The sequence below is a fragment of the Stomoxys calcitrans genome, chromosome 5 (assembly GCF_963082655.1).
Source record: "Stomoxys calcitrans chromosome 5, idStoCalc2.1, whole genome shotgun sequence".
Classification (NCBI taxonomy): domain Eukaryota; kingdom Metazoa; phylum Arthropoda; class Insecta; order Diptera; family Muscidae; genus Stomoxys; species Stomoxys calcitrans.
In genome coordinates, this window is record NC_081556.1 from 114,760,152 (window position 1) to 114,904,330 (window position 144,179).

At 39.6% G+C, this 144,179-nt stretch overlaps 10 protein-coding genes and 2 long non-coding RNA genes across 15 annotated transcripts; 9 read left to right on the forward strand and 3 right to left on the reverse strand.

The window, feature by feature from the left end:
* Nucleotides 1–574: 574 nt before the first annotated feature.
* On the forward strand, nt 575–5,926 carry LOC106090974 (uncharacterized). Of its 2 annotated transcripts, XM_059370001.1 has the most exons (5): nt 579–623; nt 714–907; nt 5,137–5,225; nt 5,476–5,578; nt 5,638–5,926. In XM_059370001.1, the coding sequence occupies exons 2-5, from the start codon at nt 754–756 to the stop codon at nt 5,808–5,810; spliced, it is 519 nt and encodes a 172-aa protein (XP_059225984.1). In that variant the 5' UTR covers nt 579–623; nt 714–753; the 3' UTR covers nt 5,811–5,926. The 2 variants fall into 2 exon arrangements, with proteins under 2 accessions (XP_013112798.2, XP_059225984.1); XM_013257344.2 differs by having other exon boundaries at nt 575–907.
* Nucleotides 5,927–11,411: 5,485 nt separating this feature from the next.
* LOC106090975 (uncharacterized) lies at nt 11,412–18,813 on the forward strand. The gene is made up of 5 exons (XM_013257345.2): nt 11,412–11,713; nt 11,769–11,857; nt 15,440–15,557; nt 16,840–17,063; nt 18,705–18,813. Exons 1-4 carry the CDS (start codon nt 11,518–11,520, stop codon nt 17,034–17,036), a joined length of 600 nt encoding a protein of 199 aa, XP_013112799.1. The 5' UTR covers nt 11,412–11,517; the 3' UTR covers nt 17,037–17,063; nt 18,705–18,813.
* Nucleotides 18,814–20,491: 1,678 nt separating this feature from the next.
* LOC106090977 (uncharacterized) lies at nt 20,492–30,086 on the forward strand. The gene is made up of 4 exons (XM_059370347.1): nt 20,492–20,711; nt 27,828–27,916; nt 27,997–28,123; nt 29,776–30,086. The coding sequence occupies exons 1-4, from the start codon at nt 20,522–20,524 to the stop codon at nt 30,039–30,041; spliced, it is 672 nt and encodes a 223-aa protein (XP_059226330.1). The 5' UTR covers nt 20,492–20,521; the 3' UTR covers nt 30,042–30,086.
* Nucleotides 30,087–39,626: 9,540 nt separating this feature from the next.
* On the forward strand, nt 39,627–46,236 carry LOC106090967 (uncharacterized). Its single transcript, XM_059370436.1, has 3 exons — nt 39,627–39,711; nt 39,799–39,913; nt 45,981–46,236. Exons 1-3 carry the CDS (start codon nt 39,640–39,642, stop codon nt 46,169–46,171), a joined length of 378 nt encoding a protein of 125 aa, XP_059226419.1. The 5' UTR covers nt 39,627–39,639; the 3' UTR covers nt 46,172–46,236.
* An 891-nt stretch (nt 46,237–47,127) lies between these two features.
* On the reverse strand, nt 47,128–47,845 carry LOC106090976 (uncharacterized). The gene is made up of 4 exons (XM_013257347.2): nt 47,731–47,845; nt 47,575–47,663; nt 47,353–47,488; nt 47,128–47,273 (listed from the first exon to the last, which is right to left on the reverse strand). Exons 1-4 carry the CDS (start codon nt 47,843–47,845, stop codon nt 47,128–47,130), a joined length of 486 nt encoding a protein of 161 aa, XP_013112801.2.
* Nucleotides 47,846–52,006: 4,161 nt separating this feature from the next.
* On the reverse strand, nt 52,007–96,475 carry LOC106090968 (uncharacterized). Of its 2 annotated transcripts, none has more exons than XM_059370628.1 (5): nt 96,385–96,475; nt 52,699–53,082; nt 52,538–52,626; nt 52,316–52,451; nt 52,007–52,234 (listed from the first exon to the last, which is right to left on the reverse strand). In XM_059370628.1, exons 2-5 carry the CDS (start codon nt 52,901–52,903, stop codon nt 52,089–52,091), a joined length of 576 nt encoding a protein of 191 aa, XP_059226611.1. In that variant the 5' UTR covers nt 52,904–53,082; nt 96,385–96,475; the 3' UTR covers nt 52,007–52,088. The 2 variants fall into 2 exon arrangements, with proteins under 2 accessions (XP_059226611.1, XP_059226612.1); XM_059370629.1 differs by lacking the exon at nt 96,385–96,475 and adding an exon at nt 59,869–59,968.
* Nucleotides 59,337–74,886, forward strand: LOC106090970 (uncharacterized). Of its 2 annotated transcripts, XR_009398645.1 has the most exons (6): nt 59,337–59,651; nt 59,714–59,802; nt 59,892–60,006; nt 66,075–67,148; nt 67,219–67,680; nt 74,434–74,886. XR_009398645.1 is itself a non-coding variant. In XM_013257340.2 (4 exons), exons 1-4 carry the CDS (start codon nt 59,510–59,512, stop codon nt 66,287–66,289), a joined length of 561 nt encoding a protein of 186 aa, XP_013112794.1. In that variant the 5' UTR covers nt 59,337–59,509; the 3' UTR covers nt 66,290–67,194. The 2 variants fall into 2 exon arrangements, 1 of the variants encoding a protein (XP_013112794.1); XM_013257340.2 differs by lacking the exons at nt 67,219–67,680; nt 74,434–74,886 and having other exon boundaries at nt 66,075–67,194.
* Nucleotides 69,173–74,374, forward strand: LOC131997971 (uncharacterized). The gene has a single exon (XM_059369914.1). The coding sequence runs from the start codon at nt 69,173–69,175 to the stop codon at nt 74,372–74,374; it is 5,202 nt and encodes a 1,733-aa protein (XP_059225897.1).
* Nucleotides 78,351–92,321, forward strand: LOC106090969 (uncharacterized). The gene is made up of 4 exons (XM_013257338.2): nt 78,351–78,681; nt 78,781–78,869; nt 78,949–79,063; nt 92,097–92,321. The coding sequence occupies exons 1-4, from the start codon at nt 78,522–78,524 to the stop codon at nt 92,309–92,311; spliced, it is 579 nt and encodes a 192-aa protein (XP_013112792.1). The 5' UTR covers nt 78,351–78,521; the 3' UTR covers nt 92,312–92,321.
* A 9,080-nt stretch (nt 96,476–105,555) lies between the features above and the next one.
* Nucleotides 105,556–106,736, reverse strand: LOC131998196 (uncharacterized). Its single transcript, XR_009398647.1, has 2 exons — nt 106,652–106,736; nt 105,556–106,571 (listed from the first exon to the last, which is right to left on the reverse strand). It is a non-coding gene; the product is annotated as an uncharacterized LOC131998196 (long non-coding RNA).
* Nucleotides 106,228–107,922, forward strand: LOC131998195 (uncharacterized). Its single transcript, XR_009398646.1, has 4 exons — nt 106,228–106,308; nt 106,377–107,413; nt 107,688–107,779; nt 107,842–107,922. It is a non-coding gene; the product is annotated as an uncharacterized LOC131998195 (long non-coding RNA).
* An 8,561-nt stretch (nt 107,923–116,483) lies between these two features.
* Nucleotides 116,484–127,357, forward strand: LOC131998194 (uncharacterized). Its single transcript, XM_059370630.1, has 4 exons — nt 116,484–116,662; nt 116,751–116,839; nt 122,514–122,628; nt 127,013–127,357. Exons 1-4 carry the CDS (start codon nt 116,503–116,505, stop codon nt 127,126–127,128), a joined length of 480 nt encoding a protein of 159 aa, XP_059226613.1. The 5' UTR covers nt 116,484–116,502; the 3' UTR covers nt 127,129–127,357.
* The last annotated feature ends 16,822 nt before the right edge of the window (nt 127,358–144,179 follow it).

A 144,179-nucleotide genomic window follows, 5' to 3' on the forward strand; every position in this document is an offset into this window, starting at 1 on the left:
CCGATCTCCCGATTTGGCTTCTTGAGCCTCGATTTTTGTCCGATTTGGACGAAATTTTGATGTAGCTTCCATACAAACCGATCTCCCGATTTGACTTCTTGGGCCTCAATCTTTCTCCGATTTGGCTGAAATTTTGAATGTAGTGTTGTAGTGTTTTGTTATGACTTCCAACAACTGTGCTATGTACGGCCAAAATCAGTCTATAACCTAATATTGCTCCCATGTAAACCGGACTCTCGATCACCCTTGTTCGGTTCGGTTATTTTTTATAAATTTTTAGCAGAATCCTTGGTGGTGGGTTCCCAAGATTCGGCCCGGCCGAACTTAGCTCGCTTTTACTTGTTTAAAGATAGCATTTTCATCTGTTTTCCAAGTAATGTTGTTAATAAAATGTGTTCGGTGATGGGGAGGGCAACACTTATTTCAAAATTAATTACACTATGCTCTCGACATGCAAGAGATCATCTTCTACACTTTCATCTCTCAGTCTCACTCCCTCTCGTTTTAGTATTGTCATCTCTAATTTTGTTAATACGAAGCAATTTGTTCAATAGGGAATCTCATCAGTACGATTTGAAACTGCAGCTGATAAGAGTGCTTGCTTCTAAACTGGCTGACCGACCGTTTGTTTTGTTCTAATTGAAATTAATAATAAATTTGTTTTTGTTGTTATTGTTTTTTTTTTTAACAAACATGACATCGAAATCGGACAGAGTTGCCAATCTAACCGTATGGTGTAAAGTGTCATTTGTTATGGCTGTTTGCTCCATAATCATGTATATGTGTCTTATGGCGAATCATATAACAGGGTTATTGCTTTATTACCAAATAATTTCGATGCCAGAGGCGAAAGACGAATCTAATGAATGGCAAAATTTCTTAACATTTTGGTTCAGAAGTATCAGAGGTAAGTTAATTGTTATATTATATGTAGGTAGAAGGTGATGAAATGAAAACTCGGCAAAACGAGACTTTGGCCTACGTTAAGTGTATAACACTGCCTTCGTAATTTTTCTCATCACTGATCTAAAGCTGACTATTATCAAAGGTTCATATTTTGTTCGCAAAATAAGTTCTTGATGGTTGGAAATCAGACCAGATTTGGATTTGACGGCCATATAGTAGATCGATCCCCCGATTTATCATTTTGGCCTCGTGAAAGGCGTATTTTTAGTTTCAAGAATATGCGTTTAACTAGCTTGAGTGCAAGCCGTTTCACTCAGACAGCCGATCCAAGATCGGTTTATATGACAGCTATAGCAAGTTATGGACCGATTTGAATATACTTTGCACAGTTGTTGATAGTTATAACGATACACGTTGTGCAAAATTTCAGCCAAATTGGATGGGAATTGCGCCCTCTAGAGGCTCAAGAAATCAAGACCCCAAATCGGTTTATATGACAGCTATATTAGATTATGGACCGATTTCAACCAAATCATAACGAAACACCTCATGCAAACTTTCAGCCAAATCGAATAAAAATTGCGTCCTGTAGTGGCTGAAGAAGTCAAGATCCAAAATCGGTTTATATGGCAGCTATATAAAACATGAACCGATATAGCCCATTTACAATCCCAACCGACCAGCACCTATAAAAAGTATTTGTGCAAGCGGCTAGCTTTACTCCTTCGAAAGTTAACGTGCTTTCGACAGACAGACGGGCTGATGGATGGACAGGCGGACGGACGGACAGACGGACGTACATGGCTAGATCAACATAAAAAGTCATGACGATCAAGAATATAAATACTTTATGGGGTCTGAGACGAATATTTCGAGGAGTTACAAACAGAATGACGAAATAAGTATACACCCATCCTATGGTGAAGGGTATAAAAAAGCTGAAATACCGACAATGGTAGCCTATCAGACTGGAAACGACCTCTCTTTGTCGAAAGTTCACTCCGGACAGCATTTTCAGGTATCTATAGTATTCCATAATGACAAAGAGGATCATATTTCTAAATAGAATCTGGACATGAAAAAAGCAAAAACAGTGTTATCTCAATGATAACGGGCATTCTTTTAATAGCCGATCTCGAATGGTGTGCCCCAATGCGACACCTTTGAGGAGATGTTTCTACATGGCAAAGTACCTCACAAATGTCACATTATTGCAAATTTTGCCTATGAACATTCACTAAGGAATAGGGGCCAACTTCTCACATATCAATGAGTGCAGTCCGATTCAAGTTTAAGCTCAATAATAAGGGGCCTCCTTTTTATAGCCGAGTCCGAATGGCGTACCGCAGTGCGACACCTCTTTGGAAAGAAGTTTTACATTGCATAGTACCTCACAAATGTTGCCAGCATTAGGAGGGGAAAACCACCGCAGAACTTTTTTTCTGATGGTCTCGGCAGGATTCGAACCCCGCTCCGCCTCTCCCAGGCGTTTAGCGTTAAAGGCGGGAATGCTAACCTCTGCGCTACGGTGTCTTTCAATGTCGCACCATTAGGAGGAGATAGCCACCGCTGAACATTGTTTTCGGATGTTCTCGCCAGAATTTGAACCCAGGTGTTCGGTGTCATAGGCGGATATGCTAACAAGAGGTGAAAGAATTTTTTTTTTCTAATCCTTTCAAAGGCTGCAGTTACTACTTTCGGTGACCGACCCATGATATCAATGTCGTCGGCAAAGGCGAGTAGGAAGTGTTCTCTTGTGAGTGGTGTGTCATAACTGTTCACATCTGCATCTCGTATAAACTTCTTCAGCGGGTTATTAAAGAGTTCACACTATAAACTGTCTCTTTATTCGAAATTTAGTTTGCTATTGAAATGGGTCGGAGAGATTCTATCTTAATTTTACTGAGGAACGTGTATCAGCAAGTGTCATCCTGCAGAGTCTAAAAAATTTTGCAGACATGGCTCAGACATCACTTGAAATACCTTTTAACGTATACGTCTGTCAAAGGCGGCTTTGTAGTGGACGAAGCGATGGTAAGATTTGACCTGTCCTTCTCGGGTCTTTTCCAGGATGTGACGCAGTATGAATATCTGGTCTATGGTGGATTTACCAGGTCCAAAGCCGCATTGATAGGGCCCAATTATCTCATTGACTTTAAGTTTCAATCTTTCACACAGCACGCTCGAGAGTATCTTGTATGCGAAGGGGAGGAGACTCATTCCTCTATAGTTGGCACATTCTTGACTTGTCTCTTTTCTTGTGTACGGGATATAGTATGCTGAGGTTCCAATCGTCAGGCATGCGTTCTTCTAGCCAGATCCCGTAGACGAGCTGATCCATAAGCCTTAACAGTGTGTCGCCTCCGGTCTTAAATAGTTCAGCGGGCAAGCCATCGGCTCCTGCTGCCTTGTTGTTCTTCAGTCAGGTCACTGCTACTTGTATCTCATTCTGACTAGAATGTAAAGATTCTATGCCATTATCAGACATTGGTTTTGCGGTATCCTCTTCGCCTCCATCTCCGGACCTAGCAATTGGGAAAAATATTCTTTGTCTCCGCAGGAGGATGTGCCTGCACCCAAGCCATCGGTTTGAAGTTTGATTCTTTGGTAAAATTTCCGGACCAATAGGAATCACCTTTGTAAAATTTCAAGTGGATAGTTTAATTCGTTCGACCGCTATCGTGATTTCTATAAACTGGGGTGGCTAGATCGACTTGGAATATCAATGTCAATCTTTCGAGGTTTATTAAACGGAATTATTAGATAAGTATACCGCCATCTTATGGTTGAGGATATAAAAAAGGTTTTCTTAGGCAGAGGTCATGCTTCCTGAGCCTCAAGAAAAGTGTAGGTCTTCTCGACAAAAATACAGTCACAGGGTCTAGGCCACCATACAAGTCATCGGGTGCCCTGCCCTAGATGAGAGGAAACACGAAAATTTATGTGAATTTTCAAGTGTGATTCACTCACTCACTGACTAAAGTGGGCGGGAGCGAGTATTCACTAGAAGAGAGGAAACACGAAAATGTATGTGAACTTTCAAGGGTGGTTCACCCACTCACTGACTAAAGTGGGCGGGAGCGAGTATTCACTCTTCACTAATGAGCACATTCCAAATGAGTTTGCCTTGCGAATTTACCAAGGACCTGGCACTTGGTTGGACTCGATGGTCCATTCCTTGCTAGATCTTCTTCTACCGAATTTCTCGCAATGTCTGATGGCCCTTGATGCGCAATTTCTGATAGATTTCCCCTTATTTTCCTTAAATCTCTCAACAAGTCTTGACCTTACATGACAGATTCAACACCAGAGCCTTCAGAAACTCGACTCTGACCCAGGCAGTCGTTCCTACATTGAAATAGTCTTCATAATGTGGATATACGTTCGAATACGTTTGCTCGAAAGATGTTACATAAGTCCAGTAAATTTCGGGGTAACTTCAGCCCATCTATTCCGCTGGTATGCACAGTGGCCAGTCTACTTCTATCTGCATCTTCTTTGTACTGACGTGTGCCCACAACTCTAAGACCCAGGTTGCTCACTCCCTCAATCTAAGGGTGATCTGTCACTGTACTTCTTACGTACCGCTACTAGGGGCTCAGATCTATTATGCTAATATATGCTAGAGCCTCTCTCTCTTCCTACACTTATAAGAGCAACGCCATCATGGTATCCTCCACCTTCTCGGTCAGTTGGCGGCGGCTCCGCCTCTCCAGATTCCGATAGCAGACCAGACGGAAACTCTTATTGGGGTAAACATTGAGTGTTTATGCCTACACGTCGGGTTACAATAATTCCCATTCTGCTCCCTGCAGAATACTGCTTTTTCACTCTCGTACTGCGGATGGCTCTTTCTCCGAAGTCCGTAGCCCGAGCAGTCTCCCTTACCTCCCCCGGCCTAAACCCCCAATTCCTTCCTATCGAGCTAAGGCAAGAGTAGAGCGCATTGAGTCCCACTTAAATTTTTGTTCGATTTATGTCTCCCAGACTAATTTCTAGCAAAGAATTAAACTCAGGTTTTTAGCTCTTCCAAGAGAGAGCGGCAGCTTCACCCCAGCCTCTTAAAAACACCAAGCGTCTGCTTTTGGAAGAATAGCACCAACATTTTTTGAATGAAGGTCAAACATCGTTGAAGATTTTGATATAGTTTTATTTTACTTATAAAGTTAAATATAGCCACTTAAATAAACATCTTTATATTGTCAAATTCCATTTATCTTTTCGTTTCAGTTACCAATGTATATGGAGTTGTTGCTGAATTGATTTTGCGCATTACCATGTTTATATTATCAATTTTATTGATTTCGGGTCTTAAGCTTGTAAGTCTACTTCTTCATGCAGTACTCTGCATTACTCTCTCAACCTTTCGTTATGATTTATCAGTGCCTTTAAAAAAAACCTTTTGCAGTGCAATCGATATAAATCACATAATGTAATCGATAAAATTATGATATTATCAGGTAGTCAGTTTTATAACGGGACTATATTTTATAACTAAACTTTGAGAAATAACTTTTGAAGTTGGAATCTCTACTTGTAATTGGAATTTGCGATACATTTTTTTTACAGCATCGTCATCGTTTTATATCTCCTTGGCTTATAATGGGAGTTGTTATAGTTTCCGTAGAGCTGTGCATAGCGCTATTCACAGTTACTGGCCCCATTATCATAGGTAAGACATTTCCAGTAATAATTTATGGGATCTCAAAATATTTTTATTTCCATTTACAGGCCTCCAGACATTGATGTGGTTTCCGGTTTATACATTTTATAAGAAATTACGCAAAACTCGCTACTGGAAGCAAATGGGATTCATTAATACCTATACAGTATGGGAAGATACAAAAAAGTTTCGCGAATGGCGTTCAAACATTCCATCGCTAACAAACAAGGGAGTTGTTTAAGATGAGATGAAGAAACTGTTAATATGCATTGTGTTTTTCATACATGTACAATTTTGTAATCCAAATTTTTTTATAACGATTATATCTAAATATATATGTAGAAGTAGTATATAGAACTGAAATTTTGTTTGCCTATCATGGCTGGTCATAGATAACATATATTTTTAATAAACTCCCAAAGGGGAGAGAGATGGGCTGTTTGACCATTAGTAGGGTGTACATATATTTGTATTTTTAAATTATTCGGTTCATTGCTTGTTTGAAAATACCGGTTCAATGATTAATCGAACAAGACTGAAAAATGTTGTCGATTAACCGATTAATTGATCGAATAAAATATAACGGGATATTTTTTGAAATGTTATCCTTAAAATATTTTCTATATATGTATGTCGATTTGGATTGTTAAACATAGGTCCAACGGTACCGGTTTATTTGATCATTCTTTTTGAACTTAAGCAATGATCATTTTAATCGAATGAAAATTTACCCATTCAGACATATGACAAAAATCATATTTTTTTAAGCTTTTTTATACCCTCCACCATAGGATCGGAGTATACTAATTTCGCCATTCTGTTTGTAACTTCTTGAAATATTCGTCAAAGACCCCATAAAGTATATATATTCTTGATCCTCATGACATTTTAAGTCGAACTGCCATGTCCGTCTGTCTGTCGAAAGCACGCAAACTTTGGAAGGAGTAAGCCGCTTGAAATTTTGTACAAATACTTGTTATTAGTCTAGGTCGGTTGGGATTGTAAATGGGCCATATCGGTCCATGTTTTGATATAGCTGCCATATAAACCGATCTTGGGTCTTGACTTCTTGAGTCTTTAGAGTGCGCAATTCTTATCCGATTTGCATGAAATTTTGCATGAGGTGTTTTGTTATGACTTTCAACAACTGTGCTAAATATGGTTGAAATTGGTTCATATCCTGGTTTATCTGCCATATAAACCGATCCGACATCTTGACTTCTTGAGCCTCTACAGGGAGCAATTCATATCCGATTTTGCTGAAATTGTACATGACGTGTTTTGTTATGACTTCCAATAACTGTGTTAAGAATGGTTAAAATCGGTTCATAACCTGATATAGTTGCCATATAAACCGATCTGGGTTTAAAGAGGGCGCATTTATTTCTAGAGGGCGCATTTATTACCAGCTTAAGCTGAAATTTTGTACAACGGCTTCTCCCATGACTTTTAACATACGTGTCGAATATGGTCTGAATCGGTTTAAAGCCTAATACAGCTCCCCTTTAAACCGATCTCCCTATTTTACTTCTTTACACAATGACTTCTACTATGGTCTCCAATATTCCATTCAAATATGGTCCGAAATTAACAATAAGTTGATATTATTACAATAACATAGCAATTATTTTCTTTTATACTTTGTTTGCCAAAAAAGAGATACCGGGAAGAGAGCTCGACAAATGCGATTCATGGTGGAGAGTATAAAGATTCGGCCCGGCCGAACTTAGCACGCTTTTACTTGTTTTACATCAAAACGATTAATCGATTAACCGCTCTAAATTTGTCGAATAGAAGTCATAATTAATTACTACACGCAAAATTTCAGCCAAATCGGACAAAAATTGCAGCTTGTAAGTGCTCAAGAAGTGAAATCGGAAGATCGGTTTATATGGAAGCTATATCAGGTTATAGACCGATTTGAACCGTACTTGGCGCAGTTGTTGAAAGTCATAACAGAACACCATGTAAATTTTTTTAGCTAAATCGGACTAAAATTGAGGCTTGTAAGGACTCAAGATTTCAAATCGGGAGATCGGTATATATGGGAACTTTATTAGGTTATAAGCCGATTTAGACCGTACTTGGCACAGTTGCTGGAAGTCATAACAAAACATTACATGCTCAATTTCAGCCGAATGGGACAAAAATTGCGGCTTGTAAGAGCTTAAGAAGTCAAATCGCGAGATCGGTTTATATGGGAGCTACATCTAAGCCTGAACTGATATAGCCCATTTGCAATCCCCATCGACCTACATCAGTAGTTAGTATCTAGCAGGATTCTGAACCCATTGCAGCTTAATCGAAATATGATCCGAACTGGACCAAACTAGCCACAATTTACTGTTCCAAATTACAGTTAAATCGTGAGAGCGATTTGCACAATATTCGAGAAGTAAGTGTAGACATAGCTCTTCTCTTCTTAATTTCAGCAAAGTCGGGTAATAAATACGCTATATATGTATGAAATACCTTCAATCGGTAGATCGGTCTATATGGCAGCTATACCCGAGAATGGTACGATGTAAACTACACTCGGCACGGACATCGAAGGGTGGAACACAGCGCACTGTGTTAAATTCGTGCAATTCATGTTAAATTGGGATATAGATCAATATAGGGCCCATATTAAGATATGGATCGATTTAAACCATATTTGGTGTCGGGGATCTTAACGCAAACCATTGTGCCAAATTTTAGCGAAATGGTGTAATAAATGCGGCTTTAATGGGTCTTAGACGTTAAATCAGAAAATCGGTCTATGTGTGGCTATATTAAGCCACAGACCGATCCGGACCGTATTCGGGGCCCAACACAACTCGCTGCTTAAAAGTGAGCGAAAAAAAAAATAAATGCGGGGTTATGGGTCTAAGACCTGAAATGGGGAGATCGGTACATATGGCAGTTATAACCAAATATAGAACGATCTGGACCATATCGATAGGTCTAACGTTGCTCACTATGCCAAATGTCAGCGAAATCGGGTGTTTTCTGAATGGGCTATGTTTAAAATTTTTTGTGTAAGCTTCGTGCTTTGTTTCCAAATACCTTGCAGTTGGGGTGATACTTGTGATATTTTACTTGTACTTGTGATGCTTTGCGCTTACTCTCTATAATCTTTATATCCAATTTTGTAACCCTATTTTTTAATGCTCACGCTCCCTCTATTACAGTGGACATTTTTTTATTAATTTTTTTAAGTAATCTTACTTTTAACTCAAACAATTTAATGTTGATCATTTGATTTAAACATATGAGTGGCAGCCAAATAAACAATCCGATGTTCTTATACGAAGCCATTCGTTATTTTGACTTTGTTATGATAAATTGATGTTTAATTGCGTATTCTTGTTAATTCTCTGTTTTTGTTTTTTTTTGGACTGATGTGTAGTGGTGTTTATAAATTTTTGAAAATTAATTCTACATAAAATTAAATTTCTCTTAAACAGTGTTGCCGAATTTTTCTAATCATGGAGGCAAAAAAATAATATAATTGGAAAGTAAAATAGTACCTTCAACACATGCAACATATCCATCCACCGTTGAACGTTAGTTCTGAATTTGCCTCATTTTGATGTAAAAGTCACTTCGTGTTGTGAAACTTTAATGAACTTCGTCTGTGGTAAAGGATGCCTCTTTTACGTAAGAATTCAAAACTTCTTTTAAGCCACACATGCTTCGTTTAAAGCAAAAGACGGTGTTTTGGAGATTGGGGTGATCCCCCAAACACTAAGCCCGGAAAATATATCAGCAACGTACTCTATTCTCATATATCTATATATCATTTATTTGAACCCCATTGGCCTCAAAATTGGATATCAAATTCGTTTTCTAATCTTATTTAAACTTCTTATTGCAAAAGTCATCAAATATGTTCGGGTTGGGGTATTGGCCCTAAAAACTATAAATATTTAGTTCCTTGAAAAGTTGGCCTTGAAAATATATATCGGATTCGTGTTCCACTCTAAAAACCCTCTTATTTGAGCCTCAATAGTCAGCAAATACTTCCTATTTGGGTGGTGTTGTAGGGGTGGGGTGGCCCCATAGACACTTTTCCCGAATATTGATATCAGATTCGTGGTCTACTCCCAAATATCTTTCATTTGAGCCCCATCTTGCTATGATCGTAAATTTGTCCCCTTTGGGGGATGTTTTTGGGGAGAGGCGGCCCCCCAAACACTTGGTCCCATATTTGGATATTCGATTCTAATTCTAAACTCAAATACCTTTTTTTAAGCCCCATATCCCCATGGTCAGTATATAAGTCCTGTTTAGGGGATGTTTTGGGGAAGGGGTGGACCCCCAGAAACATAGTCCCACATTTGGATATCAGATTCGTATTCTACTCACAAATACCTTTCACTTGAGCCCCACATTGACATGGTCGGTAAATATGTCCGAATTAGGACTGTTTTGGGGGAGTGGGGTGGTTCCCAAACACTTGGTCCGACAATTGGATATCAGAAACGTTTTCTAATCTTAAATACCTTTTATTTGAGTCCCATATTATCGTGATTGGTTTTTGTATATATTTGGTAGGTTTTGGGATGGGACGACCCCCTTAGGCACCCCATCCAAAATTTGTATACAAAATTTTTGTTTTTAGGTTACTATAAGCGAGCACAAGAAATGTCGACAATCGCACCACCCATCTCCGAGATCTGGCGTTTCTGAGCATTAGGGTAAGGGGGAGAGTCCGCCCCTTTCAGATATAAAAAAATTTAGTATCCTATTTTCACCACGGTATCATTATGCACCATCTGTGAAAATCTCAAGAAAATCGTTTCTGCCGTTTTTGAGTCTATACGGAACAGACAAACAAACGAACCAACAAACAAACACAAAATTCATATTTATACCCTACTGTACCACTGTGGTACAGGGTATTGTAACTTTGTGCATTTGTTTGCAAAGCTAATAAGGAGAAGAGCTAGATCCACCGTTAAATATACGGATCGGCTTAGAATCACTTCCTGATTCAATTAAGCTATGTCCGTCTGTCTGTCTGTCCATGTATTCTTGTAATCAAGGTACAGGTCGCATATGTTGTCCAATTTTCATAAAATTTTGTATAAATCTCTTTTTTAGTTCAAGGACGAACGCTATTGATTTTGAAAAAAAAACGGTCCAGATTAAGATATAGCTCTCATATATATCTTTCATCCGTTCTAAATTGCTATTTCAATTGGTATCCAAATTAAAGTCTGACTAGATTTCGAGATAAGTTCTATTGTATACATATAAAATACATGTAAATAATAATATAATAATAATATAATAATAAAATACATATAAAAAGTACTACATACAGTAGGTGGTATAGGGTATTATTTGCCTTTCCTTACTGGATATATATAAGAAAGACGATTTTGTCACAATTATATTTTTCGTGATTTTCGAACAAATTCCAGCTCGAGATCATATACAATGCTTTCTATTCAAAAAATAGCATAGCAAAGAACTTATTAACGTTAGGCAAGTATGTGATGTTGTAAAAACACTTTGATTCTTCAATACCTTTGTCAAATTGATTAAGGTGCTCTACATACCCAACGACTAATGAGTACGGTGTAGAGCATGCTTTTATTTTGAAACAGGGCTCAATGAGTTCTCTAGGTCTCCTTAGCTAAGCAAGAGGGAAGAAAGCCTTACTTTTCACTATTCCGATACAAACTAATCATCAATGCTAAGAACAACAAACACATTAATTGAAATTTTTGTCAAATCTTTTTAATATTATTCCTGAATAACGTTTGTTTTGGTAACTCTGCTCGCGTATACTAGTGAGTAAACATTTCTGTAATCATCTCCGACATCATCTACAATACCCAGTAAGGCTGGCTTTACAGTAGATTGCAAAACAAAATTTAGTTTATAATCGCCATCATTCATAGACTGATGCAAACAAATTTCAAGCGTTATCTATCTCAAAAACCAGAGTTGCCATAATGATTTCTTCACGCAGCAGCTCATATTTCATTGCGATATTCTCGACCTTAATGTATGCCTGGTTAATTGTTTACAATACAACAATTGTAATTAAATATCGTCGAGTTAAAGATGGATATGAAGAATTCGAATATGTCACCATGGATGAAGAAGATGATGCTAAGCCCATGAAGCCCATAAGCTTATCAATCAGCTGTAGGTTAATGTAAAATTAACTAAAAAAAACTTTACTCATCGATTTCGTTTTCAGTAAATGATTACTATACCTACCTGGATGAATTGGAATTGTATGTTCTTATGTTGACGCTGTCTTTACTCTTGATTGTGGGAGTGAATTTGGTAAGTGGATTTAGAATTCAATAGTTATAGCCTGATTGTTAATGTCGAAAAAAAAAACGCAGGTAAATGAAAGACTGTCACACTGATCCGGATTTGTCTATCTAGACGGTTTCTGTTATTTATTGGCATTGGCGAATCTAGTTATATATTGAAATACTTTCATTTCTGCTTGGATTGCATTTCAAGCAAATTCTTGACTTGTTCAAAAGTTTGACTTCAAGATCAACAAACAGGCCATTAATCCTTAACATCACATAGGCAATAGGATTTCTCTGATATGTAGTAAATGCTCTAAACGATGTGTGATTGGAAACATGGAGGAGATTAAAGGAAGACTTTTCAAAACGTTGCGTCTAAGTTTGAAAGTGAAGCGCAGTAGAGCAAGACTCCTGAGAAAGGTTTCTATCGGGTTGCCCAAAAAGTAATTGCGGATTTTTCATATAGTCGGCGTTGACAAATTTTTTCACTGCTTTTGATTCTGTAATTGCAATTTTTCTTCTGTCAGTTATCAGCTGTTACTTTTAGCTTGCTTTAGAAAAAAAGTGTAAAAAGTATATTTGATTAAAGTTCATTCTAAGTTTTATTAAAAATGCATTTACTTTCTTTTAAAAAATCCGCAATTACTTTTTGGGCAACCAATATTTCAAGCAAATTGGATTAGCATGGCGCCCTCTAGAAGCTCAAGAAGTCTAATCAGGAGATCGTTTTATATGGCGGCTATATCAGGTTATGTACTGATTTAGACCATACTAGACATAGCTTTTGGAAGTCATAACGAAATACGTCATGCAAAATTTCAGCCGAATCGGATGGGAATTGCGCCCTCTAGAAGCTCAGGAAGTCAAGACCCAAGATCGGCTTATATGTCAGCTATATCAGGTTATGAACCGCTTTGAACCATATTTAGCGCAGTTGTTGGAAGTCATAACAGAATACTATATGCAAAATTTCAGCTAAATCGGATAAGAATTGCCACCTCTAGATGCTGAAGAAGTCAACACCCAAGATCGGTTTATATGGCAGCTATAACTAAATATGCACCGATTTGGCCCATTTATAATCCCAACCGAGCTATACTCAAAGGATGTTTTTGTGCAAAATTTCAAGCATCTAGCTTTACTCCTACAGATAGTATGTATGCTTTGACCGATGGCCGGACGGACGGACAGCCGGACAAGGCTAGATCGTCAGGACGATCAAGAATTTATATACTTTATGGGGTCTTACACGCATATTTCGAGGTGTTACAAACGGAATGACGAAATTAGTATACCCCCATCTTACGGTGGTGGGTATAAAAAAACAAGTAAAAGCGTGTTAAGTTCGGCCGGGCCGAATCTTGGGAAACCACCAGCATGGATTCTGCTAAAAATTTATACAACATCAATTTAGTTGAAGGGCATAATTCCATTCTACATACTAAACTTTTGTCAAACCAGCAGGAACCGAACAGGGATGTTCGAGAGAACTGTTTACATGGGAGCTTTATCAGGTTATAGACTGATTTAGACCGTATTTGGCACAGATGTTGGAAGTCCCAACGGAACACCGCATGCAAAATTTCACCCAAGCTGGAAAAAAATTGTGGTTCAAGAAGTCAAATCGGGAGATCGGTTTATATGGGATCTATATCAGGATATAAACCGATTTGGGCCGTACTTAAAACAATTGTTGGAAGCCATAGCGGAACGCCACATGCAAAATTTCCCATGGCCCATTTATAATCCCAACCGAGCTATACTCAAAGAATGTTTTTGTGCAAAATTTCAAGCATCTAGCTTTACTCCTACAGATAGTATGTATGCTTTGACCGATGGCCGGACGGACGGACAGCCGGACAAGGCTAGATCGTCAGGACGATCAAGAATTTATATACTTTATGGGGTCTTACACGCATATTTCGAGGTGTTACAAACGGAATGACGAAATTAGTATACCCCCATCTTACGGTGGTGGGTATAAAAAAACAAGTAAAAGCGTGTTAAGTTCGGCCGGGCCGAATCTTGGGAAACCACCAGCATGGATTCTGCTAAAAATTTATACAACATCAATTTAGTTGAAGGGCATAATTCCATTCTACATACTAAACTTTTGTCAAACCAGCAGGAACCGAACAGGGATGTTCGAGAGAACTGTTTACATGGGAGCTTTATCAGGTTATAGACTGATTTAGACCGTATTTGGCACAGATGTTGGAAGTCCCAACGGAACACCGCATGCAAAATTTCACCCAAGCTGGAAAAAAATTGTGGTTCAAGAAGTCAAATCGGGAGATCGGTTTATATGGGATCTATATCAGGATATAAACCGATTTGGGCCGTACTTAAAACAATTGTTGGAAGCCATAGCGGAACGCCACATGCAAAATTTCAGCCAAATCGGACAAAAATTGAGGTTTGTAAGGGCTCAAGAAGTCAAATCGGGGGATCGGTTTATATGGGAGCTATATCAGCTCATAGACTGATTTGGGCCGTACTGGGCAAAGTTGTTGGAGGAAGTCATAAAGGAACACTACATGCTAAATTTCCGCCAAATTGGACAAAAATTGCTGCTAACAAGGGCTCAAGAATTCAAATCGGGAGATCGGTTTACATGGGAGCTATATCAGGTTATGTACCGATCCGGACCGTACATGATATAATTGTTCGAAGTCGTAACAGTACACCGCATGCAAAAATTTCAATCAAATTGGACAACAACTGCGGCTTTTAAGGGCTCAAGAAGTCAAATCGGGAGATCGGTTTATATGGGAGCTATATCTAAGTCTTAACCGATTTGGCCCATTTGCAATTACCAATGATCTACATTAATAGTAAGTATCTGTGCAAAATGTCAAGGGGCTAGCTTTACGCGTTGGATCGCTATCGTGATATCGACAGACGGACGGACGGACATAGCTAGATCGGCTCAGAATGTCGAGACGATCAAGAATATATAAACTTTATGGGGTCTTAAATGAATATTTCGAGGTGTTGCAAACAGAATGACTAGATTAGTATACCTCCATCATATGGTGGTGGATATAAAAGTTTTGTATTTAAAAAGTTTGTTTATACCCTCCGCCATGGGATATGGGTATACTAATTTCGTCACTCCTTTTGTGACACATGGAAAAAAAGTTCTGAGACCCAAGAAAGTGTATATATTCTTGATCGTCTTGCCATTCTTAGTCGATTTAGCCATGTCCGTCCGTACTGTCTGTCTGTGGAAAACATGCTCACTTTTGAGGGGGTAAAGCTAGACGCTTGAAATTTTGCTCAAACACTTCCCATTAGTGTATGTCAGTTGGGTTTATAATTGGGCCACATAGCTCTATGTATCCATGATCTTAATCTATCTCCCGATTTGACTTATTGCGCGTCTAGAACACCTAATTTTTATCCGTTTGGCTGAAATTTTGCTTGTGTCGTTTTTTTATGACTTCCAACAACTGTGCTAGGTATGGTCAAAATCGTTTTATAACCTAATACAGCTCCCATATTACCTGAAATTCCATTTGGAATTCTTGATCCTCTAAGGGGAGTCATTCAAGGACCACTTTTACTTGTTTGTAATAATATTCCTATTTTCTATATTTTACAGCGTATCCATCAAGCTATGGCACCTTGGCTTGTGGTTGGAGCAATACTTGTTGTTTTTGGATTCATATTTGGCACTATAACTTGGAATTCAAAGTATACATTGGAGTTACTAGTTGTTGGTAAATATCATATAAAGGGTGTTCTAGAATAGGATACAGCTCTATTTTATTAATTCGGAATTTATATAAAATCATTGACGAAAGGCCATTGTGGTGCAGAGGTATGCATATCCTCCTATGACGTTGAAGGCTTGGATTTTTATCCTGTCAAGAACATTATAACAAAATGTTCAACGGTGGTTACCCCATCAATAGTTCTAGCGAAATTTGTAAGGAATTCCGTCGTTTTGAAGGTTTTATTTGCATGGTAGCACTCTGCGGTATGCCACTCGGATATAAAAAGAAGTTCCTACGTAATTAGGTTAAAATATTCAATCGGGTAGAACTCCTTGATATGAGAGTAATGTCCCTGCCTGGCAAATTGTTAATGGACAAATTTGAAGAAAAATATAATTGGAAATACTGAAGACAGCTAGAAGACAACTTTAATTATCGGCGTCCGGTATTCGTCATATAGTTTTATTTTATTTTTTATTATTTTATTTTATTTTTTTTTATATTATTTTATTTTATTTTATTTTATTTTATTTTATTTTATTTTATTTTATTTTATTTTATTTTATTTTATTTTATTTTATTTAATTTTATTTTATTTTATTTTATTTTATTTTATTTTATTTTATTTTATTTTATTTTATTTTATATTCATTTCCTTTCCTTTCATTTCATTTCATTCATTTCATTCATTTCATTCATTTCATTCATTTCATTCATTTCATTCATTTCATTCATTTCATTCATTTCATTCATTTCATTCATTTCATTCAATTCATTCATTTCATTCATTTCATTCAATTCATTCATTTCATTCATTTCATTCATTTCATTAATTTCATTCATTTCATTCATTTCATTCATTTCATTCATTTCATTCATTTCATTCATTTCATTCATTTCATTCATTTCATTCATTTCATTCATTTCATTCATTTCATTCATTTCATTCATTTCATTCATTTCATTCATTTCATTCATTTCATTCATTTCATTCATTTCATTCATTTCATTCATTTCATTCATTTCATTCATTTCATTCATTTCATTCATTTCATTCATTTCATTCATTTCATTCATTTCATTCATTTCATCCATTTCATTCATTTCATTCATTTCATTCATTTCATTGATTTCATTGATTTCATTCATTTCATTCATTTCATTCATTTCATTCATTTCATTCATTTCATTCATTTCATCCATTTCATCCATTTCATTCATTTCATTCATTTTATTTTATTTTGTTTTATTTTTTTTATAATTTTGGCAAAATTTCTTTTTTCAGTTGCTCAAGCAGCATGTTGGCTGCCAGTTTATAGCTGCTATAAGGAATTTCGTGAGAACTATTATTTTAAACAAAAACAATTTGTTCGTCCCAGCAAATATTCTGTGGGTGGAAGCCCTGCCGAATCTACAAAATTAAAGGCTCAAAGCAACAAGGCTCAAGAAACAGAAGAAGGCATTGGAATGGTAGCTTTGTAATCGAAGGATAAACGGATTGGATGTACATACAGCGGTCAAAAAAAGTATTCATCATTCAATGTTATTTTTTTAATAAGTCTACAAAAGACAATTGGAATAAAAACATATTAAACTAATGATGCAGTAGTGCTTGTGTGATATATATGTACACAATTTCATTGTTTTTAAAGAAAAAATTAGTATTTATTGGAACAAAAAGGGCCATTTTACAGCTGAACACAAAAAATTAAACAAAAAAAGTATTCATCATTGCAAAAAAACAAAAAAATAAATAACATAATTTAAAAAAATTAATACTTTGTTATTCGACCACCGCGTCTTATAACTTCTTTTAAACGGTTTGACATCGATTGGACTAATTTAGCGGTTATATTTTGGTCTATATTAGTCCATTCCTCCATTATCACCTGTTGCATTTGACTCTTGCTCGAAAAATTGCGCGTTCTCAAATTCGCTCGAGATGTTCCCAAAGATGTTCAATTGGGTTCAAGTCGGGACTTTGAGGAGGAGTTTTAATGACTTTGGGGCAGTTATACAGCATCCACATCTTGGTATTTAAAGCAGAATGTTTGGGGTCATTATCTTGATAATATTGAAAGTTATTACCAAGCCCAAGTTTTACAGCACTATCTTTTAAATTCCTCTTTAAAATGTCAATGTAATACTTATGATCCATTACTCCATTAATAATTTCAAGATTTCCCGCTCCTGAAGCCGCCATACACCCCCAAACCATTAAACCACCTCCACCATGTTTTACAGTAGCAACTGTGTTTCGTTCTTCAAGCTCTGTATTTGGTTTTCTGTACACTATGACCTTTCCATCGCACCCAAAAAGATTAAACTTGCTCTCGTCTGCAAAAATGACTGTTTTCCAAAATGATTCGGGCTGTTTTACATACATTTTTGCGAAGTTTAGCCTTTTCACTCGGTTTATTTTATTTATAAAGGGCTTCTTACGTGCAGTTCTTCCTCTGTAACTATGCCTTTTGAGTGTATTTCGAATTGTTTGTGTAGTAACTTCCTTCCCTAAATATTCCATAGTGTTTTTACGAAGAATGGTCGCAATTGTCTTCGGAGTTTTCTGAACTTGCCGCACTAGCCAACGCACATCTCCAACTGAAAGTGCTTTTGGTCGACCAGATCTTGGTTTATTGTCAACAGTTTTCGTTTCTGTCCACTTTCTGATGATGGATTGTATAGTAGATCGTGGTCTATTTAATATTTCACTGATAGTTTTTTGAGTTAAACCATTCCTGTGGTGTTTTATTATCAAAACTTTTACCTCATCAGAAACCTCGTTTTGCTTACGACCCATTTTGACAAAAACTATATTTTCAATGAAATTAAATATTTGCTGTCAAGGGCAAAGCCTCCTTTACTAAATAAAACAGAAAAGGGGGATTCCCAAATAATATTTGAATTTGACTTTGATGATAGCACATCAATGATGAATACTTTTTTTGTTCTGTTTTTGGTGTTATTATATAAAATTGCATTTTTTGCGATAATTAAATTTATTTTTTGAATTTATTTTAAAACATATTACGAAAAATAAACTATTGTATAAAACTGCATTATTTGTTTACTTTAAATTTTCTTCAATTACCCAAAATAAGTGAATTTATTATCAATTTTGCTAATGATGAATACTTTTTTTGACCGCTGTATGTAACAAATTTCAAGAAATTATGACAAAATCTGAAAAAATAATAACAATAAAATTATTTTTCAATTTGATAAGCACTTTCATATTAATAAATTTTTCGTCAAAATATGGTGAAAATGTCTTATTATTAACCCCACAGCGGGTATATCGAAGTACGGTAGGATCTGGACAAAATACAACTCATTGTACCTAATTTCAGCAAAATCGGGTGATAAATCCTCCTTTTACGGATCCGAGGGTTCAAATCGTGAGAACGGTGGCCTCTGGGAAGGGATGAAGTTTCCGATCGGCTATGTGGCCGAATCTACACTTGAAAAGGGTTAACCGCTTTGTTGTCGCTGGCTGGAACAGACGTCTCAGTCATTATGTTCGTTATAACAGATCACTGTATGATCGGAAAACATGCTTACAGACTGAAGGTTGGCAATAACGACTATTGGAGAAGCTGTGAGGACGCCGAGGAAGAACTATCTTCATGGAGTGTATATAAGATTCGGCTTGGCCGAAATTAATCCATTTTTATTTCTTTTATGCCCCCACAAAGTACAATATATATATTCTTGATCGTCTCTACATTTTGAGTCCAACTAACCATGTCCGTCTGTCTCTCAAAATCACTATAGCGGTCGAACGTGTAAAGCTAGCCGATTGAAATTTTGCACAGATACTTAATATATATGCATGTCATTGGGGATTGCAAATGGGCCATATCGGTTCAGATTTCGATATAGCTACAATATAAACCGGTCTCCCGATTTGACTTCTTGAACCCCTGGAAGCCGCAATTTTATCCAATTTGGCTGAACTTTTGCATGTGGTGTTCTGTTATGACTCCAACAACAGTGTCAAGTACGGTCTAAATCTTCGTATCAGCTACCCTGTATACACCTTAAATTTAGCAGAATTTAGCCAAATATTAAGACTTCTTAAGGGTTCAAGAAGTCAACCCAGGCATTTAAATCTATATAGAAGCTACCTTGGTGGCCAACGTGGCGCAGAGATTAGCATGTCTACCCATGAAGCCAAACGCCTGGGTTCAAATCCCGGCGTTATCATCAGAAAAAGCATTTTCAGCTTTGGTTATCCCCTTGCAAATGCTGGCGACCATCTTAAAATTGCTCTAATAAGTGGTGTAGCTAAGCGGCACACTGTTCGGCCTTGACAATAAAAAGAAGTTTCATTATCTTTGAGCTTAAACTTGAATCGGCCAGAAGTTTGCCACTGTTTCCTAATGAAATATTCATGGACAAAATTGCATTTGGAGTTCTTATTGGAACTATTACAAACGGAATGATCAGGATAGTATTAAACCTTCCTAAAAAGAAAGAAATTTTCTAAAAATACAAAATTTTAATGACTTTTTGTAGGAGTTTTTTTTATATTTTGTTTTTTTTTTATCTTTTTTTTCAGGTTTCAAATATTATATAAAAACTTTTTGTGTTCATACCTTTTTTTCATGCAAACAGAATATAATGGACACCATGACATTGGCCTATTGGCCACTGCATAGATAAGATAATTCAAGTTTTAGGCGCCTTTCCATGGGATCAGCTTCAAGACACGCTTATATATTTCCATTTTCTTTAAAATTAGCAACGCTGCCAAATTTTTGCCTAAATCAAAGTTTAGTAAATAAAAATGACCTTTAGTGTTATCAACGAAAATTATGTTAAAATTTTTTTGGTCTATTTCGTATAAGAAATTTTAGCTTTTTCAATTATGAGATTATTTTCGCTTAGTTCTTCTTTTGACGCTTAGCGCGCTATATCAAGTCAAATTTTTTAAATCGGTGAAAAAAGACAATAAGTGGCGCATAATGTCTCCCCGTTCGAAATTTGCCATTGTTATTGGCATATTCAGTGCCATATGGCATTTACTTTTGGGCATCCTGTTGTTTGCTGCAGGCAGTGTTATGGACGAAATCATGGAAGAAGAAGAAAGCGGTGAACAGGAAAGCCCCAAAGTGGATCCTGAGAAATATGCCCAGATCAAAGAGATGTTCAAGGGTGAGTATTTGACGGAAATAGAGAAACGCATACCCTTCATTCTTTTTCCAATCGATCGGTTAAAGCTTAGCGGTGTTGAAACCACGCCCAAAGTTGGGCGCATACAGTTTTGGATCTTTGAAAATATTCCTTAAAAAATAAGAAGACATGTATAACATAAACTGTACCCCTCACCAGTACTTTAGTAGTGATGCAGTGTAAGATGCAACTCTGACGCAGGGGTGCGTGTCCTCTATGTGGCCGTCAAAACGTGTTACTCGTATAGGTCCCATATAAACCGATTCTTGATCATACTTCTTGAGACTCTCGTTGGCACACTTCTGATCCGATTTGGCTGAAATGTTGCTCGATGATATCTTCCATACATAGTAACCATGTAAATCGATTTTGTCGACTTAAATACTTGAGCCCCTAGCGGCCGAAATTCTTATGCGTTTTGTTGAAATTTTGTACGATGATTTCTGCTCTTACATCCAATGTCCAAACCAATGTTATGGCTAAAAACAATCAATCAATCATATGCTATTCATATAAATCCCATTTGTCCATTGGACATCTACTCGACCTACATGAAGGAACTAATATCCATATATATTAAAAACAAGTAAAAGCGCGCTAGTTTCGGTCGGACCGAATATATTATACCCCCCACCATGGATCGAATTTGTCAAGTTCTTTGCCCGATATCTCTATATAAACAAACCAAAAATCGTGGATAAGATTTGCTATTCTATTGGAGCTATACAAAGCTATGAACCGATTAGGGCCATACCTGGTTAGGATGTTGAAGACCAAAGTACAAGTCATTGTAAAAAACTTCAGCCAAATTGGGTATGGATTGCGCCCTCTATAGGCTAAACAAATAAAAGTGTTCTATGTTCGGCCGGCCCAAATCTTATAAACTCTCCACCATGGACCGCATTTGTCGAGTTCTGTTTCTGTTATCTCTTTTTAGGCAAACAAAAGATAAAAGAAAAGAGGCTATACTATTGGATCTATATCAAGTTATGGTCCGATTCAAACCATAATTGAATTGAATGTTGGAGACCATAGCAGAACTTTAAGTTGTGTAAAATTTCAGCCAATTCGAATAAGAATTGCGACCTTTAGGGGCTCAAGAAGAAGAATTGGGGGATCGGTTTATGTGGGAGCTGCATCAGGCCGAAGAAGTCAAGAAGTCAAAATCCAAGATTGGTTTATGTGGCAGTTATATCAGATTATGGACTGATTTGAACCATACTATGGCCCATATACAGTCCCAACCGACCTACACTAATAAAAAGTATTTGTGTAAAATTTCAAGCGGCTAGCTTTACATCTCCGAAAGTTCGCGCACGCGGACGAACAGACGGACGGACATGGCTAGATCGACTTATAATGTCATGACGTTCAAGAATATATGTACTTTATGTGGGTTTAGACGAATATTTCAAGGAGTTACAAACGTAATCACGAAATTAGTATACCCCCAAACTATAGTGACATAAAAATTATAATCAGGAGATCGGTTTATATGGGAGCTATATCAGGTTACTAATAGATTTGGATCATACTTGGCACATTTGTTGAAAGTCAAAGCAAGACACTTTGTGCAAAATTTCAGCCAAATCGGATAATAATAGTGCCCTCTAGCGGCTCAAGAAGTCAAGATCTGAGAACGGTTTATATGGGAGCTATATCAGGTCATGAACCGATTTAGCGGCTCAAGAAGTCAAGAACTGAGAACGGTTTATATGGAAGCTATATCAGGTCATGAACCGATTTGGACCATATTTAGCATAATATAGCTATGGAAGTTATAACAAAACAGCTCGTACAAAATTTCAAGAAGTTCTGATTCGGGATTGGTTTATATGGCAGCAATATCCAAACGTGGACCGATATAACCCATTTGCAATTAAAACCGACCCACATTAATAGGAAGTATTCATGCAAAATTTCAAGCGTCTAGCTATATTTTTTCGAAAGCTAGTGTTCTTTCGACAGACGGACGGACAGGACTAAATCGACTTAGAATATCAAGACGATTAAAAATACATATACTTTGTATTATCTTAGATCAATATTTCGGTGTGCAACAAACGGAATGATGAAATTAGCATGGGGGTATGCTAATGGTGGTAGAGGGTATAAAAATCCATGTATAACTTCTTTATACCCTACACCACTACTGTGGTACAGAGTATTGTAACTAAAGGAAGAGAGATAGACCCATTGATAAGTATACCGATCGATTCAGAATCACTTTCTGTCTGTTCGTCTGCATGTCTGTCTGTCCGTCTGTTTGTCCGTCTGTCTGTTTGTCCGTCTGTCGGTCCGTCTGTCTGTCTTTCCGTCCTTTTGTCCGTCCATCTGCCTGTCCATTTGTCTGTCCGTCTGTCTGTCTGTCGGTTTGTCCGTCTGTCTGTTCGTCTGTCTGTCCATCTGTCTGTCCGTCTGTCTGTCCGTCTGTCTGTCCGTCTGTCTGTCTGTCCGTCTGTCGGTCCGTCTGTCTGTCTTTCCGTCCTTTTGTCCGTCCATCTGTCTGTCCATTTGTCTGTCTGTCCATCCATCTGTCCGTCCGTCTGTCTGTCCGTCGGTTTGTCTGTCTGTTTGTCTGTCCATGTTAATTTGTGTACAATCCAGTTCGCAATTTTCATCCGATCGCATTCAAATTTGGCAACGTCCCTCTGTCTGTCCGTCTGTCTGTCTGTCTGTCCGTCTGTCTGTCTGTCTCTCTGTCCGCCTGTCCGTTTGTCTGTCCATCTGTCTGTCCGTCTGTCTGTCCGTCTGCCTGTCCGTCTGTCTGTCTGTCCGTAAAACATTCCAGTTCGCAATTTTCATCCGATCGTCTTCAAATTTGGGAAAAGTATTTTCTTGGGCCTTCTCTTGGGTCTATTGAAATTGGAATAAATTCGGTTCAGATTTGGATATGGCTCCCATGTATATGTTCGTCCTATTTGGACTAAAACTTCAATTATATCGTCATTTGTAAACCGATTCTCACGAAATTTTGCACGAAAAGTTCTCTTATAAGTCTCGATATTACTGGAGAAATCGGCTCAGATTTAGATATAGCTCCCATATATATGTACACCCGATTTGAACTAAAATTGCAATTATATCGTCATGTGCAAATCAATTCTCACGAAATTTTGACTGAATTATTCTCTTAGAGTACCACTTATCCTAATTTTCAGAATCAGATTTCAGAGATGGGTGGTGCGATTTAAGCGAATTTTTGTTTGCACCTAGGGAAAACCTAGATGGGCCGCCCCACCACAAAATCCGCCAAATATATATATATATGAAAATCACGACAATATGAGACTTAAATGGGAGGTATTTAAAAGTAGAAAACGAATCCGATAGCCAGTTATGGGACCAAGTGTTTGGGGGAGCCACCGACCCCCAAAACACCCCTAAATCGGACATACCACAAATAGCAACATGAGGCTCAAATGAAAGGAATTTGAGAGAGGAGCACGAAATTGATACCTGAGATATAATCTGAGATATAATTTCAGTGAAATGTCACTAAGTGCTCGCCCCATCCCTCGAACTTAACCGCCGAATTTGGACCTATGGGGCTCAAATAAAAGTATTTGAGAGTAGAGCATGACAATTTGCGGCTCAAAGAGAGGGGGCACAATGTCGTTAATTTTTAAAGGCCCACCCCCCAAGCCGGATATATTTGCTGACTATGGCAATAAGGAGCTCAAATGAAAGGTATTTGAGAGTAGAAAACGAATTTGGTATCCAATTTTGGGGTCAAGTGTTTGGGGACGCCTCATCCCATAAACTTCCCTTAACCCAATGACAATATGGGGCTCAATGAAAGGTATTTAAGAGCAGAGCACGATGCTGATATTTTTCAGGGCTAAGTGCCTGGGTTGCCACCCTACTTTAAGGACACCACCCCAAACCGGACATATTTGCCAATTATGGCAGAAAGGTGTTCAAATGAAAGGTATTTGGGAGTAGAGAACGATTTTATATCCGCATTCGAGGCAAAATGTCTGCGGGGCCATCCCACTCCCTAAATCCCCATGGGAATATAGGACTTAAATAGAGTCTTTAAGAATGGGGTACATCTAACATCCAAACTTAAATGACCCAAAAACCTTGGAGCGATTTCATAGACTAATAAAATGATATGGGATTCAAATAAAGGTGTTTATATTGTTATACAGTTAGTCAAGCGATATACATATACCACTTTCGCAGCATAGTATTTCACTAAAAGCTTTTTAATTCTCCAAAATAAACATTCAAAGGATAATTTTGCTCCATATATTGTAAAAGAAGGCACAACGGAGCAGGTCCGGTTCACCTAATTATAAATCTTAAATCTGCAACTTTAAGTACAACTTATTTCTTTTTCAGAGTATGCTATGGGCTTGGCACATTTGCTGAAAGTCAAAGCAAGACACTTTGTGCAAAATTTCAGCCAAATCGTATAATAATAGTGCCCTCTAGCGGCTCAAGAAGTCAAGATCTGAGAACGGTTTATATGGGAGCTATATCAGGTCATGAACCGATTTAGCGGCTCAAGAAGTCAAGAACTGAGAACGGTTTATATGGAAGCTATATCAGGTCATCAACCGATTTGGACCATATTTAGCATAATATAGCTAGGGAAGTCATTACAAATCAGCTCGTGCAATATTTCAAGAAGTCAAGATCCGGGATCGGTTTATATGGCAGCTACATCAAAACGTGGATCGATATAGCCCATTTTCAATCAAAGCCGACCCACATTAATAGGAAATATTCATGCAAAATTTTCAAGCGTCTAGCTATATTTCTTCGAAAGCTAGTGTTCTTTCGACAGACGGACGGACAGGACTAAATCGACTTAGAATATCAAGACGATTAAAAATACATATACTTTGTGTTATCTAAGATCAATATTTCGATGTGCAACAAACGGAATGATGAAATTAGCATAAGGGTATGCTAATGGTGGTGGAGGGTATAAAAATCCATGTATAACTTCTTTATACCCTACACCACTACTGTGGTACAGGGTATTGTAACTAAAGGAAGAGAGATAGACCCTTTGATAAGTATACCGATCGATTCAGAATCACTTTCGGTCTGTTCGTCTGTCTGTCTGTCCGTATGTTTGTCCGTCTGTCTGTTTGTCCGTCTGTCTGTCTTTCCGTCCTTTTGTCCGTCCATCTGCCTGTCCATTTGTCTGTCCGTCTGTCTGTCTGTCCATCCATCTGTCCGTCCGTCTGTCTGTCCGTCTGTCTGTCCGTCGGTTTGTCCCTCTGTCTGTTCGTCTGTCTGTCTGTCCGTCTGTCTGTCCATCTGTCTGTCCGTCTGTCGGTCCGTCTGTCTGTCTTTCCGTCCTTTTGTCCGTCCATCTGTCTGTCCGTCTGTCTGTCTGTCCATCCATCTGTCCGTCCGTCTGTCTGTCCGTCGGTTTGTATCTCTGTTTGTCTGTCCATGTTAATTTGTGTACAATCCAGTTCGCAATTTTCATCCGATCGCCTTCAAATTTGGCAACGTCCCTCTGTCTGTCTGTTCGTCTGTCTGTCCGTCTGTCTGTCTGTCCGTCTGTCTGTCCGTCTGTCTGTCCGTCCATCTGTCTGTCCGTCTGTTTGTCTGTCCATGTTAATTTGCGTAAAAAGTCCAGTTCGCAATTTTCATCCGATCGTCTTCAAATTTGGGAAAAGTATTTTCTTGGGCCTTCTCTTGGGTCTATTGAAATTGGAAAAAATTCGGTTCAGATTTTGATATGGCTCCCATGTATATGTTCGTCCTATTTGGACTAAAACTTCAATTATATCGTCATTTGTAAACCGATTCTTACGAAATTTTGCACGAAAAGTTCTCTTATAAGTCTCGATGTAACTCCCATATATATGTACGCCCGATTTGAACTAAAATTATATCGTCATGTGCAAATCAATTCTCACGAAATTTTGACGGAGTTATTCTCTTACAGTACCCCTTAACCTAATTTTCAGAACCAGATTTCGGAGATGGGTGGTGCGATTTAAGCGAATTTTTGTTTGCTCTCTCTTTTAGTAACCTAAAAACAAATCCAATTTCCGGAGGGGTAACATAGGTGGGCCGCCCCAACACAAAATCCGGCAAATATATATATATATATGCCAATCACGACAATATGAGACTTAAAAGTAGAAAACGAATCCGATAGCCAGTCATGGGACCAAGTGTATGGGGGAGCACCCGACCCCCAAAACACCCCTAAATCGGACATACCACAAATAGCAACACGAGGCTCAAATGAAAGGAATTTGGGAGAGGAGCACGAAATTGATACCTGAGATATAATCTGAGATATAATTTCAGTGAAATGTCACTAAGTGCTCGCCCCATCCCTCGAACTTAGCCGCCGACTTTGGACCTATGGGACTCAAATAAAAGTATTTGAGAGTAGAGCATGACAATTTGGGGCTCAAAGAGAGGGGGGCACAATGTTGTTAGTTTTTAAAGGCCCACCCCCAAAGCCGGATATATTTGCTGACTATGGCAATAAGGAGCTCAAATGAAAGGTATTTGAGTGTAGAAAACGAATTTGGTATCCTATTTTGGGGCCAAGTGTTTGGGGGACGCCTCATTCCATAAACTCCCCTTAACCCAATGACAATATGGGGCTCAATGAAAGGTATTTAAGAGCAGAGCAAGATGCTGATATTTTTCAGGGCTAAGTGCCTGGGTTGCCACCCCACTTTAAGGACACCACCCCAAGCTGGACATATATGCCAATTACGGCAGAAAGGTGTTCAAATGAAAGGTATTTGGGAGTAGAGAACGAATTTATATCCGCATTCGAGGCAAAATGTCTGCGGGGCCATCCCACTCCCTAAATCCCCATGGGAATATAGGGCTAAAATCGAGTCTTTTAAGAATGGGGTACATCTAACATCCAAACTTAAATGACCCAAAAACCTTCGAGCGATTTCATAGACTAATAAAGACCATATGGGATTCAAAAAAAGGCATTCAAAATGTTATACTGTTAGTCAAGCGATATACATACACCACTTTCGCAGCATAGTATTTCACTAATAATTTTGCTCCATATATAGTAAACGAAGGCGCAGCGGAGCGGTCTTAACTTAAATCTGCAACTTTAAGTACAACTTATTTCTTTTTCAGAGTATGCTATGGGCTTCCTCTTCCTTGGAGTCACTGTTTGTGTGGCAATGTTCGTTGTCTCTGTTCTTTTGGTTGTCGGAGTCAAGAAGGTAATTAAAATCTAGACTTTAAATAGAAACAATAATGATATCAACAATTTATTAAACTTTGCAATAATTTTTGTTTCCAGCAACGTCCTCGCTTGGTGGCTCCTTGGGTATATATCACCGTTATTGCCATGGTTCTTCAAATTGTGGCCGTATTCGTTGATGCTGATGACGATGATAGTTCCGATTTTATGGAAATCCTTAGTTGCGGTGAGTAAAATATTAACAAGAATATAATGCAAGAGAAATGTAAAATGTTTGTCAGGGCCGATCTTTGGATACCCAACACCATGGATTAGAGGGGTTCGTTTACATGAAGGTTATATCAAAATGTTCGATCACATAGGTTTTGGAGGAGCTGGAGCTGCTATTTCTAACGCTCAGACTTTCATCGAAATTGGATGATAAATGAATTTGTCATAAACGCAAGATCCCAAGAGATATATTGGAATATAGATTTTTAGAAAGACATATTGATATGGATTTATGTGGTCGAGGGTATGTAAGTAACATAACCATAAATGGGCTAAAATTGTCATATTTTGCACTTAGAAGTAGAGCTGGTTAAATATCGATGTCTCTATCGATATTTTATTTTTTGTCTGAATATCGATTGATATTTTGCCTATCAATACTATCTACAAAGTTAAATTTTTTGCAAAATGTAACAAAAATAAGCAATCCGATATTGAATGTATCCCATAAGACACGCTGCACCTATAGAGGGCGCTATTTTAAACTGGTTGGGCTTACATTTTGTGCAATGATTTCTCTCATGACTTTATTAAATTTGGTTTCTATATAAATCGTTCTCTTGATTTTTACTTCTCACTTTCGTTTGAAATATAGGTGATTGGAAGTTAACGATAGTATCGAAACTATCTATATTTATTATAAGAAATATCGAATGTTGCGAATATCGATAGTTTGCCAGGTCTACTTAGAAGTCACCTTGGCACAGATATTACCCCGTCCGCGAATGGCATGAAATGCCTGGTTTTGTTAATTGGAGAGAACATTAGAAAAATTTGTTGCGGTGGTTATATCCAAAATGAGGCTGAAGATGTTAGTGAGGTATCCTGGAGTGTAAAACTTTCCTATCAAGTGGTGTCGCTCTGCAGCACATCGTTCCGTCTCGTCACATATATAAGAGCAGTATCTCCGCTGTTCATCGTGGCGCAGAGGTTAGTATGTCTGCTTATGACGCCGAACGCATGGGTTGAAATTCCGGTGTGAACATCCTCAAACAATTTTCAGCGGTGTTTTTCCCCTTACTAATGGTGGCTAAATTTTTGAGGTATCCTGCTATGTTACAACTTTTCTACAAAGTTGTGTCGCTGTGTGGCACGCCATTTAGACTCGGCAATAAAAAGGAGTCCCCTTATCTTACTTACTTTTTATTTTAATAGGCTATGACGGAACATTTGTTCCACTAGCCGAACGTAGAATACCGTTCCAAGCGCCTGGATCTTCTGCGCTCATTCTAAAATCTCTGATACCAAGTTTCGAGGTGTCTCCCACAACTTGATCTTTCCATCGAGCTTTTGGTCTTCCCGGTGCGCGTGTACCACCGTGTTTGCCTTCAAAAAACTTCTTTGCTGGACCTTCTTCATCCATTCTGACAACATGATCTTGCCAACACAACCGTTGGCCTCTTATCACTGAGCTTAAACATTAATCGGACTGCACTCATTGATATGAGAGAAGTATCCCCTGTTCATTCATGGGAATTTAATAGTAGTAGTGGTAGTATCTCTGCTGTTCCTCAATTGAATGTTTATGGGAAAATTGTTATTTCTTTTTTTTTTCTTCAATTTCATTGTTTACAAATGCTCATTAATCTCCAAAATTTCCCTTTCCAGTCTTCTATGCCGCCATTTGGTTCCCCATTTACCTTATGTACAAGAAAATGGTAAAAGCCCAAAAAGCTCCAGTCTGCGCTCCAATCAGCAGTCCTGTCAATCCCCATTATGCTGCCTATGTTGCTCCGGTAGCTGCTAGCCAAGTTCCCACAGAATTCTCTCATACCGCAAAATATGTGGAATGCGAGACCAAGATTCCTATTGTTGCCCAGCAGCCAATGTACCCCGATGTGCCTGCACCCTGCAACTTTAGCATGAAAGTTTAAGAAAAAAGCTTTGAGATAAACGAAATTTGCACATATTTTGTTAACTTAAGAAATCATTAAAATGATGTGAAAAATAAACTATTATAATTTTCTTGATTTTTTTGATTTCTTTGTGGTAGGTTGGGTTAGATTAGAGTGGCAGACCTTTACAGACTCACTTAGACAATTTAAAGATAATTGTGATCCACAGTTGCGACAGACCAAGGACTCTGGAGGGAATTGGACCCACGACCCAAGCACTGGCAATCAGAGCACTTTACCAACATGGCTACTGGGGCGCCTATCGATTCAATGAGGTAAAATAGCATATAATACGCATATGTAGATGTAGGGTGGCCCACGTAAAACCCGTTGCCTGGTTTGAAATACGGAGCATCTACAAAGAGCAATTGTTATATAAACCGAATAATATTTTGTTGTTGTTGTTGCCACATTTGCATGTTGAGGTGTCGGTCCTTGTCAATCTCTTATAAATGAGCAAGCCCGTTCCGGTCCATATGACCGATTGCCGGTGGAACATGATGGCCAATGGTTATTTAAAGGCGCCAATATCTCGCCTTGTCAAATCCAGCATCACAAGCTCTCAGTATTTAAGCAAGAGCCGATGCGGCCCGGCCTCTTACTGAGACTCTACATTCGATACCGCTGGTTGTCCGCGACTGCAGTGACAGCTGCTCCGTATGGAGCATTTCACTATCCGAAACCTGTGGACGCGCCAGGCAACTCCCTGCTAAGCTTCTCGTTATAACGAAGAACATCACATTGATTGGAGCTCAAAGTTTCAGCTTGTGTGGTGCTCATAGCTATCCCGTGCCGGAATATTTGTATAGCACATGAAAATATCATTTTCCGACCATAGAAATTATATTGGGTTGCCCAAAAAGTAATTGCGGATTTTTCATACAGTCGGCGTTGACAAATTTTTTCACAGCTTCTGACTCTGTAATTGCATTCTTTCTTCTGTCAGTTATCAGCTGTTACTTTTAGCTTGCTTTAGAAAAAAAGTGTAAAAAAAGTATATTTGATTAAAGTTCATTCTAAGTTTTATTAAAAATGCATTTACTTTCTTTTAAAAAATCCACAATTACTTTTTGGGCAACCCAATATATACAGTGGCACAGAAAAGTCTACATACCCCACTCAAAAATCGAGTTTTACCAAAAGAAATTTGTATACGAAAAAGTGTTTCCGCCAAATATCGAATGTTGTTAAGATTGTTCATCATGATCACCTGGTTCATATTGTAAATAGTTAACATTTTTATACCCACCACCACAGCATAGGGGGTATATTCATTTAGTCATTCCGTTTGCAACACATCGAAATAACAATTTCCGAACCTACAAAGTATATATACTTAGGATCGTCGTAAAATTCTAAGACGATTTAACCATGTCTGTGTCTGTCCGTCTGTCCATCTATCCGTCTGTCTGTTGTAATCACTCTAGAGCCTTCATGGCTCTAGAGATATTGAGCTGAAATTTGGCACAGATACGTCTTTTTGATGCACGCTGGTTAAGTTCTTGAAAGGGTTAAAACGGACCTTTTTGGGTATAGCTGCTATATAGACCTATTTAACGATAAAGGTTCTAATGCCCATAAAAACTTTATTTTTCATCCGATTTTGCTGAAATTCGAAACAGTTCTAGTTTTCAATTAGAAAACCCCAAATATTGTTCAGATCGGACTATATTCAGATATATTGTAGCTACCATATGGACCGATCTCCCGATAAAGGGTCTGAAGATCATTAAAGCTTTATTTTTTAATCGATTTCGCTAAAATTTTAAACAGTGGGTTATTTTAAGCCTCCCGACATCTGACCTAAATATGGATTAGATCGGTCCATATTTACATATAGCTGCCATAGAGACCGAACTCCCGATAAAGGGTCTGAAGCCCATAAAATATTTATTTACTACCCGATTTCGCTGAAATTTAGAACAGTGAGTAATTTAAGGCTTCCCGACAACTAACCAAAATATGGTTCAGATCGGACTATATTTAGATACAGCTGTCATATAGACCGATCTCCCGATAAAGGGTCTAAAGACCATAAAAGCTTTATTTATTAGCCGATTTCGCTGAAATTTGCAACAGTGGGTTATTTTAAGCCTGCCAACATCTGACCTAAATATGGATTAGATCGGTCCATATTTACATATAGCTGCCATATAGACCGATCTCCCGATAAAGGGTCTGAAGCCCATAAAAGATTTATTTATTACACGATTTCGCTGAAATTTAAAACAGTGAGTAGTTTAAGGCTTTCCGACAACTAACCCAAATATAGTTCAGATCGGACTATATTTAGATACAGTTGTCATGTAGACCGATCTGCCGATAAAGGGTCTGAAGCCATTATTTTTTAACCGATTTCACTAAAATTTTAAACAGTGAGTTATTTTTAGCCTCCTTATACCCGACCTAAATATGGTTCAGATCGGACTATATTTAGAAATAGCTGCCATATAGACCGATCTGCTGATAAGGGGTTTAATGCCCATAAAAGCTAAATTTATTAACCGATTTCCCAGAAATTTGAAACAGTGAGTAGGTTAAGACCTCCCAATATCCGACCTAAATATGGTTCAGATCGGACTATATTTAGATATAGCTGCCATATAGACCGACCTGCCGATAAGGGGACTGAAGCCCATAAATGCTTCATTTATTACCCGATTTGCCTGAAACTTGAAGCAGCGAGTTTTTCTGAGACTCACGATTTCCGACCTTAATATGGTTCAGATCGGTTTATATTGGATATACCTGCCAAAAAGACCAATATTTTGTTGTACAAAATTGAATAGTGACATATATTAAACCACTCAATGTCGGTGCCGAATTTGAGTGCTTAAGTTATCCAATTTTCACTGGATTGTGACGAAATGGGATTTACATATATACCCGAGGTGGTGGGTATCCAAAGTTCGGACCGGCCGAACTTAATGCCTTTTTACTTGTTTGAGTTATATCATATCCTCATTACATAACTGTCAGTTTATGAAGCTGGCATTTCCGAAAAGGTATGTAGATATATCTGTGCCACTGTATATCCCAGGTGGTGGTAATCCAAAGTTCGGCCCGGCCGAGTTTAATGCCATTTTACTTGTTAAATTTACTACATCATTTCTATTTCAGTCCTCTATTTCGGTATTTGGTTTCCCATTTTTACAAGATACAAGGAAATGATCGCTGCTCAAAAAACTACAGTCTGTGTCCCTTACAGCCCACCTTTCAACCCACATTATGCATGCCATGTTGGGGATATTTCTTATAATAGGAAATATTTTGAATGCAAAACTAAGGTTCCAATACCAGCTGAGCAGCCAGTGTATCCCAAGTTGCCGGCAACCTGTACCTTCAGCAACTAAGTTTTAGAATAAAGATGTTGCAGCATAAATACATGCCATTGTAAAGGCAAATATAGGGTTGCCCAAAAAGTAATTGCGGATTTTTTAAAAGAAAGTAAATGCTGATAACTGACAGAAGAAAGAATGCAATTACAGAGTCACAAGCTGTGAAAAAATTTGTCAACGCCGACTATATGAAAAATCCGCAATTACTTTTTGGGCAACCCAATAAAACATAAAAATATACAATCATATATTATAAATAATAAAAATACTCTTTTTTTCACATCAGAGCAACGCCCTATTGAAGTTGTGTTGAAATAGTGGTGGACCTTTTTTAGAAAAACTACATCCCAGTAGTGATGGTTTCCAAGCAAGCACAAACATTATCAAGACATTCGATGAATTTTAAGTTTATAAACAATTTTTTAATCATCACATTGCCCGAAAGCGTATAGGCAATCAGAAATTCATTCAGTTATTCAATATCTAAAAACTACGTATCATTTGATTTATAAATTAAAACAAAATAAGTACTTGTTATTACCATAAAGAATGAATAATTAAATAATAAATGTGAAAAAATATATACAAAATCTTAGCATCTAAAAAAATATAATTACCTCATACAACTTTTGTACAATGTTTTTGCGTTATTGGATTTTTTTGTTTGAGTCTAATACTAATTCGTGTCATGCGCATTAGGTTGGTTTATTCTTTATGGCCATGGCTTCCGCCCATTGTCCAAAATGGGAAGAAGAGCACGCGCCATGAAAATTATTCTGCAGAATGTTGCGCATACTTTGTCTAGCTTATGACACGTGAACGATTACATTTAACAACAGCGAAATCAAGCTGCTTTTCCTCTTTCTTATGCTACCAATTCGCATTTACACTAAATTTTCAATGTTATTCTTGTCGGAGTTGTGTTATTCAATTTGGACAGGAAGCTTTCTAAAAGTACACCTGAAAAAAGTCAATTTTGTGGCAAGATTTTGTATCTTTGTAGGTCTTCAGAGGAGATTTCGAGGGAATTTTGTCTTTAGAGAAAATGTAATGAAAACTTGTACTTAGAGAAAAATTGATGAAAATTTTGTCTACAGATTAAATTTTTTTCTTGAAAGAAAATTTCATTGAAATTTTTTCGAATAGCTTCGATAACTTCTTTTGGTTATTATATTCATTTTCTACTTTTAAATATCTTTCATTTGAGTCCCATATTGATATCTTTTGCAGAGTTTGGGGATGGGTCCCCCAGATGCCTCACTCCAAATTTGGATACCAAATTTTTGTTATTAGATACTCGTAGCTATTAGAATACGTCTGTGAAACTCCGAAATGTTGATTTACGATCCCATAAAATATTGGGTTGTCCAAAAAGTAATTGCGGATTTTTTAAAAGAAAGTAAATACAATTTTAATAAAACTTAGAATGAATTTTAATCCAATATACCTTTTTTACACTTTTTTCTAAAGCAAGCTAAAAGTAACAGCTGATAACTGACAGAAGAAAGAATGCAATTACAGAGTCACAAGCTGTGAAAAAATTTGTCAACGCCGACTATATGAAAAATCCGCAATTACTTTTTGGGCAACCCAATATATACATACATTCATGATTACTTTGATATTTTAAGCTCATCTATCCATGTACGTCCGTCCAACAGGTCATCATTATCTAGAAATTACGATAGCGCCTAAACGTATTAAGCTTTTCGATAAAAATTTTGCAGATATACTTCTTGTGAATATGGGTCGTTGGATGTAGGTCGATCGATCTCCCGATTTGACTTCTTGAGATCCAAGTAAGGGGAAATTTGTTATGAAATTCTACGAAATTTTTACTTTTTTTTTAGAAATTTTGCAATGACATAACCAGTAAGGAAGGGCAAAAGTCGAGCGGTGCCGACTACAATCTATAAGTACAAAGTGGGAGCTATATCCAATTCTGAACCAATTTTTATGGACCTCAGCGGATGTTTTCAGACGGGTTATTAAACAATCCCTATCAAATTTCGAGCAGATATGTTCAAATTGTAATAACTACGGTTGACAAATGACAACATTATTGCAAATAACCCTAAATCTGAAGAACATATATATGGGAGCTATATCTAAATCTGAACCGATTTCGAACAAACTTCTCAGATATTGTGGTAGTAGTCGAGGAAAGCGTTGTGCAAAATTTTGACAAGATTGGTCAATAAATGCGCTTGCAGTGGCTCTTGGAGGGAATATAGGGCAATATACATATATGACAGATATATCTAAATCTTGGCCGATTTCTTTGAAATTCACCAGTAATATCGAGATCCTTCCTGCCAAATTTCGAGAGAATCGGTTAATGAATGACTATTTTATTGCATTATTACTGCAAATCGTACGAATATATTGTATATATGGGAGCAATATCCAAATCTGAACCGATTATTTCCAATTTCAATAGGTTTCCTCCTTAGGCCGAAAACCATGTCAGAACCAAATTTGAAGACGATCGGATGAAAACTGCGACCTGTACTTTGTACTTCCTTTTGGGTGTTACAAACAAATGCTGTAAGTTATAATACCCTGTACCACAGTAGTGGTGTAAGGTATGAAAATGAGATGAACCCTGTCCCAATCTTATATACTCTCCATCATGGATCGCATTTGTCGGGTTCTTTGTGCGGCATATCTTTTTAGGCAACATTATGCAAATATTAAGTTATAGTCTGAATCGGACCATTAATGAGTTGAATGTTGAATGGTCTTAAGTGAGCTCGTAGTCCTATGCGTCCTGTTATGATATCACGATCTGGATCTACTCATAGGATTTTCGCCGTCCTACCGACCGTTTCGCTGTTCCACAATGTTGCATGCGCATTCGTCGCCCACTCCCTTAACTCGGACTGCGTCGACCCGAAAGGCTTCGGGTTAAGGAAGTTAATTGACGGCAGTCCTCTGGCCTTCACCCCCAAATCGTCTGCCCTTTCATTTCACCTTATTTCGTTATGGCCCGGCACCCAAACGATGCGGATCGTGCCATCCTCAGAGAAGTCACTAATCTCCATCTTACGCTCCAAGACTGTTCGTGACCTTGCCGTCCTGGTTGTTATTGCCCTGATGACCAGTTTACAGTCCTAAAAGATTTTCATACTCGACGTTCTCGCGTTAACACCACACATCCTCACGCATTCTTCCGTGATCACCCTGATCACTGCCTGTAGGGCCGTATATGGTGAGGCGGTCGAAAACAGATCTCAATTCCTGGGTTCCCAATGTAGACCACCAGGCCCCAGGTCCTTCAGCTTTGATCTTTCTGTGGGGCATGATCTTCCAGATGGCAATACTAGGGTTCCGTCAATCCAAGACTGTGCCAATGTCAGCAATGCCTCGCACTCGACTTCAAGGTTCATCTCAGGCATCCGATCGGAAACTTCTTCCCTTCCTTCCAGGTTTCATATCGTCGCCTCGATTATACCGCGATGGTATGAGCTGCTCCCATCCTCAATCCATTCTCCCATCGCCTTATGTCTCATAGCCGCAGTGGCTGCCTCACATTTAATCTGTGTGTCTTGAGCCACTAGAGGGCGCAATTATTATCCGATTTTGCTGAAAATTTGCATGAGGTGTTATGTTATGACTTCCAACAACTATTCTAAATATGGTTCAAATTGGTTCATAACCTGATATAGCTGCCATACAAACCGATCTAGGATCTTGACTTCTTGAGCCTCTAAAGGGCGCAATTATTATCCGATTTGGGTAAAATTTTATACAATAGCTTCTACCATGACCTTCACATACGTGTCGAATATGGTCCGAATCTGTCTATAGCCTGATACAGCTCTCCTATAAACCGCAATTCTTTCTAGATTTGGCTGAAATTTAATACAATGACTTCTGCAATGGTCTCCAATATTAAATTCAATTATGGTCCGAAATGAACCATAACTTGATATATTGGGTTGCCCAAAAAGTAATTGCGGATGTGACTCTGTAATTGCATTCTTTTTTCTGTCAGTTATCAGCTGTTACTTTTAGCTTGCTTTAGAAAAAAAGTGTAAAAAAAGTATGTTTGATTAAAGTTTATTCTAAGTTTTATTAAAAATGCATTTACTTTCTTTTAAAAAATCCGCAATTACTTTTTGGGCAACCCAATAGCTTCAATAGCATAGCAATTCTTTTATCCTTTGATTGCCTAAAAAGAGATACCGGGAAAAGAACTCGACAAATGCGACCCATGGTGGTGTGTTTCCAATATATATATATATATATTTCGGATCGTCGTAAAATTCTGAGACGATTTAACGATGTACGTGTGTCTGCCCGCCCGCCCGTCCGTCTGTTGTAATCACTCTACAGCCTTCAAAAATTGAGATATTGTGCTGAAATTTGGCAAATATATGTCTTTTTGATGCACGCTGGTTAAGTTTTTGAACGGGCCAAATCAGACCATATTTTCCGATAAAGGGTCTAATGCCCATAAAAACTTTGATTTTCATCCGATTTTGCTGAAATTTGAAACAGCGAGTAGTTCAAGGCTTCCCGACAACTAACCCAAATATGGTTTAGATCGGTCCATATTTAGATATAGCTGTCATATAGACCGATCTCCCAATAATGGGTCTAATGCCCATAAAAGCTTCATTTATTATCTGATTTTGTTGAAATTTAAAACTAAGGGTTATCTTAAGCCTTCCGACATCTGACTTAAATATAGTTCAGATTGGACTATATTTAGATGTAGCTGCCATACAGACCGATCTCCCGATAAAGGGTCTGAAGGCCTAAAAGCTTTACGTTTTTAAACGAATTCGCTGAAATTTAAAACAGTTAGTTATTTTAAGCCTCCTGATACCCGACCTACAAAATTGAATAGTGTCATATATTGGGTTGCCCAAAAACTAATTGCGGATTTTTTAAAAGAAAGTAAATGCATTTTTAATAAAACTTAGAATGATCTTTAATCAAATATACTTTTTTTACACTTTTTTCCTAAAGCAAGCTAAAAGTAACAGCTGATAACTGACAGAAGAAAGAATGCAATTACAGGGTCACAAGCTGTGAAAAAATTTGTCAACGCCGACTATATAAAAAATCCGCAATTACTTTTTGGGCAACCATATTAGACCACTCAATGCCCGTGCCGAATTTGGGTGCTTAAGTTATCCTGACCTGATTATGACGAAAGGTGGTTTACATATATACCCGTGGTGGGTATCCAACTTTAACTCAATCCAAACTCCACAATACGATACTGTTTTTGCTAAGTGTACTTACTAGTTCCATAATTTTTTTTCTCCAAATGATTTACATGGTAAACTGTTTCTTCATTTCATTTCTCTGCCAGTAACTTTCTTTCAAAATATTGTAAAAATGTTAACAGTGTTTTAGAATTTGAAAAAAAGGTGTCAATCGACTACTATGCCCTAAAATAGCAGTTACTTCAATTGTTTTGCCCAAAACAATGTTTCCTCACCTTTAAGGCAATAGCGCTACTTTAAGCGTGCGTTTATATTTGTGCCTACTTAGCTGAGTTATCAGGCAGCCATGAAATTTTGTATTCACAAGCTTCAGTTGGCATTTGGCAGTAGACAGTTAAGTTTCTTCGCCACAAGTTGTTCCTTTAGTTGTAGACGTTGTTAAAACGGCATTATGGTTAACATTACGTTGTGCAACATTATTGCCTACTTCAGTGCAGTTTTAACTTTCTTTGGCAGTATTTTTTCGTGTTTCTTCCTAGTGATAGATGTGAAAAATCTAAATCGACCCGTTAAAAAATCTGATGGGACAATGTGGTTTGTTACAGGTAAGTGATGGAATAGCAAAGAATACGGAATGGAGAGGTTAATGTCATACGGAAGAGGAGCTGCAGGTTATTTATAATGTAATTTAACCTAAACTTCGACAATGGATACTAAGCATGTGTGGCTCAACGTCACTCTGCTCGAATTCGGCCCTAAAAAGGAGGTTCCTTATCAAATAAAAAAGGCAAATGTTGCCCATGAACATTCCACTAAGGAACAGGGGCGGTTCCTTATCATTTGAACTAAATCTTGGACTGGGCAGCACTCATTGGTAAGAAAAAATTATCCGTGTTGTTCTTTAATGGGATGTTCTGCTTTTATGAACTTTAGCGGATTTCCATTTTAAATGTGAAGACATTAACCTCTTATATTAAAAACTTTCGATAAATATTAAGCAAATATCATTTTTTGATCACATTCTTCTGTTTTCTTAATTTAGAAAGCGATGTTGCATCAATGGCTATAGACACCATTTCAAATGTGGCAATATTCATTGCTTCTGTATTCTTGATAATAGGCATTAAGAGGGTAAGTACGAGTATGGCCTTAAAAATTTTTCTTATCTTTAATAGCATCTAAAATTTAAGTATCCTTTCTAATTGTTGTTCTTTGCAGAGACATCATACCTTTGTTGCCCCTTGGGTCTTTGTTGTGGCTATATGTGTTGTCTTGAATTTGTTGAAATTGATACCAAACCAGGAAACCCTTTTACAATCTCTAGTTTCAGTTGGTGAGTATAGAGTTGAAAGACATGCTATGAGATCCACCATCATAGGATGTGGGTATTCTAATCTAATCAAACCCTTTGAACACCTTGAAATATTGGTTTAAGACCCACCGGCTTGGGATAGTTGTGAGCAACGCACAGGCTGCAACTTTGAGCTCCAATCAGTGTGGTGCCCATAGATGTCAAGAGAAGCTTAGCTGTGAGCTACTGGGAGCGTCCACAGGTTAGGTTAGGTTAGGTTTAAGTGGCAGTCTGTCATCAGACTCACTTAGACGTTTTCGTCCATTGTAATACCACAGGAACAGAAGAAGGAAAATGCCTTCCAGTTCCTACCGTTGAACCATCCAGATCGCTTTAAAAAGCCCAATTACTTGGAAATGGTCACATTCCCTAAATCAGATAGGTTCTCAAAGAAATGAGAACCTAAAGTGTAATTCCTTCTGACTGCTAGTGCGATACACACACACAAAAGGTCTTCTATAGTCCCTTCTTCTTCGATGTCCTCACAGCTTCTGCAAAAGTCGTTGCTGGCAACCTTCAGTCTGTTAGCATGTCTTCCGATTAGAAAGTGACCCGTCATGATGGATACAAGGACTGAGACGTCTGTTCTAGCCAATGATAGCAAAGCGGTAGATCTCTTCAAGTCTAGAATAGGCCCCATAGTTTTGGAGTGCTCACAGCCCCCCCTTTGTGATCACTATCATGTGTTGGTCCTTCGCGCTTGGTCCTGAAAACTTAGCTTACATGTCGGTAGAGGCATACCCACAGATTCTAGTTTCTCTGGAATGTGAAGGGTAGTTTCAAGCTCGTCTGCTTTAGAATTCCCTGGGATCTCCCTGTGGCCCGGTACCCAGAACAGGTGAAATTTGAACCTATCAGTCATCTCGTTGAGAGATCTGCGACAGTCGAGGGTGGTTTTTGTGTTCAGAAATACGTTCTCCAGGGATTTAATGGTTACCTGGCGGTCTGAGAAGATATTTATGCCAACGGTCGTTATGAAATTATACCTTAGCCCAACCACTTCCTTAATTGCAAGGATCTCCGTTTAATACACACTGCAGTGGTCGGATAACCTTTTCGATATGACTAGTTCTAGATCTTTCGAGTACACCCCAACGCCCTCCTGGTCGTCTATCTTTGAACCATCCATATATAAGTCTATGTAACTTCTATTACCAGGGATATTGTAGTTCCAATCGGTTCTATCAGGAATACTGGTACAGTAGTTTTTATCAAAAAGTGGCTCAAGTAGGGTGTGATCCACACTGCCTGGAACATCGAATACTATATCAAGGATAACACAGAGTCCGTAGCCGCTACATGACCAAAGAGAAAGCTCCCTTAGCCTCACAGCAGTGGTAGAAGCAATTGGTATAGCCACAATGTCCAGAGGCGTAAGATGTAGCATTTAATTCAATTCATCAGATGGTGTCGTCCTCAGTTCGGTTGCACCAACAAGCCATCCTTTTAATCCGGTTAAATATTCAACAGTAGGTGGACTTTTGAAGCGCCGTCCACCAGACTACAACACCATATAGCATTATAGGTCAGACAACTGCAGTATATACAAAATGCATGACACGCGGTCTAAAACCCCATAAAAACTCCCAACAACTCCACATTTTGCGGATAGTGGAATGTTGTATATGAAGTAACTGCAATTGCAGTCGGGGGCACTCAGCGGTATAGAGCGGAGAGTCTCAGTGAAAGTCCGGGCAGCAACGGCTCTTGTATAAATACTGGGTGCCTATGATGCTCGACATGACAAGGCGAGTTTGTGGCGCCTTTACATAACCCACGGCCTGCGGCGGCGATTGTTCCTTTCACCGGAAGGAGCTTGCTCACCTTCAGGAGCTTGACGAGGATCGTCATCTCCACATACAAAAGTGGCTACAACAACCCCATAAAGTATAAGTTAATGGCACACACCGTCCAACTGTTATCATTGCCCCCAATCTATTGTATATTTGGTCTGCCCATGCTCTGCGATTCAAAACATGAGAGCAGTGAAACTAACGAGTGGTGAACCATCTTTACCGGTATAAAATTTGCAGTCGAGTTACGTATGTAAAATCGGTGCGGCAAGTGATAGCATGTGTAGGGCATGCGGGGAAGATGATGAGAAGTTGGGATAAATTTTTTATATCATTGCCTGGCTTTTGCGGCTAACAGATTCCGGCACTTAGGTGGAGACACAATACTAGACATGATCCAACTTAGGGGCGGGGCATGAACAACAATTAGGGATTTTGTAAGTAGCATGGAATACCAAACTAAGATTTTCTCTTTCGAGGTTACTTTTTTTAGTATTTAGAGAGCACAACAAGTCGATTATTGGCTTAGGTGTATGTCCATAGTGGCATGGGGCGGATTAATATCCGCAACCTCTTTTCAACCTAACTTAACCCTTCAAGCAAATGTGTATCAATAAGTAGTTACCCTCCGGGCAAATGTGTATCGATGAGTAGTCCCAATGTGTACTCACTAGTTATTGTCCATATATTCTCTGGCTTCTGATAGTAATAAGTTTCGAGGATAGGATGTTCCTTAGCCTAGAGACCTTAGACGTATCCTGCGGGATTTTTCGACGCCTTTTTCAGCTGTCCCAGTTGTGTGGGACCATTGTGCCTTTCGCCATATTGAAGAGTTTTCAGCAACCCCTGCTAAGAACAATCAGTTCTTCGGTCCACCATGGCGGTCGCCGTTTGACCTTTAAGCGAGTTATTCAGGCCTTTCGTGATCCGCTTGGACATAACAGGTTTTCTAGTAATTGCCGGCCACAATCTTTGTCGAGGGACCACTGCTGTAGTATTTTATCCAAGGTTGAAGCCATTGTAACGATGATCAGAGAAGATATATGTGGTCATCCAACACTTCCCTAGTGTCCATGCATTCTCCGACTTTGGAATTTACTTTACTGTAATAAGTGTGGAGTAAAGGATCTTACGTAACCTAGAGGCCTCGGATGTATCTTTGTAAAGGATTTGTTTTTAATATTTTCCAGCTTTTCGTTGTATGTTCTGAACTCAGCTTTGTAGATGTCCCAGTCCATTGTGGTTTTTGCCATATTGAAAGTCATCTGCAACCGGTTCTCAGACCAACCAGTTATGTGGACCACCTTGGCCGTCAGTGTAACACTATTTTAAACCGATTTGAAATCGTTTGTGTTTGTTTTTTTATAGGTATTATGTATGATTTTATTAAATAATTTTTGTACATTAAAACCATCAAACTCGTCTCCAGGTTCAACTTCAATTTTTGTACGCACCACCATATAATGGGGGGTATACTAATCTAGTCATTCCGTTTGTATCACCTCGAAATATTGATCTAGGATCCCATAAAGTATATATATTCTTGATCATCTCGACATTCAGAGTCGAACTAGCCCTGTCCATCCGTCCGTCAGTCTGTCGAAATCACGATAGCGGCCGAACGCGTAAAGCTAGCCGCTTGAAATTTTCCTTACTTACTTTTATTTTAATTGGCTATGACAGAATATTTCTTCCACTAGCCGAACGTAGAATAGCGTTCCAAGCGCCTCGATCTTCTGCGCTCATTCTAAAATCTCACAACTTGATCTTTCCATCGGACTTTTGGTCTTCCCGGTGTGCGTGTACCACCGTGTTTGCCCTCAAAGGACTTCTTTGCTGGAGCTTCTTCATCCATTCTGACAACATGACCTAGCCAACGCAGCCGTTGTATTTTGATGCGTGTAACTATGCTATCGTCGTCATACAGCTCATACAGCTCGTGGTTCATACGTCGCCTATATTCTCCGTTAACGCAAACTGGTCCATATATTTTACGAAGAATTTTTCTCTCAAACACTCCTAGCACTGCCTCATCCGCCTTCACAAGTACCCATGCTTCAGAACCATATAACAGCACGGGTAGTATCAGTGTCTTGTAAAGTGTAGTCTTCGTCTGTCGAGAGGTGGCCTTGTTTCTAAACTGCTTACTTAGTCCAAAGTAGCATCTGTTTGCCAGTATTATTCTTCGCTTTATCTCAAAACTGGTGTCATTCGTTTCGGTTACGACGGTGCCGAGGTAGATAAAGTTACTGACTATCTCAAAGTTGTGGTTCCCAACTTTCTCCATGTTCTTTATCTGCTCGGTTGTACAAGGCTTGAAATTTTCACAGATACTTAATATTGATGTAGGTTATGGGGATCCCAAATGGCCCATATCGGTTCAGATTTGTCTGAACTTTTACGTTTGATGTTCTGCATTGACTTCCAACAACTGTGCCAAGTACGATCCAAATCGGTCAAGAACCTGATATAGCTCGCATATAAACCAATCTCGCGAGTTGATTTCTTGAGCCCCTGGAATCCTCAATTTTCACCCGATTGGGCTGAAATTTTACACATAGTGTTCCCTTATGACTTTCAACAGCTGTGCCAAGTACGGTCCGGTCTATAACTTGTTATAGCTCCCATATAAACCTGATATAGCTCCCATATAAACCGATTTCCAGATTGTATTCCTTGAGCCCCAGGATGCTGCAATTTTTTTTTATTTACCTGAACTTTTTCATGTAGTGTTCTATATCGACTTCCAAGAACTGTGCCAAGTAAGGCATAAATCGGTCTATAACCTGATAAACCTGATATAGCTCCCATATAAACCGATCTCCCGATTTGACGACTTGAGCCCCTGGAAGCTTAAATTTTCATCCGATTTGGCTTAAATTTTGCACGTAGTGTTTTGTGAAGACTTCTAATAACTGTGTCAAGTACGGTCCAAATCGGTCTATAACCTGATATAGCCCCATATAAACTGATCTCCCGATTTGACTTCTTGAGCCCCTGGAAGCCTCAATTTACATGCGATTTGGCTGAAATTTTGCACATAGTATCCTGGCTTTCAACAACTGTGTTAAGTACGGTTCGAATTGGTCACGAACCTGATATAGCTCCCATATAAACCCATCTTCCAATTTGATTTCTTGTGCCCCTGAAAGTCTCAATTTTTATCCGATTTTGCTGAAAGTTTGCTCATAGTGTTCTGTTATGACTTCAAATAACTGTGCCAAATACGGTTCAAATCGGTCTATAACCTGATATAGCTCCGATATAAACAGATCTCCCTATTTGACTTCTTGAGCCCCTGGAAGCCTCAATTTACAAGCGATTTGGCTGAAATTTTGAATGTGGCGCTCTGTTATGACTTCCAATAACTGCGCCAAGTACAGTTCAAATCGGTCTATAACCTGATATAGCTCCCATATAAACCGATTTCCCGATTTGATTTCATGAGCCCCTGGAAGCCTCAATTTACATGCGATTTGGCTGAAATTTTGCACATAGCGTTCTGTTACGGCTTCCAATAAATTTATCAAGTACGGTCCGAATCGGTCAGGAATTTGATATAGCTCCCATATAAACCCATCTTCCGATTTGACTTCTTGAGCCCCTGGAAGCCTCAATTTTCATCCGATTTGACTTAAATTTTGCACGTAGTGTTCTGTTAAGACTTCCAACAACTGTGCTAAGTACGGTCCGAATCAGTCATAAACCTGATATACCTCCCATGTAAACCGATCTCTCGATTTGACTTCTTGAGCCCCTGGAAGCCTCAATTCTCATCCATTTTAGCTGAAATTTTGAATGCGGTGTTCTGTTATGGCTTCCAACAAACTGTGTTAAGTACGGTTTAAATTGGTTAAGAAGCTGATATAGCTCCCATATAAACCGATTTCCCGATTTGACTTCCTGAGCCCCTGGAAGCCTCAACATTTTGCACATAGTGTTCTGTTATGACTCCCAAACCAAGTACGGTCCAAATCGGTCTACAACCAGGTATAGCTCCCATATTTTTGCAGAATCCATGGTGGTGGGTTTCCAAGATTCGGTCCGGCCGAACGTAGCGCGCTTTTACTTGTTTTTGATATGTATTATGGATGATTTTATTAAATAATTTTTTACACAAAAACTATCAAACTCGTCTCCAGATTAAACTTTCATATTTTTACCTAAGCTGTTTCAAAAACCCAAAACAAATCTATTTCATTTTTATCTCTTTAAAGTTAATAAACTTTGAATCATTTTCATTATTCTCATTCCAGCTATTCAAGTTATTATTTGGTATCCCATATTTAGCCTCTATCAAGAGTTACGTAAAACTACAGTCAATCCAGGTGACGATTATGATGCCTGCCCAACAAAAGAACCATCTGCTGATGGTGAGGCGTATCCACAAAAAACCGATGATAATACCCCAACAGAAACCGATAATCCCACAGAAATGGGTCATTAGTCATCGAAGTGGCAGATAGTGGAATGATGATGCCATTAATTTGAGATTATTGTTTTTAGAATTAACCAGAGATTAATATCATAAATTAGAATAAAAATAATTAAAAAAAAAATTTAGTAATTTATCGAATTAAAAGCCTTTTAATACATACTAACAAAACCAAAAGTAAACTTTAGTCTTCAGCAAATAGACAAATGAATGTACTTTCACACATAGGTGTATGCCTTCATTAGAGTGTCTTTGAAATCCAAAGGATTTGTAGGAAACATATGCCTTTTCTTTTGATCCCAATAAGTGAAATATGAAATAGAATGCCGATTGCTTAACTGTATCAATATTGGAGGCCACCCTAGTGCAGAGGTTAGCATGTGTGTCCAAGACGCTAAACGATTGGGTTCGAATCCTGGCGACAATTGTGACCTGACAAGCCATATAAAAACAACTTATCTTTGAAGAGATGTCACCCTGCGGCAATCCGTTTGTGCTCGTCTATGATAGAAGATCTGTTATTTTTCAGATTAAACTTGAATCAGCCAAAACTCCTGATATGCGAAAAGTTTGCCCTCTATTCCTTAGTGGAATGATGGGGCGCAATTGCAAACTGGTTAGCTGCTAACTGGATTATGTAGGACATTTCAGGAGGTCCGGGAAGCCCATTAGTCTATCTTAAATGTTGGTCCCTTTTCATTAGTGAGGATATAATCGCTGCTAACCTCCATAGACAGTCTCCCATATAAACCGAATTGACCTTTTGAGCCTTTAAATGCCCCATTCTAGCAACATGTAAGCTACTTCCTTCAGATAAGGCCCAAGGGCAATGAATGTCTTATGACAGATTATTTTTGTTATAGATATTCATTAATAATTCTGGAAGTTTTCTCCTTATTTTTGTTTTGTTTTATTTGAAAGTTCCCCAACAAATTTCAATATGATTGCAGGTGTTTTCTCCTCTCGTTTTAAACCTCTATCGGAGCTGTGGCGGTTTTATGACAACCAAATGTACCGGTGGCATAACATTGGTGAGTAGGTTGTATCACGGCTTTAGGATTACGAATTGCTTTGTATTGTTTATAGATAGGATACCACATGCCAGAAACAAACACTGGAAGAATTAAAGAAAATTAATTTTCCAATTCGACAGACATTGAGTCTCGCTTTCGCTGCTCTACAACACTACTTACCTTCTATGAAAAGGTTTAAGGCTTCTTCCATAAAGGAATCGTCATCATCCGTTTCCATGACAAACTGCCACACACTACCCACTACGACATGCAAGAAGGAAATGACGAGCCAAGGCGAAATGAAATTGGCAATTTTCTAAAACAAGAAAACAGAAAGCACATAAGGAGGGGAAATATCTCAAAGTTCTAAAAGATGGCATTATCCTTGAGTCAATAGCATACCTTCTTAAGGCCCACATACAAGAAGATTGAGGCAGCAAGTATAGTTATATCCATAACTAGTTCAAGGGTATATTCGGCTATTTGGACACCTGTAAAAATATTTGGAAAAAAGTTAAAACTTCTCTTCTTTTAAATACTTCACCCTGAGATACTAACGTGACAAGCTTTTCAATTCATCGCCATCCGGGGCGGCCATGTCAGGATCAGTGGTTGTAGAGTTATCGTTATCATCATCATCGAAAATGTCCTCGATGAAATTGTATAGTCCCATCAAACCTCCAATGTAATAGAGGCTGGACAACGAGAAGAAAAATATGGAAAATCCCGCTATAAAAAAGGGCCACTTTGAACCGGCCATTTTTAGGTTTTAGTTCTTTCAAATCGGGCTATTGCTTTAAAATGAGCAGCCTTAAAGAATTTTTTCAAGTTTTAAATCGTTTTTGTCATTCAGCATAATATGTGCTGATAATTTGAAACCATATTCGGCAGATTCTTAGTTGGGTCATTATTGCAGCGGCTAGACGTTATCATTTTAGTGCCCTCTAAATCTGACATTGAAAATACATAATTTGTTATGTGCAAAAAATTTTTGAAATAAATAAGAGCAAAGTGACTATACCAGTGTACATGGAGTTTTAATCAAAAATCGTGCTGTACTTTTATACCCGCCATTATGGGTTATTTTGAAGATATCAAGTCGGCTGGGTAGGTCTTTACAATGTTCAAGAGATCAAATCGGTAGATGGGTTTATGTGGGATCTTTCCTTTCTTTCAGCTCTGCCGAGGTTGCTGATTTACTTGTGGCAACCTCAATCCTAGCCGTTTCACTCGCAGACCTTAGGTCCATTTTGTTCGCCCGAGAAGAAAAGATAAGGAATATAAATGGAGTTCTACCACAGTGCGGGTAGAATGAGATAGGAAAGGGAAACCAATGCTCATAACAACGAAGGGAGTCAGACGGACAGTAAAGCAAAAGTTTATTCTTCTAGGAGGAATAGAAAGCTAATCCGAAGATGTGTTTATATATATGGTACTAGATTAGGTTGACAAGAGGGTGCATATATTAATCCGCCCCATGCCACTATGGACATACATCTAAGCCAGTAATCGGTTTGTTGTGCGCTCTAAAAACTATAAAGTAACCGCTAAAAAGAAAATTTTAAGTTAGGAATTCCGTGCTACTTACAAAATACTTAATTGTTTCCAATACCACTCCCCTAAGTTGGTTCATGTCTGGTATTGTGTCTCCACCTAAGTGACGGTATCTGTTAGACGCGAAACACGGGCAATGACAAAGGAAAGGCTCCAACGTCTCATCATCTACCTCGCATGCGCTACACATGCTATCACTTGCCGCACCGATTTTGCATAAGTGAGCTCGTAGTCCTATGTTTCCGGTTATGATACTAATAGCTATACTGACATTCTTCTTACTTCCTTTCAGTAATAGCCTCGTCTTCTCACTATCTGGATCCCCCCATAGGATTTTCGCCGTCCTACCGACCGTTTCGCTGTTCCACAGTGTTGCATGCGCATTCGTCGCTTACTCCCTTTACTCGGACTGCGTCGACCCGAAAGGCTTCGGGTTAACCAAGTTTATTGACGGCAGTCCTCTGGCCTTCACCGCCAAATCGTCTGCCCTTTCATTCCCCTTATTATGTTATGGCCCGGCACCCAAACGATGCGAATTGCGTCATCCTCAGAGAAGGCGTTAACTTCCATCTTACACTACAAGACCGTTCGTGACCTTACCGTCTTTGTTGTTATTGTCCTTATGACCATTTTACTGTCCTTAAAGGTGTTCACACTCGACGTCCTCGCGTTAGCACCACATCACTTCACACATTTCGTGATCGACGGGATCTCAGCCTGCAGGACCATATTATGGTCAGGCAGTCTAAAACAGATCTCAGTCCCTGAGTTCTCAATGTAAACCCACAGGTCCACTCTGTCCTCTAGCTTTGATCCATCCGTGTAATATAATCTTCCAGATGGCAATACTAAGGTTCCATCAATCCAAGACTGCCGATGGCAGCAGTGCCTCGTACTCGACTTCAAGGTTCATCTCAGGTATCCGATCGGAAACCTCTTCCCTTCCTTTCAGGTTTCCTGTAGTCACCTCAATTATATATATATGGTATGAGCTGCTCCCATCCTCAATCCATTCTCCCATCGCCTGAAGTCTCTTACCCGCAGTGGCTGCCTCACACTTAATTTGTATGTCAATGGGTAGGATATCTAGTACAGTCTCCAGTGCCCTTGTGGACGTGGTCCTTATTGCTCCGCCTGTGGCGAGACAACATGTTCTCTGAATCTGATGTATTATCCTTACGTTGCACTGTTTCTCTGGAGGCCACCGTAGGTCAGAGGTTAGGATGTTTGCCTATAACGCTGAGAGCTTGGGTTGGAATCCTGGCGAGAACATCAGAAAAATTTTGTCAGCGGTGACATTGTAAACAAATATCTCGCCAGGTCTCGAACCCTTGCTCTCAGCGTTATGGGCGAACATACTTACCTCTGACCTACGGAGGCCTCCAGAGAAACAGTGCAACATAAGTATAATAGCCGGTGACATTTGTGAGGAACTATGCCATTTGAAAAAATGGTATAAAAACTTCTCACCAAATTGGTGTCGCGCTGGGGCACGCCATTCGGACTCGGTTTTAAAATGAAGGCCCCTTATCGTTGAGCTTAAACTTGAATCGGACAGGACTCATTGATATGTGAGAAGTTTGCCTCTGTTCCTTAGTCGAATGTTCATGGGCAAATATGCATTGCATTTGTATTTTGCACTTTTCGCCATCGCATTCCACCAAACTAATGAGGCGTATGTAAGCCTTGGTCAAATCACTTTCCTGTAAAGACAGTGCACTATCCTCGGATTCAGGCCCCATTTCGTGCCTACCGCCCGTCTGCATAGTGCGGAACATCTGTCAGCTCCTGATTGTGACACTTCCAATTCAGTTTCCCTTAAGTCGTATGCCATCTGCAAGACTCTTTCGGCCCTTCTGAATGTTGAAGACCATAGTAGAAGTCATTGTGTAAAATTTTAGCCCAATTGAGTAAGAATTGCGACCTTTAGGGTCTAAAAAAGTATAATAGGGAGATCGGTTTATAGGGGACCAGCATCTGGCTGTTGTACAAAATTTCAGCCAACTCGGATAATAATTGCGCCCTCTATAGGGTCAAAAAAGTTAAGATCGGTTTATATGACAGCTATATCAGGTTATGAACCGATTTGAACCATATTTGGCACAGTCAACACGTCATGCTAAATTTCAACTGAATAGGATAATTGCGCCCTCTAGTGGCTCAAGAAGTCAATATCCAAGATCGGTTTTAATGGCAGCAGATCTAAGATCGGTTTATATGGCAGCTATATCAGGATATGAACCGATTTGAACCATATTTGGCACAGTTGTCGAAAGTCAAAACAAAACACGTCATGCTAAATGTAAGCTAAATCGGATAGTGGCTCCAGAAATCAAGAATCAATATCGGTATATATGGCAGCTATATCAGGTTATGAACCGATTTGAACCATATTTGGCACAGTTGTCGAAAGTCAAAACAAAACACCTCATGCAAAATGTCAACCAAATTGGAAAAAAATTGCGCCCTCTAGTGTCTCAAGAAGTCTAATCGGGAGATCGGTTTATATAGCAGCTATATCAGCTTGTGAACCGATTTCAACCTCATCTTGCACAGTTGTTGGAAATTATAAAAAAACACTTTATGCAAAATTTCTGCTAAATCGGATAGGAATTGCGCCCTCTAGAGGCCCAAGAAGTCAAGATCCCAGGTCGGTTTTGGATGTCGGACCACAAATGGAGTTTGGGCAGCCCGAACAAATTTTCGAAAGGCCAATTTGAAATGCATGCGAAGAGGCATATTGAAAAATTTTAAGGGTGCCTGGGGCTTTGAAATTTTGCACAACATCTAGTTAACGCCTCAGCTCCAATTATTTAAAATTTCAATGATATATTTCTACCCGTCGTTCTACCTTTTTTTTCGATCCCGTTCCACTGTGCGATGGTTGGCATGAACATTTTCTCAGACAGCCGTTTAAATCTCTGAAGAACGTATTTATCTAATCAAAAGCCGTTCTAGACTGCCAGAGTTTAAGACAGAGGTCTTATTGCCGGGCCACAGACACGCTGACCGGTAATAACGCCCAACATTTTATAAAATGTTTTTGGGCGTTATATCCCCTGGGTGATATGACCGGTCACCCACAGACACATACCAGGCAATTGTTCAGCAAAAGAGCTTGCGGTACAAGGTAAAGCCTTACACATTCCAGGATTACAGGACTATGTGGGCTTGCCTCTAGCGACATGTAAGCCTTTACCTTGAGATAAAGTTCAAAGGGCTACAGCTGTCAGAAGACAGATTAATTTTTGTTATCGATGCCCATTAACAATTCTGCTAATTTTGGATTTTTTGTTTTTGGTTTTATTTCAAAGTTTCAAATCAAATTTCAATACGATTGCCTGTTTTTTTATCCATTCGTTTTAAACCTCCCGCGGTGCTGTGGCGGTTTTATGATGGTCAAATTCCCTGATGGCATTACATTGGCTAGTAGGTTGTATCTCCTCCTTAGGATTACGAATTGCTTTGTATTGTTTGTAGATGGGATACCACATTGCAGAAACAAACACTGGAAGTATTAAAGAAAATTAATTTTTCGAAATTCGAAAGACATTCAGTCTGGCCTTTGCTGCTCTGCAACAATACTTGCCTTCTAAGAAAAGGTTGACGGCTTCTTCCATAAAGGAATTATCATCATCCCCAAAAATGACAAACAGCCATACACTACCCACTACGACATGTAAGAAGGAAATGATTAGCCAAGGGGAAATGAAATTGGGAAATTTCTAAAACAAGTAAACAAAAAGCACATAAGGATGGAAAATATCTCTATGTTTTGAAAAATATCATTATCCTTGAACCATTAGCATACCTTCTTAAGGCCCACATACAAGAAGACTGAAGAAACAAGAACAGCTACATCCATAAGTAGTTCAAAGGTCATTTCGGCTACTTGGCCACCTGAAAAAAATATTTCCAAAAAAAAATTTTAAAACTGCTCTTCTCTTAAATATTTCACCCTAAGATACTAACGTGACAAGCTTTTCAAGTCTTCGCCATCCAGGGCGGCCATGTAAGGATCTGTGGCTGTTTCGGTGGAATTTTCGCTACTTTCATCGTCAGTATACTCTAAGAAGTTGTATAGTCCCATCAAACCTCCAATGTAGTAGAGGCTGGACAAGGAGAAGAAAAATATGGAAAATCCCGCTATAAAAAAGGGCCACTTCGAACCGGCCATTTTTAGGATTTAGTTCTTTCAAATCGGACAGTTGCTTTAAAATGAGCAGCCTTAAAACATTTTTTTCGAGTTGTAGGTCGTTTTTGCCATTCAGCATAGTAAATGGTGATAATTTAAAACCATTTTCGGCAGATTATTTTTTTTTTTCATTATTGCAGCGGTTATCACTTTGGTGCTCTCTAAAGTTGACATTGAAAAAAACATAATTTGTTATGTGCAAATATTTTTAGAAATAAATAGGAGCAAAATGATTAAAATTAATCTTAACAAGTAAAAATGCATAAAGGTCATTTTATATTCGTCATTAGGAAATATTTTGACGATATTAAATCGGCTGAATGAGGCTTTTAAATGCTCAACAGGTCGCATAGGTAGATGGGTTTGTATGCAAATTGCAAATTTGCCCATGAACATTCCACTAAGGAACAGGGGCAAACTTCTCACATATCAATGAGTGCAGTCCGATTTAAGTTTTGTTAAGCTCAATGAAAAGCGGCCTACTTTTTATAGCCGAATTCGAACGGCGTACCGCATATCTTTTGAGGAGAAGTTTTTACATGGCATAGTACCTCTCAAATGTCGCCAGCATTAGGAGGGGATAACCACCGCTGAAAATTGTATGATGGTCTCGCCAGGATTCGAACCTGGCGTTCAGCGTCATAGGCGGACATGGTAACCTCTGCGCTAAGGTGGCTTGTATGTTCTAATATTACTCCTATGGAGGCGTTACAAGCGTGTCTAGAATGGATTCACGCAGACAATGTAGTAGAGGCAGTAAACATAAGGCCATTCCATGCCATATGGGAGTTTTAACACCCTCCACCACAGGATGGGGGTATACTTATTTCGTCATTCTGTTCGTGACACCTCGAAATATGCATCTGAGACCCCATAAAGTATATATATTCTTGATGGTCAAGTCATTTTAAGTCGATCTAGCCATGTCCGTCAGTCTGTCTGTCCGTCCGTCTGTCTGTCCGTCCGTCTGTCTGTCGAAAGCACGCTCACTTTCGAAGGAGTTAAGCTAGCCAATTGAAATTTCGCACAAATTCTTCTTATTAGTGTAGATCGGTTGAGATTGTAAATGGGCCAAATCGGTCCATGTTTTGATATAGCTGTCATATAAACCGATCTTGGGTCTTGACTTCTTGAGCCTCTAGAGAGCGCAATTTTCGTCCGATTTGACTGAAATTTTGAACGTGGTGTTTTGGTATCTATTCCAATACTTGTGTTAAGTAAGATTCAAATCGGTTCATAATTTGGTATAGCTGTCATGTAAACCGATCTTGGGTCTTGACTTCTTGAGCCTTTAGAGAGCGCAATTTTAGTCCGATTTGACTGAAATTTTGCACGTGGTGTTTTGGTATCTATTCCAATAACTGTGCTAAGTAAGATTCAAATCGGTCCATAATCTGGCATAGCTGTCATATAAACCGATCTTGGGTCTTGACTTCTTGAGCCTTTAGAGAGCGCAATTTTAGTCCGATTTGACTGAAATTTTGCACGTGGTGTTTTGGTATCTATTCCAATAACTGTGCTAAGTAAGATTCAAATCGGTCCATAATCTGGCATAGCTGTCATATAAACCGATCTGGGATCTTGACTTCTTGAGCCTCTAGAGGGCGCAATTCTCATACGATTTGGAAGAAAGTTTGTACAACAGCTTCTCTCATAACCTTCAACATATGTGTCTAATATGATCTGAATCGATCGATAGCTTGATACAGCTCCCATATAAACCGCTCCCCCGATTTTGTTTTTTGAGCCCCTACAAGGGGCTGAACGGAAATATTACACAATAGCATATTCTTATTCAATATTCTTTGTTTGCCTAAAAAGAGATACTGCGGTGGTGGGTATATAAGATTCGGCCCGGCCGAACTTAGCGCGCGTCCTAGTGCCAACCCAAAGGGCAAATAGCGACCGCCATGGTGGACCGCAGAACTAGTTGGGCTAAGAATGAGCAGGAAAGTGTTGGATGACCACAGCTTCTCTGTTCATCGTTATATTAATTTAGCCTTGGACAAAATACTGATGTAGTGGTCCCTCGGCTAAACAGAAGAAAGGCGGATTGGGATAAATTTCGGTACAAATTCTGTACCACTATTTCTTTTAGACTAGAAAAGGAAGTCGAAACTACGGAGGATATAGACAAAGTGGTCAAGCGGATCACGAAGGCCCTGAATGACTCGCTTGTGTCAGTATGCCCTAGTGCCAAGCCAAGGGGCAAACAGCGACCGCCCTGGTGGACCCCAGAGCTGGTTGGTCTGAGGAAGGACTGGAGAAAACTCTTCAACAGAGCGAAAGCCACAAGGGCACCACACGATTGGGACGTTTATAGGGCTGAGCTAAGAAAATACAAGGACGAGATGAGAAAGGCTGTGAACAAATCCTGGATGGAATTCTGCAGCTCCTTAGAGGATACATCTGAGGCTTCTAGGCTAAGGAAGATCCTATCCTCGAGACACATAATGGTGGGATGTATTCAGAAGTCAGAGAATGCATGGAAAATATGTTGACACACATTTCCCGGAAAACTCTCCAGCGAACGAAGTGGCTCTAGAGGGAATTGTCACTGGTATGCATTTATAGCAGGGTAAAAAGGAAAATTGTGTCTGAGGTGAAAAATCCTTTGGGCGAAAAAAAGTTTCGGATTTACAAGCTGTGTCCGACAGACTGGCTCCTTAGCTTAGGGAGATATATTCTGCTTGTATCAGAATGTCATATATACCAGTGGGATGGAGGTTATTTTCATTCACTAATTTCAGGAAAACCGTACCATACGAAAGATAAAGATTTTTGCCCTATTAGTCTGTCATCCTTCATGCTGAAGACTCTTGAGAGATCGATAGAAACATATATTGGGGCAAAGATCCCTGGAGATCGCTTGTCTCGGCAACAGAAGATATATAGTAAGGGCAAGTGCAAAGAGTCTCTCGCTGTCAAGAAATGTATATCGACCGCCAGTCTCAGAGACATACCGATATTAAGTGCGTCAGAATAGACCCCCAATCCAATTCCTGACTCCAACTTGGAGCCATCGGTGTAGATCGAGGTCTCACCCTCTTCAAGTATAGCATTCGCCCTCCATTCATCCCTCCCAGGAAAACGTCTTGCGAATGCCTTCACTCCAGTTGCCACTCGTGCCAGGTAGTTGGAGATCCTCCTCAGTCTACCCTACGCATCCATAACACCCAGAATCTAAGTGTGGCCACAACCATCCTACTTCAGCATGCCGAGCTCCCTCAGCCTAAGCGCGACCTTGGCGGTGCAGTTCCGAATATAGGCTTCAATGGGCTGCTTATCCATCATCGTCTCCAGGCCTGCCTCCGGGGGTTCCTGTGACCTCGACGCAGGCCAGTCTCTGGACCTTCTCAAACTCCCTCGCACTCGTCCTCTTTTTTACCGCATTTCACCATACCATTGCTCCATAGGTCAGTACTGGTCTCATGATGGCCTAATACATCCAATAAATCATCTTGGGGGTTACCCCCCATTTCCTATCGAACATCCTCCAGCAGGAGTAAAAAGAGCACAGTGTGCTACGGCTTCTTTCGTCGATGTTCCTCCTCTCTACGGTTTTTCACCATACCATTGCTTCATAGGTCAGTACTGGTCTCATGATGACCGTATACATCCACTAAATAGTCTTGAGGGTTAACCCGTACTTCCTACAGAACATTCTCCGGCAGGAGTAAAATGCGCACAGTTCCTTATGGCTTCTTTCTACGATGTTCCACTTCCAGGATAGTTTCGAATCGAAGACTATGCCTAGGTACTTTAGGTATTTTATATCTACGCGTGAAAAGCACCGTCTTCCCTGGGATAATCCTCAACCCATTTCTGGTAGCCCATCACGACAACCTCCTTAGTGACCTGGCCTGTGTCGTGGTCACAGGGGCCCCGACGCAAGCCAGTTTCGAAACTTCTTGAACTCCCTTGCGCGCCCTCTTCTCTACGGCTTTTCACCATACCATTGTTCCATTGGTTAGTACTGGTCTCACGATGGCCGTATACATCCAATAAATCATCTTGGGGGTTACACCCACTTCGTGCCGAACATCCTCCAGCAGGTGTAAAAAGCGCACAGTGCCTTACGGCTTCTTTCGTCGATGTTCCTCTTCCAGGACAGTTTCGAATTGAGGACTATGTCTAGGCCCTTCGCCTTCTTCGACAGCCGCAGGGTGACCATGTCCAAGGACGGGAGTCTGAATTCCGGTATTTTATATCTACGCGTGAAAAGCACCAGCTCTATCTTCCCTGGGTTAATCCTTAACCCATTTCTGGTAGCATGTCGCAGCAACCTCCTCAGTGACACACAGGGGTCCCGACGCAAGCCAGTCTCTGAACCTTCTCGAATTCCCACGCACGCGTTCTCTTCTCTATGGCACTCCACCTTACCATTGATCCATAGGTCAGTACTGGTCTCATGATGGCCGTTAACATCCAATAAATCATCTTGGGGTTACTGTCTACCGAACATCCTTCAAAAGCGCACAGTGCCTTACGGCTTCTTTCTTCGATGTTCCTCTTCCAGGACAGTTTCGAATAGAGGACTATGCCTAGGCCCTTTGTCTCCTTCAATAGCCGCTGGGTGATCACGCCCAAGGACGGGAGTCTGAACTCCGGTATTTTATATCTACGCGTAAAGAACACCAGCTCCGTCTTTCCTGGGTTGGACTTCAAGCCATTTCTGGTAGTCTTTCGCAACAACCTCCTCAGTGACCCTTCCATGATCTCGCTAATCGTTGACAGAAACATGCCTCGGACCAGCTGCACGACGTTGTCCGCTTAAGCGATAATGCTCGTGCCGTCCCCACCGAAATCCATCAGGATTTCATTAATCACGAGATCCCAAAGAAGCGGCGAGAACACTCCTACTTGGGGCGTTCCTCTGGTCACCCGCCTTCGGACCACACTATCTCCCAGGTTTGCATTAATAATCCTGCAATAAAGCATTTTCGCGTGAAGAGCACCATTTCCGTCTTTCCTGAGTTGGTTCTCAACCTATTTCTGGTAGCTTATCGCGACAACCTCCTTAGTGACCCTTCCATGATCTCGCTGATCGTTGACAGAAACCTCCCTCGGACCAGCTACACGGCGTTGCCCGCATTCAAGATAATACTCGTGCCGTCCACACCGAGATCCATCAGGATTTCATTAATCACGAGATCCCATAGAAAAGGCGAGAACACTCCTCCTTGGGGCGTTTCTCTGGTCACCCGCCTTCGGAACACACTATCTCCCAGGTTTGCATTAATAATCCTGCCATAAAGCATATTATTGGTCCACTGGGAGATTATGGGGTGAATCCTCATGCGGTCCAGTGCGGCAACTATCGATCCTATCTCCAGATTATTGAAGGCCCCCTGAATATCGAAGAAGCCCGCCAAAATGTATGGCAGGTTCGCTGGGAAAATCCGCTCAAGCCAGGGCAGGGTGTTTCCAAGGGACTCCTGCGGCAGTACCGGGATAATTTCGTCAGGTCCGGCCGACGAGTTTCAGTTAAATGGACTGTGCCTCTTTCGACAGCCGCAAGGTAACCCCCGTCGAAGGACGGGAGTCTGAATTCCGGTATTTTATATCTGTCTTGGGGCGTTCCTCTGGCCACCCGTCTTCGGACCACACTATCTCCCAAGTTTGCATTAATAATCCTGCGATAAAGCATATTATTGGTCCATTGGGAGATTATGGGGTGAATCCTCATGCGGTCCAGTGCGGCGACTATTGATCCTATCTCCACATTATTGAAGGCCCCCTGAATATCCAAGAAGCCCGAAAGTTTATGGCAGGTTCGCTCGGAAAATCCGCTTAAGCAAGGGCAGGGTGTCCCCAAGGGACTCCTGCAGCAGTACCGGGATAATTCCGCCAGGTCCGACCGACGAGTTTCAGTTAAATGGGATATAATTTGAACCTTGTAGGGGCTGAAGTAGTTAACACGGAGCATCGATTTATATGGCAGCTATATCAAAACCTAAGTCCATATGGGCCATTTGCGATTCCCAACAAGCTGAAAGTTTTAACGTTTCGAACACTATTTTCATTTCTGCATCTAGACAGCATGTCTGAACTATATATGTATGCATTATATGTGGTAGCAGATCGATGTATGGACGGAATGGCAAAACTAGTACGGATACCACCCATTCTATGGTGTTGTGTACAAAAAAAAAACTTTCGAAAATTTCCTAAAAATAAACTATTCGTATGTATCAATTCGTTGCTTGTTTGTCCAAAGTAGTCTGGCAGCAATGTTTAGGCATGGTGATGATCATCATCATTCTCTTAAGTTTTCAACAACACTTCAACTCAGCCACATTGTGGTGAGCGTAAGTTTGTTGTTGCTACGCTTCAATGGCTGAATATGATTTGGACCCAAAACAATGGTGGTCATGCTGAATGCCTGAACTGGAAATAGACTTTGTAGAGAACACTTTTGTCAGTTGCGTTTTGGCCGTCAACGATTTCAAGTCGATTTCGATTCAAAACGACCAAAAAGAAAAAAAAAAAAAACGGTCGGTGGTTTAGGGTAACCTTTGGCGAGTGTTTGTTTTAAGTATTTGTTGAAATAAGAAGTGGTAGCTGAAAGGCTTCAACATCCGCAGTATGAACAGAACCTTGTGCAATGTTATTGCATATCTAAGTGCCATTATTTGCGGTCTGAGTGTCATATTCCTGACTTTTCTACTGGTAGTTGGATTGACTGTGCCGGATGAAGAGCCAGAAAAGCCCGAAGATGAACTTACCAGTGAGTACCATGCATCAAGTCCAAGTGAATTATACCAAGACTTATTGATTTTCTGCATTTAGCCTGGGATTACGTTGCATTCGGCATCGAACTTTTAACCATGGTGGTGATGTTCGTGGCCTCCGTTTTTCTAATCATTGGAATTAAGAGGGTAAGTAAGGGATATGGCCTGCGACCTCAGTGATTCCCCTCTACCACCCAGGTGCCGTCTACTTACTTGTTTTTGTTTTGTTCTTGCAGGAACGCCATGCCTTTGTAGCTCCCTGGGTGTTCATTGTTGCCATCAATGTTGTACTAAGCATTATTCTTTTAATCATGAATCCCGACGAACTCATTGCTGGAATAGTTGGCATTGGTAAGTGGATTGACGTAGTTTTTGTTTTTTTCTCTGCTGTTTGCTTTATTTTTTGGTTATTCAAAATAGAAGATTGTTCATCGTTGTGGGTCCCTTAGATTTTATTCGAATTTCAAATAGGCCATGTGTTGTGACTACAGAATGTGAGCGCCCGAATTGCGATTTGTCTTTTTTTTTTTGCAAGCAAAAATTTCGCTCACACCTACAACTGCCAAATGATGTCATGAGGGATATAGTATTTGATGTGACAAACTTTTGGGCGGCTGGTTAGTGGTTTGAGAACTTGTTTGTGTTTATAATTAAGTTATAAATTAGATTTTGCACAAAACGTTAATGGATCAAAAGATCTCTATTTGTGTATTTCGATTTAGAATGAATCACTTGACCCAGAAGACAAAACAAAATTGCCAATCAGAAGTGGGACAGAAGGAAAACAAAATTTCAAGTTATGTGACAATATTTCAAGTTTAATGAGAATTACTAAAAATGAGTATTCCAACAAAAAGGCGGGCCAAGCCCTGGCAGAGTTCTTCAATACTAACGACCTAATAACACTTAATATTGGGAACACCGCTACCTTTGTTAATAGGATTAGGGAGGAGGTATTAGATGTGATGATATGTTGGGAAAATCTAATCGATGAGGTTCAGGTTTGGAGGGTCTCCATGGAACACTCTTTCTCTAACCATCGCTACATTAGGTTTAGAATAGCACGGTCAGCGCCGAATCCGATAAGCTTCCGGAATAAGTTGAAAACCAACTGGACAAAATTCGGAAAGCTACTCAGAAAAAGTCTTGGGCAAGCTAATTTAGATTGTCTAAGCATAGAAGACATGACGAAAATATCAACAGGATTACGACTGCACTGTTGGGGTCCTTCGAAGATAGTTGTCCTCTTCGGGAAAGGAAATCAGCCCAAGAAAAACCCTGGATGACCGGGGGGATTCGCAATATTGGGAAAGAGGTCCGCAGACTTTTTAACAGAGCACGTCGTAAAAAAGCGGAAGTTTATTGGGATGTGTATTACACACGGCGGAGGCCACCGTAGCGCAGAGGTTTGCATGTCCGCCTATGACGCTGAACGCCTGGGTTCGAATCCTGGCGAGACCATCAGAAAAAAAAACATTTTTTCACCGGTGGTTTTCCCCTCCTAGTGCTGGCTACATTTGTGAGATACTATGCCATGTAAAACTTCTCTCCAAAGAGGTGTCGCACTGCGGCTCGCCCTTCGGACTCGGCTATAAAAAGGAGGCCCCTTATCATTGAGCTTAAACTTGAATCCGACTGCACTCAGTGATATGTGAGAAGTTTGGCCCTGCAAATTGCATTTGTATTACACATGGCTCAAGGTCTACAATAAGATTACCAGAGCGGCAAAACGTGCCTGCTGGAAGCTTTTCTGCGAATAAGTCGATAGCGTTAATGACGCCGCCAAGATAAAATAGTTTCTCTCGAAAACCCATGTCCAAACTGAAGTTTAGTAGACGGTATGGGAGTGAGAGCAAAGACAACGGAGGACCTGTTGAGGCTTTTGATGAAAGCGCATTTTCTATAGGATATGACTAGAGTCACGGAGACACCGGAGTCTTGGAATAATGAGGTTGATCGAAGGTTTATCATAAAGAAATTTATGGTCAAGAAAGCCTTGAGGAGCTTTAAACTATTTAAGTCACCCGGACCTGATGGAATATTTCCGGCGTTACTACAAAAGGAGGCCGGCTATCCGGTGCCTCATCTGGCCACTATCTTTACAGCGTCCCTAGGACTTGCATATACTCCGAAAGCCAGGCAGGAGGCAAGGGTGGTGTTTATACCCAAGCCCGGCAAGGCAAGTTATGATACACCAAAGGCCTACAGAGCCATAAGCCTTACGCCCTTTCTACTCAAAACCATGGAATGTATTGTGGACACCATGATAAAGAGTAGGACATGCAGCGAACTACTTGAATACAAACTTCATGTCTATATCAAGGGAAGGTCGGTGCAGGATAAAATTGAAGAATCCTTCGATGACAAGAAGTACACACTGGCGGTATGCATTGACATCGAGGGGGCTTTTAACAATGTGCGGACCGACACTCTGATCCAATCCTTAGACCAGTACCGGTTATACCCGGTCCTTAGAGACTGGATAAACCATATGCTAAGGAACAGGTGGATAGATTGTGTGTCTCATGGCATAAATATAAGGGAGAAAGTGGCATAGGGCATGCCACAGGGGGCATTTTATCGCCACTCCTATGGGTGACCTATTACCGATGCTGACTGAGGAGGGATTTGAACCCGTCTGCTACGCAGATGATGTTATAATACTTCTAAGGGGTAAGGCTCCGAACCAGCTATGCAGAAGGGCCGAAAGGGTCTTGCATATGACTGTGCTTAAACCAGAGGTCTCAATGTTAACCCAGAGAAGACTGAAATATGCCTGTTCACGAGGAAGACGAAGGTGGGCCAATTTAACCACATTTCCTCAATAAGAAGATTTCGATATCTGACAAATACTTAGGTGATCCTAGACTGGAAACTGAATTGGAAGTGTCATATTCAGGAGCGTACTGAGAAGACTCACAGATGTTGGACACTATGTAACCGGGCCGTACACTTAAAATGGGGCCTGAATCCGAGGATAGTTGACTGGCTCTACAGGAGCGTGGTTAGAACAATACTTACTTACGCCTCAGTAGTTTGAAAAGTGCAACATAAGGACCATACAACAGGTTCAAAGAACATGCTGTCTTGGCATAAGCGGAGCGATGAGGACTACGCCCACTAAGGCACTGGAGGCTATTCTAGATATCCGACTCATTGACATACAGATTAAGTGTGAAGCAGCCACTGCGGCTATGAGACTGAAGGCGATGAGAGAATGGATTGAGGATGGGAGCAGCTCATACCATCGTGGTATAATAAAGGCGACGATAGGAAACCTGGAAGGAAGGGAAGAGGTTTCCGATCGGATATCGGTCGAGTGCGAGGCACTGCTGCCACCGGCACAGTCTTGGATTGACGGAACCCTAGTATTGCCATCTGGGAGATCATGTTACACGGATGGATCAAAGGTAGAGGCGAGAGTGGACCTGGGGGTTTACATTGAGAACCCAGGGACTGAGATCTTTTTTAGACTGCCTGGCCATAATACGGTCCTGCAGGTAGAGATCCGGGCGATCACGGAATGCGTGGAGTGGTGTGGTACTAACGCGAGGAAGTCGAGTGTAAACATCTATATGGACTATAAAATGGCCATCAGGGCAATAACATTCAGGAAGGTAAGGTCCCGAACAGTGTTGCAGTGTAAGAAAGAGATTAATGCCTTCACCGAAGATGGCACAATTCGCATCGTGTGGGTCTCGGGCCATAACGAAGTTAGGGGGAATAAAAGGGAGGACGATTTAACAGTGAAGGCCAGAGGACTGCAGTCAATAAACTTGGTTGACCCGAAAACTTTCGAGTCGATGCAGTCCGATTTAAGGGCTTGGGGGACAAACACTGTGGAACAGCGAAACAGTCGGTAGAACGACGAAAATCCTATGGGGTGATCCGGATCGTGAGAGGACGAGGTTATTACTGAAAGGAAGTAAGAAGGAGGTCAGTATAGCTATCGGTATTATAACAGAACACATAGGACTATGGGCTCACTTATGTAAAATCGCTGCGGCAAGTGATAGCATGTGTAGGGCATGTGGTGAAGATGGTGAGACATTGGAGCATTTCCTTTGTCATGCCCGGCTTTTGCGGCTAAAAGACACCGGTACATGGGTGGGGACACAATACCAGACATGAAACAACTTAGGGGAGTGGTATGGAAAAACATTAAGGATTTTGTTAGTAGCACGGAATTCCTAACTTAAAATTTTCTGTTTTCGTCGAGAGAAGGGTTGTCCAAAATTTTGGGAAGATTTTTGTTGTAGCTACACTTTCATGTGAAGGTGACGATCCTCGTCAAACTCCTGAGTGAGCAAGCTTTTCGGTCCAAAGGACCGATCACCGAGGATACAAGGTGGCCTTTGGTTATTTAAAGCGCCAATAACTCGCCTTGTCATATCGAGCATCATAGGCACTCAGAATTTGTGCAAAAGCCGCTGCTGCCCAGCCTCTCACTGAGACTCTCCGCTTAATACCGCTGATTGTTCGCGACTGATATTGCAGCTGCTATGTATGGAACATTCCACTATCCGCTCCCTGTGGACGCGCCCGTTAGCCTGCAGCTAAGCTTCTCATCACAGCAATGAACACCACACAGATCGGACCTCTATGTTCCAGCCTGTGTGGTACTTACAGATATCCCGCGACGGGGAAGATTGGTCAATAAATGAGCTTGCAGTGGCTCTAGGAGTGAAAATCGGGCGAAACATATATATGAGAGCTATATCTAAATCTGAACTGATTTCTATAAAATTCACCAGTAATGCCGAGAGTCAAAAAAAAATCCTTCCTGTCAAATTTCCACGGAATCGGTTAACAAATGAGCACTTTATTGCAAATTTTTCTCAAAATCGGGAGCTGTACCTTAATCTGAACCGATTTCGACCAAACTCTACACATATTGTGATAGTCGTCAAGGAAATCGTTGTCCAATAATTTGGGAAGATTGGTCAATAAATACGCTTGCAGTGGCTCTAGGAGTGAAAATCGGCCGATACATATATGTGAGAGCTATATCTTAATCTGAACCGATTTCTATAAAATTCACCTGCAATGCCGAGAGTCCAAAAAATCCTTCCTGTAAAATTGCTACCGAAACGGTTAACAAATGAGAACTTTATTGCAAATTTTTCTCAAAATCGGACGAACATATATACGGGAGCTATACCTAAATCTAAACCGATTTCGACCAAACTCTACACACGTTGTGGTAGTTGTCGAGAAAATCGTTGTCCAAAAATTCGGGAAGATTGCTAAATAAATGCGCTTCCAGTGACTCTAGGAGTGAAAAGCGGGCGATACATATAGGTGAGAGCTATATCCATATCGGACCATAGTTACATATAGCTGCCATATAGACCGATATGCCGGTTTAAGCCTGTAACAGGCGCATTTATTATCCGATTTCGCTGAAATTAGATACGGTCAGTTGCTTTAAGCTTCCCGACATTCGACCTAAATATGATTCAGATCGGACTATATTTAGATATAGCTGCCACATAGGGTCTTAGGGTCTTAAGCCCATAAAAACCGCTATTATAACCCGATCTCGCTGAAATTTGAAATGGTCAGTTTTTATAAGCCTCCCAACATTCAAATCAAATATAGTAGAGATCGGACTATATTTAGATATAGCTGCCATATAAGCCGATCTGCCGATTTAGGGTCTTTAGCCCATACAAGTCGGAATTATTACCCGATTTCCCTTACATTTGAAATGGTGAGTTATTCTAGGCCGCCCAACATCTGACTGAAATTTGGTTAGGGTCGAACTATGTTTCGATTTGGCTGCCATATAGACGAATCTGCCGATTAAGGGTCTTGAGCCCATAAAAGCCGCATTTATTACCCGATTTCGCTGAAATTTTCATCAAGCCTCCCGTCATCCAACTAGCATATGGTCCAGATCCGACTAATTTGGATATAGCTGCCATATAGACCGACCTTCCAGTTTAAGGCCTTAATCCCATAAAACGCAGATTTGTTGCCAGATTTCGCTGCAACTGGGACTAGTATAAGAGTTAAAGGGACCTGAATCAAATATGATCCAGACCTGCCCTGATTTGCATATCACAAATGATATGGTAAAGGATTTATCCATGGTGGTGGTTATCAAAAGTTCGGCACGTTCGAACTTTATGCGTTTTCATTTGGTTTTTGTGTAGTGTGGTATATTTCAAAGCTGCAATGCTTTCTACAGAAGGGCGGACAGACGGACATCTGTAAACCGATTCAAAATGAAATGTCTTGTCGCTCTCACTGCTATATTTACAGAGTTTATGAGTATGTGTGTGTGTGTGTGTTTGTTTACGATTGGTTTTTGCATGCCATTATCATTTAGAAAATTTTAATTTTGTTACAACTGCAATATGTTTAATCATTTCTATACATTATTCAATGTTATTTTCTACCTTTTCTCTCTACAGTGCTTCAAGTTGCCTTCTGGTATCCCATATTCAGTTTGTATCGTGAATTCCGTAATGCACCAAGACAACAAAGTGTTGCCTACAATGCCTGCCCCACAAATGTGCCCGGTGGTGGTAACCAATACCCACAATATCCCCAATACCCACAGACCAATGTCTACAATACCCAAGCCCAGCCAGTCTATCCCAACCTAACAAATTATCAACAAAAGTAATAAAAAAATCAACACCCTAAGAGCAACTAACCAAAAAGTTAAAAAAAAAAAACAAAACCTAAAAAATGACGTCATGATGATTGTGGAGCAACAACACATTAAACAAGCCGGCCCACTCAACAAAGGGGAGACAGCGCTTAGCCGCATAAACCGCGAACGAACAAATGTATATTAAAATAACCATTTACCAAAGCTCCCCCCTGGTCATGTCTAACTCATCCAGAGGTCAGAGAGATTAAAATAGAGTAGAATTCAAAACGAAATAAGAAAAAAAGAGAAGTTAAAATCCACAAGTGTTTTGCATTTTGTTGTTCTTGTACTCAAGCTTGTTCTATATTAGCAGACCACAGAGGCGACCACACAAACACACGATGAGGCTTCAGAAGGAATTTCCTTCTTTTGTTTTCTAATAAATTGCCAATAACACCAACAACAACAACAATACCAAAAGCAAAAATAAACATGACAAAAAAGTCTACCGCGTAGATTCTTTGTTTTTGCATTTGCATTTGTCTACCTCAGTCATTGTTTTTGCGAGAGTATTTGTTGAAGCGAGTTCAACAAGTTTGTAGTATAAACCTTCCTTGACTTACCACAGAATGCCCGCTCACGAAGAGCACTAATGGATACGTTTCAAAAATTACATTTAAGCTATCTCATTCTCAAACATTCACTCATTTCTCAATTACTCAATACTATTGCACTCCTCTAGTTATTACATTATCGTTCTAATTGGTTTTTTTTTACAACATCTCCCTGAGCATTAATTTGTTTCACATAAGAACCGTTGTAAGAAACTTGGAGTCTACCCTGAATTCAAAGGAAAGTGTGCAACCAGTCAAGTGTATCGCTTTGAAAAGTTAAGCCAAATCTTTGTATAATAAAGCACATTGAAATCTACAAAAGCACTTTTTTATTTCAATAATAAGGCTTCAGCTACAAGGTCAACTCCGTAGTATTACGACAACTCCCGTGCCTCATAGTGGAGTTAAGCGATCCTCTGATCTCATTAGCAGAATCCTGATTCTGCTTCCAAAGCCCTTTGGGTCAACTTACAAAGGCAATTCAACATGGTCCATTCGAGCCTCTTAATCTGATATTAGGAGAAGGTGAAACCAACCGACAGCAAATACAAAACAACAGAAAGCAGTCAGCAAATTCTACGAAAAGACAACATAGAAGGCGGTCACCAGTTCCACCAACTTCATCAGTTTTTTCGGGAAGACAACGCCATCAACTTCTAAGAGGAAGATTTAAATAGAACACGTCCGTAGTTTCTCTGCCAGGATCAACTTCTACAAGAAAGCAACACCTACAAGGAAAACCTGGTTTGGAACATAGCTTCAACCGACAAGAGATGACTTGTTTCAATATAGTAAGGAATAGAAGCGGTAAGTATATGCAGGTGATTGTGTGGTTTTTGTAAGTGATCAAGTGGAGAAAAAGACGAAGATAGGAGTAACAGTGCAACAACACGACTTTAGTACCGGAGTCGTAATGCAAATCAAAAAGAACAACCAAGACTAAACAAATCGAAAATCTATCAATAAAAATTGTGTTAAAAAAAAAAAAAAAATATATATATCGGAAGGATTTTAATTATTAATTTTATACCTAACATTTATAAGTAAAACAGATGAAAATGAAAATAAAAAAATAAACGCTCCCGTAGTGAAGAACCGCGTTATCATTACATTAACAACACAAACGTTCTCACTATTTTACAAAACGTCATTCTCTCCCAAGATTCCAATCGGGACAACAAAAGAAACCCGAGTGATCGTAATTGCCAGATATGAAACATTCAACTTTTTGAAAGATTACAGACAAATCGTACAAACAATTCCAAATTTCAAAGCAACCAGCTTTTAGATACTACTGCGATGACAGATGTATGAACACATCCAACGAAGGAGACAAACGTCAAAAAAGAAAAAGACATTTAAAGTAGTAGCTCAAAAGAAATATAATATGACAAAAGGTGGTGATAAAAATGGGAAAATTAATAGTTATACAAACGAAGTTTCGATCAGCGAGAAATAAGATTTAATCGGTAATAAACGCCTGCAAAAAGTAAAAAAAAAAGAGCTCCAATAAACGGTAGCAAATTCTGTTGACCTCCCGTCTAGTGCAAAATTTTGTTATTTTCCCAAATTAATTGCAAACAATAATGTATTAAACAACGATAACAAATAAAAAGAGTTTACAAGAAGGAGGCCTTTACTGCCCCGTGGGAAAAAAAAAAAAAGAATCTTGCTGTGGAAATAAGAATTAATGTTTGCATATCGTATTGGTGAAAAAATTATTGATTAACAAAACGATCCTCATTTGGTTATGTGCGATCACTCTTAAAAATAGAGAAGAAATTAACTGTAAAGTGGGAGTTAGCAAGTAGTGGAAAAAAAAAAAACAACAACAACATATACAACAAGCAAGAAGTCAGAGATTATTAACGCTGCCAGCGCTGCAGCTCCTACGATATTCATTTCCCAAGTAATGGTTGTAAACTGGGGTAAGTCAAGCTTTTTTATTATTATCACCAAGCAGACATAAACAACTGATAGCGAACTCTTGCTCTTGTCACTGAACACCCTCTCCCATTTTCGTCACAACAGCCGTCCAATAAATTTTTCAACTTACATTTCGTTATACATGTATCTAGATATAGTACAGAAAACGTCGTAGGCATTGCAAAGATACATTGGGAGACGGGGTTGCCATCAATCATAGAAAGAGAAAATTTACCCGGGAAAAACTTATTATTTTTCATTTAATAAGCAACATACGTTGGACATTTATAACAAAAAAAATATATTCAAAAATACACAAAAATATTCAAATACTTTCGAATAGGAAAACCCAACACAAAAATTTCTATTCATAATGGCCGCGCGTCGAAAGTTTTTATTTGATCTAGATCAACTTATAACGTTTTGCTCAAAATTCGAATCCCAAAAACCAGAAACATTCACCGTACAATTATTGGAAATAAAAGATCTCGAGTTGGAGCGGAGGTGGTCTCAATTAGTATCTAGTTATGAAACACTGGTCTTAGAAGATGAAAAAGAAGTACACGATTATAACGACCAGTACGGTGTTAAATTTGAAGAAGCTAGTTGTATGTACCAAAAATGCAAAGAAGGCACGATGATTCTAATTTGCGCCAAGAGCCAAAAAGCACTTAGTGTAGAACTACCACCACAACAACATGTCCCTTCACTAAAATTACCCCCATGCGACACTCCACTTTTTGAGGGGGGATACTCTCAATGGCCAGCATTTAGGGATATTTTTTCTGCGGTATTTGGCAAACACCCTAGTTTGTCCCCGGCTCAAAAGCTGTACCACCTGCGTGGTAAAACACGAGGTGAGGCTTACGACATCGTCAAGAAATTTGAGCTCACAGACGCGAATTTCAATTTAGCTTGGGAGGCATTGATTAATAGGTACGAAAACAGACGGATTTTAGTAAATCAGCAGATGAAAAAGCTATTTTCTATTCAATTCGCCCAAAACGAAAATCCTAAGTCCATCAGACAAATTCTGAGTTCCATTACTGATAGTTTGGCGATATTTAGGTCATATGGAATTGCAGTAGAAAATTGGGATCCAATACTGATTCACATAGCCTCGTCCAAAATCCCTGATAATACTCTACGAGCATGGGAGGACTCCTTAGATGATCATAAGGAATTGCCTTCGTGGTCTCAAATGGAGAAATTTTTGTCTAAAAGAATAGAGAAGCTGGAGACAATCATTGACTTTCGTAAGCCGAACTCCAGGGAAACGTATAATTCAAAGGCAAACTCCTTTCAAGTTTCCGAGACGGAGAACCAAACCAAGCCCTTTTGCAAAACATGCAATCAATATCATTCGCTGATGGTATGCCAAAACTTTAAATCTTTAGCGCCACAGGATCGCATTCAATACGCCATGGAAAACAAATTGTGTTTGAACTGCCTTTCACAAAAACATTTTAAACCAAATTGCACCAGCAGGAGATCGTGTTCTATCTGCAACAAAAAGCACCACACAATGCTTCACCTCGAGTCTAAAAGTACAAATTCGTTAGATACTTCTCAGAATTACGAAACGATAGATACGACTTCACAAGATGTTCCTACCACATCAAGACAGTCCAATGAAAACTCATTTTTGAACACCACCATAGCCAATTATGAAATAAACACGCTGTTCTCGCAGAATGAAGGTACTACTATTCTTCCGACTGCTCGAATTCATTTAGAACACGGTGGAGAACTATTCACAGTCCGGGCACTGTTAGATACCGGATCGGAGAAAAGCTTCATAGCCAAGCGCATTCAGCAGAAACTGATGATTCCTTTGGAAAAGCACAACTCCCAAATTTCCGGACTGGGAGGCACTATAGTAAGCAGCTGCAAGGGAAAATGTTTGCTAACGTTAAAATCTACTTATTCCGACTTTAGAATTCAAGTTAAAGCACTAGTAGTGTCAAGTCTAGCTCACTTTTTGCCTTCGCGACCCATTAGATCTACACTTATCCAGCAAGTACAACATTTGAGTCTCGCAGATCCTTTTTTCTATAAACAAGCACCAATAGAAATGATAATTGGAAGCGATTATCTTCCCTTCATTAACAAAACCGGAATGACTGTACAAATTGGGAATGGCATCGAAGCTCGAGAGTCTCAGTTTGGGTGGTACTTATCAGGACCCACAGAATCCGAGTACATTAAGACATTCTCAACCCTTGCGACTGCTTCAGACAATGCAGCTCTACAAGAACAGCTGAAAAGATTCTGGGAGTTGGAGGAGGTTGGAAAGCCAAAGCCTACATCAGATGCTGACATCTGGTGTGAAAACTTCTACAAATCCACAACGTATCGAGATCAAGAAGGTCGATACGTAGTTCGACTACCTTTCATACAGGAATTTCCTGACGAAAAATTCCTTGGGTCTTCGAGACATATGGCATTCGCCCAGTACTGCAGAATGGAGAAACATTTAAGCAAAAATCAAGAACTAAAATATGAATACGACAAAGTTCTCAGAGAATATATTGCGTTAGAACACATGGTCCCTGCAAAGCCGAAAGAAGAAAAATCACCAAAGGTCCACAACTACTTCTTGCCCCACCATGCCGTCATCCGGCCAGAAAGTAAATCTACCAAAGTACGCGTGGTGTTCAACGCCTCTAAAAAGACTACCTCTGGACTATCATTAAATGACGTTTTGCATGCTGGGCCAATCTTACAACAAGACTTAATGAAAGTTCTTCTCAACTGGCGATATTATCGGTACGTATTTAACGGTGACATCCAAAAGATGTACCGTCAGATATGGATCCATGAAGACGATCAGCAATACCAACAAATTCTATTTCGTACTTTCAAAGACAAAGCAGTGGAGGTCTTTCGCTTAAAAACAGTTACATTTGGCGTGAATGCGGCACCCTTTCTCGCCATTCGTACTCTTTTGGAGCTAAGCAAAGATTGTAAGAATCTATACCCCAAAGCCTCAAACATATTACAAAATGAGATCTATGTAGACGATGTCTTGTCAGGCGCTCATTCCCTCGAGGAAGCCAAAGTTAAACAAGAACAACTCGTTAGATCCCTTTCTTCTGCGGGATTTTCATTAAAAAAACTCACAGCAAACAATAAGATTCTGTTAGAAAGCTGGCCCCGCGAAGATCTTCTTAGCGAAGAATTCCTGAATATCGAAGATCAAAGTTCTATTAAAACTTTAGGCGTTCGGTGGAACGCGATGGCCGATTTCTTCTATTATACAGTTGAACCTATCGAAATTGATCAGTTCACTTCGAAAAGGAAAATACTATCCACCATAGCGAAGCTATTCGATCCACTTGGTTGGTTGGGCCCAACTATAGTCATCGCAAAAATGCTAATGCAAGACCTATGGGAAGAAAGGCTAGGATGGGACGAAAGTGTACCAGCGCCCATCCTTCAACGCTGGTCATCCTTTGTTGAAAATTTACAACATGTATCAGACATACAAATTAAAAGATGGATTCAATTCTCGCCTCAAGCGTCAATTCAAATTCATGGGTTTAGTGACGCCTCAGAGAAGGCGTATTGTGCAGCGGTATACATCCGAGTTGTTCATCCAGATGGCGACATTTATTCAAACCTATTAGTCTCCAAAACAAAAGTGGCGCCCTTAAAAAGAACCACGATCCCTAAATTAGAACTATGTGGAGCAGACTTGCTAACGAAATTAATCAAAAGTATATCAAATGACGTACAGATAGAACACAAATTATTTCTTTGGACGGACTCATCCATTGTCCTTGGATGGCTACAAAAGTCCCCACAGACAGTAAAGACCTTCGTGGCCAATAGGATTAGTGACATATTAAGCGTGGTAGATATAAGTCAGTGGAATTACGTAAAAACTGACGAAAATCCAGCTGATCTTGGTTCACGAGGGTGCGCTCCTCGAGATTTGTCGACATGCCAACTTTGGTGGCATGGGCCTTCGTGGCTGTCTCAACCGCACCAGCACTGGCCAAAACCACGAACATTTGAGCCTACAGATCTCGAAGCGAAACGAGTCTGCAGTTATCACACCTCAGAAAACGCAGAAGAAATTATTTCCAGGTTCTCATCATTCAATCGATGTCTTAGAGTTATATGCTATATCTTCAGATTTTACCAGTCATCGAAAAGGAAAGAAACATTTTCAAGTACACTCTTACGGCACGACGAGATTGATTTCGTGAAACGTCGTCTAATCCACTTATCACAAAAAGTCGCGTTTCCAAGAGAACTTGAAGCTCTGTGCGAGAAAAAGCCAATTAGCAAGAAAAGCAAAATTCTCGCGATTAATCCAGTTATCGACGATACCGGTCTATTGAGAGTAGGCGGCAGGCTAACGAATTGTGGTCTTAGCTATGAAGAAATTCATCCAATCATTCTACCTGAAAAATCGAAATTGGCTGAACTTATGATAAAATTCACCCATCGTATCCTTTTGCACGCTGAGCATCACACCATGCTCCGAGCAATTCGCCAAGGCTTTTATATCCCTCGAGTTAAAAATATTATCCGCCAATGTATTCGTAATTGTAAACCATGTACTATCGTCAAGCATCGTTTCCAAAATCAGATAATGGCATCGCTTCCACCTGAGCGCGTCCAATTCTCCTTGCCTTTTACGTTTACCGGTGTCGATTTTGCGGGACCTTTCAATATTCGAGCATCGAAAGTCCGAAATTCAAAAACGTTGAAAGGATATGCAGCCGTATTTGTGTGCTTCTCCACTAAGGCCGTCCACTTGGAGACTTGCTCGGAATTATCCTCCGAAGCATTTATCGCGACGTTTTCCCGCTTTACCGGAAGGCGAGGTCTTCCAAAGACAATTTTTTCCGACAATGGAAGGAACTTTGTCGGTGCAAGCTATAAGCTTCTAAAAGAACACCATGAATTCTTAAAATCTGCCGAACAATCTCTGGTTGAAAAGTATGCTACTCATGGTTTTAACTGGTCCTTCATTCCACCCTACGCACCGCACATGGGCGGATTATGGGAAGCGGCCGTTAAAAGCATGAAAACCCATTTAAAAAAAGTTGCCGCTTCTCATACACTAACATTCGAGGAACTTACAACACTTTTGATAATGGTCGAATCAATATTAAACTCCCGTCCCTTATCGCCTATATCCGGAAATCCTAATGAGCTAAACCCATTAACTCCGGGCCACTTTCTTCGCGGTGCACCAATTATCGTCGAGCCCTCTCAAAACATTGCACAAGACAACATTTCACTGTTAAATCGTTGGGAACGGCTAAAGGCACTGCAACAAATTTTCGCGCGACGATGGAAGACGGAGTATATTACTGAATTACAACGTCGCATTAAATGGAAAACCACAAAAAATAATATTAAAATCAATGATTTTGTTGTGATTAAAGACGAGTTACTACCCCCTACCGACTGGAGGCTTGGAAGAGTCACAAAAGTTCACTATGGCTCCGACAACAACGTCAGAGTAGCCGAAATATTGACACAAAGTGGAACCATCACTCGACCAATCGTTAAGCTATGTGTTTTACCGACTCAAAACACTACGCCAACTGAATGATCACTTATAATATACCATTTATTCACTTGTATATGCTCCTTTCTATTCTTTACTTTCAGATCGTCAATGCCAGTCGCTACCATTACCTAGTGCAGTGAATACCCACGACACTGTTGATTTGAAGGAGAGGCCTCACATTGAGGCGGGAATATGTTGAAGCGAGTTCAACAAGTTTGTAGTATAAACCTTCCTTGACTTACCACAGAATGCCCGCTCACGAAGAGCACTAATGGATACGTTTCAAAAATTACATTTAAGCTATCTCATTCTCAAACATTCACTCATTTCTCAATTACTCAATACTATTGCACTCCTCTAGTTATTACATTATCGTTCTAATTGGTTTTTTTTTACAACATCTCCCTGAGCATTAATTTGTTTCACATAAGAACCGTTGTAAGAAACTTGGAGTCTACCCTGAATTCAAAGGAAAGTGTGCAACCAGTCAAGTGTATCGCTTTGAAAAGTTAAGCCAAATCTTTGTATAATAAAGCACATTGAAATCTACAAAAGCACTTTTTTATTTCAATAATAAGGCTTCAGCTACAAGGTCAACTCCGTAGTATTACGACAACTCCCGTGCCTCATAGTGGAGTTAAGCGATCCTCTGATCTCATTAGCAGAATCCTGATTCTGCTTCCAAAGCCCTTTGGGTCAACTTACAAAGGCAATTCAACAGTATTTGTTTCCGAATGGTACTCAATTGCATTTTATTTATAATAAAAACAAAAATATAAATTTATGTGTTTTGTGTATTTGTTTTTTTTTTTTTTTTTGAAAGAAAGAAAGATGTTTTAATAAATGTTTGTTTAATATGTTTCCAGAAAAAAATAAGGGCAAATCTTTTAATTTGGTGCGTACTGTTCACTGCTAACGTGAGAGTAGGTATAAACAAAACCAGAATTTCTGAAAAAGGTTCATGAATTTTTACATTTAGGGTAGGTGCTCCTTAGTTCGGCATGTACCAGTAGTCGGCACTTTTGTTTTTTAAACTCTTTCAGGGACTAAAGATGTCAAATTGGTAGAGGGGTTTATATGGCAGCTATATCAGGTTATGGACTGATTTGGACCGTATTTGGCACAGTTTTTGAAAGTTGTAATAGAACACCGCATGGAAAATTTCAACTAAATCGGACAAAAAATTGCGGCTTGTTAGGACTCACGGACCGTTGGGTGGAGCGGAAGTATTGTTATTTCACTCCTCAAGAATTTTCCTATAACTCGTAATAGATCATTATTTTTGGAAGAAAAATTTAAGTCACTCAAGGATAGCTGCGAAAGAGGTATCCATTAGGCGGTTGATGATCTGCGTCTGTTTCCAATGGAGCGGCAGATCTAGAGCCCGGTAGGCTTAGAATGGACTCCAAAGACCCAACAAATGCGGTGGTACTATCAGGCCGTAGCATCTTGCCTACTACTGAAACCTCGACTGGTGGAGCGGCTGCTCCAGGTTCACTAGCCGGCAGACGACTGGTCAGCAGGGGCTTTTGACGAATGCACCTGGTTGGAGTCTAAAGGACAAGGCCGAACCTATTCCTTCTTCGTATGCCTATAATTTGCCTAGGCCATCGGCCTTCCCCGGCAAACCAACTCGATCTTTAAGAGGTTGGAATAATAGAAGCCGCATCGCTCTTAGTTTCATTGAGAGTCTTGGTGCGAATGTTCCTAAGACTCTCACTGATAGGAAGAGAGATTCCCTAAATCGGGCTCGGGAATTCGCTGCACAGGCTACCCCAAAGACTACACGTCTAGATTCGGAAACTGCACCGCAGTCAGCCAAAAGGCTACGGTCAGCTGGAAGGCATCCCATGTCTAAAAGAACTAGGGCGAACAACAGTAAGATGGGTCCAAGAACCTTTGCTAATGTCCCTAGGGACAGTTTGGTGATGGCAATTGTCGACAAGGGAGAAGAACAGATCGGCATACCTAGGAATAATTGGAGTGGGATAGTCAATGGACTGTCCTGGGTCTCCTGGGTCCAGTTTGTGACTATACAGGCTGGTATCGAGGCCGATACAGACTATTTGCTTTCGGGGATAAACGCTCAATTGAAATGTGTAGTTGTGCGCTAAAAAAGATTGGTGAGATCTGGTCAGGGGCATCACAAGATTTAGTCAAGAAGGAAGGTATTCCTTCTATACCAATGACGCATGCTTGGATACCAAGGATTCCCTCAGATCCTGAAGCGATACTTGGAAGACCAAGGAATGTAATCCCAATCTTTCAACTAACGACTGGAAGATTGGTAGATTGGATGAGGCTGATGGTGATCGGAGACATGCAGTACTAAACTCCGGCTGTCTCGCAGACCTCAACAAGTCTGAAGGGGTTGTATCCTACGGATTCAACAAGTTGTAACTGAAGATCTATAGAAGCGATGGGGTTGGGGAATCAGAAGACGACTCAGCAGTTGTTTCTGAACACTTGCCCGAGAAACTATCGACCACATCACTAAAGCCTGGCGGATTGCAGGGAACTGAAAATCTCCCTGCTACAATCGAGACAGGAGGGGATGGCATCGAAACGGGACCTGACGAGCCCTGTGTGGGTGGGTCACAAAGATGGACTGGGCTGAAAGTGCGCGCCAGCGAGGAAGCACGAAACTTGGAAAGTACTTCGACAGCAGCAGTTAGTGAATAATCTGAGGATAAATCGTCCACACCGCAAGTGCCCAGTGTCCTCAGGAAGAATGGTTCCACAGGTTTCTCACCTGCCCCTGGATTGGGATAAATTTCGGCACAATTTCTGCACCACTAATTCTTTTAGACTAGAAAAGGAAGTCGAAACTACGGAGGATATATACATAGTGGTCAAGCGGATCACGAAGGCCCAGAACGACTCTCTTATGTCAGCATGCCCTAGTGCCAAGCCAAGGTGGACCCCAGAGCTGGTTGGTCTATGGAAGGACTGCTGAAAACTCTTCAACAGAGCAAAAGCCACAAGAGCATCACACGATTGGGACATCTATAAGAAAGAAATAAGAGCTAAGAAAATATAAGGGCGAGCTTAGAATGGCTCAGAATAAATCCTGGATAGAATTCTGCAGCTCCGTGAGGGATACATCTGAGGCCACTGTGCTAAGGATGATTCTGTTTTCGGGACCTTTTACGGTGGGGTATATCCAGAAGTCAGAGAATGTATGGACAATGTCTAGTGAGGAAACACTAGAACTACACGTTGTTACACTTTTTCCGGGAAATTCTCCAACAGACAACGTGACGCCAGAAGAGGTTATCACTGGTATGCGTATGGAATGGCGGTTTGGCGGACATGCTAACCTCTGCGCTACGGTGGCCTTGTTTGAGTTTATTTAGGGTAATTTCTATATGTTAAATTCGTTATCTAAATCGTCACAGGTCCACATGTCTGCTTGGTGAGTTGTAGCGGGCCGCTAAGCACATAACCACACTTTTGCTTTAAAATGTGTGCTCTACTTCTAATTCAATTGAGTCCCATATATGTATGTAGCTGTCAGCAAATCTATTCTCCGATTATCACCAAAAGTTAAGTTTTTCGATAATACTCAAACTAAAGGCGTATAACTTTTTTTAAACACTCAATATAGATCTGGCAACTCTTGTAATATGTCCAAATAATCGATGGATAACTAAATTTTTTTTTGCTCTTGTTTCTCAAATCATTAGGATAATTTGCAATGATGATTAAGTCTTCATAATGATGCCTGCTACGCAATCATATGTGTCTCCACATTCCTCTTCAAACCCCCCACCCCTCCCCCCACGCAATACTGCTCTCAAAAATCATTCATTGCCATGAAAATGTATGGCTCTGCCTTAAGAACTCTCTGCTGCTTCTCATAAACAAAACAACATAAACAGCAACAACAACAATTAAGTCAATGAAATTTATCTGCTCTCTTCAAACGCAGAGAACATTTGCCGTTGCGAATGAAATTTTGGTTCTGACGCTGACTTAACTGAGCCTCAATATTACTTTTTTGCTTTCTTCGTTTCAGTTGTTTTCCTCTCTTCGCTCAATCGGATTGTTGCCGGCGCGCCTTGCGGTTGTATCGCTAAAATAATAAAAAAAATTCCCTTCTAAACCGGACAAACCAATTTCATTTGGGAATTATTGCGATTTGAATTTTGCTTCGATTTTTGTTTGAATATATTTTCACGCGTTCAACATGGTCAATCGGACTTTGTGTAACGTGATTGCATATCTCAGTGCCATCTTTTCGGGAATAGCCATCATTTTGTTCTCGTTGTTATTGGTGACATCCATAGCTCTGTATAATACCGATATAGAAGATGAAGACAGTGCTGATACCGCAAAGACTATTTCAGGTTAGTAAGACAGAAGTTAAGTGAAATTGAAAACGAACATTTTTGGAATAATGTGTACCTAATTTGGTTGTTCTTTTGCCATTGCCATTGCCATTTCAGTTGTTCTGATAGTTGTCGCGGTCTTTGAAATTCTCGCTTGTGTGGGTATGTTTATATCTGCCGTATTGCTGATTATTGGCATCAAAAGGGTAGGTATCTGATGCTGATGACATTTTTATAGCTTTGTCTGGCGAAATATTCAAGAAATATCCAAATCATTGTTTTCAGGAACGCGTTTCGTTCATAGCTCCCTGGGTGTATATTGTAGCCATATCCGTGGTACTTGGTGTGATCAAACTGGCAATGGCTGCAAATGCCACTGTGCAGGACTTGGTGGCGATTGGTAAGTAGACAAGAGCATATGCGTTTCAAAATAAGTGTATTTTTGTGAAAAATATTGACATGTATTTAAAGCGGGTTGAAGAAGACAAAAGTTCCCCAAAGATGGAAATATTAACAAGTAAAAATATGTGAAGTTCGGCCGGGACGAATCTTGAGAACCCAACATATGGAGACTGCAAAAAATTTCCACAAATAATCATAGTTGAAGACATACATATGTGTATTTGACGTACCAAAATTCTGCCCAAGCAGTCACAAATTGAAGCTGCTAGAGGCCGAAGAGACTAGCCGGGAGATCGTTTAATATGGGAGCTAAATCGGGTTATAGACCGATTTGGACCGTACTTGGCTCCATTGATAGGAGTCATAATAGAATACTACGTGCAAAATTTCAGCCAAATCGGACGAAAATTAAAGCTTCCAGGGGCTCAAAAAATCGAATCGCGAGATCGGTTTATATGGTAGCTATATCAGGTTCTTGACCGATTTAGACCGTACTTTGCACAGTTGTTGGAAGTCATAACAAAATCGAATCGCGAGATCGGTTTATATGGTAGCTATATCAGGTTCTTGACCGATTTAGACCGTACTTTGCACAGTTGTTGGAAGTCATAACAAAACACCTCATGCACATTTCATGCATGCATTTCAGCCAAATCCGACAAAAATTGTGGCTTCCATGGGCTCAAGAAGTCAAATCGCGAGATCGGTTTATATGGTAGCAATATCAGATTCTTGACCGATTTGAACCGTACTTGGCACAGTTGTTGGAAGTCATAACAGAACACTATGTGTAAAATTTCAGCCAAATCGAACAAAAATTGTGGCTTCCATGGCTTCAAAAATTAAATTCGGGAGATTGGTTTATATGAGAGCTAATCCAAATCTGAACCGATATGGCCCATTTGCAATCTCCAACGATTAACATCAATACCCGGCACGGGATGACTATGAGCACCACACAGGTTGGAACCCTCAGCTCTGATTTGTGTGCTGTTCATCGTCACTACGAAAAGCTCAGCTGGGAGCTACCGGGCGCGTCCACAGGTTGCGGATAGTGGAATGCTCCATATACGGAGTAGCTGGAGCTACAGTCGCGGACAATCAGCGGTATCGAGTGGAGAGTCTCAGTGAGAGGTCGGTTGGCGCCGGCTCTTGCATAAATACTGAGTGCCTATGATACTCGATATGACAAGGCGAGTTATTGGCGCCTTTAAATAACCAATGGCCTAAACGTTCCCGCGGCGATCGGTCCTTTGGACCGGAACTAGCTTGCTCACATACGGAGCTTGACGAGGATCGCCACCTCCACATACCAATGTGGTTACAACAACAACAACAACATTAACATCAATATAAAGTATCTGTGGAAAATTTCAAGCGGCTAGATCTACGCATTAGACCGCTATCGTGATTTCGACGGACGGACGGACATGGCTAGATCGACTCAGAATGTCGAGACGATCAAGGATATATATATAGTTTATGGGGTTATATTTCGAAATGTTGGAAACAGAATGACTAGCTCAGTATACACCCATCCTATGGTGGTGGGTATAAAAACAGCAAGTAACAAGTAAAAGCGTGCCAAGTTTGGTCGGCCCGAATCTTATATATTGGTTGCCCAAAAAGTAATTGCGGATTTTTTAAAAGAAAGTAAATGCATTTTTAATAAAACTTAGAATGAACTTTAATCAAATATACTTTTTTTACACTTTTTTTCTAAAACAAGCTAAAAGTAACAGCTGATAACTGACAGAAGAAAGAATGCAATTGCAGAGTCAAAAGCTGTGAAAAAATTTGTCAACGCCGACTATATGAAAAATCCGCAATTACTTTTTGGGCAACCAAATACGTCCCACCAGGGATCGTATTTGTCAAGTTCTTTAAATGTCTTTCAAATATTAGTTTGAAGTTTATTCCCAGGTTATCAATCGATTCAGACCATACTTGGAACAGTTGTTGGAAGTCATACCACAACGAGATAGGCAAAATTTCAATCATATTAGATATAAGATAAGAATTGAACCCTCTAAAAACTCTATCTATCTATCTAGTTTAATCGGAAGATCGGTTTATATGGGAGATATATCAGGTTATCAACCGATTAGACCAATCTTAGAACTGTAGTTGGAAGTGATACCAAAACACAGAAGTGCGCCCTCTAGAAGCTCAAGAAGTCCAGGCCCAAGGTCGGTTTATATGGGAGCTATATCATATTATGAACCGATTTGAACCATACTTGGAACAGTTGTTGGAAGTCATACCAAAACGACATATGCGAAATTTCATCTATAGTAGATAAGAATTAAGCCCTCTAGAAACTCAAGACGTCTAATCCAGAGATCGGTGTTCTGTTATGACTTTCAATAACTGTACCGAGTACGGTTTGAATCGCTCTATAACCTGATGTAGCTCCCATAGAAACCGATCTCCCGATTTGTCTTCTTGAGTCCTTAAAAGCCTCAATTTTCGTTCGATTTGGCTAAAATTTTGCATTCGGTGTTGTGTTACGACTTCCAATTCCATTTGTGCCAAATACGGTCGATAACCTGATATAGCTCCCATGTAAACCGGGCTCTCGATCATACTTGTTCGGTTCCTATAAACTTTAATTTTTGCTGATTTGTTAGAAGTTTGGTATGTAGATTCAAAATATGCCCTTCAACTAAATTAATTTTGTAGAAATTTTTAGCAGAATCCATTGTGGTGGGTTTGGCCGGGCCGAATCTTGGGAACCCACCACTCTTACCAAAGACCTCTTCTCTTACTAAAGACCTTCTATTGGACTCCCACATTGTTCCGATTGGTCTATATATATATTTTCGATTGTGGTTTTAGGGGTATATAGGTACTCCACATTTTTGTACTCCAAATTTGAATGTATAATTCATTACCCACTCCAAAATACCTTATATTTGATCCCATATTATTAAAACCAATCCACATATCCGGCCCAGATCGGCCAAATTATCCAGATTTGTATGTAGCTGCCATCTCTCGTTTTAAGGTCTTGCGCCCATAAAAGGCGCATTTATCGTCCGCTTTTGCCAAAATTTGGGACGGTGAGTTGTGTTAGACCCTTCGACATCCTTCTTCAATCTGGCCCAGATCGGTTCAAATTTGGATATAGCTGCCATATAGACCGATCTCTCGATTTAAGGTCTGGGGCCCATGAATGGCGCATTTATTGTCCGATGTCGTCGAAATTTGGGACAGTGAGTAAAGTTGAGCCCCTCGATATACTTCTGCAACATGACACATCAGTCCAGATTTGGATATAGCTACCATATAGACCGATCTCTCGATTTAAGGTTTTGGGTACATAAAAGGCGCATTTATTGTGCGATGTCGCCGGAATTTGGGACAGTAAGTTGTGTTAAGCCCTTCAACATCCTTTTTCAATTTGGTCTAGATCGGTCCAGATTTGAATATAGCTGCCATATAGACCGATCTCTCGATTTAAGGTCTTGAGCCGATGAAAGGGTCATTTATTGACCGATATCGCCGAAATTTGGGTCAGTGAGTTAAGTTAGGCCCTTTGATATTCTTCTTCAATTTGGCTCAGCTCGGTCCAGATTGGGATATAGCTGCCATAAAGACCGATGTCTCGATTTAAGTTTTTGGACACATAAAAGGCACATTTATTGTCCGATTTTGCCGAAATTTGGGACAGTGAGTTGTGTTGGGCTCTTCGACAACTTTCTGCAACTTGGCCCAAATTGGTGAAGATTTGGATATAGCTGCCATATAGACCGTTCTCTCAATGTAAGGTTTTCGGCCCATAAAAGGTGAATTTTTTGACCGATGTCGCCGAAATTTGGGACAGTGAGTTAAGTTCGGCCCTTCGACATTCTTCTTCAATTTGGCTCAGATCGGTCCAGATTTGGATATAGCTGCCATATAGACCGATCTCTTGATTTTAGGCTTTGGGCCCATAATAGGCGTATTTATAGTCCGATTTCACTGAAAATTGACACAGTGACTTATGTTAGGCTTTATGACATCCGTGTCGTATATGGTTCAGATAGGTTTGCCGCTCTCTCCGGAGCCTCAACTACTTGAGCGTGACTCTTAACCAGAAACTAAGAGAAGAAACTTTGAGGAAAGGCTTAAAAGGGGACTGTGTGCTCTCTTTTTCTGTCATAAAATAATATAAAGTAGTTGGGGCTTAGGTCGGGGGTGGTGCACTGAATATTTACTGTCCTTATTAAGCCGATTCTAACCCACGGATGTCTGTTGCAACATCAGTCTCTGAACAAGTGTGCCATCCGCGGGTTGATGGAGAAGTTACAGTGTAAATCGACGCTATTGATCTCTTGAGTAAGGAGGAGTGGCTCGAGAAAAGTGTTGAATGACTTTCTCGATGCTAAGCCTTAGAACCTATATGATGGGTGTTAGGGAACGCCCAGTCGGCCTGAGACTGCAGAATTCAGAAAACAGGTGTTTTGGGCATTCCACTTTTATGCTGGGGGATGGATGTGTGGCGTGGCAGCCTGCTATATGTGTCGCAACTGATTATATACCAGGGAAGTCGCCTCTTGTTGATTGGTTGATCATCATTTCCACAAAGAAGAGATATCTGGACTGGGGATACACAGCCCTCCGGGGCAGGAGTCTGCATTGAATTCCTTGAATTCCTTGGAATCTGGAAATCTTATAGGTTCTTGGGGGTCGAAAACCCTGACATAGGTCACTATGCCGAATTTCAGCGAAATCGGATAATACATAGACCGATATGAACCAAATTGTGCCAAATTTTAGCGAAATCAGGTAATAAATGCGCCTTTTATTGGGACCAAGAACCAAAATCGGGAGATCAGTCTATATGGCAGTGATATCAAAATATAGACCGATCTGAACCATATCAGGCACAGCAATCGAAATGTCTGACAAAGGTCACTATGCCAAATTTCAGCGAAATCGGATAATAAATTCACCTTTTATGGGCTCAACACCTTAGGTCGGGACATCGGTCTATACGGCAGCTTTGTCGAAATATAGGTCGATGGGGCCCATATTGAACACCGATGTTGAAGGGTCTAACACAGCCTTCTGTGTAAAATTTCTGTTAATAAATGCAACTTTTATGGGCCCAAGACCTAAAATCAGGAGATCGGTATATATATGGAAGCTATATCCAAATATAGAAAGATCTAAACCATATAGGGAACGGATGCCGGAAATCCTTATATAGATTCTTGGGCCAAATTTCAACGAAATCGGGTAATAAATGGGTTCAATACTCTTAATCGGGAGATCAGTCTATATGACAGCTATACCCAAATATAGCCCTATCTTGACCGTACTCAGTACGAATGTTGAGAAGCCTAATGCGAACCATTGTGCTAAATTTCAGCGAAATTTTGTTCGAAATCGGTTGAGATTTAAATTAAGCTTCCCTACATATATATGTTCGTCCGATTTTGATAATTATTTCAATTAAGTGCTCATTTGTTAAGCGATTCTCTCGAAATTTGGCCTGAGGGACTTTCTAATGACTCTCAGAAAAAATTTTCAACGGTAGCTTTCCCCTCCTAATGCTGGCTACATTTGTGAAAGGTGTCGCCTGCGGCTCGCCGTTCGGACTCGGCTATAAAAAGGAGGCCCTTATCATTGAGCTCAAAACTTGAATCGGACTGCACTCATTGATATGTGAAAAGTTTGCCCCTGTTCCTTAGTGGAATGTTCATGGGTAAATTTTTTGCATTTGCATGTAAGGTACTATTTAGTCGTCACTGCCCGCCTATTGCCTTTCCTTACTGGTTTTTATTAAAAAAAATACTTAAAAATTTTTTTTCTCTTGAATTAAAATATGCTGGAAGACGTTTGATAGAAAACTACCAATCCAATATAAAAGAGTGGCAGTAGGGGAAAATAATGCGGACTATCGCCTTGCCATCGCAAGGCATTGCAAATATGGACCTGATGACATCATTTTCATTGTTCCATGGTTCGATGTAGAATGATATTGATACACTTTGTTTACTAAAATTCTTTGGATTTTTGGTGTTTTTTTTTTGTTTGTTTTAGACATGAATAACAAAAAAGGCAAAAATGCGAACAAGTGGAGCAAAAGAAAAAATCAAACAAATGAGACATCATGAAAGTTGAGACGAGCCGAATTTAGAATACCCTAAATTGCATGCTATTATGACTTCATACTACTTACGAATGGTACTTTCGTCCTTCCATAGTTTAAATCGACAGATGTATATGTCTACACTAGGGTGGGTCGTTCATAATCTACGAAAAATTCTAAGATATGTTGCCCAAGAAACCTTGGTTCTAAAATCAAAATCGAGTTTTCGGTTTTTTGACGATCGCAGATCGAAAGTTTGGATAATATGGTATCAAAAGCCAAAGTTGGTCGTTATAATCCGAAAGTCCCATTTGGATTTTAGGCCCTTTACTTCTTATCAAAATGCTTTCGTATACACATATATGGGCGTTTGGTGTAGTCAAACAAATAGAAAGATTAACAGACAGACGGCTAGACAGACCGATAAGGTTTAACCAAATGTGAGCTTATCGGCTGCAAGTTTTGGAGTAGTTGTTGCTGAACTCTAATCTGAGGAACTATCGACCACATTGCTCAAGTTAGGCGGATTGCAAGAGACTGGAAATACCCCTGCCACAATCGATACAGGAGACGAGATACGTCAAGACGAGACCCGACAAGATCTGTGTGAGTGTGTCATCCGATAGGATTGGTCTTAAGGCATTGCAATTGTTGGTCTGCAGCATTGCAAGACCGCTTTGGCGGCACAAAAGGTTCTTCTGATGGAAAGAGGGTTTGACGTGGTTCCTATCCTAAAACCATGGATGTGTGGAGAAATGGTTTGTGGACTAAGGTCTTCTAGATTTAAACTACTCAAGGGTACAGGGAATGGGAGACACAAAGCCCGTATTCTTATAAAGAGTAGTGCAAAAGGGTTTCTTCTTCTTCTGAAGAGTCAGTAGTACCCAGCCTTGAAAATAAAAAGTCTCAATACTGGCTCTCAAATACTAAACGGATTCGGACGGTATTTGGCAAAGTTGTTAAAAGTCATAACAGAACACCACATGCAAAGTTTCAGCCAAATAAGACAAAACTTGCGGCTTGTAAACGCTCAAGAATTCAAATCGGGTGATCGGTTTATATGAACAAAAATTGTGGCTTCCAGGGGCTCAAAAAGTGAAATCGGAAGATAGGTTTATATGAGAGCTATATCCAAATCTGAACCGATATGACCCATTTTTAATCCCCAAAGACCTACATCAATATTAAATAGCTGTGCAAAATTTCAAGCAGCCAGCTTGACGCGTTCGCCTGCCGTCGTGATTTCGACAGACGGACGGACGGACATGGATAGATCGAATCAGAATGTCGAGACGATCCAGAATATATATCTTCATGGGGTCCCAGATCAATATTTCGAGGTGTCACAAACGATATGACTAGATTAGTATACCCCCATCCTATGGTTGTGGGTGTAAAAAGGAGGATTGGGATAAATTTCAACAAATTCAAAAAATTCACAAATTCCGCACATCTATCCCTTCTAGACCAGAAAAGGAAGTGGCAACTGCACATGATATATACATAATGGTCAAGCGGATCACGAAGGCCCTAAGTGACTCGCTTGTGTCATTATATCTTAGTGCCAAGCCATGGAACAAACAGCTATTGCTGTTTGCCCCACCATGTCCTCAGAGGTGGTTGGTCTAAGGAAGAACTGCAGAAAACTCTTCAACAAAGCGAAAGTCACAAAAGCATCACACGATTGGGACATCTAAAGGGCTGAGCTAAGGAAATTTAAGGGCGAGCTGAGAAAGGCTCAGAACAAATCTTGGGTGAAACTCTGCAGCTCCGTGGAGTATACATATGAGGACGCTAGGCTATGGAAAAATCGTTTCAGGAGACCTATTACGGTGGGGTATATTCAGAAGTCGGAAAATGTATGAACAATGGCTAGTAAGAAAACACTAGAACTACTCGTTGCTACACATCTCCGGAAAATTCTTTAACAAACAATGTGGCGCCAGAAGAGGTTGTCACTGGCATGCATTCGTCGAAGGTTATTAGGGACATTTTGTCTGAGCCGGAAGTCTTTTGGGCGATAAGAAGTTTCGACTCCTTTAAGTCGCCAGGCCCTGATGATGTATCACCGCTTGAATTTCAAGTTGTGTCTGATAGACGGGTTCCCTGGCTAAGGCAGATATAATCTGCTTGTATCAGAATATCATATAAGCCTGTGGGATGGATGCACACGAAGGTCATTTTCATTCCGAAGGCAAGCCTACCACACGAAGGCGAAAGACTTTCGTCCTATTAGTCTGTTCGCTCTTATGCTGAAGACTCTCGCTAGTTTGATAGAAACATATCTTAGGGCAAAGATCCCTGAAGATAGCCTGTCGCGAAAGCAGCATGCATATAATAAAGGCAAATCCACTTAGACAGCCCTTCACGACCTAGTCGGCTACATAGAGGGTTCTCTAGCTGTCAAAACAGTCCTTCACAATCTAGTCGGCTACATAGAGGGTTCTCTAGCTGTCAAAACAGTCCTTCACAATCTAGTCGGCTACATAGAGGGTTCTCTATCTGTCAAGGAATATGTAATGGTAGAATTTCTTGACATTGAAGGTGCTTTCAATAATGTAAAACCAACGTCAATCATGGAGGAGTTGGAGTTTCAAAGCATCAACTCTGCCGTAAGAAAGTTTATTAATAACTTGCTTAAAAAAGTATGCATTACGACAGGCTTGGTATTTGTGGACTTAAAAATATGGATCAGCAGAGGAGCACCGCAAAGAGGTGTACTGTCTCCTCTACTTTGGAATATAGCCATTATCAATATATTATTGTCTCTGGGAGAAAAAGGTGTAAAAGTGGTCGCGTATACTGATGACGTGGCGATTGCGGTTAGGGAAAAGTTCCCCAGCACTCTAAGAGATATACTTCAGGAAGATCTACGTGCCACAGCGAAGTGGGCTACCGAAAGTGGTCTAAATGTAAATCTGTGCAAGATGGAAGTAGTACTTTTCAGCAGAAGATTCAAGTTGCCTAAAGTGGCACCGGTCTCCTTGGGAGGAGAGAATAGTCCACTAACAGAAAGCGCAAAATACTGGGTGTTTTGCTGGGCACGAAATTGAACTTCAAATCCAACATTTTGGACAGGGCAAGAAAGGCAATTCTTGCCTTGTACACCTGCAAGAGAACTATTGGCGAAAGTTGGAGATTTTAGCCGCTTGTCATGCACTGGTCGTGTACTGCAGTTGTCAGACCTATAATGCTATATGGTGTAGTGGTCTGGTGGATGGCGCTTCAAAAGTTCACCTACTAAATTCAGTTCAATACTCAACCGGATCCAAAGGATGGCTTGTTTGTGCATCACAGCCGAACTAAGGACGACACCTTCGGATGCACTGAATTTAATCCTACATCTTATGCCTCTGCACATTGTGGCTACCCAAATTGCAGCGACCACTGCCGTGAGGTTAAGGGAGCTTTCTCATTGATCATGTGGCAGCTACGGTCACTTTGTTATCCTTGATACAATATTCCATGTTCCAGGCAATGTGGATTACACCCTACCTGAGCCGCTTTTTGATAAAAAGTTCTATAACACTAATCCTTATAGAACCAAATGGAACCAAAACTAAACTAAAAGAAGTTACATAGACTTCTATACGGATGGTTCTAAACTAGACGACCAGGTGGGCTTTGGGGTGTACTCCAAAGATCTAGAACTGGTCATATCGAAAAGGTAACCCGACCACTGCAGTGTGTATCAAGCGGATATATTTGCAATTAAGGAAGTGGTGGAATGGCTAAGATATGATGTCTTAACGACGATTGGCATAAATATCTTCTCAGATGGCAAGGCAGCCGTTAAATCCCTGGAGAACGTATTTCTGAACACTTAAACTGGCTTCGACTGTCGTAGATCTCTCAACGAGATGGCTGAGCAGTTCAAAATTGATCTGTTCTGGGTGCCGTGTCACAGAGATATTCCAAGGAATTGTAAAGCGGACGAGCTTGCGACACTATGAACTACCCTATATATTCCAGGGATACTGGTATCTACGGGTATGCCTCTAGCGAAATGTAATCTAAGTTTTCAGACCCAGGCCCAAAGAACAACGAATGATAGATTGTCACAAAGAAGTGGCTGTGAGCATTCCAAAACTATGTGGCCTAATCTAGACTAATCTAGTCTCACTCATTGTGTTCGTCATGACAGGTCACTGTCTAATCGGAAAACATGCTGACAGACTGAAGGTTGCTAGCAACGACTTTTGAAGAAGTTGTGAGGACATCGAAGAAGAAGAAACTATAGAACACCTTCTGTATGTGTGTCCCGCACTAGCAGTCAAAAGGAGTTCCGCTTTAGGTTCTCATTTCTTTGAGAATGTGTCTGATTTAGCGGATGTAAACATTGGAAAGTTGTTGGGCTGTTTTAAAGCGACCTGGATGGTTCAACGGTAGGTACTAGAAGGCATCTTCCTTCTTCTGTTCCGGTGGTATCGCAACGAACGAAAACTTTTAAGTGAATCTAATGATGGACTGCTACTTAAATTTAACCTAATCTGGAGTTTGGCGACCCCCTATGCATCCCAATCCAATGTTTTTTTTACCCATTTTTATACCCTCCACCATAGGATTGGGGTATATTAGTTTCGTCATTCCGTTTGTAACACTTCGAAATATGCGTCTAAGACCCCATAAAGTATATATATGGAAAGCACGCTAACTTTTGAAGGAATAAAGCTAGCCGCTTAAAATTTTGCACAAATACTTCTTATTAGTGTAGGTTGGTTGGGATTGTAAATGGGCCAAATCGGTTCATGTTTTGATATAGCTGCCATGTGAAACGATCTTTGGACTTGATTTACTGAGCCTCTAGAGGGCGCAATTCTCGTCCGATTTGACTGACATTTTGGACATAGTGTTTTGATATCACTTCCTACAACTGTGCGAAGTATGGTCCAAATCGGTCCATAACCTGTTATAGCTGCCATATAACCGATCTTGGGTCTTGACTTCTTGAGCCTCCAGAATGCGCAATTCTCGTCCGATCTGACTGAAATTTTGCACATAGTGTTTTGATATCACTTCCAACAACTGTGCGAGGTATGGTCCAAATCGATCCTGATATAGCTGCCATATAAATCGATCTGGGATCTGGACTTCTTCAGCCTCCAGAATGCGCCAGTCTCATCCGATTTGACTGCAATTTTGCACATAGTGTTGGTCCATGTTTTGATATAGCTGCCATATAAAGCCATCCTGGGTCTTAACTTCTTGAGCCTCTAGAGGGCGCGATTCTCGTCCGATTTAACTGAAATCTTGAGCATAGTGTTTTGATATCACTTCCAATAACTGTGCTAAGTATGGTTCAAATCGGTTCATAGCCTGATATAGCTGCCATTTAAACCGATCTTGGGTCTTGATTTCTTGAGCTTTTAGAAGGCGGAATTCTTATTCGATTTCACGGCAATTTTGCACATAGTGTTTTGATATCACTTCGAACAACTGTGCGAAGTATGGTCCAAATAGGTCCATAACCTGATATAGCTAGTATATAAACCGATGTTGGGTCTTGACTTCTTGAGCCTCTGAAGGGCGCAATTCTTATCCGATTTGGTTGAAATTTTGCATGATCTACATGGCAGATCATGCAAAATTTCAACCAAATCGGATAAGAATTGCGCCCTTCAGAGGCTCAAGAAGTCAAGACCCAACATCGGTTTATATACTAGATCTTTGGTCTTGACTTCTTGAGCCACTGGAGGACGCAATTCTTCTCCGTTTGGCTAAAACTTTGCATGAGGTGTTTTGTTATGACTTCCAACAACTGTGCTGAGTATAGTTCAAATCGTTTCATAACCTAATATAGCTGCCATATAAATCGATCTGGGGTCTTGACTTCTTGAGCCTCTAGAGGGCGCAATTCTCATCCAATTTGACTGCAATTTTGCACATAGTGTTTTGATATCACTTCCAACCGATCTTGGATCTTGAATTCTTGAGCATCTAGAGCGCGCAATTCCTCTCCGATTTGGCTGAAATTTTGCAGGAGCTGCCATATAAACCGATCTTGGGTCTTGACTTCTTGAGCCTCTAGAGGGCGCAATTCTCTTCCTATTTGACTGCAATTTTGCACATAGCGTTTTGATATAACTTTCAACAACTGTGCGAAGTATGGCGCAAATCGGTCCATATACCTGCCATATAAACCGATCTGGGATCTGGACTTCTTAAGCCTCTAGAGTGCGCAATTCTCATCCGATTTGGTACAACATACGTGTGTAATATGGTCAGAATCGATCTATAGCTTGATACAGCTCCCATATAAGCCGATCTCCCGATTTTGCTTCTTGAGCCCCAAATCGGACTATAGCTTGATATAGCTCCTCCTTCGTCCTTACGCATTATTCTTTGTTTGCCTAAAAACAGATACTGCGCAAAGAACTCAACAGATGCGACCATGGTGGAGGGTATATAAGATTCGGCCCGGCCGAACTTAGCACGCTCTTCCTTGTTTTCAGAGTATATTGATACCACTACTTACGGTCTTGAACCCAAATAAGATCCATTTATTACCCGATTTCATTGAAATTTGGATTGGATTAGATTGTGGCGAGTTTGTTCCAGAACAGATAGTGTTTCGATATAGGTACTATGGGTTCATATATGGTGAGCGGAATTTGTCGAAATGTTGTTTCTATAAAAACTCGTGGTATTGGGTATCCAATGTTAGGCCCAGCCTAACTTAATGCCTTTTTATGTGCTAGTGTATAAGCAAGCCAATAAATAAACACAAATTGATTTTTGATTGATGTATAACGATTTTTTGGGATAGTAAATCAAAATATGGCGGTGGTATAAACAAAATGATTAGATTATGATAACACCCTTTCCAAGGTGATGTTTATACCCATCACGCCTTTGCTATATTCAACAATGGCAAGCCTTTAAAGGGTTTGTTGTCCCAGTATAAAAAAGAAAAAACTTAATATCGTTTTTGTTTTTATTTGCTTTTTTTCAGTGATTCAAATTGCCTTCTGGTATCCCATCTTCATGTTGTATCGCGAACTGCGTAAAGCTCCCGCCACAGTCAATGTTAACTACAATGCTTGTCCCTCAAACATGCAGAACATGCCTCCCTATAATGCCCAAACTCAGCCTATGTATGCAGAGAAACACCAGAGTCCCCCCTATATTGACCAAGAGCAGCCCATGATGTATCCACAAAAACACTAAAGAAAAAGAACCAAATGATGTCATGCTCCTTAGTTGATATTGTAGACAACATTTGACAATGAAGTGGATAATCACAAGTCTAAAAAGTCCACAAACTACTAAAGGTAGGGCTGCTAACATACATGCCACATGGGCTCACACAAGATTTTTTTTTTTGCAATGAGGAGTGGAAAAGAAAAGTAAAACAAAAATTAAAAATAATCCAAAACAAGCACCAACTAAAACTCTGGGGAAAAAACCCCTTCACGTAAGGGATTCGCTTTAATTAGAAACAATTTTGCCTTCATTATTGGATAACGTAAGAAAGCTTTGTTATGGTTTAGTTGTTGGAACAGCATACAGATGGAATAATTGATAACACATTGGTATTTTTGAGATTGCTGCAACTGGGTGTGTAACATGGAGTGTAGAATGTGCCACTTAAAAAATCGCCAACTATTTACTTCAGGGACATTACATGTGAAATAAAAAAAAATCATTTTGGTTAAAACAATCCTATTATATATAAATATAATTTATATATAATTAGAGCTTAGATGTTATATATTACAAAATATAATTCTGATCAATTACTTAATATGAACTCATAATTTTTCAGAAAAAACTATTCGAGTTTTTAGAATTAATAATTTTTTATTGCATTACCACAGAGAACGAATCATTTGTTATATGAGATTGAAATGCTTTTTTGTTGTAAGACTTTATATATGTAGCTGTATACAAATGAATAAATATATAAAACGATTTATGATATAGTAAAAAGTTTTTTATTATCATTTAAAAAAGTTTTATGTACAAAAATTTTTTATAGCTGTAGAATAGAAAATCTGTAGAATAGAAAACCCACCCATCTTGGTTTCTACCTAAAATTCCCACAAAATGAACCTAGTTGAAGGGCATAATTTTACTTAACATAAATTTTTTATAAAATTTTATGTAGCAACAAGTAAAAAGGCATTAAGTTCGGCCGGGCCACACTTTGGAGACCCATCACCTCGGGAATATATGTAAACCACCTTTCGTCAAAATCCGGTGAAAAATGCATACCTTATGCCCTATAGCAGCTGTATCGAAATATGTTCCGGTTTGGACCAAGTCATTGTTCAATTACGTATAACAAAATATTGATCTTTTTAGTAGCTATATCTAAAAATGACAAGTAAGAGCGTGCTAAGTTCGGCCGGGCCGAATCTTATATACCCTCCACCATGGATCGACTTTGTCGAGCTCTATGCGCTGTATCTCTTTTTAGGCAAACAAAGCATATTGAATAAGAACTTGTATGCTACTGGAGCTATATCAAGTTATAGTCCGATTCGGATCATAAATGAATGCCGAACATTGTAGAAGTCATTGTGTAATATTTCAGTTCATTTAGATAAGAATCGCGCCTCATAGGGGCTCAAGAAGCAAAATCGGGAGATAGGTTCATGAAGCTACTGATCGATTCAGACCATATTAGACACGTATCTTGAAATTCATGAGAGAAGCTGTTGTACAAAATTTCTGCCAAATCGTATGAGAATTGCACCCTCTAGAGGCTCAAGAAATCAAGATCCCAGATCGGTTTATATGGCAGCTATATCAGGTTATGTACCGATTTGCGTCATACTTAGTACAGTTATTGGAAGTCATAACAAAACACCTTATGCAAAATTTTAGCCAAATCGGATGAGAATTTCGCCCTCTAGAGGCTCAAGAAGTCAAAATTCAAGATCGATTTATATGACAGCTATACCAGATTATGAGCCGATTTGAATCATACCTATTATAGTTGTTGAAAGTGCCATCCAAACACTATGTGCAAAATTTCAGTCAAATCGGACGAGAATTGCGACCTCTAGAGGCTCCAGAAGTCAAGACCCAAGATCGGTTTATATGGCAGCTATATCATGTTATGGACCGATTTGAACCATGCTTAGCACAGTTATTGGAAGTCATAAAAGAACACCTCATGCAAAATTTCAGCCCAATCGGATGAGAATTGCGCCTAGAGGCTCAAGAAGTCAAGGCCCAAGATTGGTTTATGTGGCAGCCATATCAAAACATGGACCGATTTGAACCATACTTAGCGCCGTTATTGGAAGTGACACCAAAACACCACGTGCAAAATTTCTGTCAAATCGAACGAGAATTGCGCCCTCTAGAGGCTCAAGAAGTCAAGACCCAAGATCGGTTTATATGGCAGCTATATCAAAACATGAACCGATTTGGCCCATTTACAATCCCAACCGACATACACTAATAAAAAGTATTTGTGCAAAATTTCAAGCAACTAGCTTCACTCCTTCGAAAGTTAGAGTGTTTTCGACAGACAGACGGACGGCCGGACGGACATGGCTAGATCGACTTAAAATGACATGACGATCCAAAATATATATACTTTATGGGGTCTCAGACTCATATTTCGAGGTGTTACAAACAGAATGACGAAATTAGTATACCCACATCCTCTGGTGGAGGGTATAAAAAGAGGACAATTAAAATAACTAGTAAGAGAAGGCGAAAGTCGGGCGGAAACGACTATATATTAACCTACGCCACCGAGTCTACGTGGCTAAGGTATTTATAAAAGGCGATTTTGCGGTACATATTACGGCTAAACCGTTGAATGAATTTTAATGAAATTGGCATGAATAGAAAGGATAAGCAGCATATATATGACAATTAGCCGAACCGAGCCCGCTCCGCTGCGCCTTCTTTAACTCTCTAATACCATTTAGAGTTGGGACACTTCGCCCTGAATGTGTATACCGAATTCGTACCACTGTAGCTTATGTCCGCCTATAACGCGGAACGCCTGCTTTCAAATCCTAGCGATAACATCGGACAAAATTGAAGGCGGTGGTGATCCTCTCTTAATGCTGGCAACATTTGCCATGCATGGTCATGTAAAAAATTCTCCCCAAAGAGATGTCGCACTCGGACTCGGCTATAAAAAAAGTCCCTTGTTACATTCCGCCTTCAACGGCGCTATGGTGGAGTCCAGCTAGCTATCGGGTCTCAAGGAGGTTCCAACCCTTCCACCATTAGCCCAGGAGGATGAACCAATAAATAAGAAAAATTGTAGGAAATCTAATAAACACATAACAAAACAAAAAAAAAACGCTAACACACCGTACACTGATAACAAGGGAACTTGATGTACCTGCTCCCACACATTGCCCGCCCAACCTTGACCCTTTAGTCCAAAAGAATATAATTTAAAAAGGGCCCCTGTTTCCACACACACTTACCTTATGACAACATACACCCTACTTCCCTCTCTAACGAAACAAAATTAGCACATCATGATTAGATTTTCACATAGACATAAAATTTTTACATTTGGTTTTGTTTATAAAAGTCCTTAAATAGCCTAACATTAACACATTACAATAAACCTTTTCTTTTTTTTTTTTTTTTTTACAAAATAACACACACAAAAAAAAAATATATACAACCTAGAAGCTTCTAACACCAGCAGATCTTTACTCTATCTTTTGTGAGCCATTTGGCACGAATTCACATTAAATAAAAATCATATAGACACTTGGAGCCTTTTGATTTTCACTCCAAAGCACACCAAAAAAAAACTAACAAATTCCTAATTGAGAGAGCTCTCTAAATTGGTATCATAAAAATCATATCACATCAAACTTTCAATTTTGGCCTATATGGTTTCCTTGTAAACCCTGCGCTCACCAACAATTTAACATTTCTGGCATTAAACACTTTTACACGCATAAATACTTAAAACTAGTAACTACAAACATAAGACATTATAAAACACCACCAAACATCACAAACATACACTTAACCCAAAGTCTAAGGTTTTTTTTTTTTTTTCAATTTAAGGCAATTTTTTTCTTTTTAGTGGATTTAAAGAATATACTTTTTTTTGTTTTTTTTTTTTTCTTTTGGTTTATGACAATTATTCTTTTGCTGGCTTTAGTAAATATTTCATTGGTATTCTATCTCATTCCAGCGCTTTTCGCCCGGTGGGTTCTCTGCCTAGGCCGCTGGCGCATGTGTGCAGCAATTGCCCGAACACAATTTTTCCGCCACGGTAAGTTGATTACGTCTAATTTTACCTGAACTTCCACTCAAATGGGTTTTCGTCTATTCAACCTTTAGGATCCGAACTTGGACGTTTTGGTCATATATAGCCTGCCTTAATGATTGCCAGATGATGGACCGAACCCTGGAGCAGTCGCAACCACGACAGGGGACAGATGATTCCAATTTTCCTCCCTATCAAACTACGCTGGCAATTTACTCCCGACAAGACTTTACGCTGAACCTCACAGATGTGGTTTCTTCCTGAGGGCGCTTTAATTGATAACAAAGGGACATAGATAACATTGCTGAGTTGTACCCAATTAACCTCTTAAATGTATAAGAACACTCACTTTATAAGTTTTCGCCCACAATTTAATAAAAAAAAACACACACACAGAGGCACAAAGTTCAGCTTCAATATATGTCATTCCAAACACCACAATTGATTGTAACCGTTTTTCTATGTTCCGGACAGCAAAAAAAAACACAATGCTACCACAGAGCTGCGAGGGCTGGATATGAAACAATGGCCGTCTTTTCTCCTACCGTTCCTTTTTATAGCCTCAGACGACTCTATTTTCCCGCGCATTTTCATAGCTTTCCATTATAGTCATTGTTATTAGGCATCTTCTTATTAGTTCCTAATTCTATTTTCCTAATGACATTCACTAATGCTCAGTGCTGCTCAATAACGTATAAACGCCTTTCATTTAGGCCAGCCCACCAATCTTCGCCTTGACAGGCGCCAATGCGCAAGCAGCCAATGCGCAAGCATTACATTTGAGATTACAACTCATCGTAGTATTTCCTGTCACATCATATCATTCTGACTCAAGCATCAACACATCCATCACCCTCCTTAACACAAGCCACGCCACTTTACAGCTCGTGGTCGCAAAACAAAAAAAACTTCGCACCTTTTCTCTCCCCGGGACTAGGAAAGCTTCAAGGGCTGGAGTGCAATCCTCGTGTCGTAGACATACCCAGCACAAAGAGTTCCCACATTCATCTGTGACATACATTGGTCAGAGGATGACGCAAAAAAAAACAAAAATAGTACAGCAATAATTGCCCCGTAATAGCATTACAAATATAGTGCGGATTGTTATTGGGTAAGTCTTCAAACCTATGAATTAGTCATATGGTTATATTTTGTTCCCTTTCTCCAATGAATTTTGGATCATCATCAATATTATTCGAGCAAAACAACTCATAGAGAATCGAATAACTTCTACGCTAAAACCATATTCGGATACGTCACGTACTAATTGTACCTTAACTGATTCACTAGTAGTTTAAAAGTCACTATAAACAGCTGTCCCTCTTCTAGACCCCATCTCGTATTACACTTTGTTTACATTAATTTCTTCCTCTTCTCGTTAATAGCACCCGAGTTTGACTTGAGGTACATACATTATCATGACCTTTTTCCCTATTGTCCCTGGTCATAGCGACATAAACGATCTTCCAATCGAGAGGTAAGTACGAGGGCGTTATGAAAGCTATGACGTCGCTGTCTTAATGCATCATACTATTCCAGGTCACCCTATCAATATTGACGAGGCATTTCGGAATCTACTTTGTCCGCCGCAACAAAACTTCGAGCTTTTTCCCGGTAGGGAAGAAAAGAACGATGTGCGGTTCTTGAACGAATCCCAAGGCAGTACTTGGTAGCGTATCATCCTCTAAAATGTCTTCTCCTATGGATATGCAGACGGACAGCCCTTATTAGTATTGCACTTATACCCGGTAAGCGCGCATATATCAATCGTTAAGTGGTCTGCAAAAGCAATAAGTAGCGTGAAATGTAATCTATACAAAAAACTCAGTGCAACATCCATGCCACAAGCGTGTGTCGTTATTGTTTTATTGCCAATTAAACATGATAACAAAAAAAAACAACATCCTACCTAGAGCGGAGCACTATTCACATTATAGAAAAGAAACCAAACGCAATATATTAACAATACGGTGAATGTTCTGTGGTTAATACAAAAAAAACGATGTGGAGACATTCGGTCAGCAAAAATGGTTATTCCGACCAGACGCAAGGTGTCGTTCAACAATTATTTCTAGTGTCTATGAATCCGGGCAAAATCGTGAGGGATATAGAATCATCATCAATCAACGTATGAACAGAAACAAATCATCGCCGTGAAAATAAGCTTAGGTGTCGTTAGGTTTCCCCTATGTGGTCGGTTCCACTCTTGAACCTCATATTCTTTTTACGTGGGGAACTCCCACACCCTGAGATGCTATCAGCCGGGCTTTAACCTTACTCATATATCCATGCCGACCTTATAATTCACGTCCAGCCGATATTAAATAAAAAAAAATATTCCCGTGGTATGTATGCAGGTACAGTGGTTCGCAGTGTTGTGGAACAGGTAAAAAAAATCTAAACTTTACAAAAAAAATTGGCCAACCCCTTGTGCTGAGAGTTACAATCTTGTAGTCTGTTGTTCCCATCTCGTCACGCGTAAAGATAATGTTTCATTCGAAATCAATCGGTTCATTTCGTGAGAGATTCTAAACCCAACCTCCATACTGCTTGGGCCTCGCCGCCAGAAACCTGCTGGCCTTATCAGGATCATCGGAAATACAAAGGAAATAATGTGAATACGTGTTGGTAAACAAAACGTGCTAAAAACAACAAATTAATATCGATTATGCTGAGTCGTAAATACGGGTGACCTGCACCGCCGTATTTAATATCTCATTATAAATAATAGTCTTACTATTCGCATACACTATAACAAGTGGAAATAAATGGTCCAAGATCTATTCTTACATTTGCACAAAAAAAACAATAATTGTTTAGTCGCTCATGCTATTTCGTAAAGAAAGTTCCACCAAGTGTGTAGATTATTTCATATTCCCCAAACGTAAGAAAAATTATTTGTACAAAGGACAAACATACACAGAATAAAAGTTAACTGGTACAAAATCTTGGCATGACACAGATAACGAAGCACAATCACAGAATGTTTCACAGGACATGAACTTATTCTATATTGCATTTTATTTATCCGTATCACAGCTATATTGCACTTGTTCTAAAATTTAATATCCTTTGCGTGATAATGGCCTAAAGGCTTGCCCTGAAACGTCTCTAATTCATACATATTATTACCAACCGGTCCGACAACCCTACACTTCAAAAATTTCTTTGCGAATTTTGCATTTATATTATTTTTAAAATCTGATAATATGAAGTTCCGGCGATATACCTCTTGACCAGGCTGAAACTTAATTACTCGTGACCTAGCATTGTATTTACGCGAACTAGACTCATGTGCTCTATGCATGTTCTCCTTTATCTTCTCCCTCATCATTGACATTTTGTCGCTCTTATTCAATTGTAAAATCTGATGATCGGTTAGGGACTGTAATTTACGAGCTAGTCTGTAGTCAGCTCCGCTGGTATACATGTTGTAGCCGAACAAGGCAAAAAATGGGTTCACCCCTGTAGCGGAGTGAACTGCTGTTCGCAGGGAACATTCAACTTCGGACAGATATAGGTCCCAGTCACGATGATCATTCTCGACATACGTCCGTATAGCAGCCAGTACCGATTGATTAACTCTTTCTGCAGCATTCGACTGCGGTGAGTAAAAGGCCGTCTTCATGTGGTTGATACCATACGTCTCCACCATCTCACAAAAAGTTTTGGAAACAAATTGTTTCCCATTATCGCTGTGAATGGTTTCGGGCACTCCGAATTTGTGGAAGATCTCCTGTGTCAGGAATTCTATGACATTCTTAGCAGTGGCCTCTCTCATGGCACGAAGAAAAATGAATTTTGTGAAATGGTCAAGGACGATGAATATATATGCATTACCCTTTTTCGATCTGGGGTATTTTCCCAGAAAGTCTATGTATAATTTCTGGAACGGCCTCTCCGTCACCACTTCCTCCCCGATCGTAGGCCGCAAATTCTGGTTTGAAGGCTTTGATTCCTTGCAAGTTTGACACCTTTTCACGAACTGCCGTACTTGACTTGCCATCTTTGGCCAGTAATAAAATGTCCTTAAACGGTTCAGCGTCTTCGCAATGCCTCCATGGCCGCTTATCCGCTCATTGTGTGCCTTCTCCATTAAAATATGTGTTATGTCCTCCGGAATCCATAGTTTCCATTGGGAATCCACTAGGCGATCATCAACTAGTCTAGGGCGAATAAATATCTTCTCTCCGTCTATTTTGAGGTCAGGCAGTTTCTCTTGATTCTCCATAATAGTATTTCTCAACTCAGTGTATTCGGCGCTTTCAAACGCATTTGTATGGAAATCAAAGATATCGTCCTCCGCAATTTCTTCCACCTCGATTCTACCCTCCGCTGGCATTCTAGAAAGAGTATCTGCCACAATATTTTCAGAGCCTTTGCGATGTATTATTGAAAAATCATATGCCTGGAGCTGCAGGGACCATCTCGCCAGGCGTCCGCTTAAGTCCTTTAACGACATTAGCCACTTTAAGCTCGCGTGGTCTGTAATCACAGTAAACTTCATCAATTCTACATAAGGGCGGAATCTCTTTATCGCCAATACAGCAGATAAACACTCCTTCTCTGTAACAGAGTAGTTCCTTTGGCAAGCATTCAGCTTCTGGGAGTAGAATGCTATCGGATTCTCCTCTCCACTCTCCGTCTTCTGAAAAAGTACAGCCCCTACTCCATAATCAGAGGCGTCACACTGAATGAAAAATTCTCTGCTAAAATCAGGGTGGCGTAGTACAGGCGCTGTTGTCAGACAATACTTTAGTCTATCAAAGGCTTCTATGGCCCGGGGTGTTAATGAAAACTTTTGGCCTTTCCTGAGGGTATCGGTGAGAGGTGAGGAGATCGAGGCAAAATCCTTAATAAACCTGCGGTACCAGCCCGCTGTCCCCAGAAAACTTCTAACCTCTCTAGGGGATTTTGGCAATTTTATCCCTTGGATTGCCGACACCTTTTCAGGATCGGTCTTCAACATTCCTCCCCCTATGATAAAACCTAGATAACGCAGTTCTTTAAAGCAAAATAATGACTTTCTAATTCCTATTGTAAGGTTGGCTCTATTCAAACAATCGGCTACCTCTCCGAGAATCCTTAAATGTGTCTGGAAGTCATCAGCGATAATCAATAAATCATCTAGGTATATAAACACGTTGGACTTCAATCTCGACGGGATGACCTTGTCCATGAGCCTGCAAAGTCTTTGCGCAGCGTTGCATAAACCGAATGGCATGACTCTGAACTGGTAGAGGGGGCGTCCAGGAACCGTAAAAGCGGTATATGGCTTAGCTTCCTCTTCCAGTTCAATTTGCCAAAAGGCGTATTTTAAATCAACGCTGCTGATATAGTAAGTTTGATCAATCCTACTTAGTATGCCATCTATGTTTTGTAGTGGGTAAGCGTCCTTTATGGTCAGTGCATTTAATTTCCTTGCATCGAGGCAGAACCTGTTCTTACCTGGCTTTCTTACCACTGTTGTCCTGTTACTCCAAGGGCCATTACATTCTTCTATCACGTTAAGTGCTAGCATATTGTCAATTTCCTTGTATACTATCTCTTGAACAGCTGGGGACAGTGGGTAGTGTTTATCTTTAACTGGTACTGCGCCCTCGATAAGTCTTATTTCATGTTTCTCCAGAGGAGTGCAGCCTAAACCCTTTTCCTCAAATGATGGGAACTTCCGCACTACTTCAGCCAATTGCCTTTGCTGGTCCTTCGTGAGGTCATGCATTTCCGATCTATCATTGGTAGAAGTACCATGGATCTCCGCCTGCAACTCCGCATTTATTTCTGCTACGGGGAAGAGTTCCGGGGCTATCTTAAATCTTTCCCAAAAATCCGCCCCTAAATACAATTCCTGATCTAAATCAGGGCATAGAAAGAGTTTTAGCTGACTATTCTTCCTGTTATACTCCATATTCACAACAATGTGTCCTAGTATTCTATGGACTCCACCCGATGCGGTACTCACATTAGAGGCACAAGGTTTGATTTCCATGCCTAATTCTTCCACCACTTCACGGCAATTCTTTCCCAATAAACTGACCGTTGCACCGGAGTCTAAAAGACCCCGTATCTCTTTCCCCTCGACATTAACTACTGCATACGGTCTTGGATCTCTTTTAAATTGACTTCGCATGATGGCCTCGCAAACCGCCTTGTTAACCATTTTGTTCTCTCTTCGACGTTGTCTTAGTATCATTATCCTTTGTCTTTTCTTGCAGTGAATAACTATCTTATCGTTATTATTATCTTCGTTAATCTTCTCATTTAGTTCAGGCTTATCGTCATCAAAAATTCTAGATCGAACAATCTCATAGTTGCGTTGCCTATCCTCTAATGGCAAATAGTGCCGGACCGCAGGGTAGCTTGCCTCCTCACTCCCCTCGTCATTGGCTACTTGTTCGATTGGTTCGCAAGTGCGGGGTTTTCGGAGGAACGATGGTTCCCCGCTGCAACCATGTTCTTCCGCGAGTTTCCCGTGGAACAATTCGCACATTTCGGGGTTATGGTGTTTTGCCTTCCGCACTTGAAACAAAATAGATTCCTCTGTGAGGAACTACAATCCCTGAAACCATGACCAGCAATCTGGCAATTCCAGCATTTCAATTGGGTCGTAATAGCCGATACTTCAGCCAAATCATCGGGCTCCTCAAAATTCTCAAAAACGATCGGTTCATCCTGAATTTCGCTAACCCGAATCGGTCTATTATTTAAGGGGACAGGATGTGGTATGGGGTCCTTTTTGAAGAAGGTCCTTTCAATCTCTAGGCATTCTACCCTTAACTGTTCGAGTGATGACACAGGCATGGAGTAAACTATACTCGACAAGGATTTACGTAGATTCTTCTTAACTAGTGAAATCATTTCATACTCAGATACTGGCCTCTCTAATTTAGACCTCATAAGGTTCACATCATGAAAGAATGAATCTATTGTCTCCCCAGGCAACTGCTTACGTTCCAATAAATCTCTCATCTCCTCAAAGCAAGTACGTCTCGTCTTGAATCTTTCTATCAACGCATGTTTCAATGACTCCCAATTGGAAACATTGTTGGTTTTCTGTTGGAGCCAAAACCACTCATAGGCCGGCCCAGACACCAAAATGTGAAATTCGTTCAAAATATCGTCCCATTCTAGCCTATAGTGTCGCTGGAAATACTCCAACCGATAAATAAAATCCTCCACAGATAGAGTATTCGGTTTCCCAGAAAAATTCAATCCAAAACGTTCAACCTTTATACCTTGCTGCCCGTTACTAATGGATGGCGTTACAGTATTCCTGCGGATGTTCAAGTTGCCGTCCCCATACGAAGGCGTCGGGCCAGATCCAGTGTGAGCTGGTGGAATGGTTTGGTTCATCTGATTCGACGAGCCACCGCGTCCCTCAATCGACAACCTAGCAACAGCCTCATTCAATTTGTTCACCACTGAATAAACTTTCTCCATTTCCCTTCCTATGCTCTCTTGTACCAGTGAGTTTAGCCCCAAACGAGCTTCATTCACGCTCTCATAAACCATATTCCTTATTACTTGATCCTCCTCTCTTGGAAGATCTCTTTCTAACTGGGCACTATGCTGTGCTGCTCTAGACGTAGCACTAGTACTAGCATTAGGATTGTTGATAGTCCCGGATAAATCCCTCATAGACGCGTCTCTATTCGTGGCTGACTCCATTCTTCCGCCGGAGCCCTTTTTCTTAAATTTCGGTCTGGGTGATTGCCCTGAAATTCTACTAATATCAAACGCTAGTGATCTATTTCTCTTGCTGCGTCTTTTACCTGCAGCGTATTCACTCATCAGTCAGAATATTTAATTATAAGGTTGAGAATTTCCATAGATATTAAAAAAAAAACATATATTGGGTTTGGTTAAAAAAAATAAAAAAAATTAACTACTACAAATCTAAAAAATTAAAAAAATAAAAAAAAACACATTTGACAAAACAACAATCTGATGTATAATTAGTAAACAAATGAATTACAAATAAATTAATTGTTAGGAGAGGTAAAAAAAATAAAATAAAAAATAAGCAAACGACATACACAAATTATTAGACACGAAATTAGTATAAAATAGTGAATATATAGTAATAATTGTTAACAATGTTTCTAGAGAACCGATATTTACTTGCGAGAGTTTGTAGGGTATTTCTTTCAATTGCCAATGTAAAGTGTGTGGAATATTTCTCATGTATGAACAAAAAAAAAAAATTTTTAATATCACAGTGTCCTAATAAGGTTGTCATAGTGTACTGTCACACCGCTATTACATTTAGGAACAAAACATATTTATGGGTAACATCACGGCATATTTCCCTTATTCACAAAGGAAGAAGATCTCGTGACAGGCTATCGTACAACGCAGTCTGTGACACGTTTCGTCCTAGCAGCCATTGCACTCTGTCCCTATGCTAACCTTAAAGCTATTGACGTTAATTAAAAAAAATACACGAAACAGAAACAAACAGAAAAAACAGGTCATTAAAACAATACATTCTTTGTTACATTTGACGAACAAGAGCTATTGCACTTGACCCTATCAGTCTGGAAACGAGTATCCAAATTTCCTTATAACCTATACTAAATATTGCACAATTGTCACATTTTATCATAAAAATGTGGTTGCAATATTTGCAAGCTTACTAGAAAACGCGATACCACGTTTTAAATCTATTTCACCCTATGGTCTATTGCACGGTGCTTTGCTGTTATTGCACTGATAAAGAAAAATTATTTTGTCGACGCCATCATGGCTTGCCTCGGTACTGTGTTTGGCGCAAACTTCTTTGCGCCCGAAAGTTGGCTTGGTATCATTTCGCCATAGTCTCAGCGATCCGACATTATCATTTGCTTGGGCGCCATATTGTTACATTCCGCCTTCAACGGCGCTATGGTGGAGTCCAGCTAGCTATCGGGTCTCAAGGAGGTTCCAACCCTTCCACCATTAGCCCAGGAGGATGAACCAATAAATAAGAAAAATTGTAGGAAATCTAATAAACACATAACAAAACAAAAAAAAAACGCTAACACACCGTACACTGATAACAAGGGAACTTGATGTACCTGCTCCCACACATTGCCCGCCCAACCTTGACCCTTTAGTCCAAAAGAATATAATTTAAAAAGGGCCCCTGTTTCCACACACACTTACCTTATGACAACATACACCCTACTTCCCTCTCTAACGAAACAAAATTAGCACATCATGATTAGATTTTCACATAGACATAAAATTTTTACATTTGGTTTGGTTTATAAAAGTCCTTAAATAGCCTAACATTAACACATTACAATAAACCTTTTCTTTTTTTTTTTTTTTTTTACAAAATAACACACACAAAAAAAAAATATATACAACCTAGAAGCTTCTAACACCAGCAGATCTTTACTCTATCTTTTGTGAGCCATTTGGCACGAATTCACATTAAATAAAAATCATATAGACACTTGGAGCCTTTTGATTTTCACTCCAAAGCACACCAAAAAAAAACTAACAAATTCCTAATTGAGAGAGCTCTCTAAATTGGTATCATAAAAATCATATCACATCAAACTTTCAATTTTGGCCTATATGGTTTCCTTGTAAACCCTGCGCTCACCAACAATTTAACATTTCTGGCATTAAACACTTTTACACGCATAAATACTTAAAACTAGTAACTACAAACATAAGACATTATAAAACACCACCAAACATCACAAACATACACTTAACCCAAAGTCTAAGGTTTTTTTTTTTTTTTTCAATTTAAGGCAATTTTTTTCTTTTTAGTGGATTTAAAGAATATACTTTTTTTGTTTTTTTTTTTTCTTTTGGTTTATGACAATTATTCTTTTGCTGGCTTTAGTAAATATTTCATTGGTATTCTATCTCATTCCAGCGCTTTTCGCCCGGTGGGTTCTCTGCCTAGGCCGCTGGCGCATGTGTGCAGCAATTGCCCGAACACAATTTTTCCGCCACGGTAAGTTGATTACGTCTAATTTTACCTGAACTTCCACTCAAATGGGTTTTCGTCTATTCAACCTTTAGGATCCGAACTTGGACGTTTTGGTCATATATAGCCTGCCTTAATGATTGCCAGATGATGGACCGAACCCTGGAGCAGTCGCAACCACGACAGGGGACAGATGATTCCAATTTTCCTCCCTATCAAACTACGCTGGCAATTTACTCCCGACAAGACTTTACGCTGAACCTCACAGATGTGGTTTCTTCCTGAGGGCGCTTTAATTGATAACAAAGGGACATAGATAACATTGCTGAGTTGTACCCAATTAACCTCTTAAATGTATAAGAACACTCACTTTATAAGTTTTCGCCCACAATTTAATAAAAAAAAACACACACACAGAGGCACAAAGTTCAGCTTCAATATATGTCATTCCAAACACCACAATTGATTGTAACCGTTTTTCTATGTTCCGGACAGCAAAAAAAAACACAATGCTACCACAGAGCTGCGAGGGCTGGATATGAAACAATGGCCGTCTTTTCTCCTACCGTTCCTTTTTATAGCCTCAGACGACTCTATTTTCCCGCGCATTTTCATAGCTTTCCATTATAGTCATTGTTATTAGGCATCTTCTTATTAGTTCCTAATTCTATTTTCCTAATGACATTCACTAATGCTCAGTGCTGCTCAATAACGTATAAACGCCTTTCATTTAGGCCAGCCCACCAATCTTCGCCTTGACAGGCGCCAATGCGCAAGCAGCCAATGCGCAAGCATTACATTTGAGATTACAACTCATCGTAGTATTTCCTGTCACATCATATCATTCTGACTCAAGCATCAACACATCCATCACCCTCCTTAACACAAGCCACGCCACTTTACAGCTCGTGGTCGCAAAACAAAAAAAACTTCGCACCTTTTCTCTCCCCGGGACTAGGAAAGCTTCAAGGGCTGGAGTGCAATCCTCGTGTCGTAGACATACCCAGCACAAAGAGTTCCCACATTCATCTGTGACATACATTGGTCAGAGGATGACGCAAAAAAAAACAAAAATAGTACAGCAATAATTGCCCCGTAATAGCATTACAAATATAGTGCGGATTGTTATTGGGTAAGTCTTCAAACCTATGAATTAGTCATATGGTTATATTTTGTTCCCTTTCTCCAATGAATTTTGGATCATCATCAATATTATTCGAGCAAAACAACTCATAGAGAATCGAATAACTTCTACGCTAAAACCATATTCGGATACGTCACGTACTAATTGTACCTTAACTGATTCACTAGTAGTTTAAAAGTCACTATAAACAGCTGTCCCTCTTCTAGACCCCATCTCGTATTACACTTTGTTTACATTAATTTCTTCCTCTTCTCGTTAATAGCACCCGAGTTTGACTTGAGGTACATACATTATCATGACCTTTTTCCCTATTGTCCCTGGTCATAGCGACATAAACGATCTTCCAATCGAGAGGTAAGTACGAGGGCGTTATGAAAGCTATGACGTCGCTGTCTTAATGCATCATACTATTCCAGGTCACCCTATCAATATTGACGAGGCATTTCGGAATCTACTTTGTCCGCCGCAACACCCTTATCATTGAGTTAAAACTTGAATCGAAAAGGTTTCATTGATGTGTGAGAAGTGTGTGCCCCTTCTTGGTTCCTGGGTAAATTTTTACTCCACTCCCAAATACCTTTCTTTTGGGTCCTAAATTATCGTTTTAGTTAATATTTCCGGTTTAGAGAAACAAAAATGCAAATTTTGCCCTTCAACATTCCACTAAGGAACAGGGGCAAACTTCTCACATTTCAATGAGTGCAGTCCGATTCAAGTTTTAAGCTTAATGATAAGGGGCCTCCTTTTTATAGCCGAGTCCGAAACGCGTGCAGCAGTGCGACACCTCTTTGGAGAGAAGTTTTACATGGCATAGTACCTCACAAATGTTGCCAGAATTGTGAGGGGGGAAACCACCTCATAATGCCCGTCAGGATTCGAACCCTGGCGTTCAGCGTCATAGGGGGACATGCTAACCTCTGCGCTACGGTGGCCATTAGAGAAAAACTTCTGTAAATATTCGCTTCGTGTTCTACTTTCAAATACATTTTATAGGAGCCCCATAATGGCAAGATCGGTAAAAAAATTCTGTTTGGGGGTGGGATGGACCCCAGGTTCTTTGTCCCGAAAATGAGTAGATATTTCCTGAAAATCAATCAATTTAAACATCAAATAGCTTTTATATAATAGGGAGGTGTTTTCAGGAGAGGGCAGTAACCCAAACACATGGCTCTTCAATTGGATATCAAAATCGTTTTTTTCTCTAAAGCACCTTTCGTTTGAGCTCTATATCGTCGTGATTGGTCTATGTACCCATTTGGCGGGTTTTGGACGGCCCTCAAGGCACCCGACCCCAACAAAAGAAACCATGTTTTGTTTTAAATGTGGGGGTGCAAAAAAAAAAAAAAATAACCAATCTCCGAATTTTGGTGTTTTTTAAAATAAGGGCGATGAGGGATGGATGGCACTCAGACAAAATAGAGTCAGACTCAAATATGGATTTTAATTTCGTGCTGCACTCCCAAATCCATTTAATGTGAGCCCCATATTGCCATGGTCAGTAAATATGAACTGTTTGGAGGGTGTTTTGGGGCTGGGGCGGCCACCGACATTTTACTCTGAAAATAGATATCAAATTCGTTCTTACTCCCAAATACCGTAAATTTGACCCCAATATTGTCATAATCGAAAATGAAGTTCAGTTTAGGGGGCGCTTTAGGGCGTACCCCTAAACACTTGGCTCCAAAATTGGATGTCAAATTCGTTTTCTACCTTTTATTTGAGTCCCATATTGCCATAATGGGTCAATTAATCTATTCGAAGTATTTTTAGGAGGAAAAACGCCACCTAGACTTGAACTCAAATTTTAATGTCGTATTCATAATCTACTCCCTAATATCTTTCATTTGAATCCCATATAGACATGGTCGGCTGGTATGCCCGTTTTGGGGGTGGGGCAACCTCCCATTACTTGGACCTAATTTGTTATGGCATATTTGTAATCTACTGTTGAATACTTTTCATTTGATTCGATATCTAAAAATTATATAGCCTATGTTTCCTTCCAGACAAACTTACACAATCTGTGAAAATTTTAAGAAAATCGGTTCAGCCGTTTTGTGATGCTACGGAACAAACAAAAAACGGAATCCCATATAGTCATGATGGGTCCATTTAAGGCGTTTTTTGGAGGGTAGGTTGACCCCCTATACTTCGATTTGATTTTTTAGTCCAGATTCGTAATCTACTCCCGAATACCTTTCATTTGAGGCCCATATTGGCATGAACGCTCAATATGTCTGTTTGGGGAAATTTTAAGGTGGGTACTTGGTCCAAATTTTAATGCCATATTCATATTCTATTTTCAAATACCTGTCAGTTGATACCCACATTGTACCGATCGGTCCACTTTTGATTTTGGGAGTTGTTTTTGGGTAAAGGGGGAGGGTCTGTCGCCTTCCGAAATCAAAAAAATTATAAAGACTATTTCTCATTCCTGGCCATATTCGCAATTTCCTCCCGAATACCTTTCATTTGAGTCCCATATTGTTATGATCCTCCAAAAACCCTATTTTAGATGGTTTTGGGGTTGGGGCGACCCCCATGTACTTGAACCCAATTTTCAATATAAAATTCGGACTCTACTTCTGAAAACCTTTCATTTGAGTTCCATATTGTCCCGATCGGTCCACTTTTATTATTGGGTAGTACTTTTGGTACCTATTTTAGGGGGTTTTGGAGTTGGGGCGGCCCCCCAGTTACTTGGACCCAATTTTAAATATGAAATTCGTATGCTACTCCTGAATACTTTCATTTGAGTCGCATATTGTCCCGATCGGTCCACTTTTATTTTCGGGTAGTATTTTTGGGGTAAGGGGGAGGGTCCGCCCCCAGTCCAATATCAAAAAATTTTAAAGCCTATTCCTCCTTTCGGACCATATTCGTAATCTACTCCCGAATACCTTTCATTTGAGTCCCATATTGTTATGATTGTCCAAAAACCCTATTTTTGGGGGGTTTTGGGGTTGGGGCGCCCCCCCCCCCCCCCCCCCAGTTACTTGGACTCAATTTTAAATATGAAATTCGTATTCTACTCCTAAATACTTTTCATTTGAATCGCATATTGTCCGGATCGGTCCACTTTTATTATTGGGTAGTACTTTTGGGGTACCTATTTTAGGGGGTTTTGGGGTTAGGGCGGACCCCCAGTTACTTGGACCCAATTTTAAATATGAAATTCGTACTCTACTCCTGAATACTTTTCATTTGAGTCGAATATTGTCCCAATCAGTCCACTTTTATTTTCGGGTAGTACTTTTGGGATAAGGGGGAGGGCCCGCTCCCAGTCCAATATCAAAAAATTATATAGCCTATGTTTCCTTCCAGACCAACCTTCACAATCTGTGAAGGAACAAACAAGCAAACCGACAAACAAACATACAAACAAACACAAATTCAATTTTATATATTGGGTTGCCCAAAAAGTAATTGCGGATTTTTCATATAGTCGGCGTTGACAAATTTTTTCACAGCTTGTGACTCTGTAATTGCATTCTTTCTTCTGTCAGTTATCAGCTGTTACTTTTAGCTTGCTTTAGAAAAAAAGTTTAAAAGAAGAATATTTGATTAAAGTTCATTCTAAGTTTTATTAAAAATGCATTAACTTTCTTTTAAAAAATCCGCAATTACGTTTTTGGGCAGCCCAATATAAGATTTTTTGAGTATAATTTTTTTTTGCGTCCACCCTCTCTCCATTGAATCTTAATCATTTCAGTTTTTTTTTGCTTTTAAGAATATGCTTAGGTTTTGATAATGTTCTGCGCTGCCCAATTGTATTTTTCATTCTATCGTATTTTCATTCTATCGTCCAGTTTAAATCATAATGAAATGTCGAATTTCAATTCAATGTTTACTCTTGATAATCGTAAAATTCGTAATGCATTCAGAATGTCATGCCTCCCCGTCTGCTACGAAGTCCATTTGACCGGCTGCATATTATTACAGTCTGAAAAAAAACTAAGGGTTTATGAAACTTCTTGGGTTCCTACAAGGCCTGCAAGTGCGAATATAGTTGACATTCGATTAGAAATACATCCATTGTGGTGGGTATCCAAAGTTCGCCCATACCAAATTTAATGCGTTTTTATAAGTTATTCAAATTTTTAATTAAAATTCTTGTTCAGTGTCAGCTTTCAGAATCAACATCCAGAGGTATAGACGTCATCACTTTTGTTAAAATATGTCGATAATTTTATTAAAGCGAATATTGCTCATCCATTAAAATGAAAGCTAAGTTGTACAATGGGATTATGTGGTTGATGCGTAATGTGGGTAAGTCTTCATAGAATGTCATTTCATTGTTGTTGTTATTTTCAAAGTTGACCACTAGAATGGTAATGGTTCTATCAAAATACTACAAAAGTGAAATTGTGATCAATACAACGAAATTATAGGTCTTGTCTCCAACGGCTCACATGCCAGTAAGTCAGGTTAGGTTAGTTTAGGTTAAAGTGGCAGTCTGCCATCACACTCACTTAGATGTGATACCACAGGAAAAGAAGAAGGAAGAGGCCTTCTAGTTCCTACCATTGAACTATCCAGATCGCTTTAAAACAGCCCAACAACTTGTGAATGTAAAAAAATTGCAAATTTTGCCCATGAACATTCCCTTAAGGAACAGGGGCAAACTTCTCATATATCAATGAGTGCAGTCCGATTCGTAATGATAAGGGGCCTCCTTTTTATAGCCGAGTCCGAACGGCGTGCCGCAGTGCGACACCTCTTTGGAGAGAAGTTTTACATGGCATAGTACCTCACAAATGTTGCCAGCATTCGGAGGGGAAAACCACCGCTGAAAATCTTTTCTAATGGTCTCGCCAGGATTCGAACCCAGGCGTTCAGCGTCATAAGCGGACATTCTAACCTCTGCGCTACGGTGGCCTCCAACCCATAGACATGCAGATTAAATGTGAGGCAGCCACAGCGGCTATGAGACTTAAGGCGATGGGAGAAGAGATAAAGGATAGTAACAGCTAGATTAGTATACCCTCATCCTATGGTGGTGGGTAATAAAATGAATGACTCAAAAGCGGCTGAACCAATTATCATGAGTTTCACAGATGGTACAGTTTAGCCCCCTGGTAAATTAGGGTACTTCGTTTTGTGATATCAGCGAGAAGTGACCCCTATTCACAATCAGGTCTCGAAGATGGGTGCATCGATTTTAGTTAAATTTTGTATATCACCTTATGGTAAGCCTACACCAAAACCCAACCAAACGGACATGTTTACCGATTGCGATAATATGGGTATCAAATGAAAGGTATTTAAGAATAGAGTGCAAACCTGATGTATAAATTCGACAATTCCTCAGGTGTCGGGGGCCCTCCCCAACGCCAAAAACCGCCCAAAATGACTTGTTTACCGATTGTGGCACTATGGGTATTAAATGAAAGGTAATGGGAAGTTGAATACGAAAGTTATACAAAATTTTGAGGTCTAGCCCCATCCCAAAAATCACCCCCAAAAGAACATGTAGGCCAATCGGACAATATGGGATTCAAACGAAAGGTACTTGAAAGTAGAATATGAAACTTAAGGTTAATTTTAGGATCTATTTCCAGGTGGGTGATCCAACACCAAAATTATGCACCAAATTGGACAATATGGGTTTCCAACGAAAGGTATTTGAGAAAATTGTATAAAAAATTGGGTCACTTTCCGCGGAGTCTCTCCACCCCAAAATTATGCCCCAAATAGACAGGTATGCCAAATGGGACAATACGGGATTCTAATGAAAGGTATTTGAGAGTTTAATACGAATATAAATAATTTTCTGAAGAAGACCGCAAACATTTATGAGTATAGCGAAGCACTCCGGCCAGTTATCTAAATCTGAACCGATTTCGAGCATACTTTATAGACATTGTGGAAGTCGTCGAAGAAATCGTTGTACGAAGTTCAGGGAAGATTGGTCAATAAATGCGCTTGCAGTGGCTCTAGTAGTGAAAATCGGGCGATATATATATGAGAGCTATATCTAAATTTTAATCGATTTCTAAGAAATTCACCAGTATTATCGAGAGTTAAGAGAAAATCCTTCCTGCTGCCAAATTTCGAAAGAATCGGTTAACAAATTACCATTTTATTGCAATATTACTGCAAATCGGACGAATATATATATGGGAGCTATATCCAAATCTGAACCGATTTTTTTCATTTTCAATAGGCTTCGTTTCTAGGCCGATTAACATGCCTGTACCAAATTTGAAGATGATCGGATGAAAACTGTGACCTTTACTTTGTACACAAATTAACATGGACAGACAGACAGACAAACGGACGGACAGACGGACATAGCCAAATTGAATCAGAAAGTGATTCTAAGTCCATCGGTATACTTATCAATGGGTCTCTCTCTCTCTTCCTATTGGGTGTCAATTGCCATCTAACTCATGCTAGAATTTTTCTAAGCAAACTCAATTTTCGAGTATATACAATATTTATCAATTCGTAATTAATGCATTAAGAGGCGTTTTTGAACTGACCACTGTGTAGATAATTTTGTATTGTTTCGCTAATATCCAAAGATAAAACAAGTAAGAGAGTGCTAAGTTCGGCCGGGCCGAATCTTATTCTATTCTTAGTTCTATGCGCGGCATCTCTTTTTCGGCAAACAAAGAATATTGAATAATAACTGTTATGCTTCTGGAGTTATATAAGGTTATAATCCGATTCGGATCATAAATGAATGCTGAACTTTGTAGAATTCATTGTGTAATATTTCAATTCAATCGGATAAGAATTGCGCCTTCTAGGGGCTCAAGAAGCAAAATCGGGAGATAGGTTTATATGGGAGCTGTATCAAACTATTGATCGATTCAGACCATATTAGACACGTATGTTGAAGGTCATGAGAGAAGGCGTTGTACAAAATTTCTGCCAAATCGGATGAGAATTGCAACCTCTAGAGGCCAAGATCCAGGATCGATTTATTGGGTTGCAGAAAAAGTAATTGCGGATTATTTAAAAGAAAGTATTGGGTTGCCCAAAAAGTAATTGCGGATTTTTTAAAAGAAAGTAAATGCATTTTTAATAAAACTTAGAATGAACTTTAATCAAATATACTTTTTTTACACTTTTTTTCTAAAGCAAGCTAAAATTAACAGCTGATAACTGACAGAAGAAAAAATGCAATTACAGAGTCACAAGCCGTTCAAAAAAATTATCAACGCTGACTATATGAAAAATCCGCAATTACTTTTTGGGCAACCCAATATATGGCAGCTATATCAGGTTATATACCGATTTGCGCCATAATTCGCACAGTTATTGGAAGTCATAACAAAACACCTCATGCAAAATTTCAGCCAAATCGGATGAGAATTGCGCGCTCTATTGGCTCAAGAAGTCAAGACCCAAGATCGGTTTATATGGCAGCTATATCAGGTTATACACCGATGTCAACCATACTTAGCACAATTGTTGGAAATCATAACGAAACACCTCATGCAAGCTTTCAGCCAAATCGAATAAAAATTGCGCCCTGTAGTGGGTGAAGAAGGATAGGAATTGCGCCCTCTAGAGGCTAAAGAAATAAAGACTCCAGATCGGTTTATATGGCAGCTATATTAAGTTATGGACCGATTTCAACCAATTGTTGGAAATCATAACGAAACACCTCATGCAAGCTTTCAGCAAAATCGAATAAAAATTGCGCCCTGTAGTGGGTGAAGAAGGATAGGAATTGCGCCCTCTAGAGGCTAAAGAAATAAAGACTCCAGATCGGTTTATATGGCAGCTATATTAGGTTATGGACCGATGTCAACCATACTTAGCACAATTGTTGGAAATCATAACGAAACACCTCATGCAAGCTTGCAGCCAAATCGAATAAAAATTGCGCCCTGTAGTGGCTGAAGAAGGATAGGAATTGCGCCCTCTAGAGGCTAAAGAAATCAAGACCCCAGATCGGTTTATATGGCAGCTATATCAGGTTATGCACCGATGTCAACCATACTTAGCACAATTGTTGGAAATCATAACGAAACACCTCATGCAATATTTCAGCCAAATCGAATAAAAATTGCGCCCTGTAGTGGCTGAAGAAGGATAGGAATTGCGCCCTCTAGAGGCTAAAGAAATCAAGACCCCAGATCGGTTTATATGGCAGCTATATCAGGTTATGCACCGATCTTGGCACAGTTGTTGGAAGTGATACTATATCACCATGTGCAAAATTTCAGTCAAATCGGACTAAAATTGCGTCCTCTAGAGGCTCAAGAAGTCAAGACCCAAGATCGGTTTATATGGCAGCTATATCAAAACGTGGACTGATTTGGCCCATTTACAATCCCAACCGACCTACACTAATAAAAAGTATTTGTGAAAAATGTCAAGCGGCTAGCTTTACTCTTTCGAAAGTTAGCATGCTTTCGACAGACAGACGGACGGACGGACAGACAGACAGACGGACGGACATGGCTAGATCGACTTACAATAACATGACGATCAAGAATATATATACTTTATGGGGTCTGAGAAGCATATTTCGAGGTGTTACAAACAGAACGACGAAATTAGTATACCCCCATCTTATGGTGGAGGGTATAAAAACAATCTTTACGTCAATCTGTTGACTCTGAGGAATTGAAGTAACTCAATGATGAGCGATTACTGTCTCTCTCTCTCTCGAAAATCTTTTCAACAAAATCCACAATGATGATGTAATTTGCAATCCAATACCTAAAGTTGTGTATGGATGATTGCTCGTATTGCTTGAGATGAGGGTCACTCCACCTTCCTGAAAATGTTGTTTGCTTAGCAAAACATGAAACAATGCTTGGTTTCTGCCATGAAAATTCTATGCTTAGCATAAACAGCATAATCGCCTTTTTCAACGGCTATGGAAGAGGCAGCAGCAGCAGCAGCAGAAAAACCATACACAAAAACAACACAGCGCTCATAAAATTGAATTCTTTTGATAAATTTTTTAGGCTGAAAGCGAATTTTTATATTTGGTCTGTATCAGTTGTTTTTGGAACGTTGTCCGTCTAACAAGACTTAGATATCGGTTTTGTGATTTTGTTTTTGTTTTTGGTTGTTTCTGTTTCTTGTTTTAATTGCGTCTTCTGCGAGCTATGGCCAACAAAACTTTGTGCAATATTATCGCTTATATTAGCGCCATATTATCGGGCTTGGGAACGATATTCCTGGTCTTTTTGTTTGTAGTTGCCGTGGCCCACAAAGATGAGCCCATTAGGGATTCAAATGGCCACTATACAGGACAAACCATTACTGGTTAGTACGGAAGTTTCAATGGCAACTATGGGTGATTTTTTTTTCTGATTTTGGCAAAATTCTATATCGAGTATTTGGAATGTTTTAGGAACTCACATTGCCATGATGGCCATTCAGGTGCTTTCCACTGGGGCCATGTTTGTGGCTTCCGTTTTGCTTATCATTGGCATTAAGAGGGTAAGTCAAAGAAATCAATTAAAAAATTGTGTTTTTTAGATATATGGATGTTTAGAATGACTGTTGAAGGGTTGTGAAAAAAATTTCAAGGCTTGCAAGTCCTTGGTGGGTATCTGGGGACTTTTCAAGTTGAATTTTATATCGCAGTAAAACCTTAACTAATACATAGTATCTGGAATCATTTGAATGTGTTGAGACGAGGCTTAGAAAAAAAGCTTTAAAATATTGACTTTAAGCTAGACAAGTAAAAGCTTGCTAACTTCGACCTGGCCGAATCGTATATACCCTATATACCACCAATGATTTCATTTGTTAAATTCTTTGCACGATATCTCCTTATAGGCAATTAAAAGATGGATAAGAATTGCTAAGCTATTAGAGCTATACCAAGTTAGTTTGGCTGTTGGAGACCAAAGCAGAAGTCATTCTGCAACAGCCAAATGCAATATAGCGGCTCAAGAAATAAAACTGGGAGTGCTGTTTATATGGGAGCTATATCAGGTTATGGATCCATTCAGACCATTATTTGCAAGTATATTAAAGGTCATAGAAAAAGTGGTCTAACACAATTTCAGCTAATTCGTATGTGCATTGCGCCCTCTGGAGGCCCACATATATAAGGGGTGATGTCCGTTGGTCAAAACACATGTTCGAAGTGGCGAAAAAAGCATTCAAGTATTTGGGCTTTCTTAGGCGGAGCAAGAAATATTTCACCTCTTCTGATCTTCCCAATATCTATACTACCTACATCAGACCGAGAATGGAATATAACTCTCATATATGGGCAGGAGCTCCTAAATCATCCTTGGAGCTACTTGACCGAGTTCAACGGAGAGCGATGGTGTTGATTGGGGACAGTAGGGTATCCAATTCTATTGCTTCCCTTGAACATTGTCGGAATGTGGGTAGCGTTGTATTGCTCTATCGTTATTTTCAAGGCGTGTATTTGAGGGATATTCGTCTTCTTATCCCTGACGTTAGGATGTTCACCAGGAATACCAGACTTGTCAGGAACTCACAGCCGTTTGTAATCGATTGGCCAGTTGACTGGACCATGCATGATCGAGAAAATTAATTTTTCGCCCAAACCATTCGTATGTGGAATCGACTTCCGGCTAATGTCTTTCTCACCGACATTGACTTTGAGAAATTTAAGACTAATATCAATAAACACTACTCCCTCTTTTCCCCCTCCAACCCTTAACTTTCCTAATTGGCAACGCAATGCACTGAATATATAGGGGACATCCCCGGCGTGTTGGTTACGTGAAAAAAGGGTGATTTTTCAAGAGCTATAGGAAAGCTCTTTAAAAAGCATGAAATCTTTATATGAATCGATAGTACGGTCCAGGTACGAGACCACCGTAGCGCAGAGGTTAGCATGTCCGCCTATGGCGCTGAACGCCTGGTTTAAAATGAAAATTTTCAGCCGTGGTTATCCCCTCCTAATGCTGGCAACCATTGGGAGGTGATGTACCTTTTGGTATGGCAGCCATATAAAAACTTCTCTACAAAAAGGTGTCGTGTTGCGACAAGCCGTTCCGACTCAGCTATAAAAAGGAAGCCCCTTATCATTGAGCTCAAACTACAATCGGACAGCACTCATTGATATGTGAGTCCATTGTTACGCGTGCTGTGTGGCACCGTCTTGTTGCAAGCATATGTCATGCAAGTCAAGCTCTTGAATTTTGTGCAAAAAAAAATGGTTATCATTTCTCGGTAGCGCTCACCATTCAAAATTACGTTACGATTCACATCATCTTTGAAGAAGTGCGGTCCAATGATGTCACCGGCCCATAAACCGCATCATCTTTGAAGAAGTGCGGTCCTATGATGTCACCAGCCCATAAACTGCACCAAACTGTGATTCTTTTCTGGATGCATTGGTAGCTCTTGCAATGCGTCTGGTTGATTTTTACTCCAAAAGCGACAATTCTGCTTACTTACATACCCATTTAGCCAAAAATGAGTTTCGTCGTAAAATGGAAGAAGCACGCGCTAAACTTTCTTAACAGAGCATGCATTTGATAAAAAGAAATCAATAATTTGCCAGGGTTGTTCGTTTGTAAGAGGATTCATGGTAAAATTATACACCAAACTAAAGATGTTTCACAATATTTAAACCAGTGTTTACAAAGAAGTAATAGCTAAAAAATCATCCTTTGTAATCAGGAGATCGTTTTAAATGGGAGCTATTGGGTTGCCCAAAAATTAATTGCGGATTTTTCATATAGTCGGCGTTGACAATTTTTTTCACAGCTTGTGACTCTGTAATTGAATTCTTTCTTCTGTCAGTTATCAGCTGTTACTTTTAGCTTGCTTTAGAAAAAAAGTGTAAAAAAGTATATTTGATTAAAGTTTATTCTAAGTTTTATTAAAAATGCATTTACTTTCTTTTAAAAAATCCGCAATTACTTTTTGGGCAACCCAATATATCAGGTTATAACCCGACCGAGGAGATGGTTAAATATGGGAGCTATATCAGGATATGAAATGACTTTGACCATAGTTGACGCAGTTGTTGGAAGTTATACCGAAACACACATGCAAAATTTCAGACAAATCGTATGGTACTTGCGCCCTCTAGCGGCTGAAGAAAATAAGGTTCGAGTTCGGTTTATATGGGAGCTATATAAGTTTATTAACCGATTTGGACCATACTTGGCACAGTTTATATGGGAGCTATATTAGGTTATTAACCCATTTACACCACACCTCATACAAAATTTCAGCTAAATCGGGTAGTAATAGCTCCCTCTAGCGGCTCAAGAAGTCAAGATTTGAGATCGTTTTATATGGGAGCTATATCAGGTTTTTAACCCACTTAGACCATACACGGCACAGTTGTTGGAAGTAAAAACAAAACACTTTATACAAAATATCAGCCAAATCGGACAATTATTGCGCCCTCTAGCGGCTCAGGGAGTCAAGATTCGAGATCGTTTTGTATGGGAGCTATATTAGGTTATAAACCGATTTGGACCATACTTGGCACAGGTTTTGGAAGTTACAACAAACCACTTAAAGCAAAGTTCAGCTAAATCGGGTTGCGCCCTCTAGCGGCTCAAGAAGTCAAGATCCCAGATCGGTTTATATGGCAGCTATATCAGGTTATTTACCGATTTGAACCATACCTTACACAGTTGTTGAAAGTCATTACGGAACACGTCATACAAAATTTCAGCGAAATCGGATAAGAATTGCACCGCCTATTGGTTGAAGAAATCAAGACCCCAGATCGACTTATATGACAGCTCTATCAGCTTATGCACCGATTTCACCCATAATTGGCACAGTTATTGAAAGTCATAACGAAATATGTCGTGCAAAATTTCAAAGTCAAGATTCAAGATCGGTTTATATGACAGCTATATCAGGTTATAGACCGATTTAAACCATACTTTGCATATTTGTTGAAAATCATAACGAAATATGTCATGCAAAATTTCAGCCAAATCAGATAAGAATTGCGGCCTCTAGAGGCTCAAGAAATCAAGATCCCAGATCCGTTTATATGATAGCTATATCAGGTTATGGACCGATTTCAACCATACTTATAATAGTTATTGGAAATCATGACAAAACACCTCATGCAAAATTTCAGTCAAATCAGACAAAAATCAAAAAGTCAAGACCCAAGATCGGTTTATATGGCAGCTATATCAAAACATGGACCGAATTGGCCCATTTACAATCCCAACCAACCTACACCTATAAGAAGTATTTGTGCAAAATTTCAAGCGGCTAGCTTAACTCCTTGGAAACTAAGCGTGTTTTCGACAGACAGACGGACGGACGGACATGGCTAGATCGACTTAAAATGACACGACGATCAAGAATATATATACTTTATGGGGTCTCAGACGCATATTTCGAGGTGTTACAAACAGAATGACGAAATTAGTATACCCCCATCCTATGGTGGAGGGTATAAAATTTACGAAAATTTTTTCAATTAAAAGTTTAATTGAAAATAAAAACGTTTTTAATTAAAAAAATAATTGAATCAATAGTTTCTTTAACTGAATCCTGAATCGTGATTAAATTTTAAGAAATTTTCTATTAAAAAATTAATTGATTCAGTAATTTTTTTAATTAAACCTAAACTTTATTTTTAATTACGATTGTGATTAAAATTTTTGTCATGTTCAATTAAAAAATTAATTGATTCAATAATTTTTTCATTTTAATCTGAACTTTTTTTTCAATTACTTGATTGAAACTTTGCCATTTTCAATTAAAAAATTAATTGAAAATTTCAATCACTTTAATAATTTAATAGGCAAATTTTTAAAAAACTGTTATTGATATTATCATTTTCATGATTGAAGCAGTTTAAATTAAAAATTTATTGGATTAATTAAATTGGATTAATTAAATTCGTGATTGAAACCAATTTTTATACCCTCCACCATAAGATGGGGGGTATACTAATTTCGTCATTCTGTTTGTAACTACTCGAAATATTCGTCTGAGACCCCATAAAGTGTATATATTCTTGATCGTCGCGACATTTTATGTCGATCTAGCCATGTCCGTCCGTCTGTCCGTCCGTCCGTCCGTCTGTCTGTCGAAAGCAGGCTAACTTCCGAAGGAGTAAAGCTAGCCGCTTAAAATTTTGCACAAATACTTCTTATTAGTGTAGGTCGGTTGGTATTGTAAATGGGCCATATCGGTCCATGTTTTGATATAGCTGCCATATAAACCGATCGTGGGTCTTGACTTCTTAAGCCTCTAGAGTGCGCAATTCTTATCCGATTGGAATGAAATTTTGCACGACGTGTTTTGCTATGATATCCAACAACTGTGCCAAGTATGGTTCAAGTCGGTCCATAACCTGATATAGCTGCAATATAAACAGATCTGGGGATTTGACTTCTTGAGCTTCTAGAGGGCGCAATTCCTATCCGATTTGGCTGAAATTTTGCATGACGTATTTTATTTTTACTTCAACAACTGTGTCAAATAAGGTTCAAATCGGTTGATAACCTGATATAGCTGCCATATAAACCGATTTGGGGATTTGACTTCTTGAGCTTCTAGAGGGCACAATTCCTATCCGATTTGGCTAAAATTTTGCATGACGTATTTTATTTTTACTTTCAACAACTGTATCAAATAAGGTTCAAATCAGTTGATAACCTGATATAGCTGCCATATAAACCGATCTGGGATCTTGACTTCTTGACCCCTAGAGGTCGCAATTATTATCCGATATGCCTGAAATTTTGTACATGGATCCTCTCATGACCATCAACAAACGTGTTTATTATGGTCTGAATCGGTCTATAGCCCGATACAGATCCCATATAAATCGTTCTCTCTATTTTACTTCGTGAGCCCCAATGGGCGCAATTCTTATTCGAATTGGCTGAAATTTTACACAGGTCTCCAAAATATAATTTAATTGTGGTCCGAACCGGACCATATCTTGATATCGTTTTAATAGCAGAGCAACTCTCTTCTTATATCCTTTTTTGCCTAAGAAGAGATGCCGGGAAAAGAACTCGACAATTGCGATCCATGGTGGAGGGTATATAAGATTCGGCCCGGCCGAACTTAGCACGCTTTTACTTGTTATTTCTTCTGTGTATCTTCTAGGCATGCATTTACTAAAATTTAATTACTCAACTAAAATAATTATTTTTGACTAACTAAAAATTATTCCTTACAGGATCGCCATTCGTTTATTGCCCCCTGGGTGATTGTTGTAGCCATTTCTGTGGTTCTCAACATTTTGCAACTGTTCCTGAACACCAACAACCTGGTTTCCAGCATAGTCGCAATTGGTAAGTGTACAAACAACATCATCAACATTTTTGATTTCCCATTTCCAAATAATTTGCGAAACTCCAAGTCTAGCTATTGTTTATTTAAAATTCAAATTGGCCCACAACAAAATCAGATAGCCACTGAATCTATGCAAATGTAGTTCGCACCCAAAAAAACCCAAAGCGAAAAAAATGATGTCATGGGTCGGAAATTTAAAGCACACAAACTCTGAGGGGAAGGTGGCAATTGTATGATATTATTATTTGCGCTGTTAAGGCTTGTGAGGGAGTGAGAATCTAATGAAGATATGAATCAGTTTTTTTACCCTCCACCATGGGATGTAGGTATACTAATTTCGTCATTCTGTTTGTATCTCCTCGAAATATTCATCTAAGACCCCATAACGTATATATATTCTTCTTCGTCATGACATTTAAGGTCGATCTAGCCATGTCCGTCTGTCTGCCCGTCCGTCCGTCTGTCCGTCTGTCTGTCCGTCCGTCTGTCTATCGAAAGCACGCTAACTTTCGAAGAAGTAAAGTTAGCCGCTTGAAATTTTGCATAAATACTTTTTATTAGTGTAGGTCGGTGTTGAGATTGTACATGGGCCATATCGGTCCATGTTTTGATATAGCTGTTATATAAACCGATCTGGGGTCTTGACTTCGTGAGCCTCTAGAGGGCGCAATTCTTATGTGATTAGGCTGAAATTTTGCATGAAGTGATTTGATACTATGATTTTCAACAACTGTGCCAATTCTGCTTTAAATCGGTCCATAATCTGGTATAGCTATCATATAAACCGATCTGGGGTCTTGACTTCTTTAGCCTCTAGAGGGCGCAATTTATATCCGATTTGGCTGAAATTTTGCAAGAGGTGTTTCGTTATGACTTCCAACAATTGTGCCAAATATGGTTCAAATCGGTATAGAACCAGATATTGCTGTCATATAAACCGATGTGGGGTCTTGACTTCTTGAGCCTTTAGAGGGCGCAATTTCTATCCGATTTGGCTGAAATTTTGTACAACGTTTTCTCCCATGACCTCCAACATACGTGTCAAATAGGGTCTGAATCGATTTTTAGCCTGCTACAGCTCCCATATAAACCGATCTCCCTATTTTACTTCTTGAGCCTCTAAAAGGCAACATTCTTATTCGATTTGGCTGAAATTTTACACATAGACTTCTATTGTGGTCTCCAACATTCAATTCAGTTAGCATAGCAATTTTTTTTCTTTTATCCTTTGTTTGTCTAAAAAATGATACAGGGAAAGAACTCAACAATTGCGATCCATGTTGGAGGGTATATAAGATTCGGCCCGGCCGAATTTAGCACACTTTTACTTGTTTATTTTAACACAAATCAAGAGTAAATAGATGGATGTGTGTTAAAAAGATTTACACTTTCATTTAGTATGAGGAAAAAATTGGTTCCCTTAGGCTAATGAACCTATGGTCAGTTAACTTTATTCATTACTCTGTATGCTAGTCCTGGTTCCCTTTTGTTAATGAACCTATGGTCACAACACTTGAGCTGAGAAATGTCAGTTCATTTTATTCATTATTCTGTGTAGCGTATATTCAGTTTGGAGGCCACCTTAGCGCAGAGTTAAGCATGTCCGCCTTTGAAGCTGGGTTCGAATCCTGGCGAGATCACCAGAAAAAAATTTCAACTCTTTACTTTCTTAATCCAGGCGATATTAGTCAGGTATTATGCCAAAGATATAGCCATGTAAGAACTTCTCCCCAAGAGAGGTGTTGGACTGCTGCACGCTGTTCGGACTCGGCTATGAAAAGGGGCCCCCTAATCATTGAGTTTAACCTTGAATCGGACAGCACTCATTGATATGTGAGAAGTTTGGCACTGTTTCTTAATGGAATGTTCATGGGCAAATTAGCATAGTCAGTTCTCCATTCCATTTGCTGTGCATCAAATATTAATTTGCGACCCCATAAAGTTGTAAAATGTATTCATGATCGTCAGAAAAATCTAAGACTGGAGACTATTCTAGATATCCGACCCATAGTTATACAGATTAAATGTGAGGCAGCCACTGCGGCTTTGAGACTTAAGGCGATGGAAGAATGAATTGAGTATAGGAGCAGCTCATACCATCGCAGTATAATCGTGGCGACGATAGGAAACCTGGAAGGAAAGGAAGTGGTTTTCGATCGGATACCTGAGACGATACTTGAGGTCGAGTGCGAGGCACTGCTGCCAGCGCCACGGCCGTGGACTGATGGAACCCTAGTATTGCCGTCTGGAAGAACAAGTTACACGGATTCATCAAAGCTAGAGGACAGAGTGGGACTGGGGGTCCTAGGACCGTAGCTCTTGCAGGTGGAGATCCTGGTGATTACGGAATGCGTGAAGTGGTTTGGTGCTAACGCGAGGACGTCGAGTGTGAACATCTTTACGTACAGTAAAATGGCCATAAGGGTAATAACAGGCAGGACGGTAAGGTCTCGAACAGTCTTGCAGTGTATGAAGGAGATTAACGCCTTCTCTAAGGATGGCACAATCCGCATCATTTGGTTGCCGGGCCATAACGGTGTAAGGGGGAATAAAAGGGCAGACGATTTGGCAGTGAAGGCCAGAGAACTGCCGTCGACAAACTTGGTTAACCCGAAGCCTTTCGGGTCGATGCAGTCCGATTTAAGGGAGTGGGCGACAAACGCCCACTTGCATGAAACACTGTGGAACAGCGAAACGGTCGGTTGGACGGCGAAAATACTATAGGTGCTCCAGATCGTGAGGGGACAAGGCTATTGCTGAAAGGAAGTAAGATGGAGGTCAGTATAGCTTTTGGTGTCATAAAGGGACACTTAGGACTACGAGCTCACTTATGTAAAATCGTTGCGGCAAGTGATAGCATGTATAGGGCATGTGGGGAAGATGATGAGACGTTGGAGCATTTCCTTTGTCATTGCCAGGCATTCGCGACCAACAGACACCAGTTCTTAGGTGGGGACACGATACCAGATATGAACCAGCTAAGGGGAGTGGTATGAAAAACATTTAGGGATTTTGTAAGAAGCACGAATTTCCTAACTTAAAATTTTTATTTTCGAGGTTACTTTCTAATTTTTAGAGCGCACAACAAGCCGATTACTGGCTATGGTGTTTATCCATAGTGACATGGGGCGGATTAATATCAGCATCCCCTTTTCAACCTAACCTAACCTATATCCATGGTGATGGGTATCCAAATTTCGAACCGGTCGTACTCATTGCGTTGAAACTTTTTTTAGTCTGGGAACGTCCAGCAGTCTCTGAAAGTCAAATCGAAAGAAAACAATTCCAACTTTCATTATAAGCCGTCAAGTGGTGCTGGATTAGAGGGAAGGTTTAGGTTTTATGGGTAGTAAGCTCGATCGGAGACCAGTTTGGGCCTATGATATAAATAGTGATCATTGATCCCTTATCGAAAGCCAGCTACTCCTTCATCCTCCTTGAACGGCCGTAGGTCAGAGTCCGGAACAGTGACAGTCCGGAAATCATGTGCAACTTGACTTATTATCTCTACCTTCTTGAGCCTCTAGAGGGCGCAATTCTTATCTGATTTAGTTGCACCTGTCGTTGAGGAATGACTTCTAACAACTGTGCCAAGTATGGTCTAAATCAGTGCATAACCTGATATAGTCGCCATATAAACCGATCTCACGATTAGACTTCTTGAGCTTCTAGAGGGCGAAATTCTTATCCAATTTGGATGAGATTTTCCATAGGTCGATTTGGTATGACTTTCAACAAGTATGGTCTAAATCGGTTGATAAACTGACATAACTGCCATATAAGCCAATCTCCCAATTTGACACTCTGAGCCACTGGAGGGCTCAATTTTTACTTGATATGCCTGAAATTTTGGAGTTGGTATTTTTCTATGACTTCTAACAGCCATGACATCAGTCAATAACTTGATGTTGCTCATACAAATTTTGAAAAATTCATTCAAAGAACTTGAAAAAAGCGATCCATAGTGGATTAGCTCTAAGTTCGAACTTAGAACGCTTTTATTTGTTTTATATTAACAAATTCACTGTTATAGTTTACTTATGAGTGTTCCAGTGAAAACACCGTTGCGACTTAAAATTAAAATCATGTGTTTGGGAGGGTTGCCATTTTTTTATGAAAATATTTATTTGCGTACTACTAACGCCATCTATATGTCAGGTAGGCTTCTTTTTTTGCCGCCGTCATACTTTATTCCCATTTTAAAGTGTTGTGATGTGAGGTCTTTATATTTTTAACTGAGTTTGTCTGAACATACTGTCCCACTACTATCCTCTGCTTTGATGTTTACCTCAGATTGCCGTTCTTGCCGTTATCTATGGTTCCATAATTTTATGACCTCTATATTGATTTACTGATTACTTTTTCTTCTCCTTCTCTTTTCAGTGATTCAAATTGCCATTTGGTATCCCATCTTTAGTTTTTATCGTGAATTACGCAAAAATGGCAACTCACCACCTGCGGCCTATAATCCTCAGGCACAGCCCATGTATCGCCAATAAATTGGTTGAGTGTATGAGGCAATGGCTACCATTCAAAGTGTCCAAGGGGGAAAACATGAAAATTGGTCTAAACATACGAAAAAAAAAATGTTTATACCAAATGCCATTGAACAACGGAAATATAAAGAAATTAATCCCGCCAAACTGAATTCTTTGAAAAACAAATAAATTATTTTTTTTTATATATTTTTTTTACATTGTTAATAACATAAACAAATTTTGATAAAAAGTATTTTTCACAGCATAATAATTTGTATACTGAACCAAATTTCTATAATAAATATTTACACATACGAAATAGAGTTGATAGTATGATTAGAGGAGGCGTCACGTTAAACCATATTCTTGGATGCGGCTTAGATGTAGCTACAGGTTTATTAACGCTTGGGTGTTAGGTATGCTCCATTCTTACAAGTCTCTATTTCAGCCCGATATGGTCATGATGTGCGATTTAGGGATGTTTTCGGGGGTAAGGTGGTCCCCCAGACACTTGGCCCCGGAAAAAAATATCAGCATAGTGCTCTTCTCTCAAATACCATTTATTTAAACCCCATATTGCCATTGGTTTAAGGGGATGAGGCGTCCTCAAATATTTGGCCCCCAAATTTGTACTTTTTGGGGGATGTTTTGGGGAAGCGACGATGCCCCAAACACATGGTCCCACATTTGGATATCAGATTCGTCTTCTGCTCCCAACTACCTTTATTTGAGCCCCATATTGCGATGGTTAGAAAATAATTGTTGTTTGTTGTGTATTTTGGGGAAGAGGTAGTTCCCCATAAAATTGTTTCGGATATTGGCTATCTCTATTACCTTTCATTGTACTCTTCTCCCTAGTACCTTCCAATTGAGTCCCACATTAACGTGGTCGGTAAATATGCCCGATTAAGGGGTATTTTGGGTAGTGGGATGATCTCCCAAACACTTAGCCCGGAAAATATATCACCATCTTGCTCTACTTTCAAATATCATTTATTTGAATCCCATATTGCCATTGGCCTTAAAATTGGATATCAAATTCGTTTTCTAATCTCAAATACTTTTAATTGAAACCCCTTATTGAAAAAGCCAGCAAATATGTCCGGTTTGTGGAATGGGCCCCATAAACTGTCAATATCGAGATCCACCCCCTTTAAGACCCAAAATGTCATGGTGAGCAAATACGTTCTATTTGGGGGTTGTTATGGGGGTGCGACGTCCCCTACGCAGTTGGTCCTGAATGTTGGTATCAGATTCGTAGTATCCTCCCAAATACCGTTCAGTAACTTGGCCCTGAAAATATATATCATATTCGTGTTCTACTTTAAAATACCTCTTATTTGAGCCCCATATTGCAATGGTCAGCAAATATTGGGTTGCCCAAAAAGTAATTGCTGATTTTTCAAAAGAAAGTAAATGCATTTTTAATAAAACTTAGAATGAACTTTAATCAAATATACTTTTTTTACACATTTTTTTTCTAAAGCAAGCTAAAAGTAACAGCTGATAATTGACAGAAGAAAGAATGCAATTACAGAGTCAAAAGCTGTGAAAAAATATGTCAACGCCGACTATATGAAAAATCCGCAATTACTTTTTGGGCAACCCAATACATCCTATATGGGTGGTGTTCCGGGGTTGGGGTGGTCCCATAGTCACCTTTTCCCGAATATTCATATCAAATTCGTGCTTTACTCCCAAAGACTTTTCATTTGAGCCCCATATTGCTATGGTCGCAAATTTGTCCTCTTTGGGGGTGTTTTTGGGAAGGGCGGCCCCCAAACACTTGGCTGCATATTTGAATATCCGATTCGTATTCTACCCTCAAATGCCTTTTATTTAAGCCCCATATTGCCAGGGTCAGTAAAAAAGTCCTGTTTGGGGCGTAGTTTGAGGAAGGGGTGGACCCCCAGAAACTTGGTCCCCCATTTGGATATCAGATTCGTATTCTACTCGCAAATAGCTTTCATTTGAATCCCATATTGCCGTGGAGGTAAATATGTCAGATTTAGGGGTATTTGGGGGGGGGGGGGGGGGGTGGTGTGGTCCCCCTAACACTTGGTTCGACAATTGGATATCAGCTACTTTTTCTTATCCTAAATACCTTTAATTTGAGTCTCATATTGTCGTGATTGGTCTAAATATATATTTGGTAGGTTTTGGGGGAGGGGCGATCCCCCTAGGTATCCTATTCGAAATTTGGATATTAAATTTTTATTTTCAGGGTACTATGAGAAAGCATAAAAAATTTAGCTTAAATCGCACCACCCATCACCGAGATCTGGCGTTTCTGAAAATTAGGGTAAGGGGGAGGAATTTAGAGGGGTTAAGATGGCGGTGGGTTCAAAATATTTGTCATATTTCCAATGTTAAATAAGACGAAATGGATGGTTTCAACTCCCAAAAAGCCTTGCACAACCGAGCAGATAAAGAAAATGGAGAAAGTTACGAACCACAACTTTGAGACAGTCAGTAACTTTATCTACCTCGGCACCGCCGTAACCGAAACGAATGACACCAGTTTTGAGATTAAGCGAATAATAATACTGGCAAACAGATGCAACTTGGGACTAAGTAAGCAGTTTAGAAACAAGGCCACCTCTCGACAGACGAAGATTACACTATACAAGACACTGATGCTACCCGTGCGGTTGTATGGTTCTGAAGTATGGGTACTTGTGAAAGCAGATGAGGCAGTGCTTGGAGTATTTGAGAGAAAGATCCTTCGTAAAATATATGGGCCAGTTTGCGTTAACGGAGAATATAGGTGACGTATGAACCACGAGCTGTATGAGCTATATGACGACGATAGCATAGTCACACGCATCAAAATACAACGGCGGCGTTGGCTACCTCATGTTTTCAGAATGGATAAAGAAGCTCCAGCAAAGAAGTCTTTTGAAGGCAAACACAGTGGTACACGCAAACCGGGAAGACCAAAAGCCCAATGGAAATACCAAGTGGTGGGAGACACCTCGAAACTTGGTATCAGAGATTTTAGAATGAGCGCAGAAGATCGAGGCTCTTGGAAGGCTATTCTACGTTCGGCTAGTGGAACAAATATTCTGTCATAGCCAATTAAAGTAAGTTTCCAATGTTTGTCTAATCTTTTAATACATCTTGGTGATTGACTTATTTTTTTAACTTAAAGAGACTACGACAATTTTTTAATTTACTCTTCTTCTGACCTTTTGTCGATTAACGACATTGTTATTTAAATAAAATTCTAGTTTATGCCATCTGCTTGAACCCACGCCCAAAAATCTGAACATCACATAATTACCGCATAGTTTTTAGAGGAAATATTTCGATTATCTACAAAGGCGGTAAAAAGCTTATTGATAAACTAAGCCAATTTGGACAATGTGAGTGTGGGTGTATGGATGGAATTTTCTTATGGTTTTGTTTACATTTTCAAAATTGGCCACTGCGATAAACTATATTTTAAAAAATTTTTTATCAAATTAATGTATGGGTCTTCTCTCCTCCGAATCTAAAGAACAACAAGCCAAAAAATTGGTTATACCCTCTAATTTGTTTGAAGTGGATAATGCTAGCAGGACATTGACCTGCTATAGAAAATTTGAACTAATTTTCCACTTTAGGATTCACTCTGTATGAGTGCCAGTCACTATCCCTACGCATTCAAATACAAATATCGATGTGGAGTATCTTATCCTATACTTTGTTGGAATGTCGTATTATCAATGAATTTAGGGAGACCTCCAAGATATACATTTTCAAAAACACCTTGATCGGGGAAGAACCGCTTCCCCAAGATAAAGGACCAATAAACGCGGACATGCGATGATCTTAGTCCCACAAAAAAATTCAGCACACCTGTTCAGCTACTCGATTAAGGTTGATGCTTTTGTTTGGGTGGATGAACGGGGAGTGATTGCTTTGATATTTGCTCGAGCCGAACATTCAGTTCGAATCACTGCATTAGTAATCAAACATGAATGTTAGTACTCGCTGAAAATATTGAAAGAGGAAACTAAACACCGTCTGCCTAGGAGTTTTATGTGGTGCATTTTGGCCGACATTATCAAATCTGACGTTCCATCAACCGCCATCGACATGTGGACGGACAATCATGTTAAGCGAAATTTTTTAGGCATGACATTCCATTATCAAAATGTCCATAGGTTAGGTTAGTTAAGGTTGAATAGAGGGTGCAGATATTAATCCTCCCCATGCCACTTTGGACATACACCTCAGCCAGTAATCGGTTTGTTGTGCGCTCTAACAACAATAAAGTAACCACTAAAAAGAAAAATTTAAGTTAGGAATTCCGTGCTACTTACAAAATCCTTAATTGTTTTTCAATACCACTCCCCTAAGATGGTTCATGTCTGGTATTGTGTCTCCACCTAAGTGCTGGTATCTGTTAGACGCGAAAGCCGGGCAATGACAAAGGGTACGTCTCATCATCTTCCCCGCATGCCCTACACATGCTATCACTTGCCGCACCGATTTGACATAAGTGAGCTCGAAGTCCTATGTGTCCCGTTATGATACCAATAGCTATACTGATCTCCTTCTTGCTTCCTTTCAGTAATAGCCTTGATCTGGATCCCCCCATAGGATTTTCGCTGTCCTACCGACCGTTTCGCTGTTCCACAATGTTGCATTCGCATTCGCATTCGTTGCCCACTCCCTTAACTCTGACTGCGTCAATCCGAAAGGCTTCGGGTTAACCAGGTTTATTGACGGCAGTTTTCCGGCCTACACCGAAAAATCGTCTGCCTTTTCATTTCTCCATACTCCGTTATGGTCCGGCACCCAAACGATGCGGAAACGATTTCCCATCCTCAGATAAGGCGTTAATCTCCTTCTAACACTGCAAAACTGTTCGTGACCTTACCCACCTGATTGTTATTGCCCTTATGGCAATTTTACTGTCGGGAAAGATGTTCACAATCGACGTCCGCGCGTTAGCACCAAACCACTTCAAGCATTCCGTGATCGCCCGGATCTCCGCTTGCAGTACCGTATTATGGTCAGGCAGTCTAAAACAGATCTCAGTCCTTGGGTTCTCAATAAAAATCCCCAAGCCTACTCTGTCCTCTAGCTTTGATCCATCCGTGTAACATGATCTTCCAGATGGCAATACTAGGGTTCCGTCAATTCAACACTGTGCCGATGACAGCAGTGCCTCGCACTCGACTTCAAGGTTTATCTCCGGTATCCGATCGGAAACCTCTTCCCTTCCTTTTAGGTTTCCTATCGTCGCCTCGATTACACCGCGATGGTATGAGCTGCTCCCATCGTCAATCCATTCTCCCATCGCCTTAAGTCTCATAGCCGTAGTGGCTGACTCACACTAAATCTCTTTGTCAATGGGTCGAATATCTAGAATAGTCGCCATTGCCCTAGTGGGCGTGGTCCTCATCACTCCGCCTATGCCAAGCCAACATGTTCTCTGAACCTGTTGTATGGTCTTTATGTTGCACTTTTTCTCCATAGCAGTCCACCAAACTCCAGAGGCGTAAGTAAGTATTGGTCTTATCACGCTCCTGCAGAGCCTTTGGACTATCCTCGGATTCAGGCCCCATTTCGAGCCTACGGCCCACGGTCTACATAGTGCCCGACATCTGTGAGCCTTCTCAGTACGCTCCTGAATGTGACACTTCCAATTCAGTTTCCTGTCCAAGATCACACCTAAGTATTTGACCTTGTCAGATAACGAAATCGTCTTATTGAGGAAACTTGGTGCATTACATTGCCCCACCTTCGTCTTCCTCCTGAACAGGCATATTTCAGTCTTCTCTGGGTTAACATTGAGAGCTCTGGGTCTAGCCTAGTCGTTTGCCTTCTCTAGGACCCTTTCCTGCATAGCTGATTCGGATTTCTACCCCTTAGAAGTATTCTTACATCATCAGCATTGCAGACGATTTCAAATCCCTCCTCAGCCGGAATCTTTTATAGGTTACTTATGGTGGTCACCCATAGGAGTGGCGATAAAATGCATCCCTTGTGGCGTTCCCTGTGCCACTTTCTTCCTTATCTGCATGACATGGAACCCACCATAGAATGTATTCACCCATTCCTTAGCATATGGGTTGTCCTGTCTCTAAAGGCCAGGTGCAGCTGGACCTCACATTATTAAAAGCCCCCATGACGTCAAGGCAGTCCGCTAATGTGCACTCATAGCTTCCAGATAGATTTTCAGATAGTCCGCCTTCTTCTGTAGTAACGCCGAAAATATTCCCTCAGATCTGTTTGCATCAAAAGCCTCATCATGTCCACCGTTGGGTCTGCTCTTACTCATTTGTCGTCTGCACATGGGGTTTTAAAAGAAACTTTTTTTATCTTGGCGGCGTCATTAAGGCTGTTCGCACAAAAGCTTCCAGGAGGCACATTTTGCCGCTTTGATAATCTTATTGTCTTCCCTTCAAATCCCAATAAACTGCTGCTTTTTTACGACGTGTTCTGTTATAAGGACCTCTTTTCCAATGTTGCGAATCTCCCTGGTCATCCAGTGTTTATCTTGTGCTGATTTCCTTTCTCGAATAGGACAACTATCTTCGAAAAATCCCACTATTGCAGTCTTAATCCTATTGGCATTGACAACACTGTCAACCTCGTTGTCAACCTCGGATGCAACAGTGCTGAGACAAGGATACGGTGGTGCATACCTTGCATCACTTTATCTGCCTTTCGAATCTCCAACACCGCCAGCCATGTCGGACGAAATTCGGAAGACTACTCAGAGAATGCGCGGGCAAGAGATTTTGATTATCAAAGCATGGAAGACAATGCCAGTAGGATTACGACTGCAATAGTGGGATTTTTCGAAGATAGATGTCCTATTCGAGGAAGGAAATCAGCACAAGATAAACACTGGATGACCAGGGAGATTCGCAACATTGGAAAAGAGGTCCTTATAACAGAACACGTCGTAAAAAAGCGGCTGTTTATTGGGATGTGAAGGGAAGACAATAAGATTATCAAAGCGGCAAAATGTGCCTCCTGGAAGCTTTTGTGCGAACAGCACGAACTATCGATAGTTTTCCAGCTCTACTTTCCCCAATCTTTCTATCGGGAATTTTTTGTCTCTTTCTTTGGTGAAGAACGTCGCATTTTGTGAGTTGGGGGATGTCGCATTTGTGGGCTGGGTGATGTTCATCTTTCTCAACAGGCCGTGCTTTGCGCCCTCACAGGATGTGGAGATACTTCCAACGAGCTTTTTGAGGGTATCAATACTTTCTGCTCCACGAAGCGGAGCAGTAAGATGTCCCCTCTCAATTCCCAGCTCATATGAGTGGACCCTCTTCAGAGTCCATCACATGTTCCAAAAACCGCTGGTTTCAGAGACTCGACTTTGGACTGATGATCTCTATGATTTTACCTGCACTGCTAATATCGATGACTGCATATGTCAGCTCGTCTCCGTTATGACTCTTCTTAACAGAAATTTTGTAATTAAGACTATACTTATGCCTTCGAACAATTTATCCAGATTCAAAGCAGATAGGTCCATGAGAAGATATAGCTCCAAGTTTTTATTTTTGTTAAATTTATATTTTTAGTTTCAATTTTGTCAAATTTTTATACATAAATTTGGATAAATATCTTTTCAAAAGATTTTTCCTCCAAAAATATAATCCAACTAATAAACTTTATGATTTATAAATAACTTAAAAAAGCTTTCACTTCCATCCTTTGGCATGACATGAAGCTTATTCTTCTCGGCGTAGAGCAACAGTGTTCTAAATTGGATATTCAAAACCATATGGCATTTGTGAAAATGGGTCATTTCAATAAATTTTAGTTTTGATGTCTTACTTTTTGTTTTTGGTGTCACGTCATTGTATCTATTCTGTAGTTCACTGTTAAAAATGTTGGTAGGAAACATTAATTCGGATATTCTCTGTCTCTCTCTCTCTCTCTCTCACTCTCCTTCTCATCTCTAATTATTTAATAAGGCATGCGGTCATTCACATTTTTTTTACATTTTTTAATTAAGTTTTTTTGGTCTTTAGTCGGTCCCATATATGGCGGCCAACACCCAAGATAATGACGACATAATAAAACGCGAAGTTTTTTTGAAAGCTTTTTAATCCCAATGTTGGTAAATGTTTTGTTGATACAATGACGACTTACCTATGCATCTTCTTGTTGGGGTATGAAATAGAATGTGAACTATGGGTTGTAGTTGGTTAGAGGGAATAAAAGTAAGTAAGTAAGTAAAAGTGGGACGTTAGTTGCGTTGGTTGTCAAAAAACCAAAATAATTTTTGTTTTTAGACCCATCACCTTAGGTTAGGGGCTATATTCATTTAGTCATTCCGTTTGCAACGCATCAAAATATCTATTTCTGATCCTACCAAGTATTGGGTTGCCCAAAAAGTAATTGCGGATTTTTCATATAGTCGGCGTTGACAAATTTTTTTCACAGCTTGTGACTCTTTAATTGCATTCTTTCTTCTGTCAGTTATCAGCTGTTACTTTTAGCTTGCTTTAGAAAAAAAGTGTAAAAAAAGTATATTTGATTAAAGTCGATTTTAAATTTTATTAAAAATGCATTTACTTTCTTTTAAAAAATCCGCAATTACTTTTTGGGCAACCAATACATACATTTCTGATCGTCGTAGACGATTAAACGATGTCAGTGTGTCTGTTCGTCCGTTTGTCCGCCAATTGCAATCACTCTACAGTCTTTAAAAAATGAGATATTGAATTAAAATTTTGCATAGACAAGTATATCTTGTGGGTGTGGGCCAAATCGGACTAGGTTAGGTTAGGTTGAAAAGAGGGTGCGGATATTAATCCGACCCATGCTACTATGAACATACATATAAACTAATAATCGGCTTGTTGTGCGTTCTAAATACTAAACAAGTAAGAGCGTGCTAAGTTCGGCCGGGCCGAATCTTATATACCCTACAGCATGGATCGCATTTGACGAGTTCTTTGCGCTTATCTCTTTTTAGGCAAACAAAGAATAATGGATAAGTATTGTTGTGCTATTGCAGATATATCAAGTTTCAGTGCGATGCGGACCATTAGTGAATTGAACGTTGAAGACCATAGTCATTGGGTAATATTTCAGTCCATTCGGGTAAGAATTGCACCTTGTAGGGGCTCAAGAAGCATAATCGGGAGATCGGTTTATATAGGAGCTGTATCAAGCTATAGATCGCTAATGACCATATTGGACACGTATGTTGAAGGTCATGGTAAAAGCGCTTGCACAAAGTTTAAGCAAAACCGGATGAGAATTGCGCCCTCTAGAGGCTAAAGATGTCAAGACCCTAGATCGGTTTATATAACAGCTATATCAGGTTATGTTTCGATTTGAACCATACTAAACACAGTTGTTGGAAGTCATAAGGAAATACTTCGTGCTAAATTTCAGCCAAATCGGATATGAATTGCGCCCTCTAGTGGCTCATGAAGTCAAGATACAAGATTGGTATCAATGGCGGCTATCCCAGGTTATTGACTGATTTAAACCATATTTAGTACAGTTATTAAAAGTGATACTTAAACACCAAATGCAAAATTTCAGCCAAATCGGATGAGAATTGCCTCGTATGGTGGCTCCAGAAGTCAAGACCCAAGACCGGTTTATATGGCAACTACATCAGGTTATGGACCAATGTGAAACATGCTTAGCACAGTTGTTGGAAGTGCAACCAAAACACTTCATGAAAAAATTTCTGTCAAATCGGAAGAGAATTACGCCCTCTATTGACTCAAGAAGTCAAGAACCCAGATCGGTTTATATGACAGTTCCATCAAAACATGGACCGATATGGGCTATTTACAATCCCAACCGACCTACACTTTTAAGAAGTATTTTTGCAAAATTTCAAGAGCCTAGCTTTACTCCTTCGAAAATTAGCATGCTTTCGACAGACGGACGGGCAGACGAACGGACATGGCTAGATCGACTTAAAATAACATGACGATCAAGAATATATATATATTATGGGGTCTTAGACGCATATTTCGAGGTGTTACAAAGGCACCGACAAAATTAGTATACCCCCCATCCTATGGTGGAGGGTATAAAAAGTAATCTGGAAAAAGAAAATCTAAGTTAGGAATTCCGTGCTACTTACAACATTCTGAGTTGTTTTGCATGCCATGCCCCTAATATGGTTCATGTCTGGTATTGTGTCCCACCTAAGTGCTGGCATCTGTTAGACGCGAAAGCCGGGCAATGACATAGAAAATGCTCCAACGTCTGATCAACTTCTCCGCATGCCTTACAAATGCAATCACTTGTAGCACCGATTTTATATAAGTGAGCTCGTAGTCCTTTGTGCCCCTTATAATACCGAAAGCTATACTGACCTCCTTCTTACTTATAACCCGATTGCGTTGAAACAGTGAATTATTTTAAATCTACCGTCATCAAACCTTACTTTTGTCCAGATCTGATAACATTTAGATATATCTGCCATATATACCGATCTGCCGATTTGAGGGTATAAAGCTTATAAAAACCGGTTTTTTTGTCCGATCTTGATGAAATTTGAAAACGTGAGTTAAATAAAGCCTCCCGATATCCAACTCAAATATGGTTCAGGTCGGTGTTTATTCAGGTACAGCTGCCATATAAACCGATCTAAGGATTAAGGGTCTTAAACCCATGAAAGCTGCATTTATTATCCGATTTCGCTGGAATTTGACACAGTGCCTTGTATCAAGAATCCCGTTATCCGACCTAAATATGGTTCAGATCGGACTATATTTGGATATAGCTGTTACATAGAGCGATCTTCCAGTTTAGGGTCTTAATCCCATAAACAAACAGATTTGTTGCCCGATTTCGCTCAAACTGTGACTTGTATAAGAGTTCTCGGGACCTGTATCAAATATGAGCCAGACCAGCCCCCATTTGCATATTACTATGGATATGGTAGTGAAGTTGTTATAAAAAATGAAGGTTAATTTATTCGTGGAGGTGGGTATCCAAAGTTCAACACGTTTTTATTAATTTTTGATATGACTTTGTACTACCATATTTTTAATTTATTATCTTATTTATCTTTGTAAAGTATTCATATTTCTTATTATTTATATTTTTTATTCAATTTCCTTTTACATTTGAGTTTATTTAATTTTTTTTTGTTTCTGTTTTATTGTCAACACTGGCAACTTGTTGCTTATTTCGTTGTATTTTGGTATTAACCCACCCTAATGCCTCTCTCTCCCATTAACATGTGCTGCTCTCTTTTCGCTCTGTTTGTATTATTATGTTTGTAAACATTGGGGGGCCAAAAATGTAAACAGAGAGCCAATGGGTGGCCACTTCCTGTCGAAGTGTTTGTAGTGAATTTTGAGTGCTCAGCAATACGAGTACGCTGAATTCTTGTGTGGCGGCAGTTGTTGTTTTTTGTCAGCATACAGCGGCTATACAAAACATATAGACGCTACTATGCTATACATATAGATGTATAGACGCTATTTTGGAGCATTTGTTTACAACAGCATTGGTTAAATCAAACTCAGTGTTGCCCTATTGAACGATTACAGCAATTCCCCATGTTTGAATTATGGGTATTTTTATACTTTTTAAGATTAAGAACAAAGTATATAAGCGCATAACGAACTTGAAAATTGCAATGAAAGGTAAACGATATATACGATTTGGTATAGCCGAAATCGTTCAGCATTAGAACCTTTTGATGGGGTTTATTTCAAAATTTCGTTTGAATTTTTTTTTCTGGCATCTCTCCTTTGAGTTTCAAACGACTCTCATATATGGCTGTCTGTGTTTTTTTTTCTCTATATAAAGAGAAGTGGTCTCATTTCTTAGATTTTTATACGCACCCGCACAGGATGTGGATATATTCACTTTGTCATTCCGTTTGCGACACATCGAAATATCCATTTCCAACCCTATTAAGTATATATCGTCCTAAAAGTCTTAGATGATCTAAACATGTCCGTCCGTCTGTCTATTGAATTCACACTACAGTCTTTAAAAATAGAGATATTGAGCAGAAACTTTGCACAGATTTTTTTTGTCTATAGACGGGTTAAATTAAGGTCTTAGGCCCTTTAAAGCCACATTTATTATCCGATCTCCCTGAAAATTGGGACAGTGAGGTGCGTAAGGCAACACGACATCCTTCTTCAATTTGGCCCATATCGCTCTCTCGATATATCGATCTCTCGATATAAGGTCTTGGGCCCATAAAAACCGTATTTACTGTACGATTTCGCTGAAAATTGTGACTGTAAGTTTTGTAAGGTCCCTCAACATCCTTGTTTAATTTGGCACAGATCGGTCCAGATTTGTATATAGCTGCCATTTGCACCGATTTCTCGATTTAAGGTTTTGGTCCCATAAAAGGCGCAATTATGTTTCGATTTTGCTGGAATAAGCCTCTTCGAATTCGTACCGAGTGTTGTTAAGATCGGTCTATGTTTCGATATAAATTTAGTATAGCGAGTTATGTTAGGCTCCTCGACGTCCCTGTTCAATACGGCCCAGATCGGTCCAGATTTGGACGTAGCTGCCGATCTCCCGATTTAAGATTCTACGCTCATATAAGGTGAATCTTTTAAGCGATTTCAGTGAAATTTAGCACATTGTGTTCTGTTAGGCACTTCGACATTCGCACGGAATATGGTTAAGATATGGATATAGCTGCCACATAATCCGATCAACCTATTTAAGTACTTGGGAGTATAAAGGCACGTTTTGTTACTAGATTTCGCTGAAATTCGACAGAGTAAGCTGTGTTAGGCTCTTCGATATTCGTATTCAATATAGCTCAGATCGGTCTATATTTAGATATAGCTGTCATATAGACCGAACTCCCGATTGATGGTCTTGGGACCATTAAATGCGCAATTTTTGTCCGATTTCGCTGAAATGTTTAAAAATTCATTCAAATTCATTTATACCTTGACAATATATATTGGGCGACTTAATGATTTTTCCCATGTATTGGGTTGCCCAAAAAGTAATTGCGGATTTTTCATATAGTCGGCGTTGACAAATTTTTTCACAGCTTGTGAATCTGTAATTGCATTCTTTCTTCTGTCAGTTATCAGCTGTTATTTTTAGCTTGCTTTAGAAAAAAAGTGTAAAAAAAGTATATTTGATTAAAGTTCATTCTAAGTTTTATTAAAAATGCATTTACTTTCTTTTAAAAAATCCGCAATTACTTTTTGGGCAACCCAATATTGTTGTTCTTGGTACAATTTGGTACTTTTTTTTACAGAAGGGGACCGATTTCTGAAATTTTATACGCAATCATTACAAAACTTCATAATCATATTAACTGTGTCTAGGCTTTTGGAAGTCCTACTATAAAAAGGGGATATCAAAAACGGGGGTACCAAAGCGTATCACCGGGATGCTAGTATATATACATAAATCCATGATGGTGGGTATCCAAAGTTCGGCCTGGCCGAACTTAATGACTTTTTATGTTTTTTTTTTAATACATTTATGTCGGATAGTGTCAAAAAAGTATAAATCAATCACTTCAAAGAATATAGGCCAATTAAAATAACAAAGCAATTTGGTATAGTGTGCGTTAAGTTACTATCGCTATTGTTGGGGTTACAACAATTTAAAGGCGTAATTTGTTGTAAAACTTTTGTAAAAATGTGTTTTCTTTGGCTTTGACGTTGTGCCCTGGTGAATGAATGCTAAACCATGAAAATTAGTTTATGTCATTTGATATGTCGACTTTTTACCGGCAAATACCTGATACGATATTAGGCATGCCGAAAGACTGCCGCAGTACGTTGTTATTGTTGATGTTGCATTTCATGAACGTCCATGACTTGTTGAGGTCGAGTAGTGTCGCTGCTGCGCATGACGATCGATGTCAGTAAGTAACGTACAACATTTGGAATTTTGTTAAAGACATTAAGAATATCATTACAATGCTGCACAGTGGGTTGAAAAGAACTTAAAGAGAAATAGGGAGAAATGTTGTCGATTTCTTTGCGCGGCATCTCTTTTTAGGCATACAAAGAATAATGAAAAAGAACTGTTATACTATTGGACCTATATAAAGTTATAGTCCGATTCAGACCATAAATGAATTGAATGCTGAACATTGTAGAAGTCATTGTGAAATATGTCAGTCCATGAATTGCGCCTTGTTGAAGCTCAAGAAGCTAAATCGGGAGATCGGTTTATATGGGAGCTATAGATCGATTCAGACCATATTGAACACTTATGATGAAGGTCATGGGAGTAGCCGTTCTACAAAATTTCTGCCAAATCGGATCAGAATTGTGCCCTCTAGAAGCTCTAGAAGTCAATATCCCGGATCGGTTTATATGGCAGCTATAACGGATTATGAACCGATTTGAACCACTGGAAGTGCCACATGCAAAATTACAGCCAAATCGGATAAGAATTGCGCCCTCTAGTGACTCAAGAAGTCAAGACCCAAGATCGGTTTATATGGCGGCTATATCAGGTTATTAACCGATTTAATCCATATTGAGCATAGTTGTTGGAAGTGATACCAAAAAGCAAAATTTCAGTCAAATCGGACGAGAATTGCGCCCTCTAGAAGCTCAAGGAGTCAAGACCCAAGATAGGTTTATATGGCGGCTATATCAGTTTATGAATCTATTTGAACCATACTTAGCACATTAGTTGGAAGTGATATCAAAACACCACGTACAAAATTTCAGCCAAATCTTATTATAATTGCGCCCTCTAGCGACTCAAGAAGTCAATACCCAAGATCGGTCTATATGGGAGCTATCGTATATCAAAGCAATTTGGCTCATTTACAATTCTCACCGACCTACAATAATAAAAGTATTTGTGCAGAATTTTAAGTGCCTAGCTTTACTCCTTCGAATGTAAGCGTGCTTTCGACAAACAGACGGACGGGCGGACGAAAAGACGCACGGACATGGCTAGATCGACTTAAAATGTCATGACGATCAATAATATACATATATACTTTATGGGGTCTTAGGCGCATATTTCGAGTTGTTACAGATCTACGAAATTAGTATACCCCATCCTATGGTGGAGGGTATAAAAATTGGGTGTAGCTACCAAGAGGGCAGGACTACTATAGCAATAGATAATAGGTATTTAATAGTAGAAAACGAATTTGATCTCAAATTTTGAGGCCAAGTGTTTAGAGGTCGTCTCACCCCATAACCTCCAAACAATGGCAATTGGTGCTCAAATAAAATAAATTTGAGAGTAGAGCACGATGCTGATATTTTTTCAGGGCTAAGTGCGTGGGTGGCTGCCCCACCCTACATACCCCTCAATCTGGACATATTTGTGGATTATGACAAAAAGGGTCTCAAATCTGATATCTGTTTTATGGCCAAGTGTTTCAGAGACGCCTCACCTCATAAACTCCCCCTGAACCACACATATATACCGACTATAGCAATATGTAGCTAAAAAGTGGTTTTTGGAAGTAGGATATGAATCTGATATCCACTTTCGAGGCAAAGGGTTTGGCTACTCTAATTCACCACCAACACCAAAAGAATGAAGTAGATCTAATATCCAAACTTTAATGGGCGGACCCTCCCCTTACCTTATTTTTAAAAATGCCAGATCTCCGAGCGATTTAGCGAAATTTAGTTTGTTTATCATAACTCAACAACAAAGTTTTGGTATCCTTATTAAGGGTGGGATATGGGGTTCCACCTCACCCCCAAAAATACCACCATATCTTACAAATATACCGACCATAGCACTGTAAGGCGCAAATGAAAGGTATTTGGGAGTAGAGCACGAAAATGATATCCACATTGGGGCGAAATATCTGAAAGGCCGTACCAGTACCCCCAAACAGGACTTATTTGTGACCGTGACAGTATAGTGCTCAGATAAAATAAGAAAGTTAAAGAAGGTGCAGCGGAGCAGACCTTGTCCCGATTTGACAGAACCTCTAGATCATCCGATTTGGCTAAAATTTTACAAATCTATTTCTTGCCAAATATAGTCCCAATCGGTCCATAACCGTATATAGCTCTCATATAAATCGGTCTTCCCATTTTATTTCTTGAGGGTCTTGGGGGCCAATTCCATTCCGTTTCGTGCTGAATGTCTGTCACCGTGGATTAGTTTATTATTCTGTTTTATTATAACTTAACTATGTCCATAGCTAAATCCAAATATGGACCGATTTGGATGCCAAGAAGCTTTCTACATGTCCCAGTTTTAAATTTCAGCGAAATCGGGTATCAAAAACGGCTTTTATGGGGATAAGACCGTAAATTAGCAGCTCGTTACAAATAGCAACTACTATGTTCGGTTTGGGTGTCGGAAGGCTTTTTGCAACTCACTGATTCCAATTTCAAAGAAATCGGATAATAAATGCGCCTGTTATGGCTATAAACTTTAATATTGAAACCATATTTGGCATGGATGTCAAAGAGCAGTCGGTTCCAAATTACAGCGATATCGCTTAATGAGTGCACTTTTTATGAGATTAAGAGCCTAAATCGGCGGATCGGCCTATATGGCAGCTGTATCTAACTAAAGTCGTATGTGGATCATACTCGGCCCATATATCGAGAAATGCGACTGTTATGGCCTATGACTCTATACCTGGAAATCGGTCTATATGGCAGTTATACTTAAATTTAGTCCGATCGGGACCATATTTGACATGGATGTCAAGTATGATGTTGGTCACAACTCATGATAGTATGATGTTGATCACAACTCACTATTCCAAATTTTAACGAAATCGGGTTATAAGTGCGCGAGTTATGGCTCTAAGACCCTATACCGGGAGACATTCTTTATTGTAGCTATACCTAAATATAGTCCGATCGGGACCATATTTGGCAAAAAACCCACCGTTTAAAATTTTAGCAAAATCGGATAATAAATGCGCCCTTTTTGGCCTCAAGACCCTAAATCGATTCACGTGGCAGCAATATCCAATGTTGGTCCCACATAACTTTATTAATAACATAGCCTGTTTATAGATGAAATACGAATTTGTGACAAATTTCAGCACAATATCAACATTTTTGAAAGTTGTAGTGGACGAATAGACACACGGGCATCGTTAAATCGCTTTGTAATTTTAGGACTATCAAGAATATATAAACTTTGTAGGTTCGGAAATTGATATTTCGATGTGT

Bases quoted from the DNA above. Each gene is read 5' to 3' on its own strand.
- LOC106090974 (XM_013257344.2), top strand. From the start codon at position 694: ATGACATCGAAATCGGACAGAGTTGCCAATCTAACCGTATGGTGTAAA. The intron at 908-5,136 runs GTAAGTTAATTG...TTTTCGTTTCAG, and splicing joins TTGGTTCAGAAGTATCAGAG to TTACCAATGTATATGGAGTT. The intron at 5,579-5,637 runs GTAAGACATTTC...TTCCATTTACAG, and splicing joins TACTGGCCCCATTATCATAG to GCCTCCAGACATTGATGTGG.
- LOC106090975 (XM_013257345.2), top strand. From the start codon at position 11,518: ATGATTTCTTCACGCAGCAGCTCATATTTCATTGCGATATTCTCGACC. The intron at 11,714-11,768 runs GTAGGTTAATGT...TTTCGTTTTCAG, and splicing joins CATAAGCTTATCAATCAGCT to TAAATGATTACTATACCTAC. The intron at 15,558-16,839 runs GTAAATATCATA...TTCTTTTTTCAG, and splicing joins ATTGGAGTTACTAGTTGTTG to TTGCTCAAGCAGCATGTTGG.
- LOC106090977 (XM_059370347.1), top strand. From the start codon at position 20,522: ATGTCTCCCCGTTCGAAATTTGCCATTGTTATTGGCATATTCAGTGCC. The intron at 20,712-27,827 runs GTGAGTATTTGA...TTTCTTTTTCAG, and splicing joins GATCAAAGAGATGTTCAAGG to AGTATGCTATGGGCTTCCTC. The intron at 28,124-29,775 runs GTGAGTAAAATA...TTCCCTTTCCAG, and splicing joins TATGGAAATCCTTAGTTGCG to TCTTCTATGCCGCCATTTGG.
- LOC106090967 (XM_059370436.1), top strand. From the start codon at position 39,640: ATGGCTATAGACACCATTTCAAATGTGGCAATATTCATTGCTTCTGTA. The intron at 39,712-39,798 runs GTAAGTACGAGT...TGTTCTTTGCAG, and splicing joins TGATAATAGGCATTAAGAGG to AGACATCATACCTTTGTTGC. The intron at 39,914-45,980 runs GTGAGTATAGAG...TTCTCATTCCAG, and splicing joins ACAATCTCTAGTTTCAGTTG to CTATTCAAGTTATTATTTGG.
- LOC106090976 (XM_013257347.2), bottom strand. From the start codon at position 47,845: ATGGGACTATACAATTTCATCGAGGACATTTTCGATGATGATGATAAC. The intron at 47,664-47,730 runs GTTAGTATCTCA...ATATTTTTACAG, and splicing joins TGAATTGAAAAGCTTGTCAC to GTGTCCAAATAGCCGAATAT. The intron at 47,489-47,574 runs GTATGCTATTGA...TTCTTGTTTTAG, and splicing joins TGTATGTGGGCCTTAAGAAG to AAAATTGCCAATTTCATTTC.
- LOC106090968 (XM_059370628.1), bottom strand. From the start codon at position 52,903: ATGGCCGGTTCGAAGTGGCCCTTTTTTATAGCGGGATTTTCCATATTT. The intron at 52,452-52,537 runs GTATGCTAATGG...TACTTGTTTTAG, and splicing joins TGTATGTGGGCCTTAAGAAG to AAATTTCCCAATTTCATTTC. The intron at 52,235-52,315 runs GCAAGTATTGTT...TAATACTTCCAG, and splicing joins CGTCAACCTTTTCTTAGAAG to TGTTTGTTTCTGCAATGTGG.
- LOC106090970 (XM_013257340.2), top strand. From the start codon at position 59,510: ATGAACAGAACCTTGTGCAATGTTATTGCATATCTAAGTGCCATTATT. The intron at 59,652-59,713 runs GTGAGTACCATG...TTCTGCATTTAG, and splicing joins GCCCGAAGATGAACTTACCA to CCTGGGATTACGTTGCATTC. The intron at 59,803-59,891 runs GTAAGTAAGGGA...TTGTTCTTGCAG, and splicing joins TAATCATTGGAATTAAGAGG to GAACGCCATGCCTTTGTAGC.
- LOC131997971 (XM_059369914.1), top strand. From the start codon at position 69,173: ATGGCCGCGCGTCGAAAGTTTTTATTTGATCTAGATCAACTTATAACG.
- LOC106090969 (XM_013257338.2), top strand. From the start codon at position 78,522: ATGGTCAATCGGACTTTGTGTAACGTGATTGCATATCTCAGTGCCATC. The intron at 78,682-78,780 runs GTTAGTAAGACA...TTGCCATTTCAG, and splicing joins TACCGCAAAGACTATTTCAG to TTGTTCTGATAGTTGTCGCG. The intron at 78,870-78,948 runs GTAGGTATCTGA...CATTGTTTTCAG, and splicing joins TGATTATTGGCATCAAAAGG to GAACGCGTTTCGTTCATAGC.
- LOC131998194 (XM_059370630.1), top strand. From the start codon at position 116,503: ATGGCCAACAAAACTTTGTGCAATATTATCGCTTATATTAGCGCCATA. The intron at 116,663-116,750 runs GTTAGTACGGAA...GGAATGTTTTAG, and splicing joins TACAGGACAAACCATTACTG to GAACTCACATTGCCATGATG. The intron at 116,840-122,513 runs GTAAGTCAAAGA...TATTCCTTACAG, and splicing joins TTATCATTGGCATTAAGAGG to GATCGCCATTCGTTTATTGC.